General features: G+C 47.1%; 3 protein-coding genes across 4 annotated transcripts; 2 read left to right on the forward strand and 1 right to left on the reverse strand.

The window, feature by feature from the left end:
- The first annotated feature begins 2,042 nt into the window (after positions 1-2,042).
- UBASH3A (ubiquitin associated and SH3 domain containing A) lies at positions 2,043-29,376 on the forward strand. The gene is given in 18 exon segments (XM_033147078.1): positions 2,043-2,122; positions 2,444-2,569; positions 5,773-5,826; positions 6,759-6,820; positions 6,823-6,944; positions 7,990-8,188; positions 8,649-8,845; positions 11,308-11,352; positions 11,354-11,465; positions 11,468-11,511; positions 12,839-12,929; positions 17,962-18,096; positions 21,447-21,569; positions 22,668-22,760; positions 23,356-23,500; positions 26,616-26,722; positions 27,343-27,449; positions 28,761-29,376. Coding segments are annotated over 18 exon segments (1,911 nt in total). The 5' UTR covers positions 2,043-2,111; the 3' UTR covers positions 28,899-29,376.
- A 2,731-nt stretch (positions 29,377-32,107) lies between these two features.
- Positions 32,108-78,804, reverse strand: RSPH1 (radial spoke head component 1). Its single transcript, XM_033147079.1, has 9 exons — positions 78,680-78,804; positions 77,058-77,171; positions 76,251-76,356; positions 75,176-75,266; positions 73,423-73,558; positions 38,056-38,121; positions 34,545-34,704; positions 33,351-33,479; positions 32,108-32,475 (listed from the first exon to the last, which is right to left on the reverse strand). The coding sequence occupies exons 1-9, from the start codon at positions 78,731-78,733 to the stop codon at positions 32,426-32,428; spliced, it is 906 nt and encodes a 301-aa protein (XP_033002970.1). The 5' UTR covers positions 78,734-78,804; the 3' UTR covers positions 32,108-32,425.
- A 3,981-nt stretch (positions 78,805-82,785) lies between these two features.
- On the forward strand, positions 82,786-108,451 carry SLC37A1 (solute carrier family 37 member 1). 2 transcript variants are annotated; one of them, XM_033147081.1, is made up of 20 exons: positions 82,787-83,090; positions 85,974-86,181; positions 87,527-87,608; positions 89,586-89,712; positions 90,241-90,319; positions 90,903-91,038; positions 92,429-92,505; positions 93,817-93,983; positions 94,415-94,452; positions 94,996-95,079; positions 96,631-96,762; positions 97,256-97,346; positions 98,351-98,413; positions 100,763-100,848; positions 101,212-101,260; positions 102,865-102,938; positions 103,652-103,730; positions 104,400-104,497; positions 106,868-106,920; positions 108,395-108,451. In XM_033147081.1, the coding sequence occupies exons 2-20, from the start codon at positions 86,126-86,128 to the stop codon at positions 108,408-108,410; spliced, it is 1,587 nt and encodes a 528-aa protein (XP_033002972.1). In that variant the 5' UTR covers positions 82,787-83,090; positions 85,974-86,125; the 3' UTR covers positions 108,411-108,451. The 2 variants fall into 2 exon arrangements, with proteins under 2 accessions (XP_033002973.1, XP_033002972.1); XM_033147082.1 differs by lacking the exon at positions 94,996-95,079 and having other exon boundaries at positions 82,786-83,090.
- Positions 108,452-113,399: the final 4,948 nt, after the last annotated feature.

Genomic DNA, 113,399 nt, shown 5'->3' on the forward strand with positions numbered 1-113,399 from the left:
TCTGCAGATATTTTCATCCAGAATCGCTAGCTGATTCATTGTAGCAGATGACATTATTACTGGCGTCAGTGTAATTCAACCTGTCCAAAGGTATCAGGTAGCCTAGAATGACTAGGAAGGTAAAAAGGCAGCAATCGTTTTAATTAACTGTAATCAGCATTGTGGAAGTATTTGCAAACATAAGCCAATAATCTCTGACCATGTATGCTTGCCTTTTCTTTTCAGCCCAAACAGAAGAAACTGGTTATTTGGCTGGGACAAGTTGTCTTCATTAATTCAAAGGATCCTGCTTGGGGTGGAGCAAAGCGCATCTTATAAGATGATCCCTAGATAAAAAACATTTTGGTAACAGAGAAGAGATGGCTTCCAAGAATACTGGAAGATAGCAGTGGGTTATTTCATCTGTCATACGCATTGAACCAGCAGATATTTCTGAGATATAGCGTGACAAGTGAAAACAGTTTTCCGCTGCTTGAAGACTTGATGCTCCTTGATACTTCAATATTTTGATGATACTTCTAGATAATCGGATGATGGAAATTTTTTTGATTTTTCACCATCTTGGGCTGGTACTCCAACTGTATATTTTCCTAGAGACATTAGAGATGGTTGTGGTCATCGCTGCCTTAATAACCTCAATAGCTGAGTTACTGTAACACACAGCTGCTCTTGAAAAGGCTTTGGAAACTTTAACTGGTGCAAAATGCTGCTGTCATGTTGTTAGCTGGCTCTAGGTGTGCAATACAGAGCATATAACTCTGATTTTGTAAGGTCTACGCTGACTGCCCGTCTGTTTCCTGGTTCAGTTCAATAAATTGGCCTGATGTGTACCTTTCAACCCCTAAATCTTGTGGCTCTAAGTGCCTTAAGAACCATTTCCCCCATATGTAACCTCTTGCACGGTCCACTCTGTATCTGAGACTCTGCTCCATTTGACCCTCCTAAATGAAATAATTTGGGTGGGCATCTTTTGGTTCTCTTTAGTGGCACACGCTCTATAGAATGTGCCTCGCCACCCATCCCCAAAGGAACCACCTATATGCATCAGGCTTAGCATAGAAGGTTTTGGGCCTAATAAACCTCTTATTATTTGTTTTTCTTTATTTGTTTTTGCTCTATGGCTTGGAGAATCACTTTTTTAAAAAGTGTGTTTGCTTATCTTTGGTTAATTGCTTTGTGTTTTATTGCTTAATTTGTTTGTTGCTAAGGCTGCTTTGTTTCCACCTTTGAGAAAAGTGGGATACAAATTTGGGTAGATATTCAACTAAATTTAACTCAAGTAGACCCATATAACTTGTTAATTTCAATAGGTCTATTCTAAATAAAAAGTATTGGAATACCACCCATATAAAATAAAACAAGCAATTACTGGTAATATCTCACTAGGCCTCCAAACTGTGCTGGTCCCGTGGGCATAGCTGTCAACTTTTCCCTTTTTTATGGGAAATTCCCTTATTCCAAATAGGATTCCTCACAAGAAAAGGAAAAGTTGACAGCTATCCCCATGGGTAATGCAAGAGGTGAGGTCCAAGTCTGGTCCGAAGTCCAAGGAGCCAACGAGGGGTCAGGCCGATGAAGTCAAGGCAGGGTCAGGAACAGGAACACAAGCAGGATCTGGCAAGCAGCAATGTTGCTCCCACAACCTGGGACAGGGACTGACCGCCCTTTTATCTCTGGCGAGGTAATGGCCGGTCCCGATCCCCGATGACTCACCACCCTGTCTCACCTGAAGGCGAACACTCCTCCTGCAAGTACTCAGGTCTCTCTCCTCTCAGCCCTGAGTCTCTGCAGATCAGGAGACGCCGGAGGGTTACCAGACCCAGGGGCCGCCTCAGCCTCTCCTGACCCAGCCGGTAGTGGGCCAGCTGTCAGCAATGAGGTATCCTCAGCACCTGGAGCCAGGACAGGCTCAGGCCCCTGGCTCAGCCCAGCTGGTGCTTGTTGCAGGGGAACCTGAGCAGACTGAGGCTCTTCAGGAACAGGCCCCAGACTAGGCTCAGCTGATGCCTGCAGCAGAGGATCCAGTGCAGACTGAGACTCCTCTGGTTCTGAGTCCGAGCCCGAGTCCCAGGCCATCACACCAACAAACATCCAGCACAAGAATACCATTAATGTTGACTCAGTATTCCTTTGGAGTAAAAATGAATTATGACCCAGGAAATGTTGATAGGCTATAGTTGGTTGATATATGTCACAGAATTACATATAGCACTGCAGTATATAGACATTTGCAGCTCACATGGGACCTGTCCTGTGTGTGGTATTCAGTTTTTCCCTTCTAGCCTACTTACAGTAGTAATTGTAAGAGCTACAACATGCTGCAAAAACAGGATATCAGCTTGTGTCAAAAAGATCGGAGGAGGTTTTGAGGTTTTGATTTTATCTTCACAGACTCTGCCTCCCCACTTTTTCTCTGTGTTTGTCTTACATGCATTCCCAAAAGAGAAAGAGAAGAGATGGCAGAGGCCGAGACACCGCTCTACGCCAAGATCTTGAACAAGTACAAAAACAGAACGACCCAGTCCTTACTGGAGCCTCTTTTGGCCGCTGAGTTCCCTGTACACACAGCGTGAGTACCTCTGGAGTTACATTGCCATATAGCCCTCTCTGATCTGTTTGAAAAGTTTAATCTGTAAGCTAAAAGACTGTGTGGAGCCATCGACATCACAGAACATCCCCTTCTGTATTGCAGCAAGCTCGGCTCTTGGGTTGGGTATCACAAGAGACTTATGGGTATGCTTAGATTTCCTCTAACAAACCTGTTGAGGGAGATTATTGGCATAGTTTTACCATAAAGTCCTGTATTGTATTGACCAGTACGTTGCCTCTGTATATTGTGTCAGATTTGCCATGGCAAGAGCTGTAAGGGAGCCTGAAACCCCAGAATAGTTGGGGGTTTATTTTAGCTTGTGTTTTTATATTGTGATGTTATGTTGTGAACCGCCCTGAGACCTGCGGTTATAGGGCTGTATACGACAACTACGGTACCTTTACTACTACTACTAATAATAATAATAAATGCACTATGAAATAAATTACTTCTGTGGGGAATCTCAGCTCTCAGGGTGCTTAATAATAATGCTAATAGTATTAACTCTAATATATAATTTATGTGGCACTTGCAGCTAAGCTCTCTACACAATGTTTTAAAAAGATAGGCATTCCCTAGTGCCTTTCAATGAGCTCCCTAATCTAACTAATGGTGCTTAGTCATGTCTCCTGGTGGCATTTGAGGGAGGCCTAGCTGGTGGTAGCTTCTACACAAGCTGGAGCAGTAACCATTTTTGCGGTGGTTTAAAATCCTGTGACACTGGGGCACTGAGATGGATGGAGCAGCAGAAAGCACAGAGCACCTTGCTAAGGACTATGGGATGTGTGTGTGTGTGTGTGTGTGGTGTGTGTGTTTTGCACACAAGTCCATGCTGCTCACTTGAGAGAGGATAGAAATGTTTAGGAGAGAATACCATGCAATTCACTTTTTTAAATTATGATAGTGGCAGCCATGCAATAGGTTTCCAAATTATGGTTCCCAAATAAGATCTGTGTGTCAGAGTAGCTCAAATTGAATGCCACATTTGCTTGCTTTTATTCTTTCTTACTGTACTGCCTATATTTATATGTTGTCCTTCTGCCCAAGAACTCAAGATGGTTTACAGTTTAAAATAATGGCTTGTGATTTGAAACACACGAGAAAAGGGAACAGGAAAAGAATTACACACGTTCTGAAGTTACACACTCAGGATTTTCTTCTGATCTCTTTTAAAACTTTGTGTCTCTAGTACTTGGGTAAAAAGGTAAAGGTAAAGGGACTCCTGACCATTAGGTCCAGTCACAGACGACTCTGGGGTTGTGGCGCTCATCTCACATTACTGGCTGAGGGAGCCAGCGTACAGCTTCCGGGTCATGTGGCCAGCAGCGCAGCGCAAAAGAAACACCGTTTACCTTCCCGCCGGAGCAGTACCTATTTATCTACTTGCACTTTGATGTGCTTTCGAACTGCTAGGTTGGCAGGAGCTGGGACCGAGCAACGGGAGCTCACCCCATTGCGGGGATTCAAACCATTGACCTTCTGATCGGCAAGCCCTGGACTCTTTGCTTATTTCTCATATGAATGGAACTGTATGATCACACATGAGCAGTGTTTTTACAAGCAGTGTTTTGCATACACAACATTCAACATGGAAACATTTTGCAGGCTTGCCACTTTTCAGTGATCCTGGTATGGTGTCTGTAATGGTAATCTGGCATGCAGAAATTAATCAGATTAAATATTTCAGGGAGGTAAAATGATGGAGAAAGCTTCACCAGTTTAATGTCTTCATGTCAGGCTGCTTTTACAGTCACAGGAACAAAACCATGAAGAGAGGGAAGAGGATGACGCACAGAAGAGTGGGTGTAACATTTAAGCATATAAGGCTGCAACATTTAGTTGATTAAAAAATCTTCACATAGATTTAAAAGTTTCCCCAGTTAAACAGGAAATAGATTTTTAAACTTGAACTATTTTTAACATCATTGCTTACCAAAAGAAACCACAGCATCACAGGAGATGGAGATTGTACCTGAGAAGAGGCACTCCCCTTTTCCTGTCATGTATGCCTCTTTTAACCAAAACAATGGGTGCTTCTTTCTTCATAATGATAGTTGAGTCATTGACAAATTTGTGAGAATGAAAGTATTATCGACTAAGGGTGAATGATCGTGTCAATTTCGATTTTCTAAGTTTCTCATTTTTCCAATCTTATATTCAGTTCTTCACATTTCTGCTGCAATCTGCAATTATATTATTATTTGCAAAAAAATCCTAATGAATATTCTTTAGCATTTTATGGTGATTTTCTTATAAACACATGTTTGTATATAGTTTTGATTAATACTGTATATACATTTTTGCAAGCCATTTCCCAAATAGAATGCATTTTTGTTATTTTTCACTAATGTATGTGGGTTTGTTTGTTTATTTTTGCACACTCCTCCCTAATGTATGCATTTTAGTAAATATTATTTAGCTGGAGAACTTAATTGTAAAATTCTGGGAACTATGAATTTTGAGAGATACCTGTGTTTCAGATTCTGTATTGGTTCAAAAAGTGCAAATTAGATAATTTCTTATTAAAACATGAAATGAATTGGATTTCTCATCCATCTCTATTAACAATTCATGAAGCCATTCACAACCTCCTGTCAGTCCAGCTGCCAAGGCCACATACACACAACTTCTCTGTCTCAGCAAAAGCCATATTTATCCATTGTAATCTTCTCTGTGGACTAGGGATGGGGAATATGTGGCGCCCTAGATGTTGTTGGACTACAACTCAGTTTTGCTTGACCATTGCCCATACTGGCTGGGGCAGATGGGAGTCAGAGTCCTACAAAATCTGGAGTTCTACAAAAGCAAACCTTTCTACTGCTGTTATTCCATTTTGCTCATCTTGTCTGTTTGGGGGTTTGCTGAATCTCATGGTTCTTTGTGTCTGGCAGGGCTGGAATAGCAAAACTGATCAGTTAATGAATCAAAACCCATTATGCCGAATCAACTACAATTTCTTTATTCAGGTGGAAGTCCTGGTATTTGGAAAGTGGAAAATCTCACAACTTGTTAAAACGCAAGATAGGCAGCCATATTCTTGGTTTCAGAATCTAAATTTAGCCGATGCAGAAAGTCATTATGTTCAAAAACTTCCCCACAGCCAAATACCAGAAGTGCAGGATACTGTTCAAGTGTGATTGTGGTTTTGTTCTCACATAGTGGGTTCATTGTACTTTCCTCAGGCTAAAAGCTTTGGCAGCCACTGGGCAAAAGACAGCAGAAGATGCCGCAAAGTGGTGAGTGTGCAAAAGCTGTACTTCTCATGACATGAATTGAGGGTATTGTTCCATCTTTTGCCGGGGGGGGGGTTCCCCCTACACTGTATCTGACTTTGTAGGAAATGATGCTACAAAATCGCAGCAAACTCAAATATATATTTCAGCAATGGAATGAGAAAATTCAGTATGGCAGCATGTTAGATTTACTATCAATCCCTGGCCCTGAGCCTTCTTCCCTTGGGGATTCCCCAGCTGGTGCCTCCCCCACTCCTCTGCAACCAGGCAGTGAATGACAATGGTGGCTGGCCTGTTAGGGCAAATGGTGCTCTGACACATCAGTTCCAGCCAGCAGTACAGCCTCTTTAGGATGGCGGACACCACTCTATCCTGCAATGAAATGTTTACCACACCTGAGCCCAACTAGTCTTCACCACCTCTGCTGAAAAAAGAAACTGGTGGGGAGTTTCCCCACCGCTTTAAGATCACATCCTTTCTTTCTTCTTTGGCGATTGCTCGCAGCCGAGTAAGATTGTCTTCTATAAACATGGTTTTAAAAGTGAGTCCGTAAGTGACTGTGGAGGCCAATTCTGGATCCATATATCATTCCACAGTGGGGACATAGGTTTCCAGGCAGGAGTTGATCATGGTGAGGGTTTGCCAAGCGTGTCTTCATCTTAGTGTGTATCTTCCTTTCGTCCTGAGTTCAAGCATCTTCAAAACCCATGACACCTTTGGTAAAGGTTGTTCTCTAATTGGAGCACTCGCAGGCCAGTGTTTCCCATGAAGTTGATGTTGAAGAATCATTGCTTTGAAATGGTGATCTTTGCTTCTTCCAGTACACTGGCATTAGTTCGCCTGTCTTCCCAGGTGATGCAGCCTAGGTACATAAAGTGTGAACCAGCTCTTGCAGAAGACTGTCATAAGTTTATAACTTCATCTCTACATTGTAGGTTGCATTCTCACTGCAATGATCCCTCACTGGAAGACCCAATTCCTCAGGAATATGCCCTCTATTGTGCCCGACGGGTGCTTTGAATGACACACTGATGGAATTTTGGAAAGAAAGCAAAAACCAATGTGGGAAAAACAAAGCCCATGAAGTTTTCCCACACATCACACTTTCTGAATTCTTTACGGTGAGTGAACCAAGTATTTATTGTGATGACAATGACTGAAGTCTCTCAATTTAAGCCAAGGGTCAGCCCCAGAACCTATTTGCAGTTGTCAGGGAACTGCCATCGGGCAGTGGGAGAGGGGCTGAGGCTCTGCCAGAATACAGAGAGCCCCGACACCACCTGGACAGCAGTACCTCTTCCAGAAGCAGCAATGCCTCTAGTGGGGAGGAGAGGGAAATGGGCAGCCTGGTGGGGAAAGGGCTTGGAGATGCAGTGGAGAGAGAGCCCCAGCGCCTCATCCCGTCTGGCTGACCAGGCGTGAGGTACGACATTTTCAGCACCCCAATTGCGCAGAGGAATGAAACGCAAGGAGGGGAGGAGGAGACTCGGGGTCCTGAAATTCTTAGGTTAGGGACGTAGCCGGAAGGGGACACTCCCGGATTCTGCAAGTGACTGAGATGGCTGTGAACTTGTTTGCTCTGCACTGTAAATAGTTTGCACAATAAATCTGATAAAAGACATGCCAGAGTGTCTGCCTCGTTACTCGTGAGTAACCACCATAAGGACCTTACAGCAGTGCTTGCCATTTTTTAATCCATCCATTTTCACTTGGTTGTGTGCCTTGTTCTCATTATCTTAAGTGTGCCATTTCATCTATTTCCACTGTTCAGGAATGAGTGTTGTTGCTTACTTAGCCAAAAAATACCACTGATTTTCAAGAGGCAGGTATCAGACAACCTGGGGAAGCTCCAAGCTTTATAGAATTGCCAAAAGAAAAGAGAAAAAAACCTTTAGGGGAAAAACCTCTAAAGGGGGGGGCTAAAACTGGCTAATATGAGTTAACATACTCAGTGACCCTGAAAGGTCAACTGAACATTTTGAGAGTATGTGGGAAAGCAGGTGGGTGGGTGACCGTAATGGAGTCTTTTGGAAGAGGAAATGGCTGCTGAAACACTTAACACTGCAGAGTTTTGTTGCAGATCCCATTTGCAAATGGTGCAGTTTATGAATCTGCCTGTGGCAAGGGGGTCCATTGAAAGCCTGTAACTGGTGGGTTTTATTTCAGTGTGAAGACCAAAAAGTTGATGGCTTGTACGAAGCCTTGAAAAGAGCAGGCGACAGGTTTTCTGGTTACTTCCCGGCAATCATTTCCTTATCACTACACTCCTCCAGCACCTACATTGGCTTCTTCATTAGCGACAGCCCTGCAAATGTCCTCAAGTCGTTTGCTGCAGCTTTTGCTTCAGAGGCTATCGTCTTAGCAGGTAACTACTTTGACAAACTCGTTGTCACTGTTGAGATTTTCCCTGTTTCATGTTGGCACACGTAAGCAGAGAAGCTGCCCTCTCCATTTCAGTGTCACGAAAAGTTCTGCATGAGTTTACATATTGTACAGGTCGTCTTTTTTCTGACATCAAGCAGCATCAGGCAGCCCCTTCTTGTGTGTAGCTTTGTGAGTGCACTGGAGCCTGCACGTGTGTAACTGCTTGTGTGTACTAGGGCTGCAATCCTACCCACTTACCTGGAAGTAAATCCCATTGAATTCAGTGGGTAGACACCCATAGGATTGCACCATAAATTGGAGCTATAATGCATTTTTTTAATGACTTTTTCAGCATAGTAAAAAAAAATTATAGAATACAGCTGGGAATAATAGAGTAAAAACTAATTTCATCCTTCAATACTATTTGACGTTGTTGTGTTGTTATGTTGTTGTTGTTGTAGATTGCTGTGTAAAACCTTCAACAAAGCAGCTCCATCTTACATTGGCCAACAAATTTTACCCTCACCATCAAAAGACTTTGGAACAACTGGCAAAGTCAGTCAATTCTAAGCAAAGCTGCCAGTGGACAGCAGTTCTGTATTCCAGAGATATGCGCTTTTACATTACCAGGTGTGTACACTACAAGATACTGAGGGATGTGCACTGACCACAAGGTTTTCCTTATATCTATATCTGTAGTTTTGGAAAGTAGCTTGATCTGTTTTGGATCCTTTCTGTGTCTTTCCAGTTCAATTCATTATTTGGAATCAAATTAGATCTGTTAAAAGCAAAGTCCTACTACAACCCCAATTCAGTATTATGGGGTATCTAAAAATGGCTCTACTCCCCATCCCCCAATCACAGAAGTGAGTGAAATTTGCAGGCACAGCAACCCTTTTGACTGGATTAATGTAGGCAGATACGTTCAGGTGTTTGATTCAAAGCACCTCTAAAGTTAATTTTTTTTAACTATAGAAAAGCGTATAACTTTTTTATTTTATGTTAGTAGTGGGTGGAATTTGCCAGCAATGTTGCCCCATCTGAGGAGATGGACATCTACTGAATTTCAGATTGATAGCTGCAGTTGTCCTCCTGTAAGTGCAGCTTTCTTCTTTCAGGGTGGGTACTAAAGGAATAATAGGATGTAGAGATGAGAAAGGGGCGTGGATCCCCAGGAAAGACTAGGTTGGGGAAAGTGCAATCCCTCAGGAAGGACTCTGTTATTCCAAGAGGAAGAAAATGTTTTGTTTTTATTATACGTTAGGTATTTTGTGTTTTTATACTGTAAACTGCCCTGTGGTCCTTGGGCGAAGGGTGGTATATAAATTAAGTAAGTAAGTAAGTAAGTAAGTAAGTAAGTCTTGTTGGTGGGGGATGGGCTTCTGACACAAACCTTAGGATTTGGAGGGAGATATCTCTATTAACTTGCATAAATCCACATGAAACACAAACGGTGTTTAATTTCCTCTTCCACATTGCTGTGATTTGAATATCTGGGGAAAATAATTCACTGTGTTTAAAAGCAAGACCTGTACATCAAAATGAACTATCTGTCACTTCTCCAACCCATCTCCTCCCCTCTCAAGCTCTGGACATTTCCCTAGTTTTGGTTTTCATGTGTGCTTTTGGACAGCTGAAGCCACTTGGACAGCTGAAGCCAGCCTTAAAGAGTCCCCAAGTTAAAAGTGTGGTTCAACTCAGAAATTTGAGGAGGCTCTCTGAATAAATTAACACCCATACTTGATACCTTACTCTTTGAAATGGGGGGGGGGGCTTTCTGTGGGTGTTTAGTTGGTTAGATATAGAGTGCTCACCTTCGTGATAAGCTTTTGGCAATGCATCACTTTATTTTCATTACGAAACAGAAAGATATCCTTTCTTTTAGTCTGGCTATGTGGCATTCTACTCTGAAAAGTCATTTTGCATGCCAGGAATTTTCTTGGAGAGCCCCAGATCCCTTGCACAAAAGAGAGGCCTCGGATTCCAAAATTTTCCTGGTTTTGCTAACAATGTTTATGCCAGGGTTTCTCAGACCACTGATAGATGTAGCACTAGGGGTAGGTGAAAATATCAATTCGGTTCACATTTAAAGGGAATTTGCACTTTCAAAACAATGTGTGAACCACAACACAAATTTGCACTTCTCTGAATTTTGCAGTGCAGTTCTCCAGCCAAGTAAAGTTTACAAATGATATGTGTGTGTATAAATGCATATATTAGTGAATGGTAACATGCAAAAAAAAAACATTGTATATGGGGAAATTGCTTTCAAAACTGATTTATAAGCAAATGTGTGCAAATCTGTGTATTTAGGAGAATATCGCACTAAATGCTGGTGAATTTTCATGAGTACTTTAAAAATATTGCTTATTGATATTGAAATGTGGGGAATTGAACTTAATATTGGAAAGTGAGAACCTGAGATAAATAAATAAAAATGACATATTCACCCATTCATGGGTTGTTGTTTTTTACTCCCATTCCATTTTTCTGAATTAAAGCTGCAGTTTAGTCTTATACCAAAAAAGATCCTATTTTTAGTGTGCATTGAGTGAATATACCAGAGAAGAATATATGAAAGGCAGAAGCAGCTTGCTGTGTGGGGTAGAAACTCTATGTTAGCTTCCTGGCAAATGGATCATTGTAGCTTACCAGGAGGAAAGGGGTCAGGTGTCAGAGAGGTCAGTACAGTGCAAATGCCCTGAACAGAGGAGCTGTATTGGTTCGTCAGTGTATTTGCCCTGCACCAACTACCTCAGCCCTCTCCGTGTCTGGGAAACAACAGTGACCCACCAGCTAGTGCAGCGGTTTCACCCTTCTGGTGAGTTGCTCAGCTGAAAAAGGCTTTTAACCTATTTTGTGATAAGCAGCTGTTTTCCATGACACATCATATTAACATAATCAGATAACCGCAGTTATACCATGAACAGGTAAGCATGTGAGCTTCTCTTTCATTGAGCCCTAAGGTTTATCCTGTTACAAATATAAACAGATTCAATGTCTCAAATAAAGTTGAACCAGGTGTCAGCAATGTTTCTGCTTTTCCTGGATCTGACCAAAACATATCTCACATTATTGTTCTTTTTTTTTCTTTTTTCTCTTTAAATCAAATTCTCTTAGCTTTTGAGGGCCCTGTTCCAGTATAAGCCTCAGAACATTGATGAAACTGATGCTGAGTGTTGGGGATCTGGTTTATTGTGACCGGGCAAAGCAAACAGAAGTTTGTGAAGGTTGGGTGATTGGCATCCCCCACAGAACTGGGTGCCGGGGATTTGTTCCTGAAATTACACAGAAAAAGCCAATGAGTCAGATACCTGGGTCCAAACACAGGTTAGTATTACTGAGCTTCAGATTTTCTAAGGGCTATGTGCAAACTATTCCATATCATTCTCCACTTATAATGATGTTGAGTTGCATTTACCCTCACTTTTAGTTATTAAATCAACCCTGTGCGGCTATATCACTGTATAATACACAATAATGTAGTATTCCACCATGCTGCATAAGTGCCAGAAAAGCTGCATAAGTCAGGAATTATAGCAAAGCAGCCAATGAATAGAACTGGGTCCAGACTTTGCATCCCTTATCTTTAGCATGTCAGTGCAGATCATATAATAGAAATAGGGCTAGTTCTTGAATTGTGTTTCTTACCTGTTTGTTATTTTGGAGATTTCCTGCAGCACTGATATCCAAGACAATTCAACTTTGGGGCATTCCCACCACATGTGGAGGTATGTGCCTATGGAGGTGTAGCCTCTCCAACATTTAGATGAGGTTTCTGGGTGTCAACAGTGCCAGCTTCCATAGTGTTAGGTACCATATATAGATAAGTTTCAGAGTGATTAGTTCTCTTCATTTGGCTGAGATGGATTTAAATGGTGATTTAGACCACATTTTAGATCATTGGGTAGGGTTATTTTGTATCCTATGTCATACATTGCCTTTCTAAGTGCTCTAGAAATTATCAAGTATCATCTTTCAATGTGCCTTAGAAGCTAGCATTCTTTCAAGATGTTTGAAGGACTAGCTTTGTCTTACCAAGCACTCTAGAGCAGTGTTCCTCAACCTTGGGTCCCCAGATATTTTTGCCTACAACTCCCATCATCCATGACCACTGGTCCTGCTAGCTATGGGTGATGGGAGTTGTAGGCCAAAAACATTTGGGGACCCAAGGTTGAGGAACACTGCTCTAGAGGCTAGCATTATCTTTCTCAGACCTTGACACTAACACAGTATTTCTAACAAGGTCCTTCTAACTGCTTGTTTTTCTTCCACACTCAGCTTGAATATTTGTAAATAAACAGATGTCACACAACCACCATACATCTCCATAAATCACAAGGAAAGTGGCACTTTAAGAGGCTGCCCTCTTTACCATGTAAGAAAATTGGGAGCACAATATAGCAAATATCCCTGGAAATATACATTGGCTATATTAATAGATTATCTATTTCTACAGTCTGCCGTATTGTCATTTAGGGAACCATTGTGGGCTCAACCTTCTTTGCAGAGGTCAGTGGGTTTGGTCAGCCTGGGGGTGGTCTTAATGTCACATAGTGTGGACTTTGTGTTTGGTTTCAAAAAGAAGGGTGAGCCTGGATTTCTCCAATATGTTATTATTCCTCTCAGTCATTGGCATCCAATTTTCTTTTACAGAGAATATATGTTCACTCTGCATTCTAAGAATAAAAATGAGTCTTGCAATAAACTGAAAAACCCAAATCCTTTGCTAAGAAATGCAGGCAAACGCTTCCTCTTCAGGTAACTGGCTTGTGAATGTCTTCATCCTATGGAGTGTGTATGAGTGCTAGTGTAAGAAAAGCTGCTGTACAAAATAGGTTTGCGCAAGTAAAATTTTATACAGTTTTGGGGTTTCAACATCACATGAAGTGTAACATAAAGAAAACCTGCCTAGGCAAAAGGATTTCTGTTTTCAGAAGTGAACCAGTTTTCAAAACCTTGGGGAAGAGATAGGAACCTGTGGCCCTCTGGGTGCTGTTGGACCTCAATTCCCATCACCCCCAGACAGCATGGCTGATGGTCAGGGGTGATGGGAGCTGTAGTTCAACATCTGGAGCATCGCAGGCTTCCTGTCCCTGCCTCAGGGCTTTCTTATGCATTATATTCAGATCTCCACAAGGCAAGCAGTTATTGTAGTCAGCGTGCAAAGGCATGTTGCTTTAATAGACTGTTTTGTACTTCTAGACTACATTATCTTTTGGTGGATTTATCATAAAAGCAACCCCAAATTCAGAATGGAGATAATAATAATAATAATAATTTTATTATTTTGTACCCCGCCCATCTGGCTGGATTTCCCCAGCCACTCTGGGCGGCTTCCAACAGAAACCAAATACAACAATATCAAACATTAAAACTTCCCTAAAAAGGGCTGCCTTCAGGTTTTTTCTGAATGTCAGGTAGTTGTTTATTTCCCTGACCTGTGATGGGAGGGCGTTCCACAGGGCGGGCGCCACTACCGAGAAGGCCCTCTGCCTGGTTCCCTGTAGTTTTGCTTCTCGCAGTGAGGGAACAGACCAGAAGGCCCTCGGCGCTGGATCTCAGTGTCCGGGCTGAATGATGGGGGTGGAGACGCTCCTTCAGGTATACAGGACCGAGGGCCGTTTAGGGCTTTAAAGGTCAGCACCAACACTTTGAATTGTGCTCGGAAACGTACTGGGAGCCAATGCAGATCTCTCAGGACCGGTGTTATGTGGTCTCGGCGGCCACTCCCAGTCACCAGTCTAGCTGCCGCATTTTGGATTAATTGTAGTTTCCGGGTCACCTTCAAAGGCAGCCCCACATAGAGCGCATTGCAGTAGTCCAAGCGGGAGATAACCAGAGCATGCACCACTTTGGTGAGACAGTCCGCGGGCAGGTAGGGTCTCAGCCTGCGTACCAGGTGGAGCTGGTAGACAGCTGCCCTGGATACAGAATTAACCTGCGCTTCCATGGACAGCTGTGAGTCCAAATGACTCCCAGGCTGCGCACCTGGTCCTTCAGGGGCACAGTTACCCCATTCAGGACCAGGGAATCCTCCACACCTGCCCTCCTCCTGTCCCCCAAGAACAGTACTTCTGTCTTGTCAGGATTCAACCTCAATCTGTTAGCCGCCATCCATCCTCCAACCGCCTCCAGGCACTCACACAGGACCTTCACGGCCTTCACTGGTTCTGATTTGAAAGAGAGGTAGAGCTGGGTATCATCCGCATACTGATGAACACCCAGCCCAAACCCCCTGATGATCTCTCCCAGCGGCTTCATATAGATATTAAAAAGCATGGGGGAGAGGACAGAACCCTGAGGCACCCCACAAGTGAGAGCCCAGGGGTCTGAACACTCATCCCCCACCACCACTTTCTGAACACGGCCCAGGAGGAAGGAGCGGAACCACTGTATAACAGTGCCTCCAGCTCCCAACCCCTCTAGCCGGTCTAGAAGGATGTTATGGTCGATGGTGTCAAAGGCCGCTGAGAGATCCAGCAGAACTAGGAAACAGCTCTCACCTTTGTCCCTAGCCCGCCGGAGATCATCGACCAGCGCGACCAAGGCGGTTTCAGTCCCATGGTGAGGCCTGAATCCCGATTGGAAGGGATCCAAATGGTCCGCTTCTTCCAGGCGTGCCTGGAGTTGTTCAGCAACCACCCTCTCAATCACCTTGCCCAAGAATGGTAGATTGAGACTGGGCGATAGTTGGCCATATTGGCCGGGTCTAAAGATGTTTTTTTAAGAAGCGGTTTAATGACCGCCTCTTTCAGCGGGGCTGGGAAGGCTCCCTCACAGAGGGAAGCATTCACCACCCCGCGCAGCCCATCGCCCAGCCCCTCCCGGCTAGCTTTTATAAGCCAGGATGGGCAAGGATCAAGGAGACAGGTGGTTGGTTTCACTCGTCCAAGCAGCCTGTCCACATCCTCGGAGGTAACAGACTGAAATTGATCCCACGCAACTGGACTAGACAGGACTCTGGCACTCTCCCGCCCTGGCCCTGCTCCCACGGTGGAGTCTATCTCTTTCCGAATCTGAGCGATTTTATCTGCAAAAAACTTTGCAAACGCATTGCAGGAGATCTTGGGGTCCCTACCAGGCCCCGATGACGAAGGTGGCTCCGATAGATTCCGAACCACCTGAAAGAGTCTCCTGCTGCTATTTTCCGCAGATGCAATAGAGGCGGCGAAGAAAGTCTTCTTCGCCGTCGCTATCGCCACTTGGTAGGCTCGATGTTGAGCTCTAACCTGTGTTCGGTCGGATTCAGAATGGGTTTTCTGCCACCGGCGCTCTAGCCGTCTCAACGATTGTTTCATCGCCCTCAGCTCCGGGGAAAACCACGGGGCTGTCCGGGCTCCATGCAACCGGAGAGGGCGCTTCGGAGCCAAACAGTCAATAGCCCTGGTTAGCTCCACATTCCAGCGGGCCACCAGGGAATCGGCTGAAAGGCCATCAACATGGGATAAAGTATCCCCTACCACTCTCTGGAAACCATTTGGATCCATTAAGTGGCGGGGGCGGACCATCCGAATTGGTCCCACCTCCCTGCAGAGGGGAAGGGTTGCGGAGAAGTCCAGTTGCACCAGGAAGTGATCTGACCATGGCACTTCTTTAGTTTCACTTTTTTTTAATGTCAGATCACCAACATCCATAGAGGTGAATACCAGGTCTAAGGCATGTCCTCGGCTATGAGTTGGACCAGACTTATTCAGGGACAGCCCCATGGAGGCCATGCTTTCCACGAAGTCCCGAGCGGCCCCTTGTAAGGTCGTGTCGGCATGGATGTTAAAATCCCCTAGGACGACCAAACTAGGTGACTCCAGGAGAACATCCGCCACGACCTGAAGCAGCTCGGGCAGGGAATCCTTGGTGCAGCGGGGAGGTCGGTACACCAAAAGGAATCCTGTACTGCCCCTATTGCCCAACTTCCAGAACATGCACTCAGAGAACTGGGTCTTCCCAATAGGACGCCTGGTGCAAACTAATGACTTCCTAAAAATCACTGCAACCCCCCCTCCCCGCCCAGATGGCCTGGGTTGCTGTGCGTAAGAGAAACCTGGTGGACAAGCAGCGGCAAGGACAGGCCCATCCGCTTCATCCAACCAAGTCTCTGTTACACATGCCAGGTCAAGTCCACCATCCACAATCAAGTCGTGGATGGCAGTGGTTTTATTCAACATTGACCTGGCATTGCACAGCAGCATCTTCAGGTCATGTGGGTATCCCTTGCTGAATCCAGTATCCGTCCGGTCAGGACCAGACCCGGAGGCAGGAATAGTCCTCAGACAACGACTAAACCTGCCTCCTCGGCAATGACATGGTCTGGTCTTAGCGTAACTCCTCCTCCTGCCCGTGATCACTGAGATCGGTTGTCCCAGTGCATCCCACCCTGTGGAACCTGCCCCAGCCATTTTGTTGGCCGGGACCCCCTCCCAGGCAGCCCTGACCCCACCCCTTAAGAACAAAATTAAACCTATATAAAAACAGAAAACAAAACACAATAATACAAACCAAAAACTATAAAAATTACAAGTAACCAAAATTATACAAAACTCAAAACCCCACTAAACATCTATCCCACCCCCACAACAAGAAAACTTAAAAAGATGAAAGGAAATAATAATAATAATAGAAACATTTTAAAACATTTAAGAAAAAAAAAGAAAAAAAAAACATTTAAAAAAGAGCTGGACAGCAGCAGCACTCAGGCACTCAGGCAGGGGGGTCCTCCTGGGCAGCAGCAACCAGCAGCAAAGCAGAGGCAGCAGCAGTCCTTTTATGGCCTTACCAGGCCCCGCCCTGGGCCAGGTGGTGAGTGGCAGGAACGGGGCCCTCAGGCACTCAGGCAGGGGAGTCCTCCTGGGCAGCAGCAACCAGCAGCAGAGCAGAGGCAGCAGCAGTCCTTTTATGGCCTTACCAGGCCCCGCCCTGGGCCAGGTGGTGAGTGGCAGGAACGGGGCCCTCAGGCACTCAGGCAGGGGAGTCCTCCTGGGCAGCAGCAACCAGCAGCAGAGCAGAGGATCGGCATTGTGAGAATCTCAACCATCCAGCATATCTAGCTATGTTACAACCACTAGCCATGATAGCTAAATGTGAACATCCATGTTCAGAGGCAGCATACATCACACCCTACTCGTGAGCCTCTTAGAAGCAGCTGGTTAAATTCTGCTGGGGACAAAATGTGGTTCCCACCAGATGTTGTTGGACTCCAGCTACCATCAACCCAAACCAGCATGGCCAATGGCCAGGAATGATGAGAGTTGTATTCCCCAGCAACTAGAGGTCCACAGATTCCCCAGTCCTGCTACACTACATAAGCCAGACTTTGTTTTGATTTAACATGGAAATTCTTGCATTCTTACCACGATCTGAACTTGCACTATTTGTCCTAGTGACAAGAGCAGGGGTCAGCAAACTTTTTCAGCAGGGGGCTGGTCCACTGTCCCTCAGACCTTGTGGGGGGCCGGACTATATTTTGAAAAAAATATGAACAATTCCTATGCCCCACAAATAACCCAGAGATGCATTTTAAATAAAAGGACACATTCTACTCATGTAAAAACATGCTGATTCCCGGACCGTCTGTGGGCTGGATTTAGAAAGCCATTGGGCCACATCCGGCCCCTGGGTCTAAGTTTGGGACCCCTGGACAAGAGTGTCAGTGGTTGATGCATTTAAAACTTATAGAGGTGCCATTTTGTAGAGGCCATGCCAGTGCAGCATGGTGTGAATAATACTTCTGCTCATTTAAACTTCTTGTTATCTAAAAGTTTCTGTTATTTTAATGAGCAGAGTTGAAATGCAATTTCTTCCAGCTCCCTGGGAAAAGCACAGTCCCAAAACGCCTCTTGATTATTCGCCACGGAGAAAGGGTAGATCAAGTGTTTGGGAAGTCTTGGCTCCAGCAGTGTTTTGATGCAGATGGTAAGTAGAAGGTTGGGGATCTGATACAGCAGATTTGACCTAAAGCAATGTACCAGTATCATATTAACAGTAATGAACAAGCAAAAATGATTAGCCCATCTGCTCCCTGGAAACCCTGTTGAGAATGGAAATGATCTCTCTGTGAGTTCCCAAGTTGCCTTGAGTTTGAAATGGGTTCATCATGAATTAATAAAGCAGCATTTTCAGGGGCTGTGCAACTTATGCATCAGACTCTAAAATCAAAACAAAATCGAAAATTCTTTCTAGTAGCACCTTAGAGACCAACTGAGTTTGTTCCTGGTATGAGCTTTCGTGTGCATGCACACTTCTTCAGATACACTGAAACAGAAGTCACCAGATCCTTAAATATAGTGGGGGAGTGGGGAGGGGTATTACTCAGAAGGGTGGTGGGAATGGGTGATAGGCTGATAAGTGTGGAAAACCTGTTGACGACTCTAAACGGCTGCAATTAGTCTTGCAGGGAAAGGCAAGGGGTGAGATGGCTGAAGATGGCTTTGTTATGTATAATGAGATAAGAATCCAATGTCTTTGTTCAAACCAGGTTTCTCCATGGTTTTAAGTTTGGTGATTAGTTGCAATTCAGCCACTTCTCTTTCCAGTCTATTTCTGAAATTTCTTTGTATTAAGACAGCTACTTTGAGATCTTTTATAGAATGTCCTGGGAGATTGAAGTGTTCTCCTACTGGTTTCTCTGTCTTGTGATTCCTGATATCAGATTTATGTCCATTTATCCTTTGGCGTAGGGTTTGGCCTGTTTGTCCAATATAGAGAGCTGAAGGGCACTGTTGGCATTTGATTGCATACACAATGTTGGAAGATGAGCAATTAAATAGTCCTGAGATGGTGTGTTTGATGTTGTTGGGACCAGTAATGGTGTTATCCGGGTTTATGTGGCAGCAAAGTTGGCATCTGGGTTTATTGCAGGCTTTATGGCATATTGGGTTTATTAACAGAACACCACTAGTTTATGGCATATTGGGTTTATTAACAGAACACCACTAGTCATCACATACAGCTCCCAAGTTAAAACAGTACAACGCATCATCAGAGATCTACAACCTCTCCTAGACAATGACAGTTCTCTTTCTCAAGCTCTGGGAGGAAGACCCTTCATCGCATACAAACAGCCACCCAATCTCAAACAGCTCCTCACCCACAATAATACAAAAACAGGACTCAACATGGACACTGGTACCAGAGCCTGCAATAAACCCAGATGCCAACTTTGCTGCCACATAAACCCGGATAACACCATTACTGGTCCCAACAACATCAAACACACCATCTCAGGACTATTTAATTGCTCATCTTCCAACATTGTGTATGCAATCAAATGCCAACAGTGCCCTTCAGCTCTCTATATTGGACAAACAGGCCAAACCCTACGCCAAAGGATAAATGGACATAAATCTGATATCAGGAATCACAAGACAGAGAAACCAGTAGGAGAACACTTCAATCTCCCAGGACATTCTATAAAAGATCTCAAAGTAGCTGTCTTAATACAAAGAAATTTCAGAAATAGACTGGAAAGAGAAGTGGCTGAATTGCAACTAATCACCAAACTTAAAACCATGGAGAAACCTGGTTTGAACAAAGACATTGGATTCTTATCTCATTATACATAACAAAGCCATCTTCAGCCATCTCACCCCTTGCCTTTCCCTGCAAGACTAATTGCAGCCGTTTAGAGTCGTCAACAGGTTTTCCACACTTATCAGCCTATCACCCATTCCCACCACCCTTCTGAGTAATACCCCTCCCCACTCCCCCACTATATTTAAGGATCTGGTGACTTCTGTTTCAGTGTATCTGAAGAAGTGTGCATGCACACGAAAGCTCATACCAGGAACAAACTCAGTTGGTCTCTAAGGTGCTACTAGAAAGAATTTTCGATTTTGTTTTGACTATGGCAGACCAACACGGCTACCCACCTGTAACTGGAACTCTAAAATCAGTAAACTTAGGCTAAGATAGGATCTGGAAATCAAGCCTTATGAGGAACAGTTGAAGGAGCTGGGTATTTTAGCCTGAGACTATATCAGATAGCCATCTTCAAATATCTAAAGTGCTGTCACATGGAAGATGGAGCAAGCTTGTTTTCTCCTGCTCTGGAGGGTTGGACCTGAACCAATGGATTCAAGTTACAAGAATGACTGTTCCCCACATCAAATAGGATGCACATTTTGTGTGGTCGCGCACAGCCCCCTTTGATCCCAGAGCAGCACCTGGCAGTTCGGACTGGCGCCACCTTCCCTGGCTGGATACCTGAGGTCTCCGCCTACCCAGTCAGCCTCCCAATCCCGCCTGGGAAGGTGTTGTCAGGGGATCGGCCAGGTAAGGGGAGGGACTACCCATCCCACACAATAGAGGGTGTAGCTTACCTGGGAAACAGCAGTCGGCTCCTGAGCTTCTCCCACCCTCCTCTCCCTCAGTTATCGCTTACTTTGCAGGTTAACCTCTTTTCCACAGGCACGCAGGCGCTGCTATGTCAAGGCCGCTGTTGAAGGGCTTTGGTGGGTGCAGGCCTTGGGTGGAATCCTTTAGTCATCTTCCTAAATGGGGGGGGGCGTGGGGCGGTGACCCCACGCCCCCATTGCGGCGTCAATACCAGGGTTCCCATTAAAGGGGTCTTGGGGGAGGCATTAGCCATACACCGAGGTTGTCATTGCCCTCCCCCTCCAGTGGCGGCGAACAGGGGGGCGGGCTATCTGCTTGAACATATGTTCTCCAGAGCTAGCCCAATCCCCTCACATGCTGGATAACCCTGAGGTTACCCAGATCCCCGGCTGGGGGCTGGGAAGGATAAACGCCCAATACCCGAGCCAAGGTCTCCCTACATCTGAATCTAAGTTGTGGCCAATTTTAATCCCATAGCACGTTGTCTTGTGCCATTATTCCACTCAGGGGCTGCCTGGGGTTTGGGGAACTCCACCTGACCACACAAAGGAGATTCTGACTAAACATCAGGAACATTTTCTGACTGTGAGGGCTTTTCAACAATGGAATAGACTCCCTCAGAATGTTGTGGACTCTCCTCCATTGGAGGTTTTTAAGCATAGGCAGGGTGGCCACCTGTCATGGATGCTTTAGTTGAGATTTGTGCATTGCAGGGGGTTAGCCTAGATGGCCCTTGGGGTCTCATCCAACTCTACAATTCTATGATTCTATGACTCTATTGGATGGGTGGGGAACTGAGATTGTAGTAGTGGTGGCATTCTAAGGACACCTAGGCCATAATGGATTAAAAGCAAGCCTAAGAGAAATAAAATTAGATTTGCTGTGGAAGTTCTGGCATTAGTTGTAAAAGCATTCTGAATTTGTTCCAGGAAAATATCATCGAGCTGACCTCAATTACCCCACCAGTCTACCAAATCGAAAAGATAGCATCAAGAACTTTGAATATGATCCTCCTTTATCATGTTGTGGTATTTTCCAGTCTAGACTAATAGGTAAGCTAAAGAGAAGTTGGGACAACAGAAAGAAGGGCTTGGTGGTTCAGTTTTTCCATGCTGGCAGTAGCTTTCCAGAACTGTAAGGTGGACGTGCTATCTCACCATGAAGGTATCCAGCCACAATGAGCTTGTCCACCATAACAGCATTTAAGTCCAGTTCATACTGGATAACACAGGTGCCCTCAATCCATGATCTTATCCTCATTAATGACAGCAAAGTTTCTCACCAGAAAGTAGCATCTTGTTTAACCATAAGCCTGCATGAACCAAACTTTGGTCAAAACTTAAACAAGCAACTTCTTCTCGGCAACACTGCCGGATGTATCTGGGTGCCTTTGCTGACAAGGTGGAAGATCTTGGTCATGGAGAAGGGTGTAGCTCAGGGCTGGCAAAAGATATATTGAGGCAAAGAACAAGATGCCCACCCCAATTCCAAACCTAAGTTCAGCACTGGTGATAGGAAAGTGTTCTCCACTGTAACTGAAGGCTTCAAGCTAGCTTAGGCAAGCATAGGACCTGGCATGGTGCACACAGCTTTCTCCTCCAACTGAGGGAAATGGCTGGGGGGCTCAGGAGGAATGGCCTGGGGCTGCTGACCAGCTTTTAAGGCAGAGAATGACCACCTCATTCTATATAATAATGGTAAGGGCAGAAATGAATTACCGGATAATATAGCACTCTATGAAGTGCTTGTGTGGGCCATGGAACTTCCATTTAATTTCACTTTCAGCTTAATTTTGGAAGAGCAACAACATAGCAGCTCACAAGGGCTGTAATTTGGGGCAACACTAGTAGAAAGACAAACAGTAGCTCAGTGTTGAACAGAAATAGGTGTGAATACAATGGCACCCTTTACAGAATTGTTTAAGGAGAATCATAAATTTCGACCCAATTTCCACAAAGACTCTAGTAGTTCTTCTTCATTGCTTCTTAATTCAGAAAGCATCCCTTGTGAGTCCATCCATTTCAATTGTATATTAGAACATGAAACAATACATATGGGAATGAAAACCCCCCACCCACAATCCATATGAACATGCATTGCACCCATATTTTCTTTTTGTGAAGGATTTTATTGTGCTTCCTCATTCCCAGGAGAAGCCCTGCTCGAGAAGGAAGTGGTAGTTAGCTGTGTCTACTCTTCCCCAGCACTACGCTGTATCCAAACTTCTCAATATGTATTAGAAGGTAAGTGACCCTTTCTGACAGAAGGGATGTATGGAACCAATCAAGGCTGAAGTGGTGTGCTGGCCTCTCAATTATTTTTAAGGAGAAGCATTTTCTCAGGACCAGTTCTACCACTAGGCAAAGTGAGAAAGCCAGTTCAGGCAGTTGATTTGGTTGTTGTGATAGGCTGTATGCACACCATACATATAAAGCACATTATGAGGGTTTTTTTCTACAATCAAGTGGTATATAAATTTCATGAAATAAATAAAATAAATATTTTTCCCCAACAAATCCTGGGAACTGTTGTTTGTTAAGGGTGCTGGGAATTATATACTGGGGAAAACTACATTTTTCAGGATTCTTTGGGTGTGCATGCAGCCTTAATTTTTTACTGTGGCATTTTTACTGCTGCAGAGGGAGAACAGAGCTGTTTTTCTCAAGGAGAGAAACAGTCAGACAAAATAATTAACTTACTTATTCCATTACTTATTCCAGATCACACCACATAAGACTTTTCATAAGACTTTTTGAAATATTTATTGAATGCAAGATTTGGTCTTAAACAGGTTCTATATGATTTTCTTTGTTTTAATATCGGCTTTGATCATTGCAGGGCTTCAACTGGAACAAAAAGCCAAGATTTGTATAGAACCTGGACTCTTTGAATGGACTAAATGGGAGATAAGCACAGCTGTTCCCTCTTTTATGACACAGAGAGAATTGACAGAGGCCAATTACAGTATAGATACCACATACAAGTAAGTGCTGCAGTTATAGAAACCCAGTTATTATATAATACTAAGCCAAACCATGGCTTAGAGTGAATGGGCAAATGTACAGGTTTCACTGTACTGCTTCCCCCAGTAATGCTGCTGCCAAGCTGCTCATGGTTAGGCCATGGTTTGGCTTAGCGTTCTGTCTGAACCTCCACCAGCCAAATCACAAGTGGGAAACCAAGAACAAACCTTGGTTACAGCTCACGGTTCGTCTGGAGTGAGGCAAACCATGAGCATGTTTCCAGAAGAGTGCCTAAATGTTATGATGTGAGTGACTAAGAAAGAGTGACTACCCAGTGCTGAACCAAACACTTCTCTTTATGGTCATCAGAATTAACAGAATGTAGCAAGTGTGTTCTTATTGCCTCAGGTAGAATAGTCTCTATTCATTATCAGATGTAGTATTTATCATTTAATACTACAGTCGGGAATTAGATGGGAGTACTGCAAGCCAACTTCTAAGAAATTCAGCCCAGTTCTATTTGCTCCTGTTGTCATTGTGGTTTAGTGGCTACTACAATATCCTGTGAGAGGCAGATCTGGAAATGGATGCTTCACTTATCTCTGCAAGTGTGGAGTAATTCCTTTGCTTGTGTTCCTTGCTAGATCAAGGCTATGCTAGCGCTAGAAGCCGAGGGCCCACATTTGTGCTGTTGGCCTTAGGACCAGGAGCAAGAGAGGAAAACCCATTCCTTGCTTCTGCCCAACTGAAAACCAATTGTTGGCTGATAAACATTGAGGAAGGGTTGTTGCCTTTATGCCTTGCTTATGTACTTTTCGAAGGCATCTAGATGGCGACTGCTGGAAACAGAATTTAGATGAATTAGATAATTGGTCTGGTCCAGCAGGGCTGTTCTTGTGTTCTTAAGTCCTATGTGTCTAAGTGATGCCCTTATTTATTTAACTTACTTATTATTTAGCAAAATGTCTATATCCCTTAACTGTAAGAAAATCTATAACCTGCTGCTGAAGAGAGGCAGCACCAGTGGCTGGAAAAAGCAAGTGGTATGGTGTAAGAGGAGGTCATTGAACCAAGGAGACAGGGTCTTCTTGGGCTTGGGCACCTAAGGCCAACTCTATGCTCCGTTACAGTATGCAGACAAGAGCATAGAAACAAGCTCTTCCAGTGCAATAAACCAATGCCTCTTTTAATGAGCTGGACAGCAGAAGGGAAGTGTAGTCTTGTCTCCATTGCAACTAGGGTTTGGGGGGAGAGGGGTAGGAGAAAACCGAGATCTCTTAAATCAATGAGGTTGATAGTACTTCCATTATAGTGTATAATGTTGTTATATTATCTATGACTAAGCTTTATTTGCCCAAGGGGAATGTTATCTCTTACGCATCCAATACTCTCTCATGTATGTACTCTGAGGCAGACACGTAGACACAGGCACACTGTGTCCCCCACCCCCCAGCTGCTCCATGCCCCCTTCCATTCACTGAGCCCCACTTATCCTAGCACTGTGTGTACTTTCTTTTATTTTCATTTTGCCACTGCTGCTAAAATTAGTGAGGTCTTCAGAGAGGCAAGAAAAAATGGCTCGGGGATCCAGATCAGACCCCCCAAACTACCCTTGATCTAGGCTAGTTGCAGAATATATCAAAGTAAACGTAACACGTTTTAAAAAGAAACACATAACAAGCAACTGTTTGGGAAGAATCAAGAGCAGTCGCTGCTAGTGCGATGATGGGTGTTGGTGGAGTCACTTCAGAAGCAAAGCAGCTTGGATTCTACGTTTAATCACATTTCTGAACAATAATACCACCATATATTATAGGTACAAAAAGCTTGCATACTTTGTAAAAAGTAGTTATTCTTGCACTTTCATCAACCGTGCTTAGTATTCTCTTTCTTAACCCTCTGTGGCAATGGAGTTCTGTGGTTCAGTGCAGTCTGCAAAACCTCAAACAGAACAGGAAACAATAAGGAGCACAGCATCGGTTGCAGCCTCGTAGCTTCCTCTTGGAGTCCATTTGGCCAAAGTTGGCGGTGAATGATTCATTTGTGGAAATTGTTCAGCTGATAAAAAGAAATGACTTTGGCTGACCGTATGTGTGCTTTGGAAGGGAGGTGGGAAAACAACTCTTATCTGTTTGTTGTATGACTCAGCACAGAACAACATCCTCAGCTTTAAAGGGAGTTGTTAGCAAAATTATTCCCGCCCCCCACCCTTTTATCAAAAGCAGTTTTACAACAACGCTGTTTTCCAACCCTGGGCACCTTGGAAGGATAGAAAATTAATTAATAAAACAAAATAATAAAATAAATTTTATACAGGGTTTATTGGGGGGGGGGGGGCTACAAATCCCAACAACTTCTATACTTCAGTGACCTCAGGGCAGCCAGGGCATGTTTTGCTCATCAAATCGCATAAGGTTGCGAGGAAGGCTTGCTGGAAAAATACTTTTCTTTGTTGTTTGTTCCCCTTATCAAATCAATCCATTTATTACCGCCAATAGACCAAAACACAAGAATCTCAGAGAAAAACAGATTCAAAAGGGTAACATAAAAACTATTATATAAAGCTACCTTTACCTTTACAATCATTTCAAGCTAGTCCATGAAGATGCTGTTTCAGATGCTGAGTTTTTCTCTTGCTCTCACCACTACTGATAGAAATTTAGGCACTAACAGCAATACCTTTGGGGTTTTGTCTTCCATCAAATCAATTACAAAACAGAAGGACGTGTTCTATAGATTCTACCCCCTGGTTATAAAGGGGTTTCCCTTTATAACCACTGATCAGCTACATAAAGTCTCTTTCAAAGGTGCTGAAAGTGCCTCTTAAAGGGGGTTGCTGTTACTGCCAGTCAGCTTAGTAGCTACAGCAACCTCATTTGACTTTTGGCAGGTATCATTCACCTGACATCATGATGACATCAGGTGAGTGGTTCTGCCTACCTGGAAGTTGTCCCATACAGCGTTGGGGGAGATAAGGATCTGGCCCACTGGCTAAATACGGTTCCCCACTCATGCTCTAAATGAACAATTTCCTAAAGCAGGTTACGTGATGGAGCCTGGAATGGCATTCAAATGTTCCAAGCCTAACATTTCCTTCGAGCTAACAAATGTTAACCAAGTGGATTTTGTTAACAGGTGTCATTTTCCTCTTTCTTCTCTGATGGCATCCGAAGGCTATGAAGACTATGTGAACAGATGCTCTGCAAGTATAAAACAGATTGTTGGCTCCTGTGCAACCGAAGGTAACTCTATGGTAACTCTTGATTTCATTGCTTTGAATCTTCAAGGACAGAATCACAAGCACAAGTTTGCTATTTAAAAAATGCCTTTATGGCAGCCAAAATATAGGCAAGCTAGAACATGTGCAGGCCTGAAGGTTCTCAAGCACCACTGCTACTCCTTCAGGGGTGGGGAAACCCAGCCAGATGAGCGGGGTATAAATAATAGATGATGATGATCATCATCATCATCTCAGACTGAAGGTCGCATTCCTTTCTCAGCAACCTTCCAGGAGCCACATAACAATGTTGGGAGGGGCCAGAGGCAAAAATGAGCAGAGCAATGAATGTAAATTTTACCTTTCCACTGTAGGCTAGTTTCTACACACACTCCTCATACACCCCTCTTTAGCCTTCATCCAGGCAAGCAAGGACCACTGCTTGAACACAAGGGCACATTCCAGCCTGGCAAAAGAACTCAATGAGGTGCAAAGTAGCACAAGTGAGATGGGTGGCTTGGGGAGAGTCCAAAGGGCTAGATAGGGAAATGTGGAAGGCTGCATTTGTCCTCCTTCAGCACTGAAGTTCCCCACCCCTGCAGTACTTTAATAAACTACTCTAAGGAGATCCATTTCTAACAATAGGCACCATCCTGGTTGTTGGCCATGGCTCATCTCTAGATTCCCTCACTCGACCATTACTGGGTCTTCCTGCCAGAGAGAGTGGTGACTTTCCCCAGTTCATTCGAAAGGTAAGGCTCTCCCTATCTATTGCATTTGTGGTTTTCCCTCCCCTTGTTTAATCCATACAACAACCCTGTGAAGCAGGTTAGGATGAGAGGCAGGGACTTGTCCAAGCTCCCCCCCCCCCGAGCTTCAAGGCCAAGTGAGGATCTGAAACCCTGGTCTCCCAGGTTGTTTCCCAACATTCCAACCACACTGGCTTGAAATAACTTGGTTGTTCAAGCTTGTTTGCCCCTATTATGTGCATAATCATCAGAAATTAAGACTTTTCTTGCCATAAGGACCATAGCTCAGTGGCAGAGAACATCCTTTGCAATGCAGGTCGTCTGGTATTCAATCCCTGGCATCTCAAGGAAGGGCTGGAAAACCCACCCCACCCCCCAAGATCCTGGAGAGTCATTGCCAGTGAAAGTCAATAGTACTGGGTTAGAAGAACCAGTGGTCTGATTCTGTATAAAGCAGTTTTCTGTGTTTCTGCTCTGCATTCATAGTGTGTACATGTTCGCTCTTAGAAAGAGAAGAAGCTGCCTTGTGCCAAATCAGACTGGTTGCTCACCTAGCAATATTTTATTTTATTTATTTCATAACATTTAGACACCACTTGATTGTGAAAATAAAACAAAATCTCAAAGGCATTTACAAAAAGATAAAACAATAAAACTGGGGGGGGGGATTCATAACCATACCTTAAAGCATACAAGTATTAAAACCGATTAAAATTACCTCAGCTTTCTTAGCAGGCGCCGAAAATAGTACAGTGAAGGTGGCTGTTTGGTGTCAATGGGCAGGAAGTTCCAAAGGGCAGGGGCTGCAACACTAAACATTAAAGTTCTTACAAATGTGAAATGGGTATTATGTGGCACCTGTAATGGTGCCAGTTCCGTCGATCGAAGCAGTTGAGTGTACACATGTGGGTAATAGAACAACAGGATTTCAGGCAGAGGTCAGTCATTACCCTCGCTTGATACCTAATCCTTTTAATTTGGAGTCAAGTGAATTATGCTTTCCCCCTTACCCTTGAAAATTACTAAAATTTGGCTGACAATATCCTTAGTGCTGTTAGTGAAGAAAGAGGGACCCACAGCATAATTAATAGATCATCTGAGCCACTTTATGCTGCTTAAATAACCTTCACTCCTTCAAGCCCTTGTGAGCTATTATTTGTTGCTTTTAAACGTCTGAAGTGACTTGCCCCTAACACTCTTGGATAATGAAAACTATTCAGTTACCTCATGGCGGTGCTGACTTATATGGGGTAACTTCCTTTCTTGCCTTAATAAAAAAACAAAACCATCTTGAAATCTTTTCTGCTTTACTAGATTCCTTCGCTGGGCATGTGTTTCTGTGAAGAGCTTAAAGAAGAGAAGAAATGGCAAATGATTAAGCCACCAGTCAAGATGTTAACCCATGGAGCAAATGCTGCATTCAGTTGGAAGCACATCCTTCCTGATCATTAAGCAATGTTCACTCACTCTAATTGTGGATTTGTATTTTTTCTGATTCAACAGAATCTCGCTGTTATTTCAAAACCTTGCTCTGCAGGCTGTTTCTTGGTCATAGCCAAATAATGGAATGGAACTTGGGAATGGGCTTTTACATTTTACATAAAATACGTTTATGGTTTTTTTTGTTTTGTTTCCGTCTTTCTTGAACCGAGAAATAAAATCTACACATTTCACTTTTAACTGCATTTCTACTGTAATATAGAGGAGTGGAATTTCCTCTGATTCCCACACTTGCTTCCATCAAATAACTGCAGCAGTAATTAGATACGGGAACTGTTAAATGCCTTACAGTTCTTTTTATGAAGCAAGAATAAAAGTATTGCTTTTGCTGTTGCAAAAACTGTACATTGTTGATAATATCAAGTTCACATTTCAGTTCCATATCTGCAAGTGATTTCCTGAGCTGGCATTTGTGTGATAAAATCATGATGATAACTACTTTAGATTCTGTCCTCGCTTAAATTCTAAGATGAAGCACTCTACACACAAACACACACTTCCATCTATAGACAGGGTGTCTATAGACAAAATTCCATCTTCCCCTAGTCTTCCTCTCCCTTTCTTGCTCTATCACAACAGCAGATGGGAGGCATTCGAGACAGCTCCTGGCTAACAGTCACTTTGGAGTATAGTGTGGATTGGGTCTGGCATATGATCGTTTGCTTTTAAAAGACTTAAGTGCCCTTGATCCACACACCTATTTCTTTTACCCACTGTTGCGCGTCCAGACACAATGGAGTCATGGGCAGTGGGGTCAAGGGATAGTAAAGTTGCAATAACCACAAAACAACCAACAAGGATTTAAATATGCCACAACTTTATTGATTACAGATGTCTGCATGTTTTGGCATAAGCACTGGGTATGTATCCTGAATCAACTAGCCCAGTTCATTATTTGGCTGGGTAAACCAAGGGAGGCAGTGGAAGACAGGAGTGCCTGGCGTGCTCTGGTCCATGGGGTCACGAAGAGTCGGACACGACTAAACAACAACAACAACCAAGCTTAAGGATTGCCCTATGATGTGTATTAAATCAAGGCAACCCCCCAAGGTCACCATTTTGGGGGGTGCTTTGGCCCATCAGCCCCCTGTCTTGGGTATCTAGACAGAAGCACCTCTCCCTGGATCCCTTTCAGGGGATAACCTGATCCTTTGGAGGGTGGCTATTCCCCGTCCACTTGGACTAAGGATCCTGCCGAGTGCTGATCTGCAACCTCCATTCTCCCCCAACTGGTAGTATGCAGTACTTGCCAATGGTAAAATAAGCTTGTGCAGGTTTTCAAAACACTAAAAACCCCTCCAAAACCAATTTACTGAAGGCAATAGTGGAATGGGTGTACACATTATGGGCAACTACGCCTCTCAAGTTCTCAGACTAGGGTGGGAAACCTGTAAGCCTTCAAATGTTGCTACACTACAATGCCCATCATCCCAAACCATTGGCCAAGCTGGCTGGGGCTGATGGGAGGTTCCCCGTTTTAGTCTTCATCGCCACCTTTCTCATGTCACCCACTGGGGAAAAGCTGTCTATCTCCATTTCTTTCTTTCTTTTTTTAAACCTGCCTAGGGCTGTTCCCAGATGACCTGTTTACTGGGCATTCATTCCGATTTGTTTGTAGGAAGGTTATACAATGCTGCATCAAACAATCCCACACTTTTCAGTCCATTTCCCTATTAATTTCCTTTCTGCAAAAAGTCCAATTTATAAAGCAGGTTTGCTGCTCAAGAATTCCACGTTTATTTTTGTTGCATAACCTGATTTTGCTGATATGCTCTTGAATCCCACTCACAAAATAGTGACTGTGGAAGTGCCTTAGAATATCAGTAAAGAGGTTTCTGCTCTGCTGCTGGTTAGTATTTCAACCCTGGTCAGGTCAGAGAGAACTGCCAAAATAGCTACACAGTACCTCCTCTGTAAGGGCCCTGCACTTTCTCTCAACAAAGCATTCATCTTTTTGGGGTTTTATAACCATGTTCTTCTGGAAGACCCTACAAGCAAGTATCTCACATGTTCTTTATACATCATTTCTGAGAAGCAGACTATGGCCTCAGGGCTGGCCCAAGGCATTTGGCTGCCAGAGATAGAACAGAAAATGGCACACACCCAAGGCAGAAAATCCCACAAGTGTCTCTCCCTGGGAGTATAAAGATACAATAATGAATTAAATAACTAACAATTGCCTGCCCTTTCATTACATCCAAACTCAGCTGCCAGAAGTGGCTGCCACACTTGGCCTGAATGAAATCAGGATTTGGAGCCATGAGCCATTGCATGAAAGTAGATTAAAATGCTGAGGACAAGCAGTCTGATCTATAGTCCTGAGGCACCACAAAAGCTTGTAGGTAACTTTGTTGACTTTGGAATGATGACACCAGGTGCTGACAGAGGTTTGAATATTTGTTCTTAAATCTGTAATTTGAGAGCACTTGTATAGCAAATCTAGGATGACATCTAGTGGACCAAAACAAAAATGAAGGCACTTGACATAACTGTTTGAAAACCTCATTTGGAATATACCTAGCTCATTGCAGCCAATCAGCAGAAATCTATTGGCAGCTCCGTGTTGCATATTTTGTATCAAACATGTTTTAAAAACATATATTTGTGTTTACCAAGTGTATTTTTTGTTAATATTTTTTCCTGATAAAAATGTAGTACATGAGTCAGTCTTCATTTATTTCTGAGTACCCTATTACAGCTAACAGGGCAAGAAAACTGTATGTGTTTTCAGTGGAGGAAATGGGGGGAATCCAAGCTGTATTGATTTAGTGGTTGGCATTCAAGTGAGGAGGAACCAGATGAGGTGTCTTCTTCTCCCTTGGTCCCTCCAATCTAGCCACCTGCACTTCTTCCTCACTGCAGCCTTAAAGCTTCTTATTTCCTCCACAGGGGGAAGAAATGCACCAGGGAGAAGGAGGTATCTGAGTGTTGCTAACAAAGGATCAAATGTGGAAGAGAACAGTTTTAAGTCAAAAGTACAATCTAGTCAATGCAGGTTTTCTTTTCCATTACAGAAAAGCAAAAGCAAAATGCCCACAGACTAACTTGGTTCAGTTATATTCTGCATTTAATTAAAAAAAACAACAACCCACATCCCAGAAACCATAGATTCAAGAACAACCAAACTTATATTTCAATTTGAAAAGAACATTTCTGCACCACCTATTTGATGGCAGGGAGACAGGATAGAAGATGAGGAGCAGAAGTGAGTGGTGAAGAAAGGGCAGACTTTTGCTTCTCGTCACAGACAGCAGTGAGACTATTGCTGCCCCCTGAAATATGAAAGAAGCAGTTCAGATAATAAGTGCACAGCCAAAGGAGTATGGGCACAATCCCATCAAAATCAACTACTTTTAAGTCCCACTGGTTTCAATGGGAGAGTTGAACATGTGAGTATACCTCAATTAAAACTAACAGAACTTAACCTTGACTGGATTGAGCTTCACTTCTTTGTATGCAACGTTTGCCGCTTCTTTCCTTTAGTCCTGGACCTCAAGTTCCTCCTCTTTTTCTTCTGCTATGACTGCAGCTGTGGCAAAAAGAAAAAAGAAATGGAGGGAAAGAAGTACAACAGGGGTGATTATTTATTTCTGAAATATCAGGCTTGTAATTCACACTATAGAAACACAGAATTAAAAAACCACCAGACCAGAATCATAAAGCTGGCCAAGGCGTCTTATGCCCCATCCTAAGTGCAGCTTTGTGGTTGAACAGGAGCTGATGTAGTGATTTTTCCTCCCGTTGATGCCAATGGGACAGAAAAGGGTGGGAGCCTCCCTCTACCACCTCCCTGCAGCCTTGGACAGAGGGAGCCAGCTGGGCTTTATAGCATTTTTATTTTATTTTATTTTATTGCAACACTGTATTTCAGTAGGGCACTGTGGACTAGGTTGTATGGACTTTGCAAGCAGGTAAACCTGCCTTGCTGGATTAGATGTAACTATGTCTTATGTTGTGATCCATGTGTCTGTCTCCACAAAGAACATTATTTTCTCAACTTTATCACCCATGATAACAAAATGGAATCTCTATGTACAAAGACAGTACACCTCTAGGTACCAGAAAAAATAGGATGCCAATATCCTGTCTAAGCAAGGGAGCAGCTTAATCACTCACTGCACCTTCTGTCTATCCCATGGGTAGGTAAACTAAGGCCCGGGAGCCGAAGCCGGCCCAATCGCCTTCTAAATGCGACCTGCAGACGGTCTGGGAATCAGCGTGTTTTTACATGAGTAGAATGTGTCCTTTTATTTAAAATGCATCTCTGGGTTATTTGTGGGGCATAGAAATTCGTTCTCCCCCCCTCCAAAATATAGTCCAGCCACCCCCCCCCAAGGTCTGTGGGACAGTGGACCAACCGGCCCCCTGCTGAAAAAGTTTGCTGACCCCTTCACTAGCCCTCACCTTGCTCTTCTTTAGCTGCCTCATCTTCTTCCTCAGCCTCTTTAGGAGGAGATGTCTCTTCAGTAAGCTCTGTTGCCTCTGCAGGTTGCTCAGTACTTTCAGAAGCAGCTTCAGTTGCACTGTCATCAACTGACGTGGAAAATAGAAAGAAAAAATAAAATGTTAGAACAAAAGCATTGCTGCCTTGCTTATTAGCTTCATTTAGGTGACAAGTTATTGAGGCAACATTCTGGTCCTAAGATGGTCATCATCAGCTTCCTTTCCATATAAAGCTTTCCTAAATTAATTTTGGTTGTCTTCCACATCAGCCTCATTTAGGGACAAGATAAAAACTCTTTCTGTTCACCCAGGCCTTTGGAATGTAACCAACCTTCTTTGTTACCCATGGGATAGTTCCCCCCCCCAAGTGCCATAGTCGCATGGTGGGGGAGAGGGAGGGAGATTTTAAGGGGGTGGGGGAGTCACAGCAAGGAACCCTCTCCTCATGTGGCAACCGTCCCCCTTCCTCAAATACCTGCTTCCGGCATGCCAATAAAGCTTGAGAAAGCCAGTTATTGTCACAATGGGAGGCTTTTTTAAAAAAATTATTTACCAGCAAGTGAATGTGAATATGCATGAATATGTGTGTGACATATATGAATTTTGTATATATGCATGAATGTATGTTAACAGATGTGTGTGGGCATGTGTGTGCACGAAAGAGAGCATGTGGGGAACCCCACTTTGCTTTGGGTCCACCTATATAGCCATAGGAGAATATGGCCCTTGATTGAAAACATTTTTCTGCCTTGGCTATAGAGTTAACAGGGCTTTATTATGGATCCCCCCCCCCCGTATTTGAATATACCCTCAATCTGTCTGCATGTGTTGTAAACCTCTGTTGCCAAGCCACACAAGAGATTGCAATGACTTCCCCTATATCTAAGAAAGTTCCAATAATCACCTATGTGGGTCAACAATCTCTGAATTTCTCCATGCACAGATATTATCACACAACACATTCCAAACTGAGTGGTGGGATATATCCTCCATGCTCCTGGACCTAATTTTATTTAGAAACTTCTGCATAGTGTAGTATCATAAAACATTACATCTCACTGTGCTAATGTTGCAAAATGTGAGACCCATTGAAATGAATGTAGAAGATGGACCACTTCAATGAATAAAGCGTTGATCCTGCAGCAAAATACAAACCTGGAGGTGTTGTTTCTTCAACTATTGCAACCTCTACTGCTGGAGGAGGGGGAGGTGGTTCTTCAGGTGCCCAAAGTGTTAGGGCAGTAATTTTTGATGCTTTCCATTTTGGAATAGATGGAGCCATAACTTCTTCTTCCTCCTCTTCCTCTGCTTTTTCCTGAAGATCAGGTGAATATCCAGGATACAGTATTGAATGAAAAAGGAAATGACCAGTCCTGTAACTCATAATTTCTGTTTCATTATAAACACACACACACACACACACACACACACACTTCCTTCAATCTGCAACAATACACAGGCCCACATCAACACCACAGTCTTTGTTAACAGCTTCAGTTGCTCCAATGCCCCATCAAAGTGATCCAGAAGGAATCCTGATCCAGCCTCTGTTATAGACATTCTCTACAACACATGCCAGCTTTTAAACAGCTGTTCTGAGAGGCCCTTCTCTAATTTCTGCCATCTTGCTGCAATGACTAGAAATCAGAGCTTTGTGGCACAGGCACCCTGGTTGCAGGATACACTCCCCAGAGACACTTGGCTGATGCCCACAATACTACTAGTACTAATAATAATTTTATTACAGTCATACCTTGGTTCTTGAATGGAATCTGTTCCGGAAGTCCATTCAACTTCCAAAAACATTCAACAACCAAGGTGCGGCTTCCGATTGGCTGCAGGAGCTTCCTGCACTCAAGCAGAAGCCACCCTGGATGTTCGGCTTCCAAAGAACATTCGCAAACCAGAACACTCACTTCTGGGTTTGCGGCGTTCAGGAGCCAAAACGTTCGAGTCGCAAGGCTTTCGGGATCCAAAGTACAACTGTATTTATACCCCGCCCATCTGGCTGGGTTGACCAGCATCGGTTTACTTGTTACATGTTAGCTATTTTCCTATGTATGATGGTGCAAACTTGTCTTATCGAGGTAAAGACTGAGTGCTATTGTTCCCAAATACACCTGAAACTATGGTTTAGATCCTTTTCTAACAAAACCAAGTTTGGATGTCAGCAGAAGCTGGTGCAGTGGAGAAGAGTTGTCCTTACAACATCGGTGTAACATTGCAGCTTACCTGGACAGTGCTGGGGTGTGGCAGGGCTGCATGGACACACTGGTGGAGCCAATCCAGCACTTCCATTGGTGTGTCCACATAGCCCCAACCTTGCCACCACCCCCTCCACCAGCCAGGTAATTTGCTGCAACTCTGGTGCTTGCAGGGCAGCTCTGCCACACCATCCTCTGCTGTCGGATGTAATGGCAAATTGTGATTAGTTTTGAAGTGACAGCTTTTGAGCACATCCTTGGGGCAGGGAGCAGAAGTTTGAGGCTTATGCAGGTGCATATAGAAGGAAGCTAAGACTAGCCATTATATCCAAAGCAGCCCTTAAGATTTATCAACATCTTTATTTGTACGATTTGTAAGACTATCTTAGCTGTCTCTTAATCATTGAGCCTAAGAGCAGCAGCAGCAATGTTCTATGCTTATGATAATGTTTTATTCTCTTATTATACTGTTTTAGATGTGCATTTTATATTTGATTTCATTTAGTAATGCTTTCTTTTGGAAATTTTTTGTTTGCTGACTTTACTGTGTTAAATGTGCATTCAGTATTTACCTCCTTTGCAATGTTTGAAATCTTTAAGATAGTATTTTAGTCATGTTAATTATGTTGCTGTGAATGTATATTTTATATTTGACTTTCTTCATTAATGTTTTATTTGATGTTTTGATGTAGGTTGTAAACAGCTTTGGTATTTTTTCTTAAAACTATAAGGAGGTATAGAAATAAAATGAATATTAATAATAAGACATAGTAGTACATTTGTAAGTGCTATATATGAGAAGTGCAGATAGAATCCCTTTAACGTCTCTTTATTGCACAGCCTCTCAAACATTCTTCCCAAAGGACCAGTAATATTTAGGTATGCATGCTATTGCCCATCCCAGCAGTGAGCCCACCCAATCAGTCTTCCTTGCCACCATCCTATTCACTATAACCTAACAATATATCCAGGTTGCTATCTGGAAACTCTAGGGCACAAATAATTATTTTCCCCAATATTGCATAGTATGCAAACATAATAGTGCCATTAATAATAAAAGTCTGCAAGAGATTGCAAGAATAAGTAGTATTTAAAAAAATGCAAATTAGAGGTATATAATATCAACTAATGCTCTAAAGGATTAATTTCTGCCCCCCAGTACCCTCAAATGCTTCTCTAACATATGTCACATGCAAGCAAACCATGCAGTAACACTCCATTTCAAAGCCAGAGGGCACCTCTGTTGTACTAGGCTGCTTGAAGATAAAGGCTTCAATGATTGGTTGCGTCTCATAGTTCTGCACAGAAGGCAGCTCTTTGCTGCCTCTTCTCTTGCTTTTGGTTTGCATGAGCTAAGCAAGTTGTGGAAAAGGAATCAAAGTGAACTATGAATTCCACTATACAAAGTCAAAAGCTTCCATTTGCAGAAGAAGAAGAAACAAAACACAAATTTGTTGAAAAGAATGAAATGCGCATTCATTGAATAAGTGAGGCTTGCAGCACAAGATTTACAAAAGGGTAGAAAACATTTTTAAAATGAATGTTTCAGTTTCGGAAAACTGGAGCCATAGTTTGTAATATGCTTTGCCAAAGGCCGATTCCTCCCCATAGCCCTGTACAGAAGGCCATTGCCTATTTTGCAGGATAGAAATAAGGGACAAGAACATTAATATCAGATCTTGAATTCAACAACTTTTGCAGGTTTGAATACTACTAATTCACAGTTCACTACTTAATAAAATATATTAATGTTCAGATTTGAGTTACAGATTTTAAAGGCAGTATTTAATCACTTTTTTTTTTCAAAAGAGTAATACTCTATTCCTTGAAAGCTAAACAGCAAGCTTATGAGAGTCACTCGTATGTCAGGTGTCCATAACAGGAATACGCTTATATCAAGAAGCTGGTCCTCATCCTGGAGGCTGAACATTCACAACACTCACTGAACAAAAGTCCAGTCATGCAGGAAAGTGCAGGTGCCAAAGTCTTACTAACTGTATCATTAGATATTTCTTATGCTAATGCCAGTGTTTATGTGAACATAGCAAAAGGAGTTGGGAGGCTAGCAAGCAGGTACTGTGTGGAATCCATGGGCATTTATTCTGATTTGTTTGTGCATCCTGATTTGTGCAGCTGATATATGCTATCACCATCTAGTGGCTGTTTATCTTACTGCAGAAAGTATGGTAAGAAAATAGATGTGAACAAATCTGGATGAATTCTCAACAAACAGCCATTTGGAAGCACCCCCGGGATTGCTAACAGCAACTGGCTGAAAGAATAGAGAATCTATCCTTCTCATCTGTTGAATGCAAGTCTATATGAATTAAGCAAGTAGTTACTCTTGCACTTAGATATACAGCAAAGGTCCTATTTCTCAACCAGACTATTGTTCAGACGCTCATTACTTCTAAGACATATAATGAATGGGTTCTCCAGTTGTTACCATTTGTAGTGTTTACCTCGTGGATGTATTCACCATGTTGTTCACATCCAATATCAAATATATACTTTCCAGCACCTAATGGCTGTATGGAAAAAAATCCAAAAATTAGTATTATTCAGACAATATCAAATCCTAAACTGTATTCTGTAGCATGCATAACATCTATCAGTGATGTCTTTCTGCAATTTAACATAAGAAAAACAGATCACTCTCTATGTAAAAAGGGACAGAAATTTAACATCAGAAACCAAACACCCAATATTCAGAAACCAGTGACAGAACATCACAGACTCCCCTCCCAAGACACTTTGCTATTGATCTAAAAGTGGCTGTTCTTATTTAACATAATTATCACAAACAACATTATTTGCATTTCATTTCCTCCTGAACTTGTTTTTTTTTTTTTACCAGACTCATGTATACACAGTAACTCCATTACTTAATGCTTATGCCATTATCAGTGTGATAGACCATAAGGTTCCACAAGCACTTGGTTGTTTTTGCTGTAGCTGTTCGAAAATATATACACCATTTACCAAAATAAAAGCACACATTCTCAGAGCAATCCAAGCATCTTCAGGAGCTATCTGTGGATAGATGGAATCACCTCCAGACAAAAGCAAATGAAACAAACTTGCTTACCTGAGGCTTTGCTTCTGGGTGGACACTGGAGATCCTGGATATCAAGACTATTATGTATGGGTTTGGGGAATTTAAAAAAATGCCTTCAAGCCAATTTATTGGGTGATGGTGCAATGTCTGGTGGGAATATGGCAGGGAGTTATCATAGTACTGCTTCAATTTCAGGGATTGTGCAGATGTATAGTTTTAGTTGAACATCCGGCTACCATCTAGATATTTGGCCTCTGTGTGCTGGCCCCAGGGGAGTGTCCGTGTAGCAAAGTCCAAGTCCAGTCCGGGGTCAAGGGATCCAAAGGAGGTCAGTCCGGCGGGGAGCAAAGCAGGGAGCAGGTCAAAGTCCAAGGCACGAGGTTGCAGGTTGAGCACACGCTTGCAACAAAGTTGCTCACGCAACTTGGGCTGGGTCTGGCTGGCTTTTATCTGGCCCTATGCTTAGGGCGGTCCCGATCCTCCGGAGACTCGCCTCTCCTCCGGGCCTGGAGGCGAGCACTCCTCCTGCAGACACTTAACTCCCTTCGCCTCTCTGCCCTGAGCCTCTGTAGCTCAGGAGAGGCTGGTGGGTTACTGGACCCAGGGGATGCCTCTGCTTCCTCTGAAGAGGCTGGGAGTGGAGCACCTGCAGGCAATGGGTCCTCCCTCCCATCAGGAGCCAGAGCAGACTCTGCTGATGCCTGCACCTGGGGATCCAGCACAGGTGGGGATCCTTCAAGCCCTGGCCCCGGCTCAGCTGGTTCTGGAGGCGGGGAATCCTGTGCAGGCTGGGATCCCTCAGGTTCAGCATCAGAGTCTGACTCCCAGGCCATCACACCATCCCCCCTCCCAGGCCTCCCCCTCAACCGAGGGGCCGGACCAGGCTTGCTGGGGTAAGCTGCATGGAAATCACGGAGGCAGGCTGGTGCGTGGACGTTTTCCGCTGGTTCCCATGAACGATCCTCAGGCCCATACCCCTTCCAGTCGATGAGGTATTGGAGCTTCCCCCTGCGGTATCGTGAGTCGAGAATGCGCTCCACCTCGTACTCAGGCTCCCCCTCCACCAAAACTGGCTGCGGTCGTGGATCATCTGGGTGGAACTCGTCGGGTGGGGCGACTGGGCTAAGTAGGGACCGGTGGAACACTGGGTGAACCTTGAGCGATGGAGGTAACTGGAGGCGAAACGCCACCGGCGACACCTGCGCAGTGATCGTGAATGGGCCGGCAAATCGTGCATCCAGCTTTCGTGAGGGCCGAGAAGGATGCAGGTGACGGGTAGAGAGCCACACCCGATCACCAACATGGAGTTCTGGCCCCTCCTGACGATGTCGGTCAGCCTGGGCCTTGTATGCGTCCTTGGCCTGGCGCAGTTGCTCCATCAATAATTGTTGCTGGGACTGAAGCTCCTGAAGCCAGTCCGTCACTGCGGGGACCGCGGAAGCTGGCAGCACGTCCGGGAACAAACGTGGATGGTAGCCGTAGGAGGCCTGGAACGGGGTCTGCTGGGTGGAGGCGTTCACTGCATTGTTGTAGGCGAACTCCGCCAATGGCAAGTGATCGACCCAGTCATCCTGCTGGAAGCTGCAGTAACACCGGAGGTACTGCTCCAGCACCGCGTTTGCCCGTTCCGTCTGGCCATCGGTCTGCGGGTGGTGGGCCGAAGATAGGCAGACCTCCGTCCCAAGGGTCTGGTGCAGGGCTCGCCAGAAGCGGGATGTGAACTGGACGCCGCGGTCAGAAACCACACGCTCGGGCAGGCCATGCAGGCGGAAGATGTGCTGAAGGTACAGTTGAGCCGTCTCCTTAGCTGTGGGTATGGACGGGCAGGGGGCACAGTGCACCATCTTAGTGAAATGGTCCGTGAAAACTAGGAGGCAGGTACAGTGACGAGATGGGGGCAAGTCCACCACAAAGTCCAGCGAGACCGTGTGCCAGGGACGCGGTGGGACTGGCAATGGCTGGAGCAGGCCGGGGGGTCGGCCGGTAGGGCCCTTGGCCCGCCGACAGACATCGCAACCAGCAACGTAGCGTGCCACATCAGCCTTCAGGCGGGGCCACCAGAACTCCCGGCTTACCAGATGGGTGGTCCGGTACCGCCCAAAGTGCCCTGCTGCTGGGGCATCGTGAGACATTCGGAGAACCTCAGCCCGCAATGGTCCTGGCGGGATGTATAGACGTCCCTGGTGCAGCAGTAGGCCCTGGCGCAGGGCCAGCCCCGGATATCGAGGGCATGACCCGTCAGACAGTTCCTGGAGCCGTTCCTGAGCCCAAGCGTCCACCCGTTGCTGTTCCTGCACCCGAACCTGCAGCGGCTTGGCCTCCTGAGTGGCCAGGAATGCAGCTGGTGGTAAGATCGTCGTCGGTACTGCCTGCTGTACCGTGTCTGCGATGTCCTCGGGTTTCCGGGACAGGGCATCCGCCTTCCGGTTTTGGGAGCTAGGGATGTAGCGGATCCGGAACTGGAACCGGGAGAAAAACAGCGCCCACCGGATCTGCCTTTGGTTCAACTTGCGGGTGGTCTGGAGGTACTCCAGATTCCGGTGGTCTGTCCTCACTTCCACAGGGTGTCGTGCTCCCTCCAGATGATGGCGCCAGACCTCAAAGGCCACCTTAATGGCCAGTAGTTCCCGCTCCCACACGGTATAGTTACGCTCCGCCGGAAGGAGCTGCCGGGAGTAGTAAGCGCAGGGTAACAGCGGCGCATCGGGTCCGTGTTGCTGAGACAGGATGGCACCGAGAGCCGTGCTGGAGGCATCAGTCTCCACCACAAAGGGACGAGAGGGATCAGGATGCTGTAAAATCGGCGCCCTCTGGAAACAGGCTTTCAACCCCTGAAATGCCACTTCAGCTTCCTCATCCCAGGAGAAGGGCGTCTTGGGGCGCAGCAGTCGGGTTAACGGGGTGGTGCGATGAGCATAATCTGCAATGAAGGTTCGGTAATAGTTGGCGAACCCTAGGAACCGCTGTAAGTCCTTGCGGTTCCGGGGCGCTGCCCACTCTCGAACCGCAGCCACCTTTCCAGGGTCCATCTGCACCCCGTCAGGGGAGAGTCGGTGTCCAAGGAAGTCTACTGACCGCTGGTGGAACTCGCACTTGCTGAGCTTGGCGTACAGGCGGTGCTCCCGCAAGCGCTGCAACACGGACCGGACATGACTCTCGTGACGAGTTGGGTCACGGGAATAAATCAGAATATCATCTAGGTACACCACCACGTATTTGTCTAGCAAGTCCTGGAACACGTGGTTGATGTACCGTTGAAACACGGCGGGCGCGTTGCATAATCCGAACGGCATAACCAGGTATTCAAACTGCCCATACCGGGTCCCGAATGCCGTCTTCCACTCGTCCCCGGCACGGATCCGAATCAAATTGTAGGCCCCTCGGAGGTCCAGTTTGGTGAACATCTGTGCCCCCTGCACCCGCTCCAGCAACTCTGCAATAAGGGGCAAGGGGTACCGGTCTGGGATGGTGATCTTATTCAGGGCCCGATAGTCATGGCAAAGGCGAAGCTCCCCACACTTCTTCTTAACGAAGAGTACAGGAGCGGCAGTGGGTGAGGTAGAGGGCCTAATGAACCCGCGTTCCAGGTTCTTGCGAAGGAAGTCCTGCAAGGCTTCACGCTCTGGTTCCGAAAGGGAGTATAGGCGGCTCACCGGCAGGGGCGCCCCAGGCTGTAGGTCTATGCCGCAGTCGAAGGACCGATGAGGCGGCAGCTGGTCTGCTCCCTGTTCCTCGAACACGTCTAGATAGTCCTGGTACACGGTGGGGAGCGTTGACACAGCCTGCCCCATGGGGGCAGCTGCTGCGAACTCGGACTGAGCATGGGAACCCGGGTCTGGGAAGCGTACAGTCCGATTGACCCAGACGATCTGAACATTGTGCGACTCCAGCCAGTCCATCCCAAGCACCAGGGGAAACCGGGGCATGGTAGCAATGTCCAGGGTTCGCACCTCCCGGTGCTGCTGGCAGCACAGGACCAAGGGCTGGGTCTCCCGAGTAACAGCGCCCGAGCGCAGGAGCCGTCCATCAATTGCCTCCACCTGTACCGGTTCCGGCTTGTTCTGAAGCGGGACCTGATGCTGAGTGGCAAAGGCAGAGTCCATATAGGAGCGGGTTGCCCACGAATCCACCAGAGCGTGGGTGAGAATCCAGGGCCCACCGGGGGGGTATAGACGCACTGGTATCATGAGGTGTTGCAATTCCACTGGTGAGGGCCCATCATGCGATGCTTGGGACCCCGGGTAGCCTGGGCCATCAGCTACCGGGGTTGGCGGTTTCCCTGCGGCTGGCGTTTCTCAGGGCAGGTTCGGGCGTAGTGTCCACTCCCACCGCAGTAGAGACACAGGTTCCCCTCCCGACGCCGAGTCTTTTCCGAGGGAGAGAGGCGTGGCCGCACTGCCCCGAGCTGCATCGGCTCCTCCGATGACTCAACTCTGGCCACGGAACTGCTGGGAAGCACCGGCGCCGGGGGCCCGGAGTGCCGGCGGCCCCGGGCCTGGCGACGATCCTCCAACCGATCGTCTATCTGCAGACTCCGTTGGATGAGGGCATCCAGTGTGGCAGGGCGATCCAACGTGGCCAGCTGATCCAGTATCTCGTCTGATAGTCCCTCGAGATACTGGTCCCGAAGTGCGGAGTCATTCCAGGTCAAGTCCTGCGCCAGCAGCCGAAATTCTGTGGCGTAGGTGGCCACTGTGGACTTGCCCTGTTTCAACCGCCGAATTGCCCGATTGGCTTGACTCCCCTTCTGAGGGTTGGCAAACGTGGTCTCCAGATGATTGCAAAACCCCGTATAGTCTGTCAGCAAAGGGGAGTCTTGCCGGAGCAGCGGCAGCGCCCACTTGGCCGCCTGGTCCTTCAGCAAGCTGATCAGGAAGTGCACCTTGGTGCGGTCGTCAGGGAAATCCCGAGCTCGCCCCTGAATATACAGCTTGGCCTGGGCGAGAAACATGGGAAAGCTGGCTGGGGACCCATCAAATTTCTCTGGCAAGGCCACTGGGTACTTGCCAGGAGCTGGGGCGGCGGCCCCAGGAGCTGGTAAGGCATCCAAACGCTGCTGCAGCGCCGTAACCGCATTGCTTAGCTGCTGCACAGTGTGGGACAAGGTCTGATTCTCCTGGGCCAATGCCGCCAGCGCAGCCGCCTGGTCAGCCATGGCTACTGGTTCCTCCCGAACGCACCCCAGCGAAGGGGGAGTGCGGGTGTGGCGTGAGCAAACTGTGCTGGCCCCAGGGGAGTGTCCGTGTAGCAAAGTCCAAGTCCAGTCTGGGGTCAAGGGATCCAAAGGAGGTCAGTCCGGCGGGGAGCAAAGCAGGGAGCAGGTCAAAGTCCAAGGCACGAGGTTGCAGGTTGAGCACACGCTTGCAACAAAGTTGCTCACGCAACTTGGGCTGGGTCTGGCTGGCTTTTATCTGGCCCTATGCTTAGGGCGGTCCCGATCCTCCGGAGACTCGCCTCTCCTCCGGGCCTGGAGGCGAGCACTCCTCCTGCAGACACTTAACTCCCTTCGCCTCTCTGCCCTGAGCCTCTGTAGCTCAGGAGAGGCTGGTGGGTTACTGGACCCAGGGGATGCCTCTGCTTCCTCTGAAGAGGCTGGGAGTGGAGCACCTGCAGGCAATGGGTCCTCCCTCCCATCAGGAGCCAGAGCAGACTCTGCTGATGCCTGCACCTGGGGATCCAGCACAGGTGGGGATCCTTCAAGCCCTGGCCCCGGCTCAGCTGGTTCTGGAGGCGGGGAATCCTGTGCAGGCTGGGATCCCTCAGGTTCAGCATCAGAGTCTGACTCCCAGGCCATCACACTCTGCTTTTCAGCACCTCCAGAAGTTCTTGGTGTCTTATCTGCCTCGGAGAGTTCAGGCTGGGTCAACCATGTGGCCCCATCAAACCCCATTTCCATAGTGACGGTTCCAGCCTCGCAGGGGTCGGGCTGGGTGACCCCGGGGCCTCATCAGAAATGGGTTGTGCGATGGGCGGCCACAGGGGTCACCCAGACTGACCTGTGAAGCTGTAACCTGTCAGGTTGGCCGGGGGTAAGGACGACCCCCTCAGGCATACGACAGGAATGTTTCCAGCCCGTCTCCCCCATCAGTAATGAGTGTGCAGCTCTAGGGAGTTCTGACAGCCTTCCCTGATGATTTATTATGATCCGCGTTCTGGAGACACTGTGCACATATTCAGAGTCCAGCAGAGTTAAACGCAGACTGAGCTAGGCAGAGGTTGTGCACTAAAAGGCTACTTTATTAAGCGTAAGGAAGAACAAAAGAAAACATGTCTCCTCTCGCCAGAGAGAAGTCCGAAGAAGAGCTGAACAACAAATGGAAACAGAGTACAGTAAACATCCGCTCCCGTGATTCCAACAATCAGTGCTTGGAATACATAACACAGACATATGATCCGCACAGTGAGAGGAATAGAAAACTCAACATACCCATCACTCAGAAAACCGGTTCTGTGATGGCGTCCTAGGGGTCACCCAGCATGACCCCCAAGTCCAGGACCGTTGCTCTGGAAATGCATAATGCAAGGCCAAACCAATTGCTGTGGAAACGGGTAGTCCGAAGGGGCTTAAGGGGTCATGCAGCCTGTAAGGCCAGAACCGTTGCTCAGGAAATGGGTTGTGTGACGGGATCCCGGGGCACCCTGACCCCTTTGATGCAGGAGGGGTCACTATGGAAATGGGACTGTCAGTATAGAAATGGGTTGTACATTGGGGACCCAAGGGTCACCCAGCCCGAACCCCGCAAACTCAGGACCATTGCTCAGGAAATGGATAGTGCAACAGAGCCATAGGGGTCACCCAGCCTGACCCTTGCGATGCCGGAGCCATTGCTATGGAAACGGGACCATCACTATGCAAAGGGATTGCATGTTGGGGCCCCACAGGTCACCCAGCCTGACCCGTAGGAGCTCAGGACCATCACTTGGGAAACGGGTTGTGTGATGGGGTCCCAAGGATCACCCTGCCTAACCCCTACAAGACAATAACTATCACTATGGAAACAGTACCGTTGCTATGGAAATGGTTTGATGTTGGGGCCCCACAGGTCACCCAGCCTGACCCCTGCAAGGCAGGGTCTGTTATTATGGAAACGAGACAGTCGCTATGGAAACAGGTTGCGCCTGCATGCTCTTGACCATACCTCAGGAAACACCCTATGAGAAAGAAACTGTCGCTATGGAAACAGCTGTTGCCGTGGAAACGGGTTCTAGGTTGGGGACCCAAGGGAAACGTGCGTGTTCAGGACCACCGTTCGGGAAACAGTTTGTGAGACGGTGCCACAAGGGTCACCCAGCCTGACCCCTAAGTGGCAGGAAGTGTCACTATGAAAACAGGCCATTGTTATGGAAATGGGTTGTAGGTTGGGGGCCCAAGGTTCACCCAGCCTAACCCATGCAAGCTCAGGACCATCACTTGGGAAATGGGTTGTGCTACGGGGTCACAAGGGTAACCAAGAATGACCCCCATAAGGCAGGAATTGTCGCTATGGAAACAGGAATGTCGCTAGGGAAGCGGATTTTACATTAGGGCCCGACAGGTCACCCAGCCTGATCCTTTTGAGCTCAGGACCACAACTGGGGAAACGGGTTGCGTGACGGGGTGCCAAGCCTGACCACTACAAAACAGGAACCATCACTATGGAAATGGGCCTCTAACTATGGAAATGGGTTCCACAGGTCACTGAGTCTGACTGTTGCGAGCTCAGGATATTCGCGCAGGAAACAGGTTATGCAACTGGGTCACAGGGGTCAACCAGCCTGACCACAGCAAGGCAGGAACTGTCGCTAGGGAAACGGGACAGTTGCAATGGGAATGGGTTGTAGGTTGCGGAAACCAAGGGTTACCCAACCTGACCCTTTCAAGCTCAGGACCACCGCTGGGGAAACGGGTTGTGTGATGGGGTTCCAAGGGTCTCCCAGTCTACCAACCAGGAACCGTTGCTATGGAAACGGGACTGTCACTATGGAAACGGGTAGTAGGTTGGGGACCCAAGGGTCACCCAGCCTGACTCTTGCGAACTCAGGACCACCGCTCCAAGAAATGGGTTGTGCAACCGGGTCCCAGGGGCCTCCCAGCCTGACCCCTACAAACCAGGAACAGTCGCTATGGAAACGGGAACGTTGCTCAAGGGTCTGAGTCTGACCATTGCGAGCTCAGGGTATTCGCTCAAGAAATGGGTTGTGCAAGCGAGTCCCAGGGGCCTCCCAGCCTGACCCCTACGAACCAGGAACCGTCGCTATGGAAACGGGACTGTCACTAGGGAAACGGGTTATTGGTTGGGGACCCAAGGTCCCATTGTGAGCTCAGGGTATTCGTTCGGGAAACAGGATGTGCAACCGGGTCCCAGGGGTCAACAAGTCAAGCCCCTACGAGGCACTATGGAAACTGGCCGTTGCTATGGAAACGGGTTGTAGGTTAGGGACCCAAGGGTCACCAGGCCTAACCCTTGCAAGCTCAGGACCAGCGCTGAAAAAAATGTGTTGTTTGAAGGGTTTACAAGCGTAACCAAGAATGACCCCTAAGAGGCAGGAAATGTCGATATGGAAACTGAGCCGGTGCTATGGAAACGGGTTGTACGTTAGGGCCCAGCAGGTCACCCAGCCTGAGCTTGAAAGGAAACAGGTTGCGCGACAGGATCCTATGGGTCACCCAGCCTGACCCCTACGAACCAGGACCATCGCTATGGAAACGGGACTGTCGCTATGGAAATGGGTTGCAGGAGCACTGCTGGGTAAACGGATTGCAAGACGGGTTCCCAATGTCAATATGGAAATAGGGCTGTCATTATGTAAACAGGTTTTAAGTTTGGGACCCAAGGATCTCCAAGCCTGACCCCTGCGAGTTCCGGTCAACTGCTCAAGGAACGGGTTGTGTGACAGTTTCAGAAGGGTAACCAGGTCCGACACAAAGAGGCAGGAACTGTCGCTATGGAAACGGAACTGTTGCTAGGGAAACGAGTTGTCACCCAGCCTGATCTTTTCTAGCTCAGGACCATGGCTGGGGAAATGGGTTGCATGACGGGGTCCCACGTGTCACCCAGTTTGACCCCTACAAACCAGGAACTGTCGCTATGGAAATGGGAACGTTGCTCAAGGGTCAGAGTCTGACCGTTGCGAGCTGAGGGTATTCGCTCAAGAAACGGGTTGTGCAACCGGGTCCCAAGGGCCTCCCAGCCTGACCCCTACGAACCAGGAACCGTCGCTATGGAAACGGGATTGTCACTATGGAAACGGGACTGTCACTATGGAAACAGGACTGTCACTATGGAAACGGGTTATTGGTTGGGGACCCAAGGGTCACTGAGTCTCACCGTTGTGAGCTCAGGGTATTCGTTCGGGAAACGGGTTGAGCAACCGGGACTCAAGGGCCTCCCAGCCTGACCCCTACGAACCAGGAACCGTCGCTATGGAAACGGGACTGTCACTATGGAAACGGGACTATCACTATGGAAACGGACTATTGGTTGGGGACCCAAGGGTCACTGAGTCTCACCGTTGTGAGCTCAGGGTATTCGTTCAGGAAACGGGATGAGCAACTGGGTCCCAAGGGCCTCCCAGCCTGACCCTTACGAACCAGGAACCGTCGCTATGGGAACGGGACTGTTACTATGGAAACGGGTAGAAGGTTGGGGACCCAAGGGTAACCCAGCCTGACTCTTGCGAGCTCAGGACCACTGCTCCAAGAAATGGGGTGTGCGACGGGGTCCCAAGGGTCACCCAGCCTTAGCTACAAACCAGGAACCGTCGTTATGGAAACGGGACTATCACTATGGAAACGGGACTGTCACTATGGAAACGGGTTATTGGTTGGGGACGCAAGGGTCACTGAGTCTCACCGTTGTGAGCTCAGGGTATTCGTTCGGGAAACGGGTTGAGCAACCGGGTCCCAAGCGCCTCCCAGCCTGACCCCTACGAACCAGGAACCGTCGCTATGGGAACGGGACTGTTACTATGGAAACGGATAGTAGGTTGGGGACCCAAGGGTCACCCAGCCTGACTCTTGCGAGCTCAGGACCACCGCTCCAAGAAATAGGTTGTGCAACCGCCTCCCAGGGGCCTCCCAGTCAGACCCCTACGAACCAGGAACCGTCGCTATGGAAACGGGACTTTCACTATGGAAACGGGACTGTCACTATTGAAACGGGTTATTGGTTGGGGACCAAAGGGTCACTAAGTCTCACCGTTGTGAGCTCAGGGTATTCGTTCGGGAAACGGGTTGAGCAACTGGGTCCCAAGGGCCTCCCAGCCTGACCCCTACGAACCAGGAACCGTCGCTATGGGAACGGGACTGTTACTATGGAAACGGGTAGTAGGTTGGGGACCCAAGGGTCTCCCAGCCTGACTCTTGCGAGCTCAGGACCACCGCTCCAAGAAATGGGTTGTGCAACCGGCTCCCAGGCGCCTCCCATTCTGACCCCTACGAACCAGGAACCGTCGCTATGGAAACAGGACTGTCACTATGGAAACGAGTTATTGGTTGGGGACCCAAGGGTCACTGAGTCTCACCATTGTGAGCTCAGGGTATTCGTTTGGGAAACGGGTTGAGCAACCGGGTCCCAAGGGCCTCCCAGCCTGACCCCTACGAAGCAGGAACCGTCGCTATGGAAATGGTACTGTTACTATGGAAACGGGTAGTGGGTTGGGGACCAAACGGTCACCCAGCCTGACTCTTGCGAGCTCAGGACCACCGCTCTAAGAAATGGGTTGTGCAACCGCCTCCCAGAGGCCTCCCAGCCTGACCCCTACAAACCAGCAACCGTCGCTATGGAAACGGGACTGTCACTATGGAAACGGGTAGTAGGTTGGGGACCAAAGGGTCACCCAGCCTGACTCTTGCGAGCTCAGGACCACCGCTCCAAGAAATGGGGTATGCGACGGGTCCCAAGGGTCACCCAGCCTGACCCCTACGAACCAGGATCCGTCGCTATGGAAACGGGACTGTCACTATGGAAACGGGACTGTCACTATGGAAACGGGTTATTGGTTGGGGACCCAAGGGTCACTGAGTCTCACCGTTCTGAGCTCAGGGTATTCGTTCGGGAAACGGGTTGAGCAACCGGGTCCCAAGGGCCTCCCAGCCTGACCCCTACGAACCAGGAACCGTCGCTATGGAAACGGGACTGTTACTATGGAAACGGGTAGTAGGTTGGGGACCCAAGGGTCACCCAGCCTGACTCTTGCGAGCTCAGGACCACCGCTCCAAGAAATGGGTTGTGCAACCGGGTGCCAGGGGCCTCCCAGCCTGACCCCTACAAACCAGGAACCGTCGCTATGGAAACGGGAATGTTACTATGGAAACGGGTAGTAGGTTGGGGACCCAAGGGTCACCCAGCCTGACTCTTGCGAGCTCAGGACCACCGCTCCAAGAAATGGGTTGTGCAATCGGGTCCCAGGGGCCTCCCAGCCTGACCCCTACCAACCAGGAACCGTCGCTATGGAAACAGGACTGTCACTATGGTAACGGGACTGTCACTATGGAAACGGGTTATTGGTTGGGGACCCAAGAGTCACTGAGTCTCACCGTTGTGAGCTCAGGGTATTCGTTCGGGAAACGGGTTGAGCAACAGGGTCCCAAGGGTCTCCCAGCCTGACCCCTACGAACCAGGAACCGTCGCTATGGAAACAGGAATGTTACTATGGAAACGGGTAGTGGGTTGGGGACCAAACGGTCACCCAGCCTGACTCTTGCGAGCTCAGGACCACCGCTCTAAGAAATGGGTTGTGCAACCGCCTCCCAGAGGCCTCCCAGCCTGACCCCTACAAACCAGCAACCGTCGCTATGGAAACGGGACTGTCACTATGGAAACGGGTAGTAGGTTGGGGACCAAAGGGTCACCCAGCCTGACTCTTGCGAGCTCAGGACCACCGCTCCAAGAAATGGGGTATGCGACGGGTCCCAAGGGTCACCCAGCCTGACCCCTACGAACCAGGATCCGTCGCTATGGAAACGGGACTGTCACTATGGAAACGGGACTGTCACTATGGAAACGGGTTATTGGTTGGGGACCCAAGGGTCACTGAGTCTCACCGTTCTGAGCTCAGGGTATTCGTTCGGGAAACGGGTTGAGCAACCGGGTCTCAAGGGCCTCCCAGCCTGACCCCTACGAACCAGGAACCGTCGCTATGGAAACGGGACTGTTACTATGGAAACGGGTAGTAGGTTGGGGACCCAAGGGTCACCCAGCCTGACTCTTGCGAGCTCAGGACCACCGCTCCAAGAAATGGGTTGTGCAACCGGGTGCCAGGGGCCTCCCAGCCTGACCCCTACAAACCAGGAACCGTCGCTATGGAAACGGGAATGTTACTATGGAAACGGGTAGTAGGTTGGGGACCCAAGGGTCACCCAGCCTGACTCTTGCGAGCTCAGGACCACCGCTCCAAGAAATGGGTTGTGCAATCGGGTCCCAGGGGCCTCCCAGCCTGACCCCTAGCAACCAGGAACCGTCGCTATGGAAACAGGACTGTCACTATGGTAACGGGACTGTCACTATGGAAACGGGTTATTGGTTGGGGACCCAAGAGTCACTGAGTCTCACCGTTGTGAGCTCAGGGTATTCGTTCGGGAAACGGGTTGAGCAACAGGGTCCCAAGGGTCTCCCAGCCTGACCCCTACGAACCAGGAACCGTCGCTATGGAAACAGGAATGTTACTATGGAAACAGGTAGTAGGTTGGGGACCCAAGGGTCACCCAGCCTGACTCTTGCGAGCTCAGGACCACCGCTCCAAGAAATGGGTTGTGCAACCGCCTCCAAGGGGCCTCCCAGCCTGACTCCTACGAACCAGGAACCGTCGCTATGGAAACGGGACTGTCACTATGGAAACGGGACTGTCACTATGGAAACGGGACTGTCACTATGGAAACGGGTTATTGGTTGGGGACCCAAGGGTCACTGAGTCTCACCGTTGTGAGCTCAGGGTATTCGTTCGGGAAACGGGTTGAGCAACCGGGTCCCAAGGGTCTCCCAGCCTGACCCCTACGAACCAGGAACCGTCGCTATGGAAACAGGACTGTTACTATGGAAACGGGTAGCAGGTTGGGGACCCAAGGGTCACCCAGCCTGACTCTTGCGAGCTCAGGACCAACGCTCCAAGAAATGGGTTGTGCAACCGGGTGCCAGGGGCCTCCCAGCCTGACCCCTACAAACCAGGAACAGTCGCTATGGAAACGGGAATGTTACTATGGAAACGGGTAGTAGGTTGGGGACCCAAGGGTCACCCAGCCTGACTCCTGCGAGCTCAGGACCACCGCTCCAAGAAATGGGTTGTGCAACCGCCTCCCAGGGGCCTCCCAGCCTGACCCCTACGAACCAGGAACCGTCGCTATGGAAACGGGAATGTTACTATGGAAACGGATAGTAGGTTGGGGACCCAAGGGTCACCCAGCCTGACTCTTGCGAGCTCAGGACCACCGCTCCAAGAAATGTGTTGTGCAACCGCCTTCAAGGGGCCTCCCAGCCTGACCCCTACGAACCAGGAACCGTTGCTATGGAAACGGGACTGTCACTATGGAAACGGGACTGTCACTATGGAAACGGGTTATTGGTTGGGGACCCAAGGGTCACTGATTCTCACCGTTGTGAGCTCAGGGTATTCGTTCGGGAAACGGGTTGAGCAACCGGGCCCCAAGAGTCTCCCAGCCTGACCCCTAAGAACCAGGAACCGTCGCTATGGAAACGGGACTGTTACTATGGAAACGGGTAGTGGGTTGGGGACCCAAGGGTCACCCAGCCTGACTCTTGCGAACTCAGGACCACCGCTCCAAGAAATGGGTTGTGCAACCGCCTCCCAGGGGCCAACCAGCCTGACCCCTACGAACCAGGAACAGTCGCTATGGAAACGGGACTGTCACTAAGGAAACGGGACTGTCACTATGGAAACGGGTTATTGGTTGGGGACCCAAGGGTCACTGAGTCTCACCGTTGTGAGCTCAGGGTATTCGTTCGGGAAACGGGTTGAGCAACCGGGTCCCAAGGGTCTCCCAGCCTGACCCCTACGAACCAGGAACCGTCGCTATGGAAACGGGACTGTTACTATGGAAACGGGTAGCAGGTTGGGGACCCAAGGGTCACCCAGCCTGACTCTTGCGAGCTCAGGACCACCGCTCCAAGAAATTGGTTGTGCAACCGCCTCCCAGGGGCCTCCCAGCCTGACCCCTACGAACCAGGAACCGTCGCTATGGAAACGGGACTGTCACTATGGAAACGGGACTGTCACTATGGAAACGGGTTATTAGTTGGGGACCCAAGGGTCACTGAGTCTCACCGTTGTGAGCTCAGGGTATTCGTTCGGGAAACGGGTTGAGCAACCGGGTCCCAAGGGCCTCCCAGTCTGACCCCTATGAACCAGGAACTGTCGCTATGGAAACGGGACTGTCACTATGGAAACGGGTAGTAGGTTGGGGACCCAAGGGTCACCCAGCCTGACTCTTGCGAGCTCAGGACCACCGCTCCAAGAAATGGGTTGTGCAACGGGGTCTCAAGGGCCTCCCAGCCTGACCCCTACGAACCAGGAACCGTCACTATGGAAACGGGACTGTTACTATGGAAACGGGTAGTAGTTTGGGGACCCAAGGGTCACCCAGCCTGACTCTTGCGAGCTCAGGACCAACGCTCCAAGAAATGGGTTGAGCAACCGGGTCCCAAGGGACTCCCAGCCTGACCCCTACGAACCAGGAACCGTCGCTATGGAAACGGGACTGTTACTATGGAAACGGGTAGCAGGTTGGGGACCCAAGGGTCACCCAGCCTGACTCTTGCGAGCTCAGGACCACCGCTCCAAGAAATGGGTTGTGCAACCGGGTCCCAGGGGCCTCCCAGCCTGACCCCTACGAAGCAGGAACCGTCGCTATGGAAACGGGACTGTCACTATGGAAACGGGACTGTCACTATGGAAACGGGTTATTGGTTGGGGACCCAAGGGTCACTGAGTCTCACCGTTGTGAGCTCAGGGTATTCGTTCGGGAAACGGGTTGAGCAACCGGGTCCCAAGGGCCTCCCAGTCTGACCCCTATGAACCAGGAACTGTCGCTATGGAAACGGGACTGTCACTATGGAAACGGGTAGTAGGTTGGGGACCCAAGGGTCACCCAGCCTGACTCTTGCGAGCTCAGGACCACCGCTCCAAGAAATGGGTTGTGCAACGGGGTCTCAAGGGCCTTCCAGCCTGACCCCTACGAACCAGGAACCGTCACTATGGAAACGGGACTGTTACTATGGAAACGGGTAGTAGTTTGGGGACCCAAGGGTCACCCAGCCTGACTCTTGCGAGCTCAGGACCAACGCTCCAAGAAATGGGTTGTGCAACCGGGTGCCAGGGGCCTCCCAGCCTGACCCCTACAAACCAGGAACAGTCGCTATGGAAACGGGAATGTTACTATGGAAACGGGTAGTAGGTTGGGGACCCAAGGGTCACCCAGCCTGACTCCTGCGAGCTCAGGACCACCGCTCCAAGAAATGGGTTGTACAACCGCCTCCCAGGGGCCTCCCAGCCTGACCCCTACGAACCAGGAACCGTCGCTATGGAAACGGGAATGTTACTATGGAAACGGATAGTAGGTTGGGGACCCAAGGGTCACCCAGCCTGACTCTTGCGAGCTCAGGACCACCGCTCCAAGAAATGTGTTGTGCAACCGCCTCCCTGACCCCTACGAACCAGGAACCGTTGCTATGGAAACGGGACTGTCACTATGGAAACGGGACTGTCACTATGGAAACGGGTTATTGGTTGGGGACCCAAGGGTCACTGATTCTCACCGTTGTGAGCTCAGGGTATTCGTTCGGGAAACGGGTTGAGCAACCGGGCCCCAAGAGTCTCCCAGCCTGACCCCTAAGAACCAGGAACCGTCGCTATGGAAACGGGACTGTTACTATGGAAACGGGTAGTGGGTTGGGGACCCAAGGGTCACCCAGCCTGACTCTTGCGAACTCAGGACCACCGCTCCAAGAAATGGGTTGTGCAACCGCCTCCCAGGGGCCAACCAGCCTGACCCCTACGAACCAGGAACAGTCGCTATGGAAACGGGACTGTCACTAAGGAAACGGGACTGTCACTATGGAAACGGGTTATTGGTTGGGGACCCAAGGGTCACTGAGTCTCACCGTTGTGAGCTCAGGGTATTCGTTCGGGAAACGGGTTGAGCAACCGGGTCCCAAGGGCCTCCCAGCCTGACCCCTACGAACCAGGAACAGTCGCTATGGAAACGGGACTGTCACTATGGAAACGGGTAGTAGGTTGGGGACCCAAGGGTCACCCAGCCTGACTCTTGCAAACTCAGGACCACCTCTCCAAGAAATGGGTTGTGCAACCGCCTCCCAGGGGCCTCCCAGCCTGACCCCTACCAACCAGGAACCGTCGCTATGGAAACGGGACTGTCACTATGGTAACGGGACTGTGACTATGGAAACGGGTTATAGGTTGGGGACCCAAGGGTCACTGAGTCTCACCGTTGTGAGCTCAGGGTATTCGTTCGGGAAACGGGTTGAGCAACCGGGTCCCAAGGGTCTCCCAGCCTGACCCCTACGAACCAGGAACCGTCGCTATGGAAACGGGACTGTTACTATGGAAACGGGTAGCAGGTTGGGGACCCAAGGGTCACCCAGCCTGACTCTTGCGAGCTCAGGACCACCGCTCCAAGAAATTGGTTGTGCAACCGCCTCCCAGGGGCCTCCCAGCCTGACCCCTACGAACCAGGAACCGTCGCTATGGAAACGGGACTGTCACTATGGAAACGGGACTGTCACTATGGAAACGGGTTATTGGTTGGGGACCCAAGGGTCACTGAGTCTCACCGTTGTGAGCTCAGGGTATTCGTTCGGGAAACGGGTTGAGCAACCGGGTCCCAAGGGCCTCCCAGTCTGACCCCTATGAACCAGGAACTGTCGCTATGGAAACGGGACTGTCACTATGGAAACGGGTAGTAGGTTGGGGACCCAAGGGTCACCCAGCCTGACTCTTGCGAGCTCAGGACCACCGCTCCAAGAAATGGGTTGTGCAACGGGGTCTCAAGGGCCTCCCAGCCTGACCCCTACGAACCAGGAACCGTCACTATGGAAACGGGACTGTTACTATGGAAACGGGTAGTAGTTTGGGGACCCAAGGGTCACCCAGCCTGACTCTTGCGAGCTCAGGACCAACGCTCCAAGAAATGGGTTGAGCAACCGGGTCCCAAGGGACTCCCAGCCTGACCCCTACGAACCAGGAACCGTCGCTATGGAAACGGGACTGTTACTATGGAAACGGGTAGTAGTTTGGGGACCCAAGGGTCACCCAGCCTGACTCTTGCGAGCTCAGGACCAACGCTCCAAGAAATGGGTTGTGCAACCGGGTGCCAGGGGCCTCCAAGCCTGACCCCTACAAACCAGGAACTGTCGCTATGGAAACGGGAATGTTACTATGGAAACGGATAGTAGGTTGGGGACCCAAGGGTCACCCAGCCTGACTCTTGCGAGCTCAGGACCACCGCTCCAAGAAATTGGTTGTGCAACCGCCTCCCAGGGGCCTCCCAGCCTGACCCCTACGAACCAGGAACCGTCGCTATGGAAACGGGACTGTCACTATGGAAACGGGACTGTCACTATGGAAACGGGTTATTGGTTGCGGACCCAAGGGTCACTGAGTCGCACCGTTGTGAGCTCAGGGTATTTGTTCGGGAAACGGGTTGAGCAACCGGGTCCCAAGGGCCTCCCAGCCTGACCCCTACGAACCAGGAACAGTCGCTATGGAAACGGGACTGTCACTATGGAAACGGGTAGTAGGTTGGGGACCCAAGGGTCACCCAGCCTGACTCTTGCGAGCTCAGGACCATCGCTCCAAGAAATGGGTTGTGCAACCGGGTCCCAGGGGCCTCCCAGCCTGACCCCTACCAACCAGGAACCGTCGCTATGGAAACGGGACTGTCACTATGGTAACGGGACTGTCACTATAGAAACGGGTTATTGGTTGGGGACCCAAGGATCACTGAGTCTCACCGTTGTGAGCTCAGGGTATTCGTTCGGGAAACGGATTGAGCAACAGGGTCCCATGGGTCTCCCAGCCTGACCCTATGGAAACGGGTTATTGGTTGGGGACCCAAGGGTCACTGAGTCTCACCGTTGTGAGCTCAGGGTATTCGTTCGGGAAACGGGTTGAGCAACCGGGGTCTCCCAGCCGGACCCCTACGAACCAGGAACCGTTGCTATGGAAACGGGACTGTTACTATGGAAATGGGTAGCAGGTTGGGGACCCAAGGGTCACCCAGCCTGACTCTTGCGAGCTCAGGACCACCGCTCCAAGAAATGAGTTGTGCAACCGGGTCCCAGGGGCCTCCCAGCCTGACCCCTACGAAGCAGGAACCGTCGCTATGGAAACGGGACTGTCACTATGGAAACGGGACTGTCACTATGGAAACGGGTTATTGGTTGCGGACACAAGGGTCACTGAGTCTCGCCGTTGTGAGCTCAGGGTATTCGTTCGGGAAACGGTTTGAGCAACCCGGTCCCAAGGGCCTCCCAGCCTGACCCCTACGAACCAGGAACTGTCGCTATGGAAACGGGACAGTCACTATGGAAACGGGTAGTAGGTTGGGGACCCGAGGGTCACCCAGCCTGACTCTTGCGAGCTCAGGACCACCGCTCCAAGAAATGGGTTGTGCAACCGGGTCCCAGGGGCCTCCCAGCCTGACCCCTACCAACCAGGAACCGTCGCTATGGAAACGGGACTGTCACTATGGTAACGGGACTGTCACTATGGAAACGGGTTATTGGTTGGGGACCCAAGGGTCACTGAGTCTCACCGTTGTGAGCTCAGGGCATTCGTTCGGGAAACGGGTTGAGCAACCGGGTCCCATGGGTCTCCCAGCCTGACCCCTACGAACCAGGAACCGTCGCTATGGAAACGGGACTGTTACTATGGAAACGAGTAGCAGGTTGGGGACCCAAGGGTCACCCAGCCTGACTCTTGCGAGCTCAGGACCACCGCTCCAAGAAATGGGTTGTGCAACCGGGTCCCAGGGGCCTCCCAGCCTGACCCCTACGAACCAGGAACCGTCGCTATGGAAACGGGACTGTCACTATGGAAACGGGACTGTCACTATGGAAACGGGTTATTGGTTGGGGACCCAAGGGTCACTGAGTCTCACCGTTGTGAGCTCAGGGTATTCGTTCGGGAAACGGGTTGAGCAACCGGGTCCCAAGGGCCTCCCAGCCTGACCCCTATGAACCAGGAACTGTCGCTATGGAAACGGGACTGTCACTATGGAAACGGGTAGTAGGTTGGGGACCCAAGGGTCACCCAGCCTGACTCTTGCGAGCTCAGGACCACCGCTCCAAGAAATGGGTTGTGCAACCGGGTCTCAAGGGCCTCCCAGCCTGACCCCTACGAACCAGGAACCGTCGCTATGGAAACGGGACTGTTACTATGGAAACGGGTAGTAGTTTGGGGACCCAAGGGTCACCCAGCCTGACTCTTGCGAGCTCAGGACCAACGCTCCAAGAAATGGGTTGTGCAACCGGGTGCCAGGGGCCTCCCAGCCTGACCCCTACAAACCAGGAACTGTCGCTATGGAAACGGGAATGTTACTATGGAAACGGGTAGTAGGTTGGGGACCCAAGGGTCACCCAGCCTGACTCTTGCGAGCTCAGGACCACCGCTCCAAGAAATGGGTTGTGCAACCGCCTCCCAGGGGCCTCCCAGCCTGACCCCTACGAACCAGGAACCGTCGCTATGGAAACGGGACTGTCACTATGGAAACGGGACTGTCACTATGGAAACGGGTTATTGGTTGGGGACCCAAGGGTCACTGAGTCTCACCGTTGTGAGCTCAGGGTATTCGTTCGGGAAACGGGTTGAGCAACCGGGTCCCAAAGGTCTCCCAGCCTGACCCCTACGAACCAGGAACCGTTGCTATGGAAACGGGACTGTTACTATGGAAACGGGTAGCAGGTTGGGGACCCAAGGGTCACCCAGCCTGACTCTTGCGAGCTCAGGACCACCGCTCCAAGAAATGAGTTGTGCAACCGGGTCCCAGGGGCCTCCCAGCCTGACCCCTACGAACCAGGAACCGTCGCTATGGAAACGGGACTGTCACTATGGAAACGGGACTGTCACTATGGAAACGGGTTATTGGTTGGGGACCCAAGGGTCACTGAGTCTCACCGTTGTGAGCTCAGGGTATTCGTTCGGGAAACGGTTTGAGCAACCCGGTCCCAAGGGCCTCCCAGCCTGACCCTTACGAACCAGGAACTGTCGCTATGGAAACGGGACAGTCACTATGGAAACGGGTATTAGGTTGGGGACCCAAGGGTCACGCAGCCTGACTCTTGCGAGCTCAGGACCACCGCTCCAAGAAATGGGTTGTGCAACCGGGTCCCAGGGGCCTGACCCCTACCAACCAGGAACCGTCGCTATGGAAACGGGACTGTCACTATGGTAACGGGACTGTCACTATGGAAACGGGTTATTGGTTGGGGACCCAAGGGTCACTGAGTCTCACCGTTGTGAGCTCAGGGTATTCGTTCGGGAAACGGGTTGAGCAACCGGGTCCCATGGGTCTCCCAGCCTGACCCTATGGAAACGGGTTATTGGTTGGGGACCCAAGGGTCACTGAGTCTCACCGTTGTGAGCTCAGGGTATTCGTTCGGGAAACGGGTTGAGCAACCGGGGTCTCCCAGCCGGACCCCTACGAACCAGGAACTGTCGCTATGGAAACGGGACAGTCACTATGGAAACGGGTATTAGGTTGGGGACCCAAGGGTCACGCAGCCTGACTCTTGCGAGCTCAGGACCACCGCTCCAAGAAATGGGTTGTGCAACCGGGTCCCAGGGGCCTCCCAGCCTGACCCCTACGAACCAGGAACCGTCGCTATGGAAACGGGACTGTCACTATGGAAACGGGACTGTCACTATGGAAACGGGTTATTGGTTGGGGACCCAAGGGTCACTGAGTCTCGCCGTTGTGAGCTCAGGGTATTCGTTCGGGAAACGGGTTGAGCAACCGGGTCCCAAGGGCCTCCCAGCCTGACCCCTATGAACCAGGAACTGTCGCTATGGAAACGGGACTGTCACTATGGAAACGGGTAGTAGGTTGGGGACCCAAGGGTCACCCAGCCTGACTCTTGCGAGCTCAGGACCACCGCTCCAAGAAATGGGTTGTGCAACCGGGTCTCAAGGGCCTCCCAGCCTGACCCATACGAACCAGGAACCGTCGCTATGGAAACGGGACTGTTACTATGGAAACGGGTAGTAGTTTGGGGACCCAAGGGTCACCCAGCCTGACTCTTGCGAGCTCAGGACCAACGCTCCAAGAAATGGGTTGTGCAACCGGGTGCCAGGGGCCTCCCAGCCTGACACCTACAAACCAGGAACTGTCGCTATGGAAACGGGAATGTTACTATGGAAACGGGTAGTAGGTTGGGGACCCAAGGGTCACACAGCCTGACTCTTGCGAGCTCAGGACCACCGCTCCAAGAAATTGGTTGTGCAACCGCCTCCCAGGGGCCTCCCAGCCTGACCCCTACGAACCAGGAACCGTCGCTATGGAAACGGGACTGTCACTATGGAAACGGGACTGTCACTATGGAAACGGGACTGTCACTATGGAAACGGGTTATTGGTTGCAGACCCAAGGGTCACTGAGTCTCACCGTTGTGAGCTCAGGGTATTTGTTCGGGAAACGGGTTGAGCAACCGGGTCCCAAGGGCCTCCCAGCCTGACCCCTACGAACCAGGAACAGTCGCTATGGAAACAGGACTGTCACTATGGAAACGGGTAGTAGGTTGGGGACCCAAGGGTCACCCAGCCTGACTCTTGCGAGCTCAGGACCACCGCTCCAAGAAATGGGTTGTGCAACCGGGTCCCAGGGGCCTCCCAGCCTGACCCCTACCAACCAGGAACCGTCGCTATGGAAACGGGACTGTCACTATGGTAATGGGACTGTCACTATAGAAACGGGTTATTGGTTGGGGACCCAAGGGTCACTGAGTCTCACCGTTGTGAGCTCAGGGTATTCGTTCGGGAAACGGGTTGAGCAACAGGGTCCTAAGGGTCTCCCAGCCTGACCCCTACAAACCAGGAACCGTCGCTATGGAAACGGGACTGTTACTATGGAAACGGGTAGCAGGTTGGGGACCCAAGGGTCACCCAGCCTGACTCTTGCGAGCTCAGGACCACCGCTCCAAGAAATGGGTTGTGCAACCGGGTCCCAGGGGCCTCCCAGCCTGACCCCTACCAACCAGGAATCGTCGCTATGGAAACGGGACTGTCACTATGGTAACGGGACTGTCACTATGGAAACGGGTTATTGGTTGGGGACCCAAGGGTCACTGAGTCTCACCGTTGTGAGCTCAGGGTATTCGTTCGGGAAACGGGTTGAGCAACCGGGTCCCAAGGGCATCCCAGCCTGACCCCTATGAACCAGGAACCGTCGCTATGGAAACGGTACTGTTACTATGGAAACGGGTAGCAGGTTGGGGACCCAAGGGTCACCCAGCCTGACTCTTGCGAGCTCAGGACCACCGCTCCAAGTAATGGGTTGTGCAACCGGGTCCCAGTGGCCTCCCAGCCTGACCCCTACGAACCAGGAACCGTCGCTATGGAAACAGGACTGTCACTATGGAAACGGGACTGTCACTATGGAAACGGGTTATTGGTTGGGGACCCAAGGATCACTGAGTCTCACCGTTGTGAGCTCAGGGTATTCGTTCAGGAAACAGGTTGAGCAACCGGGTCCCAAGGGCCTCCCAGCCTGACCCCTACGAACCAGGAACCGTCGCTATGGAAACGGGAATGTTACTATGGAAATGGGTAGTAGGTTGGGGACCCAAGGGTCACCCAGCCTGACTCTTGCGAGCTCAGGACCACCGCTCCAAGAAATGGGTTGTGCAACCGGGTCTCAAGGTCCTCCCAGCCTGACCCCTACGAACCAGGAACCGTCGCTATGGAAACGGGACTGTTACTATGGAAACGGGTAGTAGTTTGGGGACCCAAGGGTCACCCAGCCTGACTCTTGCGAGCTCAGGACCAACGCTCCAAGAAATGGGTTGTGCAACCGGGTGCCAGGGGCCTCCCAGCCTGACCCCTACAAACCAGGAACTGTCGCTATGGAAATGGGAATGTTACTATGGAAACGGGTAGTAGGTTGGGGACCCAAGGCTCACCCAGCCTGACTCTTGGGAGCTCAGGACCACCGCTCCAAGAAATTGGTTGTGCAACCGCCTCCCAGGGGCCTCCCAGCCTGACCCCTACGAACCAGGAACCGTCGCTATGGAAACGGGACTGTCACTATGGAAACGGGACTGTCACTATGGAAACGGGACTGTCACTATGGAAACGGGTTATTGGTTGCAGACCCAAGGGTCACTGAGTCTCACCGTTGTGAGCTCAGGGTATTTGTTCGGGAAACGGGTTGAGCAACCGGGTCCCAAGGGCCTCCCAGCCTGACCCCTACGAACCAGGAACAGTCGCTATGGAAACGGGACTGTCACTATGGAAACGGGTAGTAGGTTGGGGACCCAAGGGTCACCCAGCCTGACTCTTGCGAGCTCAGGACCACCGCTCCAAGAAATGGGTTGTGCAACCGGGTCCCAGGGGCCTCCCAGCCTGACCCCTACCAACCAGGAACCGTCGCTATGGAAACGGGACTGTCACTATGGTAACGGGACTGTCACTATGGAAACGGGTTATTGGTTGCGGACCCAAGGGTCACTGAGTCTCACCGTTGTGAGCTCAGGGTATTCGTTCGGGAAACGGGTTGAGCAACCGGGTCCCAAGGGCCTCCCAGCCTGACCCCTACGAACCAGGAACCGTCGCTATGGAAACGGTACTGTTACTATGGAAACGGGTAGCAGGTTGGGGACCCAAGGGTCACCCAGCCTGACTCTTGCGAGCTCAGGACCACCGCTCCAAGTAATGGGTTGTGCAACCGGGTCCCAGTGGCCTCCCAGCCTGACCCCTACGAACCAGGAACCGTCGCTATGGAAACGGGACTGTCACTATGGAAACGGGACTGTCACTATGGAAACGGGTTATTGGTTGGGGACCCAAGGGTCACTGAGTCTCACCGTTGTGAGCTCAGGGTATTCGTTCAGGAAACAGGTTGAGCAACCGGGTCCCAAGGGCCTCCCAGCCTGACCCCTACGAACCAGGAACCGTCGCTATGGAAACGGGAATGTTACTATGGAAACGGGTAGTAGGTTGGGGACCCAAGGGTCACCCAGCCTGACTCTTGCGAGCTCAGGACCACCGCTCCAAGAAATGGGTTGTGCAACCGCCTCCCAGGGGCCTCCCAGCCTGACCCCTACGAACCAGGAACCGTCGCTATGGAAACGGGACTGTCACTATGGAAACGGGACTGTCACTATGGAAACGGGTTATTGGTTGGGGACCCAAGGGTCACTGAGTCTCACCGTTGTGGGCTCAGGGTATTCGTTCGGGAAACGGGTTGAGCAACCGGGTCCCAAGAGTCTCCCAGCCCGACCAATACGAACCAGGAACCGTCGCTATGGAAACGGGACTGTTACTATGGAAACGGGTAGTAGGTTGGGGACCCAAGGGTCACCCAGCCTGACTCCTGCGAGCTCAGGACCACCGCTCCAAGAAATGGGTTGTGCAAGCAGGTCCCAGGGGCCTCCCAGCCTGACCCCTAGCAATCAGGAACCATCGCTATGGAAACGGGACTGTCACTATGGTAACGGGACTGTCACTATGGAAACGGTTGGGGACCCAAGGGTCACTGAGTCTCACCGTTGTGAGCTCAGGGTATTCGTTCGGGAAACGGGTTGAGCAACCGGGTCCCAAGGGTCTCCCAGCCTGACCCCTACGAACCAGGAACCGTCGCTATGGAAACGGTACTGTTACTATGGAAACGGGTAGCAGGTTGGGGACCCAAGGGTCACCCAGCCTGACTCTTGCGAGCTCAGGACCACCGCTCCAAGTAATGGGTTGTGCAACCGGGTCCCAATGGCCTCCCAGCCTGACCCCTACGAACCAGGAACCGTCGCTATGGAAACGGGACTGTCACTATGGAAACGGGACTATCACTATGGAAACGGGTTATTGGTTGGGGACCCAAGGGTCACTGAGTCTCACCGTTGTGAGCTCAGGGTATTCGTTCAGGAAACAGCTTGAGCAACCGGGTCCCAAGGGCCTCCCAGCCTCACCCCTACGAACCAGGAACCGTCGCTATGGAAACGGGAATGTTACTATGGAAACGGGTAGTAGGTTGGGGACCCAAGGGTCACCCAGCCTGACTCTTGCGAGCTCAGGACCACCGCTCCAAGAAATGGGTTGTGCAACCGGCTCCCAGGGGCCTCCCAGCCTGACCCCTACGAACCAGGAACCGTCGCTATGGAAACGGGACTGTCACTATGGAAACGGGACTGTCACTATGGAAACGGGTTATTGGTTGGGGACCCAAGGGTCCTGAGTCTCACCGTTGTGAGCTCAGGGTATTCGTTCGGGAAACGGGTTGAGCAACCGGGTCCCAAGGGCCTCCCAGCCTGACCCCTACGAACCAGGAACCGTCGCTATGGAAACGGGACTGTTACTATGGAAACGGGTAGTAGGTTGGGGACCCAAGGGTCACCCAGCCTGACTCTTGCGAGCTCAGGACCACCGCTCCAAGAAATGGGTTGTGCAACCGGGTCTCAAGGGCCTCCCAGCCTGACCCATACGAACCAGGAACCGTCGCTATGGAAACGGGACTGTTACTATGGAAACGGGTAGTAGTTTGGGGACCCAAGGGTCACCCAGCCTGACTCTTGCGAGCTCAGGACCAACGCTCCAAGAAATGGGTTGTGCAACCGGGTGCCAGGGGCCTCCCAGCCTGACACCTACAAACCAGGAACTGTCGCTATGGAAACGGGAATGTTACTATGGAAACGGGTAGTAGGTTGGGGACCCAAGGGTCACACAGCCTGACTCTTGCGAGCTCAGGACCACCGCTCCAAGAAATTGGTTGTGCAACCGCCTCCCAGGGGCCTCCCAGCCTGACCCCTACGAACCAGGAACCGTCGCTATGGAAACGGGACTGTCACTATGGAAACGGGACTGTCACTATGGAAACGGGACTGTCACTATGGAAACGGGTTATTGGTTGCAGACCCAAGGGTCACTGAGTCTCACCGTTGTGAGCTCAGGGTATTTGTTCGGGAAACGGGTTGAGCAACCGGGTCCCAAGGGCCTCCCAGCCTGACCCCTACGAACCAGGAACAGTCGCTATGGAAACAGGACTGTCACTATGGAAACGGGTAGTAGGTTGGGGACCCAAGGGTCACCCAGCCTGACTCTTGCGAGCTCAGGACCACCGCTCCAAGAAATGGGTTGTGCAACCGGGTCCCAGGGGCCTCCCAGCCTGACCCCTACCAACCAGGAACCGTCGCTATGGAAACGGGACTGTCACTATGGTAATGGGACTGTCACTATAGAAACGGGTTATTGGTTGGGGACCCAAGGGTCACTGAGTCTCACCGTTGTGAGCTCAGGGTATTCGTTCGGGAAACGGGTTGAGCAACAGGGTCCTAAGGGTCTCCCAGCCTGACCCCTACAAACCAGGAACCGTCGCTATGGAAACGGGACTGTTACTATGGAAACGGGTAGCAGGTTGGGGACCCAAGGGTCACCCAGCCTGACTCTTGCGAGCTCAGGACCACCGCTCCAAGAAATGGGTTGTGCAACCGGGTCCCAGGGGCCTCCCAGCCTGACCCCTACCAACCAGGAATCGTCGCTATGGAAACGGGACTGTCACTATGGTAACGGGACTGTCACTATGGAAACGGGTTATTGGTTGGGGACCCAAGGGTCACTGAGTCTCACCGTTGTGAGCTCAGGGTATTCGTTCGGGAAACGGGTTGAGCAACCGGGTCCCAAGGGCATCCCAGCCTGACCCCTATGAACCAGGAACCGTCGCTATGGAAACGGTACTGTTACTATGGAAACGGGTAGCAGGTTGGGGACCCAAGGGTCACCCAGCCTGACTCTTGCGAGCTCAGGACCACCGCTCCAAGTAATGGGTTGTGCAACCGGGTCCCAGTGGCCTCCCAGCCTGACCCCTACGAACCAGGAACCGTCGCTATGGAAACAGGACTGTCACTATGGAAACGGGACTGTCACTATGGAAACGGGTTATTGGTTGGGGACCCAAGGATCACTGAGTCTCACCGTTGTGAGCTCAGGGTATTCGTTCAGGAAACAGGTTGAGCAACCGGGTCCCAAGGGCCTCCCAGCCTGACCCCTACGAACCAGGAACCGTCGCTATGGAAACGGGAATGTTACTATGGAAATGGGTAGTAGGTTGGGGACCCAAGGGTCACCCAGCCTGACTCTTGCGAGCTCAGGACCACCGCTCCAAGAAATGGGTTGTGCAACCGGGTCTCAAGGTCCTCCCAGCCTGACCCCTACGAACCAGGAACCGTCGCTATGGAAACGGGACTGTTACTATGGAAACGGGTAGTAGTTTGGGGACCCAAGGGTCACCCAGCCTGACTCTTGCGAGCTCAGGACCAACGCTCCAAGAAATGGGTTGTGCAACCGGGTGCCAGGGGCCTCCCAGCCTGACCCCTACAAACCAGGAACTGTCGCTATGGAAATGGGAATGTTACTATGGAAACGGGTAGTAGGTTGGGGACCCAAGGCTCACCCAGCCTGACTCTTGGGAGCTCAGGACCACCGCTCCAAGAAATTGGTTGTGCAACCGCCTCCCAGGGGCCTCCCAGCCTGACCCCTACGAACCAGGAACCGTCGCTATGGAAACGGGACTGTCACTATGGAAACGGGACTGTCACTATGGAAACGGGACTGTCACTATGGAAACGGGTTATTGGTTGCAGACCCAAGGGTCACTGAGTCTCACCGTTGTGAGCTCAGGGTATTTGTTCGGGAAACGGGTTGAGCAACCGGGTCCCAAGGGCCTCCCAGCCTGACCCCTACGAACCAGGAACAGTCGCTATGGAAACGGGACTGTCACTATGGAAACGGGTAGTAGGTTGGGGACCCAAGGGTCACCCAGCCTGACTCTTGCGAGCTCAGGACCACCGCTCCAAGAAATGGGTTGTGCAACCGGGTCCCAGGGGCCTCCCAGCCTGACCCCTACCAACCAGGAACCGTCGCTATGGAAACGGGACTGTCACTATGGTAACGGGACTGTCACTATAGAAACGGGTTATTGGTTGGGGACCCAAGGGTCACTGAGTCTCACCGTTGTGAGCTCAGGGTATTCGTTCGGGAAACGGGTTGAGCAACAGGGTCCCAAGGGTCTCCCAGCCTGACCCCTACAAACCAGGAACCGTCGCTATGGAAACGGGACTGTTACTATGGAAACGGGTAGCAGGTTGGGGACCCAAGGGTCACCCAGCCTGACTCTTGCGAGCTCAGGACCACCGCTCCAAGAAATGGGTTGTGCAACCGCCTCCCAGGGGCCTCCCAGCCTGACCCCTACCAACCAGGAACCGTCGCTATGGAAACGGGACTGTCACTATGGTAACGGGACTGTCACTATGGAAACGGGTTATTGGTTGCGGACCCAAGGGTCACTGAGTCTCACCGTTGTGAGCTCAGGGTATTCGTTCGGGAAACGGGTTGAGCAACCGGGTCCCAAGGGCATCCCAGCCTGACCCCTACGAACAAGGAACCGTCGCTATGGAAACGGTACTGTTACTATGGAAACGGGTAGCAGGTTGGGGACCCAAGGGTCACCCAGCCTGACTCTTGCGAGCTCAGGACCACCGCTCCAAGTAATGGGTTGTGCAACCGGGTCCCAGTGGCCTCCCAGCCTGACCCCTACGAACCAGGAACCGTCGCTATGGAAACGGGACTGTCACTATGGAAACGGGACTGTCACTATGGAAACGGGTTATTGGTTGGGGACCCAAGGGTCACTGAGTCTCACCGTTGTGAGCTCAGGGTATTCGTTCAGGAAACAGGTTGAGCAACCGGGTCCCAAGGGCCTCCCAGCCTGACCCCTACGAACCAGGAACCGTCGCTATGGAAACGGGAATGTTACTATGGAAACGGGTAGTAGGTTGGGGACCCAAGGGTCACCCAGCCTGACTCTTGCGAGCTCAGGAACACCGCTCCAAGAAATGGGTTGTGCAACCGCCTCCCAGGGGCCTCCCAGCCTGACCCCTACGAACCAGGAACCGTCGCTATGGAAACGGGACTGTCACTATGGAAGCGGGACTGTCACTATGGAAACGGGTTATTGGTTGGGGACCCAAGGGTCACTGAGTCTCACCGTTGTGGGCTCAGGGTATTCGTTCGGGAAACGGGTTGAGCAACCGGGTCCCAAGAGTCTCCCAGCCCGACCAATACGAACCAGGAACCGTCGCTATGGAAACGGGACTGTTACTATGGAAACGGGTAGTAGGTTGGGGACCCAAGGGTCACCCAGCCTGACTCCTGCGAGCTCAGGACCACCGCTCCAAGAAATGGGTTGTGCAAGCAGGTCCCAGGGGCCTCCCAGCCTGACCCCTAGCAATCAGGAACCATCGCTATGGAAACGGGACTGTCACTATGGTAACGGGACTGTCACTATGGAAACGGTTGGGGACCCAAGGGTCACTGAGTCTCACCGTTGTGAGCTCAGGGTATTCGTTCGGGAAACGGGTTGAGCAACCGGGTCCCAAGGGTCTCCCAGCCTGACCCCTACGAACCAGGAACCGTCGCTATGGAAACGGTACTGTTACTATGGAAACGGGTAGCAGGTTGGGGACCCAAGGGTCACCCAGCCTGACTCTTGCGAGCTCAGGACCACCGCTCCAAGTAATGGGTTGTGCAACCGGGTCCCAATGGCCTCCCAGCCTGACCCCTACGAACCAGGAACCGTCGCTATGGAAACGGGACTGTCACTATGGAAACGGGACTATCACTATGGAAACGGGTTATTGGTTGGGGACCCAAGGGTCACTGAGTCTCACCGTTGTGAGCTCAGGGTATTCGTTCAGGAAACAGCTTGAGCAACCGGGTCCCAAGGGCCTCCCAGCCTCACCCCTACGAACCAGGAACCGTCGCTATGGAAACGGGAATGTTACTATGGAAACGGGTAGTAGGTTGGGGACCCAAGGGTCACCCAGCCTGACTCTTGCGAGCTCAGGACCACCGCTCCAAGAAATGGGTTGTGCAACCGCCTCCCAGGGGCCTCCCAGCCTAACCCCTACGAACCAGGAACCGTCGCTATGGAAACGGGACTGTCACTATGGAAACGGGACTGTCACTATGGAAACGGGTTATTGGTTGGGGACCCAAAGGTTACTGAGTCTCACCGTTGTGAGCTCAGGGTATTCGTTCGGGAAACGGGTTGAGCAACCGGGTCCCAAGAGTCTCCCAGCCTGACCCCTACGAACCAGGAACCGTCGCTATGGAAACGGGACTGTTACTATGGAAACGGGTAGTAGGTTGGGGACCCAAGGGTCACCAAGCCTGACTCTTGCGAGCTCAGGACCACCTTTCCAAGAAATGGGTTGTGCAACCAGGTCCCAGGGGCCTCCCAGCCTGACCCCTACCAACCAGGAACCGTCGCTATGGAAATGGGACTGTCACTATGGTAACGGGACTGTCACTATGGAAACGGGTTATTGGTTGGGGACCCAAGGGTCACTGAGTCTCACCGTTGTGAGCTCAGGGTATTCGTTCGGGAAACGGGTTGAGCAACCGGGTCCCAAGAGTCTCCCAGCCTGACCCCTACGAACCAGGAACCGTTGCTATGGAAACGGGACTGTTACTATGGAAACGGGTAGTAGGTTGGGGACCCAAGGGTCACCAAGCCTGACTCTTGCGAGCTCAGGACCACCGCTCCAAGAAATGGGTTGTGCAACCAGGTCCCAGGGGCCTCCCAGCCTGACCCCTACCAACCAGGAACCGTCGCTATGGAAATGGGACTGTCACTATGGAAACGGGAATGTTACTATGGAAACGGGTTATTGGTTGGGGACCCAAGGGTCACTGAGTCTCACCGTTGTGAGCTCAGGGTATTCGTTCGGGAAACGGGTTGAGCAACCGGGTCCCAAGGGTCTCCCAGCCTGACCCCTACAAACCAGGAACCGTCGCTATGGAAACGGGACTGTTACTATGGAAACGGGTAGCAGGTTGGGGACCCAAGGGTCACCCAGCCTGACTCTTGCGAGCTCAGGACCACCGCTCCAAGAAATGGGATGTGCAACCGCCTCCCAGGGGCCTCCCAGCCTAACCCCTATGAACCAGGAACCGTCGCTATGGAAACGGGACTGTCACTATGGAAACGGGACTGTCACTATGGAAACGGGTTATTGGTTGGGGACCCAAGTGTTACTGAGTCTCACCGTTGTGAGCTCAGGGTATTCGTTCGGGAAACGGGTTGAGCAACCGGGTCCCAAGAGTCTCCCAGCCTGACCCCTACGAAACAGGAACCGTCGCTATGGAAACGGGACTGTTACTATGGAAACGGGTAGGAGGTTGGGGACCCAAGGGTCACCCAGCCTGACTCTTGCGAGCTCAGGACCACCGCTCCAAGAAATGGGTTGTGCAACCAGGTCCCAGGGGCCTCCCAGCCTGACCCCTACCAACCAGGAACCGTCGCTATGGAAACGGGACTGTCACTATGGAAACGGGAATGTTACTATGGAAACGGGTAGTAGGTTGGGGACCCAAGGGTCACTGAGTCTCACCGTTGTGAGCTCAGGGTATTTGTTCGGGAAACGGTTTGAGCAACCGGGTCCCAAGGGCCTCCCAGCCTGACCCCTACGAACCAGGAACTGTCGCTATGGAAACGGTACAGTCACTATGGAAACGGGTAGTAGGTTGGGGACCCAAGGGTCACCCAGCCTGACTCTTGCGAGCTCAGGACCACCGCTCCAAGAAATGGGTTATGCAACCGGGTCCCAGGGGCCTCCCAGCCTGACCCCTACCAAACAGGAACCGTCGCTATGGAAACGGGACTGTCACTATGGTAACGGGACTGTCACTATGAAAACGGGTTATTGGTTGCGGACCCAAGGGTCACTGAGTCTCACCGTTGTGAGCTCAGGGTATTCGTTCGGGAAACGGGTTGAGCAACTGGGTCCCAAGGGTATCCCAGCCTGACCCCTACGAACCAGGAACCGTCGCTATGGAAACGGGACTGTTACTATGGAAACGGGTAGCAGGTTGGGGACCCAAGGGTCACCCAGCCTGACTCTTGCGAGCTCAGGACCACCGCTCCAAGAAATGGGTTGTGCAACCGGGTCCCAGGGGCCTCCCAGCCTGACCCCTACGAACCAGGAACCGTCGCTATGAAAACGGGACTGTCACTATGGAAACGGGTAGTAGGTTGGGGACCCAAGGGTCACCCAGCCTGACTCTTGCGAGCTCAGGACCACCGCTCCAAGAAATGGGTTGTGCAACCGGGTCTCAAGGGCCTCCCAGCCTGACCCCTACGAACCAGGAATCGTCGCTATGGAAACGGGACTGTTACTATGGAAACGGGTAGTAGTTTGGGGACCCAAGGGTCACCCAGCCTGACTCTTGCGAGCTCAGGACCACCGCTCCAAGAAATGGGTTGTGCAACCGCCTCCCAGGGGGCTCCCAGCCTGACCCCTACAAACCAGGAACCGTCGCTATGGAAACGGGACTGTCACTATGGAAACGGGACTGTCACTATGGAAACGGGTTATTGGTTGCGGACCCAAGGGTCACTGAGTCTCACCGTTGTGAGCTCAGGGTATTCGTTCGGGAAACGGGTTGAGCAACCGGGTCCCAAGGGCCTCCCAGCCTGACCCCTACGAACCGGGATCTGTCGCTATGGAAACGGGACTGTCACTATGGAAACGGGTAGTAGGTTGGGGACCCAAGGGTCACCCAGCCTGACTCTTGCGAGCTCAGGACCACCGCTCCAAGAAATGGGTTGTGCAACCGGGTCCCAGGGGCCTCCCAGCCTGACCCCTACGGACCAGGAACCGTCGCTATGGAAACAGGACTGTCACTATGAAAACGGGTAGTAGGTTGGGGACCCAAGGGTCACCCAGCCTGACTCTTGTGAGCTCAGGACCACCGCTCCAAGAAATGGGGTGTGCGACGGGGTACCAAGGGTCACCCAGCCTTAACTACGAACCAGGAACCGTCGCTAAGGAAATGGGACTGTCACTATGGAAACGGGACTGTCACTATGGAAACCAAGGATCGCTGAGTCTCACCGATGTGAGCTCAGGGTATTCGCTCGGGAAACAGGATGTGCAACCGGGTCCCAGGGGTCAACAAGCCAGACCCCTGCAAGGCACTATGGAAACTGGTCATTGCTATGGAAACGGGTTGTAGGTTAGGGACTCAAAGGTCATCCGGCCTAACCCTTGCAAGCTCAGGAACACCGCTGCAAGAAATGTGTTGTGTGAAGGGTTTTCAAAGGTAACCAAGAATGACCTCTATGAGGCAGGAAATGTCGATATGGAAACTGAGCCGGTGCTATGGAAACGGGTTGTACGTTAGGGCCCGGCAGGTCACCCAGCCTGCTCCTTTCAAGCTCAGGACCACCGCTTGGGAAACAGGGGTCACCCAGCCTGACCCCTACGAACGAGGACCATCGCTATGGAAACGGGACTGTCCCTATGGAAACGGGTTGCAGGAGCACTGCTGGGTAAACGGATTGCAAGACGGGGTCCCAAGGTTCACCCAGCCTATGAGAAAGAAAATGTCAATATGGAAACAGGTCTGTCGTTATGGAAACAGGTTGTAGGTTTGGGACCCAAGGGTCACCCGGCCTAACCCTTGCAAGCTCAGGACCACTGCTGCAAGAAATGTGTTGTGTTAAGGGTTTACAAGGGACCACCGCTGGGGAAATGGGTTGCATGACGGGGTCCCAGGTGTCACCCAGCCTGACCCCTACAAACCAGGAACTGTCGCTATGGAAACAGGAACATTGCTCAAGGGTCACTGAGTCTCACCGTTGTGAGCTCAGGGTATTCGTTCGGGAAACAGGATGTGCAACCGGGTCCCAGGGGTCAACAAGCCAGACCCCTGCGAGGCACTATGGAAACTGGCCGTTGCTATGGAAACGGGTTGTAAGTTAGGGACCCAAGGGTCACCCGGACTAACCCTTGCAAGCTCAGGACCACCGCTGCAAGAAATGTGTTGTGTGAAGGGTTTACAAGGGTAACCAAGAATGACCCCTATGAGGCAGGAAATGTCGATATGGAAACGGAGCCGTTGCTATGGAAACAGGTAGTAGGTTGGGGACCCAAGGGTCACCCAGCCTGACTCTTGCAAGCTCAGGACCACCGCTCCAAGAAATGGGGTGTGCGACGGGGTCCCAAGGGTCACCCAGCCGTAGCTACAAACCAGGAACCGTCACTAAGGAAATGGGACTGTCACTATGGAAACGGGACTGTCACTATGGAAACGGGTTATTGGTTGGGGCCCAAGGGTCACTGAGTCTCACCATTGTCTGGTGAAACCAGGAACTGTCACTATGGAAACGGGAACGTTGCTCAAGGGTCACTGAGTCTGACCGTTGCGAGCTCAGGGTATTCGCTCAAGAAACGGCTTGTAGAACCGGGTCCCAGGGGTCAACCAGCCTGACCCCTACGAGGCAGGAACAGTCAGTATTGATACGGAAACATTGCTATGGAAATGGGTTGTATGTTAGGGCCCGACATGTCACGCAGCCTGATCCTTTCAAGCTCAGGGCCACCATTGGGGAAACAGGTCGCTCAACAGTTAAATAAAATAAAACAATAAACAAATAAATAAATATGTTCAATATGTTCAATGTTCAAAAAAATAAATATGTTCAATGAACAGCACACATAATTTATGATAACATCCAAAATATCAACAGATCAATATAATACAATAGCATACATACATTTTTATTCACAAACTTCCCCTGGTATCTATGGTTTAGGTGAATAAGTTCAGCAGCTCCTTCTTGTTGTCCATTTGCCCAGGTGCCAACATATTTAGAGCCAGTTAATGCATACAGATATGTACCTTGCCCATGCCTATGGAGAGACAAAGGACAGTTTCACATTAAACAGGTGGAAACCTCACATCTTGATTATGGACACCAAAGTTATCTTCCTCCGATTGTCATAGGCTGTACTGATTCCAAGGGTGCCCAAACTTTTTTCAAAGAGGGATGGATTTGATGAAGTGAACATGCATGAGGGCCGACCAAAGTTGTTGACCTTTTTTAAGGATTGAAGTTGTTGAGCTGTTTTTACAATTTTACCACAAATTTGTTGCACTTTTTTAGGATTCAAGTTGTCCCAATGGTTTTGCGTTTGCTCTGCAGCTTTCCCCAAAAAAACCCACTCTTTACTGCTGCATTGGAACAACAGCAATCTGCAGATAACTCAGTTGCTGTTTCGTATGATTCAGCAGGACACTGCAAATTTTCTCAGCGAAAAGTAGCAAAGCAAACCGCGTGATTTAGATAACCAATTTAAATTGATTATTCAATTGATTTCTAGGGGAAACAACAAGCTAAAAATTAAAATTGCAGTCCTATATCCAGTTACCTGGGAATCAGCCCCATTGGATTTGGAATACTGAAATGTGCAAATTGAAAGAAAGGGGGCAGAGGAACCAAAAGGACCCAACAAGAAACTTGGAGCTTTCATGTTTGAGAGAATAAAAAGAAAGAGAAGAAAACACTAGATCAACTAATGTCACTGTCTGCAGAGGGAACTTGTGTATTCACCTGTAAGACAGGAACTTGGAGCGGGAAGCTGCCAAATCACAGCTCCACTAAAATCCCAAATTCTTCCAGTATTTTGTATGGAACAAATTCTTGGATTCAGCACCAAATTTAAACCCCACTGCCAAGGATGATTGCCAAGAGACTAAAAAACTCTCCTCACTGTACTGTTTGGGGACATTGTGGGAGGAAGAAAAGAGAATGGGGCACGTTTTCACTTTTACATTCCCCAGAAAGCATACCTCACATACAGCAATAAAATGCTTAGGTTCAGGACTGTCAGCCAGCCTCAAACCTCAGTGCTCTAGCATTACATAGCACACCAGGAGAAGATCTTGGGATGTGAAGTGGAGGCAGGGATAGAAGTACCGTTTTGTCTCCCTGAAAAGCCAGACAACACTACAAGGCTCCTGTTTGAAGCTGGCTAGAATCCCTGAACAAGAGGACTCCTAAGAGGTGAGGATACACTACACCAGACATCTCCAAACTAAGGCCCGCGGGCCAGATGCGGCCCGTGCGAGCCAATTGTGCAGCCCCCGACGACCCCCGCTGCCCGCTCTTACCGGGTCTGCGTGGTGCGGTTGCCCATCTCTGGGTTGGCACAGCGATGGAAATAGCTTTTGCGCATGCGCAAAACCTCATTTCCGGCGAACTTTCAGGTCTGCGGAGGCCCGTGCGCATGCGCACAAGTTATTTTCGATGCCGCGCTGACCTGGAAGTGCACCGGAAAAAGCGAGTGCACGCGCATATGGGCGCACGCTCCCCCGCCCTCCAGCCCGCTGCACAATCGGCGCCAGAGGAACCAGCCCAAGGCTGGGTAAGTTTGGGGACCCCTGCACTACACATTTGTTTCAGATCGCACCAGAATTTATCATTCATTCAAAAATGTAAAAGAAATCTAAAGTTTCAGTCGAACAACCTGTAGTGATTGAACCACTCTCCATCGTATGTGTCTCCATTCACATAGTAGTAAATGCCATTTCCATGTCTTTGGTCCTCCACCCACTCTCCTGCAATGAATACAATAGAAACATATCCACTATTTTGTATCCATTTCTTTATAAACCAGGGTACTTAATATTTGGCTTGATTACAAATAATACATTTGTTATCATGGTGGAAAGTGTTCAGTATTTATATAATGATTTTCTTAAAAACACAAATATTACTGATTACAATTGAGAAATCTAAAGCAAACTGAACTAAAATAATCATGTACTGTGATAAGGAGTAACTGGAGTAACAGATCACATAAATACAAATATCCTGGATAACAGTGTGACCAATATACATTCTACTAGACACAATGGTCTGGTATTATAAAGAAGCTACATATATGTTCATTAGGAGAGATTATTTGAAATATTATGTGTGCAAAGTTGCATCAAAACAGTAAGTTCTCACTCTTCTCACCACAATTTCCATGCTCACAATGTAGATCTCCTATCTTTTCTATAAAGGGGAGCCTGACCACCACACATTGTGTTTATTCTCCCCCTTATTGTTTACTTGCTCCATAATGATAGAGGGCTTTTAGCATTCTGCAAAGCTGATTCAACATCCCCAGTCACTTACTCTACTCATTCTTTGTTTCACATAGCAGCTTTGCCGATTACACTTGAGCCAGCATCTAATCATAGTAGTTATTGTTGGCACAGCGAGGCAATATCCTGGTTCTGCTAATCTGCAATTGGCACTCACGCAAGACCATACGTAGTGTCGCTGTGCTTTCACACCCACCATTGTGCCCCAGCCAACTCACTTATTGAGTGGACCCACCGTGGCAGTTCTCTATTCACTCACTATATCTTTCATGTTAAGTACATAGGAAGAGCCCTGCTGGATCAGGCCAAAGGCTTATCTAATCCAGCATTCTGTTCTCACAACTAGATGCATATGGGAAGCTCACAAGCAGGACCTGATCACAAATGGATACACTTCACTAGTCATCAAAATCCTCACATTTAAATCCAAACAGAGAAAATACAATTTACCATCATATCGGGATCCATCTGGATAATAAAAGATGCCTTTGCCATGTTTTTTATTATCAACATATTCTCCTATGTAGCGTGCACCATTCTTGAATCTGTACAAGCCCTGAAACATATACATTATAGAGACTTCTTGTTCATGTTCTGGTTGTTTTACTAAAGCATATAATGAAAATGGCCAATATACACTAAACAAGCAGAAACTACAACCGCCCTTGTTCCCCCATCAGTCAGCATTACATGTCTACTGAGCATGCTCAGTCCCCACTGGATGGTTTGGGGTCCCTGCTCTACTTAGAACTTTTTTCCTACTTTTAAAGAAATATTTCTGCAAATATGGTAACATTTCCTTCCTGTGTGTGGATGATGCCTCTACATAAGAAGTATAAAATGAGTTTCAAGACAATCCAACCCCCAGCTGGGCAATGACAGAATCACTGGTGCATCTGCAGCCCTGTCACTCACAAAAAGGCAGGGGGAGCAAAAAAACTGCTGGCAAACAAACTGGAGCTGGCATAGCAATTAGGCCTGAATTGGCCTTGATGCTATCAAATGTCGGTAGTAAGGCCACCTTGAGAAACTAGAGGTGCCTGGACTGGCTGAGTCCAATTACTGTCCCTGGAATATTCTGTTTTGAGGTGTCTGTCCACCCATTTGGTGACTCGGGTGATATCAGAGTGATACTGGTGTGACTTCATAGGCGGGAGTCTGCCCAGTCTAGCCCCAACCCACAGCAAAGGGTGTTTGGATTATAGGCTAAGATATTAGTATAGAGAATGAGCAAATGCTTTTCAAAATAAGTCATACCGGTCCACTTCTTCTACCATTTGCATATTGTCCTTCATAGGTATCACCATTGGGTAATCTGGCCTTTCCATGTCCATGCCGTTCACCAGCTTCATTGCGTTCTCCTTCATATTCCTACTTAAATGAGATCAGATAGTTGTCATTCAGCTAAAACAGAGAAGTCAGCACTTATATCTTTTGTGTATAAAGAGAGGAATTGGGTAGCTGAAAGCAAGAGGAGAGCGGCTCCTTCACTCTTAGTAGTTGCGTAGTAAAAGAGAGGATTTCAGCAGGTATATGCAGGTTTTGCAGTAATTTTAACTGTAGCTTGCCATGTAAACTATGCCTGCGGCATTCCCTTTTACACAATTATTAAAGCTGTCCTCTTTTGCATCCAACAAAGCAAGCTGCCTTTTACAAAGTCAGACCATTAATCCAGTATTACCTCAACAATGACTAATATTGTGCTATAATAAATTTGTTTAAAACAAACAAATTTATTATAGCACAATATTAGTCATTGTTGAGGTAATACTGAATTAATGGTCTGACTTTGTAAAAGGCAGCTTGCGTTGTTGGATGCAAAAGAGGACCCATCTGGAAACTGAATAGCAGTGGCTCTCTAGTTTCAAACTGGATATGCTGGGGGCCTAAATCCAGTGCCTGCTGCATGCAGATGCTCTATCACTTAGCTATGGCTTCTCCTCATAAAAACAACAACAAGGTGAATACAAAATACAAATTATTATATATTGCAAATATCTCTTTCATTTTCATTCTTTGCAATCCTATCTATGCATGTGTACTCAGAAGTAAATCCTATGAAGTTCAACTGCAGGTGAAATGCCCTGTGTGTCCTTAATAGATACTCTGAAAATCGTTTTCTGTTTCGTTTTAATATGAATTATTTTAAGACGTTGTTGTATAGACTCTTCTGTCAGTGCAGCATTCTATGCATAGTATTTCTTCTAGCCATACAATTATTGTTTTTAAATTATTTCTATATTGATTACTGCCAAGTAAGCATCTTAGGCAAGAGCTTAAAAGTCAACAGCTTTCTCTCTGGAATGCTTTGTAAAATCTCAAATTCCGTAAGTCACTATGCCATTTTCTCTATTTTAAATAAATCATGTAAATCAAATGTTTGCATAAGGCTCCTTTGCATCCACACAATTTGGACGCTGAGGCTTTCGCAATGGCTGGACAAAGTCAAGGACTAAAAGACAATAATTTATGAAAACATAGGGTGAGACAACAGTGTGTCTCCATATTGTGGATCAGATTCTGAATCAAACTCCCAGTAATAATAATGATAAAAAGTTCCATTTTTAGCTTCATGGAAACTGGTGTTTTACCTTTCCCAAACTGTTTCTACCATAATGCAAACGTGCATGAAACTCTCTTTAAAAAAACCAAACCCCTATTTCTTTACTCCACAAGTTCTCCACTCAAGAGTGTGGGGAGTTCATTCAGAAAATGGTCTTACCTGGGCATGTTTACTCAGAAGCAAGTCCCACTGTGCTCAATGGGGTTTACTTCCTAGTAAGTGCGTTTGGGCTTTTTTCTGACCCAAACGATTAACCTGCACACGCACCCCTTCCTACATCTTCCTCCTCCCTCCCCCTCCCTCCCCGCACACTGACCCCCAAATCATTCTCAGCCTCCTCTTCGATCTCTTCCGAGCCGAGATCCGACATGATTCAGTCCGGGCTTGTCACCATAGAAACGGCTTCGCCCGTTAGACCCCGCCCCCTCTCACCCGGTCTCCCAGAAGGCGGAGCTCCAAGAGCGCGGTCGCTAATAGCAACCGTACCTCGCACTCTCTCCCGATTGGCCAGGGAAGCACCGGCGCTGCGCAGGAGGGACGACGTCTGCCTGTGTGAGCCGGGCTCGAAAGAGTTGTAGTCCAAGGAGTCTGGAGGGCCATCCACGCTTCCAGAAGATGTGGGGTGTGTGTTGATGCTACTGCCTTTGGGAAGGATTTATCGGGGGTGCTGCTTCTTTCACAAGAGGTAGCAATACAATTTAGCATAGTTTTGCTGTTCGGGGTGTAGTCCATGGCATGCCAGTCAATTCATCATGCATCTGTTGTTTAGTCTTTTAGTCGTGTCCGACTCTTCGTGACCCCATGGGCCAGAGCACGCCAGGAACTCCTGTCTTCCACTGCCTCCCGCAGTTTGAACAAAATAGAAAATTCTTTCCAGTAGCACCCTAGAGACCAACTGAATTTATTCTTGGTATGAGCTTTCGTGTGCAGGCACACTTCTTCAGATACATGCACACGAAAGCTCATACATGCACACGAAAGCTCATACCAAGAATAAACTCAGTTGGTCTCTAAGGTGCTACTGGAAAGAATTTTCTATTTTGTTTCGACTATGGCAGACCAACACGGCTACCCACCTGTATCCCGCAGTTTGGTCAGACTCATGTTGGTAGCTTGGAGAACACTGTCCAACCATCTCGTATTCTGTCGTCCCCTTCTTGTGCCCTCAATCTTTCCCAACATCAGGGTCTTTTCCAGGGAGTCTTCTCTTCTCTTCTCATGAGGTGGCCAAAGTACTGGAGCCTCAACTTCAGGATCTGCCCTTCCAGTGAGCACTCAGGGCTGATTTCTTTAAGGATGGATAAGTTTGATCTTCTTGCAGTCCATGGGACTCTCGAGAGTCTCCTCCAGCACCATAATTCAAAAGCATCAATTCTTTGGCGATCAGCTGTTTTGTTGAAATCCAAAAGTGGTACTTCATATGTTGATGTTAATTAATTTGATTTCATGTAGAGCCAGTTCTAAATTATCAGAAAATACTCCAGTTTTACCTTTCATGCATTTTTATTTATGTATTCAAAACAACCTTAAAAAGTTAAGTCAAAAGTAAAACTCAGCTGACTCTGATGTGCAGCTAACCATTGAAAAGCAACATTGGAAAATATGTTAGGACAGGTTTCTTATGCTTTTAGAAGCAGCAACTTGGGAAAATATAAATTTAGCAGAGTCATGAGAGCAGTTACAGGAAATTGCAGAACACTTTAGTACTGCCAGAACATGCAACTACAGGCAAGGCTTAATTATTTCAGAAGGGGAATACAGTTTTTTTTCCCTGCTGCAATCCTGTATATCAACCTTCCTCACTCTGTTTTGTTCCACTACCAGCCCCGACCCACACTCAGCTGAGAGTAAGCCCTATTCTAAAACAACAGAATTTGCTTCTGAGTAGACATGTAGAGTCGGACACGACTGAACAACAACAAGACACGTATAGGATTGTGCTGTTGGATGTGTAAGGGCTCCTTAATGTATCTTGGAGAAAATGTATATTAGACAAAACGAAACAAACAGTGTATAATCCTGAGACACCTTTGTGTAATCACTAGCCAACAGAATCTAATCAGAACCACAGGAACATAGTTTAACATATGTATAGTTTAATGTATGAGTATGCCTCTGGCCCCTGCTTCATCAAACACAGTATAATGTTCAAGGTGAGCTGATTTCTGGAATGATTACACCACCAAATCAGCACTTCATGGTGAATGTAGAATGCATTAATGGCTTGTCCATACTTCAGTTTGTCCAATGCCTAGAAAGCATAGGCCAGAGTGGTTTTCTGCTTGTACTGTGCTTTCTGGACATGGGTCCAAGTGGTTTGGCCATTGCCCTGCTGCTTTCCCCCAGAAAAGCCGCTCTTTAGTGCTGAATCAGAACAAATGGCAATCTGTGGAATGGACTGGGCTTGGCTCAGCCCCCCTGCCCCTGATAGGCCTGGTGGTAGATGTCTGCCCAACACCTGTAAGGTCCAGGGCAGCCAGAGGTGGGTGGCACCAGGTTGCCATCCCCTCCCTTGGCTGTGCCGGAAGATGGTGGCCTCCCTGGACCAGCTGCATCTGCACAATATGGCAAACAATGCCCCCCCCCCGAGTCTCAGGTGAGTGGATATTGCTGTTTGTTCTGATTCAGCACTAAACCAAGTGTTTTCCCAGGGGAAGCTGGTGGGGCAAACGGAAGTGTGAATGAGCCCTAAGTGTCAGATATTGCTCCCCACTCCTGCCCAGAGGTGTCATCCCTGAAGGGGGATGACATCGCTGCAGGTGGCGCCCCCCTGGGATGCACGCCGGCAGTGGCACATCCCCCCAGGATGCGCACCGCCGCTAGCTCCACCTCTGCCTGTCCCTATGGGCGCCACGCGGTGTGCCCCATCCCTAGCCCCTATGGGCGGTTCGCACCACCCCAGGTGCCCAAGAGGCTTCCTCTGCCACTGTTCTTGCCCTGCCTTGAAAAGCAGACCTATTTGAAAACGCTTAAGCTTTACTTTATTCCAGCCTCCCCAAATATCCTGCTAAAAGAAAACAGGTGGCCACTGGCTGTTCAAGATCTCCTATTAAGACCTCCTTAGTTGTGTCACACACAGCTTGCTCACTCTTTGGTTTCATTGGTCTGTCAATAAGTGTGCATAGGATTTTAGCCTTCAGTTTCATTGAATCCAAATTGTAGAGTCGAAGGGTCCCTGGTGGTCATCCAACCCAACCCCCTCCAATGCAGTAATCTCAACTAAATCATCTATGACAGATGGCCATCCAGCCTCTGCTTAAAAACCTCCAAGGAACAACAGTCCAGAACCTTCCGAGGGAATCCATTTCACTGTTGAACAGCTCTGACTGAAGTTCTTCCTGATGTATAGTTGGAATCTCCTTTCTTGTAACTTGAAGCCAGTTTGCTCTTGCTTGTTTATTCATGGACCATAAATACTATTTGTGTTCTAGGATTCAATCTGATACAGTGGTACCTCAGGTTAAGAACTTAATTCGTTCTGGAGGTCCGTTCTTAACCTGAAACTGTTCTTAACCTGAAGCACCACTTTGGCTAATGGGGCCTCCCGCTGCCGCTGCGCCGCCAGAGCACGTTTTCTGTTCTTATCCTGAAGCAAAGTTCTTAACCTGAAGCGTTATTTCTGGGTTAGCGGAGTAAGTAACCTGAAGCGTATGTAACCTGAGGTACCACTGTACATATCTACACAGAAGCCTCTCTATACTTATTAGTACAACTCCAAGGTAATTTGTGCATGATTACAGCTTTAGGCTGCATTCTTATGCATACTAGGAAGTAATGCCCATTTAACTAAACAGGACTTATTTCTGAGTAAACATGCGTACAGTTGGGTTCTTGTTCTCTGTCCTGTTTATACTTACACTGTAAAAACAGTATGTATTCTGGGAGCACTGTATCAATAGCAACAGCAGCAGTAAGCTAGTATTTTTAGCTTATGAGCTAAAAAGAAACTTACAGGAACACTGAGCTTCAGTAGTTGCGCATCTCACATACTCGGCTTAGAAGATTTAAAAGTCACTGATGCAATCTTATATGTATTTGGGTTGACTTTGGTTAGAGGCGAGATAAAAAGATTGTAGGGCCCACGTCTTCAGAAGAACTGGTCGTTTCAGTTGTCACTGCCCTAGGCACCTCAGAGATGTCCTGCATTTGCAAGCTGATAGGGAAGTTTTGAAGTGTGTGGGCATAATATGGATAACTAAGGTTGCCGTCTGTTTTGCAGACATAAGCTTCGTGACAGACATTTAACTGGCATGGGTTGGAAAGCTGCCCCTGTTGGGTTTCTGCCTGCCAAGTCGACGCAGCCAGCAATCTCTTTAAAAGAAAATGGCAAGCCTATGAGCTTCCCTCGCTAGACCAGTTCACAGGAAACCCTGGCGGTGTGGCTAAGACGAGGAGGCATATACCGTTTCATGACCAGGAAGCCGGATTCTCTCTCTGACGGCAGTTTTGAGCCCTGCCGCCTCGAGCCCTGCCTGGGAGAGCCTTTCTTTCTCAGTTGCTGCCGTCAGAGCGAGAGGGAGGCGGCCCTGGCGGCGAGCAGAGCAGGTTCTCCTGTCACTATTTGCAGCAGCGGCGCACCAGAACTGGTTCGGCTTGAATGAAGCGAGACCGCGCCCGGGAGCGGCGCCTCGACCAGGAAGTGGCTGCCAGGAAACGATGCGTCCGCCTCGGAGCGCCAGAGAGTTGTAGAGGTGAAGAGACGGTCGTCGTTGTCGTCGTCCCTTCAGGTGGGACCCTCCGAGAGGGAACAATGCGGGAGCTTTGGGGTGGGGGCGCGTTCGGCTAGGAGGCAGCTCCTTTCTGCCTGAGCCCCGAGGGGGAAGCGGCGTGTGGTGTGATGTGTCGGTGATGCACCTGCCGCTGATGGAGACGCCCGGAAACGGAGTTCCCCTTTGATGGACATCAAAGCGGGGGCGACGAGGAGGAGGAGGCTGGGGCGCGCGAGCGTGTTGGGGCTCGCCTGCTTTGTGTCGTCACTCTGGCACGCGCGCGCATTTTTAGGGCACAGACTCCAGATAACTTAATGCCGTTAGCCTCTCTGGCTGCAAGCCTGTGCCCGCTTATAACCTAGGAACAGAACCGCAGAATTGTAGGGTTGGAAGGAACCCCGATAGTCATCTAGTCCAACGGTTAAACTGCAGCTTTCTGCAATGTTGGAATAAATCCCATGTAGTTTAGGGGAGTTTTTAATGTTTGGTGTTTTATCATGTTTTTAATATTCTGTTATTAAATAGACTATACCCAGCCAAATGGGCGGAAATAATTACTATTATTATTATTATTACTATTATTATTTCGTGGAACTTGCTTTTGAGTAGACACAGGCATAGAATCCCACGGTGATGCTTTTTAGCTCATTTTGCCCATTAAGTTCGTTTAAAGGGAAGGCCTTTAAACACACACATACACCCTTTCAGTGTAAGTTTCTGTAGAATCCCCTCCCTAGGAACTGCACTTGCCTTCTTGGCAAACAACAACAAAACCCCAAGCCCCCTCCCCCCCTCAATCCTTTGAAATCTGATTTTATGACTGCTTTATTTGTCGTTTTTTATATTTTATTGTTAGGTTAAGTGTCCCAATATGGTCAAAGTGTTCTATGTATAGTTGTTTTTTTTTAATAAGCGAGCCACTGTAGTGAAGTGGTACTGAATACAGGAAATTGTCTTGTACTGAGTCAGGCAGATCATTAGTCCATCTAGGTCAGTATGTGTCAACATGGACTAGCAGTGGCTTTTCAGGATTTCAGGCAGGGGACTTTCCCAGACCTACTTGGAGATGTGGGATTGAACCAGGGACAGTTGCTGTATTGCTGAACCCTTTGGGGTTCCATTAAAGAGCACCAAACTGTCATTTAATGTTAGTCTTTTGTCATGGGAGGTGCCATTTCAGGTGCAAAAGTATTTCAAGCAGGGCCAAAAGATTTCACTTCCACCTATCCGCATACTGCAGGTGGAAGTTGTATTCATGTGGAAATCACCCAGAGGACACTCCCTTGCCAGGAGACAAAGCCCAGAAGATGCTTAAGGGCAATGGATTTGTTCCTGAACAAATTTGCATAGTTGTGTCTTATGACAGATGACCATACATGTAGAATATTCAATATATCTTTCTTAAGAACCTTGGTTACACAACCGAGCTTAACAGATCTAATCATCGATGGCACTATTTCCCCATGTCTTGCACATTTATTTGCACACATCTGCAGTACTATTCTTCAGATATGATACAATCACTTCACCAGCTTGATCCTCCTGAAGAGCTGAGATGAAAACAAAAGGTACTTTTTCAGATGTGTTTAGTTGATCTTGGTGTTTGCAACTCCAAACTCCTGGATTCTGTTTGGTAAGAGGTGCTAACCTGAAGGCAGAAGCAGTGAGGCTGCAGTGTAGACTACTAGCTTGCTTAGAATTTACTTATATGCTATTGTGAGAGAAGAACTGTTCTTCACTTGACTTTTGATTTGTTTGCACTTCTGTTTCTTGTAAAGAATTCCATACAGCAGAATTTGTGGCATTTTGCCTCTAAGGCAACTAGATCAGTAAAGTGCAGCCTAGCATGGTCTTAATCTTCAAGCGCTACTGCATGTAAATGTGTATTTGAATGAATACCAGGTGCTACTGAACAACTTAGTTTTACCTTGGTATTTCTTCCTCCCAGGAGATAGTTTTGGAGACCTCAGCGACAACAGAATAATAATAAAAAATTGTCTCTAAACTTCATTGCTTGGTTTGCAACCAATCTCAGTGCTTACTGCTTTATATGGTGGTGCAAAGTTTGATTTAAAGGTCCAGCTTCAGGAACATACACCCTGTTGTGACAAGTTTGCAAAGTATTTTGAGGGCAGTGTCTTATATACATCCCAACCTTGACAACACTTTTAAGGCAAGTCTGCTAGAGACACCCAGAACACCTCCTCTCTTGCCACTTAACCTCCATAGCTAATAAATGCCAACCTGACTAAATGACTGCATTTCTCCCTCCTCCTGTCCCTGTGTTGTACCATGGGTTCTATTCTTAATTTACTGTACATACAGTACAGTACCCTTTGGAAGGTTTGTAAGTATTACACACACCATGGGGTACGTGCAAACGTTTACTTCATATGTTGAGATGCATATAGTTGAAATTTGCTAGTGTAGTCTGGCAGCAAGTTTGCAGTTCATAGAGAACAGTTCAAAGGGTTTCAGGTGAACATTCTAACAATGAAGCTGGATTGAGGATTGTAGTATGTGCACATGTTGCCTTGAGAAACTGGCTCCAGAATTGTGATGCTCAGGTTGACACAGCTTGGGCATAGTTATCCTGGTTGCATTAAGCAGCGGGCAAGATTACTGATTGGTTGAATATTGTCAAGTTGCTCGTATAGATTTTAATACTGAAGTGATCTTTGTTTCTGATGGTCATCTTTTTCAAATCAAGTTTTTATTTCCCTCTGTTTTCTTTATTTCTTATATTAGCATGAAAATAGTAAAAAAGAAAGAAATGCTTTGCGTTAAAATTATCACTTTCAAATTTACTTTTTTTGTTTGTTCTCTTCTCATAACTACCATAGCTGAGAAATATTATTGTAGCATGATCAGTAACACTTTTCTTATAAAAATATGTACCAGGAAGAAGAATCAGCCACTCATAGTGATGGTCAGTGGCACCAAAGGAGAAATGTAAAGGACATTAATCAATGTGACAGTTGGTTCTGTTGAAAACCTGGAACCAATACCTGAAGCACCTGAATAATTAATATCTGAAACTGATACTCAAGTAAATGGCTGAACTTCCACCGGGGATTCGCTTGATAACTTTATTTACAAGAGACCAGTGGTAAGTCTATTGCTTTGGCTTGGTCAGGTTGTGACTTCCTCTTAAACAAATCTTAATTCAAATATTAAGTTCTAGTAAGAATGAACAGTGATGCATTTGGCTTAAAGGTGTATTTCTGTATAGACTTTACATTATAATCATCACTACAGTCGTACCTTGGTTGACAAACACCTTGTGACTCGAACGTGTTGGCTCCTGTATGCCGCAAACCTGGAAGTGAATGTTCCAGTTTGCGAATGTTCTTTGGAACCCAAATGTCCAACACGGCTTCCGGTTGACTGCAAGAGCTTCCTGCAGCCAGTCGGAAGCCGTGCCTTGGTTTCCAAATGTTTTGGAAGTCAAACAGACTTCCGGAATGGATTCCGTTCGTCTTCCGAGGTACCTCTGTACTATTATGCTTGAAAAATTGAAAAAGGATACCTGTGCTTTGCACTGTGTTTGGGAAGAGGAAGACAGTCCTTTAAACTGAGTTGTGAAGTTGAAATTTGGTGTGTGGGTGTGGGTGCAAGTGTGCATATATATCCTGACATACTTATTTCTAACTAATATTGCAATATAACTATGGGACATGTTTCCACTTTGACAAGCCCCCCTCTTGCTCCTTGAACCCAGGTATACTTAGGGTTAGGGTTGTCATCTGACCAGAAAGAAATTGGCCTTCTCTTAAACCTTTAGCAATACAACGATGTGCAAAACAAAAGCCAGGTGAAGCTTTCCACAGCATGGAGTTTGGCAGGTGACAACATTTACGTTCTGGTCATCAAGCTTCTGTGAAAGGTGCAGCTACAGAAGCAGATCAAAGAGCTGGCAGCCGTGCTTATCATCTGGCTATCCCGCCTCCCAGAACTGCTACGCAGCAATTGCCACTGGTTCCTGGGAGCTGCTCTGACTCAACCAGCCACAGCAGCGTTGGTGGCTGCCTCTTGGCACAACCTCTGGGCTTGATCCCAGTTGTGTCTGACATTTGCCAGGAATTGACTGCTTGGGGTGGGAGATGTGTCTGTGTAGCAGTTTTCAAGTTCACCCTACCACCCCAGTCATCCCACCCCATCACCCCAGCCTCATTAATAATAATTACCGTTTTCTGGAAAAGATAAAAAAAAGCACCACAACTGTTCATCTAAGTACTTTTTTTTTTTTTGCATGGTCAGAGCATTGTGCAATATAAACGGAAATTGCTTAACCTATTGTAGTTAACCTTTCACTCTTGTTTGATTTAGCTTCTACATCAGTGTAAATATTGGAAATAAATAAGAGAAACTGGATATAACAATGGAACAGCCTAAAATGATTGCAAGTATATAGCTGCAAATCATGGAATTATAAATGTTTGTTCTGTTCACAGGTACAGGGCTCTCACATTTGTCCTGACTTTTATGCTGTATGCTAGTTTCCACTTATCAAGGAAACCAATCAGTATAGTTAAGGTAAGTAACAAGGAAATATCTTTCTAACATATCTGACATCACACAAGGAAGTACATTTTTAAGGTGCATAAAAGTGTTGTTACTGTATGCATTACAATACAGCAATAAAACTGTGACATGCTGTACAGTAATAAAAAGACATTAAAATGTTCATAATGATTGAGAGCCCACATGGAACATCCAGTTCAACAAGGGCTTCTGCACTGTGTGTACTATAAGTAGATGTCTCGTTGTCAAGATGCCTGTGATCTGTGAAAATATACAAAGGCTTTGTGTACAAAGGCAAATCAAAAGTGTCATTTATAGTGCTGTGAAATTGAAAATAAGTATGTACTCAATCTTCAAATTTTGCCAGACTGTCTCCTCATGTTCAAAGCAGGCAATCAAATTCCTACCCAGACCATAATCATGTTGCTAAGGCTCAACATTTCAATCCATGGCAACCAATTCTATTGGGATCCAATTTGTGTCTCATCTTTACTCATCTTTCGCTTTCTCTGTCCTAGCTAATTCACAATCCCTCTGTTTTATTATTTTGCTGTTTACACTCTCACTTCTGCCAAGGAGCTCAGGATGGTATACGTAGTTTTTTCAAGCCCCTTCATCATTTTATCCTCACCACCCCCTGCCCCTGGTAGCTTGCACTGAGAGAGTACTATTGACTCAAAAGTCAGCCAGTGAGCTTCCTGTTAGAGTGGGGATCTGAACCTGATTTTCCCTGATTCTGGTCTAATATTCTAACCACTACCGCACAAGCATGTTTCTGTAGTCCTTCCTCATCCAGCCACTAGAACTGTACATGTTAACTAGGAACAAAATCAATGGATCAAGAATAAGTATACTGTGCCCTCCAGATGCTGTTTGACTCCTAATTCCCATCAGCCCCAGCCAGTGTGACCAATGAAAAAATACTGTGAGAGTTGTAGTTCAGCTACATCTGGAGTGCACTGTGTTGACAACCCCTGCTCTAATATATCATTTCTGCAGATTTGTTCAGCAATCAGATAACGCTCTACAGGAACACTCACATAACCAAACCTCCAACATAACAATTATAGTGTTCCTGGACAACAATATGAAATTATATATAGTCTCTAGACTATTAAAATAAGATATAATTTCAACCTTTGAAATATTCCTGTATCACATTCCTTCAAGGCAGTGGAGCAGGGCTGCCATGGATCTGCTGGATCTGAAGCAAAACCATTCCAACTAGACTGGATCTGGTGCAGGAAAAAGAATGAAATAGCTTCCCTCTCCACCTTTGGATACGGAGGCAAATCCACACTGCCTCACTGCTCCTGACTGGAGCTTAGCATGGTTCTATTGTTCTATTTAAAATCTGTTTATGTGGACAACTTTCTGCCCTTATTTGATTCTTTTTGCTAGTCCCACTCTTTACTGTATGGAAAACTGACTCGAGGCATGCAAGTGATTGAGTCATACTCTTATCAAATTTTGTCTCTTATTGCTTATCCATAAGAAGGATGAGGCCTCATGGAAATTGGCAGTCTCTTAACATAACTAACTTTTCTTTTTTAAAAAAAAAAAAGCATGCAAAGCCGGATTTCATTGAGGCTATTATTTAAATCTTTTTAAGGTGGAAAGAAAGCCTTTTGACTGGTAAATGTCTCTAAACAGCAAGACCTATTTTGAACAGGGCAAGCCCAGGATGTTTTGCTGCTTGAGGCAAAACACTCTACTACAGCCCCTCACAGTTATGGGCCTGTGCTGCTGTTCTGCCTGCACCTTCACCTGCACCTCTGCACCCCATGGGCACAGCAGGGAGAACACATGGGAGCACAGAGGAGGAGGAGGAGGCAGTGGCAGGGCCCAGATCTGCCCTCTGAGGCAACAGCCTCAACTTGCCTCATAGGTGGGCTGGCCCTGATTTGAAATATTGGTAAAGTAAAAATAGTTTATTTGGTTCTATGCAATGAGGTGTTCTGTTGGATTAATTTTATTACCTTAATTTAGGGAGAACTACATAAGCACTGCAACGCTCCACAAGTTATTGAGCATAACACCTACAAAGAATATGCCATCCAGATTCAACCTGTTAAAAAAATTGCTAATGAGTCACGCTGTGGTTGGGAGCCATTTGGTAAGTAGTCTACCCCTAACCCCCACCCCCCCAAATAAACTGGAATATAATCTAAAGGGAAAATTTTGTATTGTTTTGTTCTGCAATTCTTTGCAGTTCTGTGCACTCCTGCACATAGGAACTGGTTTGTGGGGCAGGGAGGCTGGCAATAGGGGGAAGAGAATGCCCAAACTTAGGCATACAGTGCTAGTGGGAGACTCAGGCATGTTTGAAACTTCACCTGTGAAAATAAATCTTAAGACTCCGTACTGTGAAAGATGTTCCACTTTTTAAAGGCCTGGTATAATTCTGGAGACTATCATGAATGCCCATTATATCAAGTTGATCAATTTATTCATGAATGGTACAAACTATGCAGGTATAATTTGATTAAGCGCAATTTGCTTAAGGAGCAAACTATCGTTTTAACCTGCTAGATGCCCTCTTTGAAGTTGCAAAGAGGCTGAAAATGTATTGTTCCGACTTTTTAATGGCTATTTGTGCCTTAAAAATTCAATCTCATGAACTGTAACAAACATTTGTTCCTAGATAAGAGCAACTACAAGCAGTTGTTGGGAGCCCTGGATTATTCATTCCTATGTGCTTATGCAGTTGGGATGTATCTGAGGTAAAATTCTTTTACTCTTTTAAAAATCCTTTTTCATGCTTTCAAGTTGTAAATATATGATTGCTTAATCTCTGATCTTCTACTGTGCTCAGTTGCTTACAAGATTTTGAGGAGCGGAGGAAGGAATTATTGAAGAGGAGAATAAAATTTAGGAGACTGTGTGCCCTAGGATTTAGGAATGTAGATTCTAGAGTACAGAATATTCCCTATTACAGTAGCTCACCAAAGTTGCTTATAAAGGAACAAATTCAAATCCTGTCTCTACTGTGGCTGAGAAGAATCAATCATGATTTCAGATGAGCAATATCAGCTCATGAATTCAATTCTTGTTACTGAATACAAACCAAAAGGTTTGGCTTGAAATATGAAAACTGAATACGAACAACTCACGATAACTCAACTTTGTAAAGTTTCTCAAATTGTTCTTTTTTATTATAGTGCTACTACAATGTTATTGGTAAACTTTGCATTTTCTGTATTTTAACTAAAGCTTATGCCCATGTAATATCTTCAGATTTTAAGGGTTATATATGCTCAGCATGCTTCAAAAATCAATCCCTTTTTATTTTGCCTGAATTCAAAGTGGCATAATAGGTGAACGTTTGCCTATCCGGTATTATCTCACTGGAGGGATGTTTGCCAGCGGTCTCTTCACTGCCATGTTTGGACTTGGTTACTTCTATAATATACACAGCCTGTGGTTCTACATCGTGGCTCAGGTAGGCACACCTGTGTTTCTTTTCTCACTTGGAATTTTCAGACATGACAAAAAAAGGAAATAACTGCCTTTCTGGAACTGCCTAAAAATCCACTTAGGTTCCCATGACAACCTGTCCATAGCACCTCCTGTTCCAAAGGATACTGCAGGGGTGAGGAACCTCTGGCCTGCAGGCCAATCTTGACCTACTAGGGGTTCAGATTTGGCCCGTGAAGCTGTCTTCCCTAATCCATGACCACCTACCTCACATGTGATGTTATTTGTGACATCAGGTGTGGGCCAAGTAGAAATGGAGCTGCCAATGCACAATCAGGAACTTTAAAATGTGTTTTGGCAAGGGAAAGCACTACTAAGTGTTGAACTGTTAGGAAGTCTATGACTTCTCTTTCATGCTGGCACACAAGCTGTGGAAACTCCTCTAGAGGAGACTTTCCCAATCTGGCACCCTCTAGGTGTGTTGAACTGCAGCTCCTAGCAACTGACCATTGTCCATGCTGGCTAGGGCTGATGGAAGTTGCCATCCAAACATCTGGAGAACAACAGGTTGGGGAACGGGGCTCTAGAGCAGGCTTCCTCAAACTCAGCCCTCCAGATGTTTTGAGACTACAATTCCCATCATCCCTGACCACTGGCCCTGCTAGCTAGGGATCATGGGAGTTGTAGGCCAAAAACATCTGGAGGGCTGAGTTTGAGGAAGCCTGCTCTAGAGCATTTGGGAAGAAATGATGGTCATTACTCACTTGTGATCATTGGGACTGGCGAGTGGGGGCGGGGAGAGTTGACATTGCTGTCTAGGAAACAAAGAATATATAACAATGAGTATTGACTAGGCCAGTGGTGGCGAACCTATGGCATGCGTGCCCAAGTGGGCACGCGCGCCATCGCCCCACTGGTCTAGGCCCTGCGGCGCGAGGGCGAGGGGGCGGGGTCTCAAAGCGCTCCGCCCGCCCCTACCGCTTGCCGGGCGGTGGAACCTTGTGGCGCGCGCGGCGGCGGCGTGTTTTGGGTGCCGCACTCCGCGAGGGAGCCCCGCGGCAGGGTCGAGAAACGCCGGGATGTGGAGGAGCAGCGCCCGCGCCGCCTGGTGAGACGGGGGAGGGGGCAGAAGGGGGGGCCTCCCTCGCAGGGCTGGTGTCGCCCTCCCCCCCTTGGGGGCCCCGAGCCTCGCCGGCCCTCCACCAGGCCTCTCCCTGCCCTGAGGCGGATTGGCACTTTGTGATAAATCATTGCGTTTGGGGTTGCAGTTTGGGCACTCTGTCTCTAAAAGGTTCGCCACCACTGGACTAGGCTGTGCAAGCTTCGTGGTCTTTGGCTGATAAGTTTAACACAACTTTGAATATCTGGTGAAACAGTTGTTTCAAGATAACTATTGCAAAGTTTTAAAATTTCAGATGGCTAATGGATTGGTGCAAACTACTGGCTGGCCCAGTGTGGTTACCTGCATTGGCAACTGGTTTGGGAAAGGAAGGTAAATCTTTTATAATCTGTTTGTCTTGGGTGGGGTTGGACACATTGAAAACTAAGTGAAATAGTCTGCCTCATAACTCAGTAACTCACAGATTTTAAAAGCTATGTTTTACAGTGAAGTTGTGCCATTTAACATTCCTTGTTAGTGTAATCAAAGACAGTAACATATTAAGCGATTTGAAGTTCCTGAGGGAAAAGTGATACTGTAGCATGAAAAGTGTAAATGGGGTCTTCGTTTACAAATAAGCATAAAGGCATGTTAGAGGCACAACCTACTTGATACTGAAGCACTTAGCTGAGAATATAGCAAATGTCTTGGAGAATAAGGATGCCATTCCTTGAGACTACCCAGCCATACATACTGGTCATGTGCCTGTTCCTGTCTGCTGCTTTGGAATTGAGTAGGAGCACGTCAAGTTGAAGAAACCTGCATTTCAGGACTGCAGGGATGAGTAGCCCAGAGCAAGCCCTGAGACTAGACAAAGTGAAGCAACTGCTCCCAGATGTTTCTCTGGCTGCTTGCTTGTTGCTTACTGACCTGGGCTTGTCTCATCTACTTACCTTCTTCCAATATGTCACAGGGAGTGCTGCTTAGAAATGCTCTTGTCTAAGCAAGCAGGCAGAGAGGCAGACAGCATAGGCTACAAAGGCTAGCAGGCGCTGCTCTGCTCACATGATTCATGCAGGTGCCACTTCTGCTGCACTGCAGCTTTCGTTTGAGCAGGTAGCAAGCAGGTGCCAGGCAGAGCGGTGAATGAATGATAGCAAGATGTTTGAGATCACAGCTGTGTTGTGCCACCTAGCCTGCCCTGCACCCTCTATCCTAGCCTGCTACTCTCTTGTGTGGTAGAGAACGCTATCCCAACAACAGCGCTAAAGTAAAATTTGGTTGCCATGCTGGTCAACATCTGAATAGGGAATCAGGTGCTACCATCTTGTCCTTCACTTTGGGCAGGCCAAATTCTTTCACCAGTTCTGTATACATAGGAAAGCACATCAGAACCCAACACAAAATCTACCTAGATATCCCCCAACTCAAATTACTGTATTTTTCCATCTATAAGATGCCCCCATGTATAAGACGATCCCTATTTTTGGGGACTCCGATTTAAGAAAATGGGGGGAGATGGCCCCTGTGTATAAGATGCCCCCAAATATTGGACATTATTTTTTAGGGGGGAAACCTAGTCTTATACACAGAAAAATACGGTATTTCAAGTACTGAAAACTTAAATGCACTAATGTCTCCCCTGGGTAAAATGAATGTTGATTAAAAGTTTTAAAATAGACCATTTTTCTTTGTTTATTATAGGAGAGGACTGATCATGGGATTATGGAACTCACACACTTCAGTGGGGAATATTTTAGGGTCCCTAATAGCTGGCTATTGGGTGTCTACCTCCTGGGGTTTGTCCTTTGTGGTGCCTGGCGTTATAATAGCTTTAATGGGGATTGTGTGCTTCCTGTTTCTTATTGAACGTAAGTACATGTTCTGAAATGAATTTATGCAAAACTGAGCAGGTTCTGGGTTGTGATAAATGTAATTGATCAATATTGTTCATAGACCATACACACACCAAAAAATTCTCTAGCTTGTGCTGTATTAAAAAAAAAAAAAGAGAGGTCGAGTGTGCATGCCAGGTAAATGGATGAATGGAGCAGAATAATATATATGTGATTCTGCAGCCTTATCCTCACCTCCAGGTTTAGTTGCAAACCAAGATTATGGGTAACTTGGAGTTGACACTATCCAGTTACTAATATTTGCATCCAGTCAGAAGCCTGCTTTCATGATAATCATGCATTTTTAGATATTGTGTGTTAGCAGCATTTTGTAAAACAAACCATAAACATTTCCCTGAGCGCTTGGAAGATATCCATGAATTTCTGTTTCTGTTGTGTTATTTCAGATCCTAGGGATGCAAACTGCACAAGTTCATCATCCAGTGTAAGTAATGACTTTTAGGGACCTCGTTAATTGCATTTTCTCCATATCCAATTTCACAATACTAGTTTTCAACCAGCATGTTTGGGGTATGGTGGGTGTACATAAAGGAGAAAAGCAGATGGTTCAGAGCGAAAGCTGGGGGCGGATCTCATTTCCCCTCTTTTTCTCGAACCTTCTGCTTGAAAGACTTCTGTACACCTCAAAGGCTTGAAAGCATTAGTTCCCCGTAATAAACCTCTCTGACCCCCCCCCCCAAAAAAAATCTGGGGTGGAAAATAGGGAAGTGTTCATGAAACACACACACAAAAACACACGTGCCAGGATGAATGGGCTAAATATGTTTGCCTCATGTGCAGTATATGGGAAAGTATCTGAGTTTATGTATTACCAAGCTTTCCAGTTGTCATTTCAGTTAAAAGAGAAAAAAGATTGACGCCTCATCCTAATGTTTATTTAGATGCCTCATTGACTTTAATAAGGCTTTCTTTCAAGTAGGATTGTAGTAGTATTGTTCTTAATATCTCTTATAAAAATATCTTTCAGAATTCAAAAAGTTACATGAATGGGCCAGATAGATACACCATTCAGAAACCAGAATTAAGCGCTAAGAAAACAAGCTTATCTTGGGTAAATCAAAAATACTTTCATAATTAGATTTTTCAAAGCTTGCATGAATTCATATATAAAGCAAATTACCTTAATGCTTTGGGGGGGGGATGATTGCATGAAACAACATTTGCTTAATCACATATTTTCCAACTGTCCCTGTTTATGAGAGACAGATGTGACCTTCTGTTATCTGCCCTTGGTAAATCAGTGTTTCTATTTTATCCCTTTGGGAAGTTTAGGAAGATGTATTTTTAAAAGAATGTTAGTATATATGCACATGTGCATAAACTTCTTTTCCAGCCCTGTGCAACTGCATATCCTGACAGTTAATTTCTGTGAATGTGTTTCAGTTTCAGCTACTTTATTTAATTAGAACCAAATTCATTGTGAGCTTAAGCAATGCATTCTCAAGTTTTAACAGAGGACACTTATGAATACATGTGGTTTAGGAAGCATTGCAGATAAATATGGGTTTTGCTGAGTCGCATGTAGACAACAGCTTTCAGCAAGGAGTAATAATAGACCATTAGTCTGAGAACAGGGGTGTTTTGTGTATGCAAGAGTGGCCCTGTCTTATCCTGCGAGATGTTGGAGGTTATGCAAATATGTATGTATTTGCTTGAAATTAGCAGCGCGAGTGGTATGTTTAGCGGTATGTTTAGCAGTATCTTTCTTTTTGCAAAATTTATTGCACAGTGGCTTATGCAACATCTTATTGATTGTAAAACTAACAGCACCACCCAAATGTGGATAATGATTTAGCTCTCTGCACACAGAGAACAGTGTACACAGATTCTGCACACAAGAAAGCCTGGACAAGAAAGTTCATAATAACGTGAGCAGTGGCAACTATCCTTGGCCAAGGTCTTCCATGCCTTCCTACAGACTCAGGGCTCCTCCAAACGACCTGTTTGTTCCTCATTCATCCTGATTTGCAGGCACAAAGCTTATGGGGTGCTCAGATTGTATCCAGTCTTTATTGGGATTTCTTTCTTTCTGATTTGTTTGTGGGTGGTTATATATAAATGAGCATCCATTCTTTGTTCATTCTGATTTGCTCGTGGTGTGTTTACATGTCTTACTATTAATTACCCTACACTTTCAAATACATGAGATGTTGCCTAGATACTGCTTCACCAAAAACCCATAATCTAATGACCTACCTCCATATGGAGCTGATATGACCTACTGTCCAGTGTGTTTCCTCCTTTAAGAAAACCCCTCTTTGCATGGGGCTAATTCTGTTACTATCCCGAGGAAAAACCTAGCTAATAAGGCCATGTGGCATATGCTTGAAGAAATCCATACATAATGGCATTTTTGTCGAGTTGAATATGTCATATGAGAATCGGTCTTGCGGCAGGTAACGTGAATTGGTCTTGCGGCAGGTAAGTTTAAATTGCTTCAGCCATTGGTGTTTCAAAAGCAGTTTATAGTTCCAATTAACCTATTAAAATGCAAACTTATTTCATGTTAACAGTACATTAATATATGAGTGGCTTGATTTATAAAGAATATATGAGTGGCTTGGTTTATTGCCTTCATTGAACTTGATGGGGTCTTTTGTAGGATCCAGAGAAGCACTGCCTGCTCCCTGACAATGAGAAGTGCAACAAGTCACTGAATCATAACAATGCAGGCTGTGAGGAAACTGAAAACAGGAAGTCTGCTATAAGTTTTTCTGGAGCTTTGCGAATACCTGTGAGTATACGTCGCCATCTTCAAATCTGCATTGAGGCTTGGCCCTTATCTTTTCCAGAAGATGAAAGTAATAGTAACAAGGCGGCTACACAAGAATCGGCTTTTCCAGCTGTGACTCCTCATCTGTGGAATGCTTTCCCCACAGAAACACAGGCTAAGACATTTTTATTTACTCAGTATTTTGCTGATTGAGTTAACCTGTGGTGCTCACCTTCTAATGGGATTTCTCCTGCTTTTTGTATTGCTGGATTAGCATTTTAGTAATTTTGTATGCCTTTCTAAATTTTCCTTTTAATTGGTTTTTTCTGTTTGTATATTATTTTAAGTCATTTTGAGAAATTTCTTTTTTCTAGAAAATGACTAAGAAACTCAATGATGAATATTGGCCCAAATATAAGCCGCACCTGAATATAAGTCGTACCTTTAAAATTGGGGGGGGGGGAGGTATGCTTTAAAAAAATTAAAAAATTATTTTATCTTCTGTTCTCTGTAGGGAGTTGTAGAATTCTCTCTCTGCCTGTTATTTGCCAAACTGGTCAGCTACACTTTTCTTTTCTGGCTTCCATTGTACATCACAAATGTAGGTAAGTATCTGTGTTTAAAGAATCATGTATATGTGATCCACATAAAGATAAACGTATTCCGAAATAAGGTAAATGTAAAAAGGTAAATGACCCCTGGATGGTTAAGTCGAGTCAAAGGTGACTGTGGGGGTTGCGGCGCTCATCTCGCTTTTCAGGCCGAGTGAGCTAGTGTTAGTCCTAAGACAGCTTTCCAGGTCATGTGGCCAGCATGACTAAACCATTTCTAGCGCAATGGGACACCGTGACGGAAGCCAGAGCACACGGAAACGGCGTTTACCTTCCTGCTACAGTGGGAAGTAATGGCTGACAAAAGGGAGGAGAGTATTATCAAGGTGGATATTTTTCTTATTATAATTTATATCCGTCCCTTCCTCCCAATGGAGTCCCCCCCCTTCAGAGTGATAATCGGAGATTAAAGCAAGTAACTGGGTCTCTCGCTTACCCAAAGAGACCTCTTGTGTACACAAAACCAGTGCTAATGATGATTGCGTCCTCCTATCAGCTGATGTAATGGGAGGGCAGTCCTGCTTTATTTCGCAAGGCATCATTACTATAGTTTGCAAAATGCTGCTTCTGCAGAGTATAGTAATGATGGCTTGCAAAATCAAGCAAGATCCCCCCTTCCAACCATGTAATTGCTAATAGCAGCTTTGGAAGTTGGTGAATTACACTGGGAAAGAGTAAAGCGCCCATTTCCAGATCACCATTTTTGCAGCCTTGAAACTAGGGCTGCTAGTTATCAAAACAAAACACTAGCCATGGATCTCCCACACCACATCTGGGTTTGCCCTAAATAACTTGGAACAGGTACATATTTTGTACGCATTATAATATATAACCTTAATTCTCACTGCCGCTTGCCAGCTTGTTAAACTTATATCTTGCCTTTCTTCCATCATGAACACAAGACCCCCACATATAGGGGGCAGTCAGCCAGTTTTGTGGCTCCTGAAAAAAAAACTAAACAATTCCTGCTGTATTTTTTTTATTTCCTTCACTGACAGAACATATTGATGCTAAACGAGCAGGCGATCTATCCACACTATTTGATGTTGGAGGAATCTTTGGTAAGTTTGCAGCTTAGTGTTTGATACTTTAAAACTGCACACACAGAATCGATATGTTTCTAAATGGACTTGATATTCTTAAGCACAGAGGCAAGAGCTATGGAGAAAAGCAGGTGGTGGGAACTGGTCAGACAAACTGAGCTGCTGAGCTGAGAGTGAGAATATTAAGCAGATGATGGTTTTTGTAGCAGGTGGAGCACAACAAAATGTAATGCAATATTTAAACCCATTCACATCTAAATACCCACATAACTAATATAGCAGTAGCATAAAAATTGACTTCACCCATCACAGATCTCTACCTCTAAAGCCTTATGAAAGAAGTGTGCAAAACAACGAAATGCAGGTATTTACAAGGGACGCAAGAGGAGGAGACAGGAGGAAGTCCCAATATGATGTGAGGAAGGAATATTAGTTATAATAATTGTACAAGTTGTTATTTTTGTTATGTTATGTTTGTTATTAATGTAGTTGTGTTTTTTTCTTTTTTTGTATGTTTTTAGTAAAAAAAACCTTTAATAAAATATTATTTTAAAAAAAAGAAATGCAGGAGTAAGTGGATGAAGATTGAAAATCTTTAGACAGAGTTGATGGAAGTCCTAGGCTTAAAGCAAAAATATTGTATAAGATAAGAATTTGGAATATATATATATATATATATATATATATATATATATGCAAAACAAGTACACTGTCGAGGTAAAGTACATTTCAGTGGGGAGAGCCATCAAAAAGCCTATTCACAGGCCCTTGTACTCATTCCGAGCAGAGACCACCAAGAGAGCCTTGCCTTCTGATTGAAATTAGCAGTCAGGAATAAACAACAGTATAATCTTTGCTATGCTCCATTTCAGACATTGGCAAGAAATGTTTTAATTTAACAAATTTATATGCTGCCCTTCAAGAATAACATTCTTCCCAAGGCAATTTACACACTATATCTAAAGGGACCCCTGACCATTAGGTCCAGTCGTGTCCGACTCTGGGGTTGCGGCGCTCATCTCGCGTTACTGGCCGAGGGAGCCAGCATACAGCTTCCAGGTCATGTGGCCAGCATGACAAAGCCGCTTCTGGTGAACCAGAGCAGCGCACGGAAACGCCGTTTACCTTCCCGCTGGAGCGGTACCTATTTATCTACTTGTACTTTGACATGCTTTCGAACTGCTAGGTGGGCAGGAGCTGGGACCGAGCAACGGGAGCTCACCCCGTCGTGGGGATTTGAACCACCGACCTTCTGATCAGAAGCCCTAGGCTCTGTGGTTTAACCCACAGCGCCACCCACACCTCCACACTATATCTACATATGGACAAAAAAATACAATTAACACTGCTGAGAATATATTGATCACCTGAACCCATTGTTTATCAAAACCAACAATACTCCAGCAAAATATAACATAGTACCAAATAATGCAACCCCCAGAATTAGACAAGATTAATCTCCAGCCAAACCACAATTTATTGCAAGAAGCCATTAAAAAAGGTGAGTTTTTAATGCCACTTGAAAGTGTCCAAGGATGAACCCTTCCAGATAGGGACTTTAAAGGTCAACACCAGTACTTTCAGTTCAGACTCCAACCAATTTCTGAAGCATCTTTAAAAGGCAGCCTCATGTAGAGCGCATTATGGTAGTTTAGTCTGGATGTCACTATTGCATGGATGGATGTCTGTGCTGAGGTCCAGTGGGAAATGATGGCGTGCATGTAGAGATTGAAACTGAAGCTGGAACCTTCAGAGCAAAAAGATTACTTAATTAAAGAGTACAGAGTAGGGGGGGAAATAGGAATACATGAGCCGTGCTGGATCAATCAAAGATTTGTCTACTCTAGCATCCTGTTTCCTTCAGTGACCAAACTGATACCTCTTGATAAAGCAAGGCCTGTCGAGGTTTCCGCAGTGGCTGAGAGGGGCCTTACGAGGTTGAATCTCCCCCCGCAAATTCAAACTTATTTCTTCATCCCCTGAGAAGGAGACCTGAAACTTCCTAAGGTCCCTGGGACACTTTCTGAGGGACCACAGGAGTGTGTAATTAAAAAAAGGAGAAGATATACATTTTGTGCATTTGTTCTTGCGGGTTTCCCGTGGGTATCTGGTTAGCCACTGTGCGAACAGGATGCCGGGCTGGATGAGGCCAAGTTCACCTGATCCAGCAAGCTCTTCTTATCTATTCCACTTTGATCCATCACATTGTAGAAATTATTAGGGATAGTACTACTGGCTTTGTTGATGCATAACATATGCAGGGCACTTCTTTAAGAAAACAAAAGCATGCCCTTTGTGGGTAGTATCTAATGTAGTTGCAAACATGTCCTCACTTAGAGGTTCAGTTCCCCTAATCTTTTTCCACAGGTGGAATTTTGGCAGGCATAATATCAGACCGACTGAAGAAAAGAGCTACAACTTGTGGCATGATGCTTTTGATTGCAGCACCCACGGTACGACCTGCTGTCTCAACTACAGTGATAAAATTTGATGTGTCTGCTAGCTGGTGCTGGTTTAGCGATGGAGGGGTGGATTTTTAATGTTCTGCTGTTGTAACTGTTTAAGTGACTTTGTTCCCCACTAAAACATAAGATTCTGTTCCCCCTTGAAGGATTAGCCTTAACTAATGTGAAAATTATTATAAAATCCTAGAACTCGCCTTGCTTTGTCAGGCCTGTTGTCTATGCCAGTAGGTCCCAAAATGCAAAATAATGCAGATTTATTAACTGATACCCAGCAAAGACAGCTGATCTTGTTATTGAAAAGTTAAAGTTTCGTTATGAGTTGAGCTAACTGTTGCTTTATGTCTTCTTTAGCTATACATATTTTCAGCAATCAGTAAAATGGGCTTTGAGGCCACCATAGGTGAGTTCTCTGTTTTCTAGCGTTATTTTTTTTAACCTATTTGGGATGATTAAAAATATATCTGGGAATGTATTTCATAATATATTGTAAAATATAAGTACTGAACATAGGTCTAAGATGGTCGCTCCTAATGGTATTTATAGACCAGTTCTGTTTTGTTGTTGTTGGTTATTTCCCCAATCGAGAATCATCTGCTTGTGAGAGCAGTGTAGCTCATGAAGCACAATCTCACATATCAATCACAGCAACATCAGTGATCTGGAGCCTATATTGCTTCTCTGCTAATAGCTTACCATTTGCAAAAGCTAATGGGAGATAGTAGAATTAGCTCCAGTCCCTTAATTCAGCGCATGTTGACTTGGGTGTATGAACTCCTTACTGTAGTCTCAAAACACATACGCACGGGGGCTCTAGCCAACCGATAGTAATCATGTGAATGTCCGGGGGGGGGATACTTCCATTTCTTTCTTCCCCACTGCATTAAAATATATTTCCTACTTCCTTACTTGGGACTGACAACCTGGAACTGGAAATAAGTAGTACAGATAATTTTTAGCCATAGTTTTACTTAGTATACCTAAATACAGTAGTAATTACTGCTTTGGAGGGGTCTGATATAGTAAGTAGATCATTGCAGTGTTGCTGTTTGTGAGTTGTGTAGTCACTAGTAGCAAATAGGAATTAGCCACTGAGGCTCAGGACCATAGCTGTCAACTGTCCCCTTTTTTTGCGGGAAATTCCCTTATTCCAGCGCCGTTTCCTATTGCAAAAAAGGGGAAAGTTGACAGCTATGGCCGTTTCCCAATGCAAAAAAAAAAAGGAAGGTTGACAGCTTTGCTCAGGACTGACGGACTCAGAAGTACATTTCAGCAGCAAGTGGCTTGCAGATAGCATCCTTTGCTTGCAATCCTCTGCCAACTTACATGTGAGCTGGTCCCACTGAACCTAATGGGGGCTTAACCTCAGGTAGACTTGCATAGGATTTCACTGTGTGCCTCTCTTTTCCCTTTGGAGGCCTACTGGTTCTACTAAGGTCCAAAGTAAGCAGCATCAGCAGCAAGTTATCTGTGCCTGTTCTCGCTGTGGGAGAGACAGGTACAAGGACTGATTGCCATCATTTGCCTCGCAATCGGCAAATAAATGTGGCAGGAGGCAAGGCAGGGTAGATATGGCAGCAGTGTATCTTATGCAGACTATGACACAACACTCTGCTCTTATTTGCCCCCAGTTCTTTCTGTTATCCATGCCTTCTCATCCTTTATTTCCAAGGCTATGTTAGGTTGAATGTCTGCTCATCAGCTCAGTTTTACCAATAAGTCAAATGAGGATAAGAATGCCAGTCCCCTCCGTTACATAACTTCTCCCATGCTTTTGTTTCAAATATACACCAAGAACAATCTACTGGCTATTTATTACTGGGTGACCTTTTTTTTTTTTTTACCTTATAAGGTGTTTTGGAAAACAGAGCTTCCACTGTTTATAATTTCATAACTCGTCTGTTTGAAATAAATGTGCATTGATTAATAGATCTTTCACCCTCCATGTACTGTTAGAGCGAGCACAAATTCTGAAAATCTGGTTGTTGTGTTTAATCTCATTTCAAGTTATGCTGCTCATCAGTGGAGCTCTTGTAAATGGCCCTTATGCATTGATCACAACAGCTGTCTCGGCTGACTTGGTGAGTATGTATCTGTCTTAAATGTCCGGATTAATTCTCATAATATATTAGTCATTTTCATTTCAATAAGAACAGGGAAATATGAAAGGAAGAGGCACAATGTTCTTGAGAAGGACAGAATCCATAGGCCAGCGTGGCTTCCTCTCTCCATTAGCCTTGAAGTGTGTGGGTTGAATGGCCCCTCGAAGAAGATCCTCGCTAATCTACAATATGCTGGTGTATCCAGTATCTGTATAATCAAATAGGAAACAATTTGAGAAGAAGGAAGCTAGGAAAGGCTCCTGTCTTGACCTAATGCAAGTTCCAGTATATGGTTTTAAGGAGGAGTTCAGAAAATATATTTTATTTATCCTTTAATGTAAATATTGGAAAAGTACCCCAGTCTACAGTTACTCAACACAGCTGTGTGTAAGAATTTTGGCTTGCTGATCTGTGGTGGTAGTGGGACTACAAGATAGAGGAACATCAGAAATGGACCAAATGCAAAAGCATTTAAGAGAAACTGTTGTAATGTCTAGTTTTGATTGATATAGGTTGAGCACCCCCAGATCCACCCATTCATCTTTGTGAAACAAAGACTATTTATTTCATTTATATTCCACCTCCTCATCCTAGGAGCTCAAAAAAGAGGAGCTGTAAAAATTAGAAATGTTTGTGAATATTTTTACTATCTGTGCTAACATTATTAAGGTTTGAATATTTTGTTGTTAAAGGGTACCCATAAAAGTCTCAAGGGAAATGCAAAAGCACTCTCTACTGTTACAGCTATCATTGATGGAACAGGTTCAGTAGGTAAGCTTTCACTCCCAAAATATCTGCCTTAAGAACAAAACTTCAGTTCTGGTTGTAGAATGACTCTAAGTGTGGGTGCATACCTGGAAATCTATGGCCATCACCCCTCAGTTATTTTTCAATGGAAATCCAAGCACTTTCCTGGAACATGTCAGAGCGCTTCTCCCCCCCCCTGCCCCCGCTTTGTTACTTTCCCCAGAAAAACCCGTATTTACCATTTAATCAGAGCAAATGGCAAATCCGGTTTTCCACGGATGACCATTTGCTTCGATTAAACGGTAAATAACTGGTTTTCGCAGGAAAAGCAGAAGGCCAAAAAAGAAAAGCGGTCAGACCTAGAAAGTCCAGACCCCTGTCTGGAAATGCAGAGCAAAAAGTAAGTGTGGATGAGCCCTCTGTCCATAGCTGTCAACCCTCCCTGCTGTTTCCCAATGCTGTAATAAGGGAATTTCCCACAAAAAGGGGGAAAGGTTGACAGCTATGCCTCTGTCCTATCCCATTTCAAGAGGAATATTTGTGGTTTCATGAAGCAGTGGTGACATACCTAGAAGCCACTTCCAAATATGTTATCGATATTGAAATCTCAGGAAGGTATAAAAATTTATGCAGCCTGTCAGATGTACTGCTTCTTGCACTGTGTTGCTTTAACCCGTGTGTACTGTGTTTTAGGTGCTGCTCTGGGCCCTTTGTTAGCTGGTCTCCTCTCTCCTTCTGGTTGGAACAATGTATTTTATATGCTGATGATTGCAGATGCTTGTGCCTTGCTTGTAAGTATGGAATAGTACCATATTTCTGTGTCCTGTAGGCTCATTTGTTAAAATGTAGAGTTCAGTTTAATGCATTGGCTCCATTGATTTCATAGAATTGTCGAATTGTAGAGTTGGAATGCAGGAATTTTTATTTATTTTTAAACCGCTTTCTCATTTTGACTTTGCTCTGCATAATAATACTTCTGTTTTTCTCGAGAACAGTATTTATAATTTGAGAATTATTGCAGAAGATGCAGACGATTTGTGTACTTATGCACGTCAAATGAATTTAGTGCTGAGAATGGATCTACCAAGGACCATTGCATTGCTAGGTTTCAAGGAGCCATGGGCAATTTGCCCTGAAGAGGCCTGAAGCGTGCTGTCTGCTTTCACCTCATTCCCCTGATTGCCCCACTCTTTTCTCAACACCCCACAACTTATCAGATGGTGTTGGAAAGGGAATGGGAGGGGTCCTTTACTACTGTTTTAAACGTTGTGTGGCAGCAGACACACTGTTTAGTCAAGCAGTGGCTAAGCCAAATTCAACAGTGCAGGACCTGGGTGTGCCTGCCATCATTAAACTTAGTTTAAAAGTTTGTCGAAAGAGAAATAAATCCTTGCCCTTCTCAATTCCTCCTGGAAGGAGAGGGGAATGGCACTGCAAATTCCAGGGCCGCCTTTGTAGGCTCTGCTAAGCAGGTGGCATCAGGAAGGGATTCATCTTTCTTTCTGTTCCTCTTTTTAAAATGGTTTTTCATGGGTGTCTAGCATGCTGCTGAACGAAGTGCTTGACCTTACCAGCTTCGGCCCTGTGTACAATTTCCCAGAGTGCTAATCTCTGAGCAAAATCCTCTCTGGTGTAACAAAGATGGCAACAGGGACAGCTGCAGTCAGCTCAGCAGGTGTGCTGCAGAAGTGTTCTTAAATTACATGCACACAAAGTTCTTGTGTATAATAACAACAACAACAAACAACAACAACAACAACAACAACAACAACAACAACAATTTATTATTTATTCCCCAGCCACTCTGGGTTGCTTCTAGCAAAATATTAAAATACATTTAAAAGCTTCCCTGAAGAGGGCTGCCTTCAGATGTCTTCTGAAAGTCAGATAGTTGTTTATTTCTTTGACATCTGGTATCTCTAGTAGTCACTTACCCACTCTACTCCGGGGTCTCTCCAGTGTTGTTGTTTTTTTCTAAAAAAATGTTTAGGGGTATTCTCATTTTCTTACTCATATTGAAATACTGCCCCTCAATGAGGCCAAACTTTGATTCACAAAATGTTTAGGGGTATGCATACCACTGCGCAACCCCCCCCCCCAAAAAAAGCACCGGGTCTCTCCCTCACAGCTCCGTTATATCAGAGATATAAACCTAGTTACTTAAGGAAATGATGGCGATACCCTTTCAGAATAGTGTAAGGATAACCCAGTTAGCACATCAATCCGTTTCCCAATAGGCTTGCACTCCCTCTACTGGGCTCTTCAGCAATTTGCGGCTACAGGTTTTGCTTCTCTGAACTTACATTTACACTTCATCTCAGACATAATACAGTGGTACCTCTGGTTGCGAACTTAATTCATTCCGGAGGTCTGTTCTTAAGCTGAAACCGTTCTTAACCTGAGGTACCACTTTAGCTAATGGAGCCTCCCACTGCCGCCGTACCACCGGTGTGCAATTTCTGTTCTCATTCTGGGGCAAAGTTCTTAACTCAAGGTACTACTTCCAGGTTAGCAGAGTCTGTAACCAGAAGTGTTTGTAACCCGAGGTGTTTGTAACCTGAGGTACCGCTGTGCTGTGCATGGTTCATTATGCTGCATATTTGACTAGCAGATTAATATGTCATGCATTATACAGGGGCTATAGTGGGCTTTTGGTGACCAGTGGATTAATTTGTATGTCCAGTGCTTAAAAGGGGGCAGTTATTTAAATTAGGGACTTCCAAAGACCTTTTGTTTGCCAAGTTCCCCATATGAAAAAATTAGGTCCATTGTGCATCCTGGCCCCTTTATACTAGAAGATGGGAATCTGCCACTAATCCATAAACAGCACTTTTATCCAGGTAACCCAAGTATCTCCTTTGATTTCTTTGCTTCTGCTACCTGGCCTACAGAGATGTAACCACGTTAGTTTGTTGTAGCAAGAACAACAAAAGAGTATTGTGACAACTTAAAGACTTTAAAAATTATTATGACATAAGCTGCCATGGTCTTTTGTCAGCGTCCTAGGAAAATTCATTCCCTCCTGTCTGCCCTCACTTTTGCCTGAATGCTGTCAGGTCCCTCACTTTAAGACACCATCTTTATTTACCGGTACATGAAGAATTCAAGTCAGGTGCCATTTTTGCTCTTGACACTGTTTTTATTTTATTTTACCTATACAGTTCTTGCTCCGCCTTATACGAAATGAACTTCGATGTAGTCTGGATCGCACCCTGTAAGTTTTGGCTTAACTTCCTGTGTGCCAATACATTATGTTTACATTATATTTAGCTGGCATATCTTTCCATTCAACAACAATGTGCCAGTTTTCTTTCCTTTTCTATGTTTGGATTTCTGTACTATTTATCAGCTTCTCAAGTAATTGTTTGGAAATGTTTTATTTATTTATTTTAAGAATTTTTTAGTTGTTGCACTTGCAAGAGCAGATAAGATGAGTCCTAATATCTCTGATACTTGTTTTCATGATATTTGTCGCCCTTTTTTTAAATTACAAGTTCTTTGCTTCCTAGGCTGTGGTCTAAGAAAAGGTACAGATACTCACGGTCTTCTTCCAGTTTTTAAAATGCCCTTTTCCAGCAGGAGTTGCTGCAGCAAACATCTCCTTCAGCACACATCACTCTCTTTTTATGCATACACCTAATACTTTCCTACCACCAATTTAGGAAAATTACAAATGTGTGAAATTAAAGTGGAACTGGACTGTGTCCATGTCTGATTCTGCAGCTGGTCTGAGGCACACTATACTGATTCTTGATAGGCCTGGACAGTAAGGAGTTTATAAAACCAATACTCTATTGCACAAAGTTTCTGTTTCATTCCAAGCCCATTTCAGGGTGCCAAATATGGCCAATTATGCTATTGAGGAGCTTGGGCTCTAGATGACTTGTGGTATATGTAGTAGTAGTAGTAATAATAATAATAATAATAATAATTTATTTGTACCCTGCCCATCTGGCTGGGTCTCCCCAGCCACTCTGGGCGGCTTCCAACAAATATTAAAATACATTAAAATATCACAGATTAAAAACGTTCTTAAACAGGGCTGCCTTCAGGTATTTTCTGAATGTCAGGTACTTGTTTATCTCCTTGACCTCTGATAGGAGGGTGTTCCACAGGGCGGGCGCCACTACCGAGAAGGCCCTCTGCCTGGTTCCCTGTAGCTTCGCTTCTCGCAGTGAGGGAACCGCCAGAAGGCCCTCGGCGCTGGATCTCAGTGTCCGGGCTGAACGTTGGGGGTGGAGACGCTCCTTCAGGTATACAGGACCGAGGCCACTCAGTGTTGAAGAACAATGGGAAGGACTTTCCCTTACACTAGCCCTAATCCAGTATAATAAAAGTACCTTTTCCAAAAGCTATTGTACACCACTTTTGGGTCAGTTAAGCTTTTAGCGGCCAGGAATGGGCATAGAAATGTCTTAGCCGTTTTATTTATTGAGTATTGATTTTATTTTATTTTATTGATTTCATTTATGAATCTGTATATTAAATATGAATGAAGACCATGATAGATAATTATATATAATTAAAACAACTGTTCCTTGCCGTGAGCTATTGTGAGATGTCACCCGGAAAGCTAAAAGGCAATTAAGGTGGTGGTGGGGCTTCCTACTTTGAAGGTAGTAATTACTATATATCAAGATGTATCAACTCTTGTTTCTTGACTGCTGATATATTTCATTCTTTTGTAGGTTTAAAGAACACTGAATTTTAGGAAACAAGTAAATTAAAATGATTGTTTTTTTAAAAAAAGACTATGTTCCAGAGAGCCTATTTATGACCCACTACCAAGAAGGAGGCTGCTGTGCTTGAAAATGAAGTAGGAGTGGGGAATCCTAGTTGCACATATTTCTCTGGATCCTGGTCTTTGTGGATTTTTTGTTTCTGGTTTCTTTTTTTTTTCTTTTTCTTTTTGCATTTGAGCTGCATTTTCTGAACAGATTTGCCCGATTACGGGAAGAAGGTTTCAAAATTCATCTACAGCTCCTCCCTCTTTATTTTGCACATGTACCAATATCTCAGGAAGGAGAGTGTCCTCAAAGGAAAGGAGCTGTTAACTATTTTATGGACTAACTGAGCCAAAGAAAATGCGCCTTGATACTAATTTTGTCTTAAGTTTAAGTTTTACGTTACATGATTGGTTTCGTTTAAAAAAAATAGAATGCAAACAGAACTAAAGGAAATGGAGCTAACTTTAGGTGCTTGTTTGCAGTGGGCTAAGAAGAGTTAGCAAAACATTGAACAAAGTGCCCTTCATGTTGTGTCTGATCTTGCTAAGAATGGCTGTTGCTGGATATCTGATATTTATTCTGTTATAAGAAAGCAGGTTATCCTATTATCCAGCACAATCAACTAATTTTTCACACTGTACAGTTTCAAAACAATGTTATTCTGTATCTAATAGGTTGGAACCTGAAGTGCCGGGTATATATGGTGGTTTCTCTGCAAGTGTCCAGTCCCCTGCTTCTGAACCTAATCTCATGTAGTCAGTAACTGGAGAACAGTACCCTTTCCTATTATTATTATTATTATTATTATTATTATTATTATTATTATTATTAATTTAATAAGCAGTACCATCTAGACTTCTGGGTAATGCTGATTAAAAAGAAGGGTCACTAGCTATTCCAGTTATGGGAGGCCTTGTCTTATAAGGCTTAAAAAAAATTTTGTTGAGGGTATTATAATAAGAAGCACAAGCAGTGTAGCATATTTGGTCTCCGCTAAAATTGCCAGTCAAATTTGGTGGCCAGTGATTGGTTTGGAGAGTTAAGATTGCTTTCCAGAGTGCTAACTCTTAATTGCACAAGCCAGGGTTTTCCCCCTTCATTTTGTATATGCAGAAAATAATGTTGCTTGAGGCCTTAGTCACTCAATAATTGGGACCAAAACATTCTACTGAGTATTTTCATTATGACAATTGGAATAGTCGCAATATTTTCTACAGCGTAAAAGTCTCAGTTTGTATACGAATTGCATATTTAAAAATAATATAGATAAATTAACAAAGGAAGGAAGAAAAAAAACACGTATATTTTATCCCATAAAAGCACAAGTGTTAACTGTTTGTTGTAGTACTTCTTTCCTGTTCGTCCTTTTGAATTCCAGAGAATTCAAAGTCTGTCTCTGGTCTGCAAAGATGTATAATAGAACTATTTTATTTAAAAGGGGCTCATATTACATGCTGTTCAATGGTTTTAGTATTTTTTCAATATGTATACTGTAACTGATTATTTATTAAAGTTCAAAATCCAGTTTTTTCCCCTTTTGGACCATCAGGACTATGTTTAGTTTTTATTAAAGTTCATAAACTTAACTATTTTCCAAGAATTGTTTTCTTACTTGATACAGTGTACACCATACTTGAGCCACAAGGCAGAAGCTTACATTAAGATATAAATCCCATTATCAGTTAAGTCAGACAGAATTAGTGGATGTTTCTAAAGTCCTGCATTCTGTATCCTCATTTCCCTGCTCAGTGTGGCAAATTTCTACTTTAAAATAGCCATGGTTTTCGTAGTTATGCGTACAACTTGAGTAAGCATAGCCATGGGAAATCTCAGACCTGTAAGCCAAATTTGGCCTGGTGGAGGCCCTCCCTCACACCTGACATCATAAGTTGTCATAAGATGTCTGTGGTTGGGCAGTAGATACATAGCTGCAAAGGAACAGCCATAAAGCAGCTTTTAAATGCAGCCCCTGCTGGTATTGGTTCTGCTCAGGAGCTGTGCTTCCATGACAATCCCTTCCAAATGCAGGGCTTGCAGTAAGAACATTTATTGGAGTTAAAAGGTCACCTATAAATATTTGTTTTCATGCTGTGTGCATCTTCGTTACCTTGCCATACCTGACAAACTACATAGTCTACTCACTTCTGATAAGTCCCACTGAATTAATTAAATAAGTAAGCATGTATAGAAATTTTTGTCTAAATTTGTGACCAAATCAGATGTTATATGGAAGTTACAAGAGCAGTCTCCCAATTATTATTTTTTTCTTTTGCTGAGTAGCAGCCATGAAAGGCTGCCAGTTTGAGTGGAGAAATGGTATGCGATGGGGCTGCTCAATTCTTTCCTGTCCCGCTGTTTATTCTAAATTTCCCTACCTGAACGGCTTTTTCTCCCTGCAAAGGAAAATATAAATGCACCCTATATATCAGGGGTTGGCAAACTTACCCGGCCTCAGGCTGGTTCCTTCAGCACCGATCGCGTGGAGGGCGGGGGAGTGCGCGCACTCGCTTTTTCCGGTGCACTTCTGGCATGCCGCGCACCGGAAATAGCTTGTGCGCATGCACAAGTGTCATTTCTGGCGCACTTCTGGTGCACCATGGCACCGGAAATAGCTTGTGCGTGTGCTCACAGGCTCCGCAGACCTGGAAGTGTGCTGGAAATGACACTTGCACATGCGCACAAGCTATTTCCGGCACTGCACCGGAAATGACTCTTGCGCATGCGCACAAGCTATTTCTGGCGTGCACTGACCCGGAGATGGGCAGCCGTGCTAGTAAGAGCAGGCGGCGGCCAGATAATTGGCTCATGCGGGCTGTATGTGGCCCACGGGCCTTAGTTTGGCAACCCCTGCTATATATTCTACCCAGTGTCACAGCAGGGGTGGGGTGTGAGAATGATTTTGAGTAGGAAAATGGCAGCAAAGTGAAGGAATTAAAAAAGAAACCCTTCTTCCTCTCCTCCCTGCCCCCCAATCAGCACACTGTTCTTGTGCTACGGGGGGGGGGGCACGGCTAGCTGCAAAGCTATGTAAATGTGGGCATAATCTTATGTCTCTGAACACAACGCAGTGAAAATCGCATTGAGGTACAACCACAGGCTTTGGAACTAGCAAAAATTTTACACACCAGGAACAGTAATGCTTCAAGGATTTAAAGGAGTAAGTTTGCACATTTTGATTTAAAAGAGGAAATTGAAGGCTCAATATCTGAGGCCTCAGACACTGATATGCCTAAAGACAACAGTCTCTCGCAAAAAGGCAAGAAAGCGGCAGCAGCTATGGAGGCCGACTCAGATGCCTACATAGAAGGAATTCGCCTAGCCCTGAAGTGTGACTGAACCACCGCTTTGGCATCACTTGCACAGAAATTGGATGGCCTTTCTAATCAACTAAAAGGCATTCTCAAACTGCAAATGAAGCACCAAATCTTGCCAGCACTAATCAATCTGAAATACAATTATTGCACAAGGCCGTGGAAGATCTTGCCCTGAAGTTTGAGGAACAAGCAGACAGAAACAGGCGTAAACATTTTCGAATCGGAGGCCTACCAGAAAAAAATGAAGTGGGGGGAGATATGGCCCAAATCATGGTGGATCAGATACTTACCTTGAATATAAATACCCCCCCCCCCCGTTAATAGCAGATGGAGGCCAAAGCAGAATTGGCGAAGCCCCGAGTGAAATAATCATCTGCTTCGAGCTTTATAAAGATGCCATATTTAAAGCACTCCATAACATCAGGGACTTAAAATATAAAGGATCCAGCAGCAATATATCTCAAGCCATCAGCCCAGCCACTCTTGCCCAAAGATGTAATTTTTGCCCTTATACAGCTGCCTTGAAGGAGGCTGGCATTGCCTACCTCTCGAGCTTTACTTTCAAACTTATTGTCCAGCACAAAGGGAAGCAGTGGGTGGTAAGTGACAACAGACAAGCTGAAAATATGTTCTTGTGCTACCAATCACTGCTTTTTTTTTTAATCTATCTAATTTGCCCCTGATATTCTTCTTTAATATCTCTAGGGAACAATCAGATTCCTGCTCTTTGAATTTCTCCATACAAGCTAACTCTCATTTGAATATTCATCACTCTTTGTGATGGTTCGATTTTGAATGGTGCTGCCTCTCTCACTCATAAATAGTCATACTGGGATAATTGTTAATACTTAAAAATAAGCCTGTTTTTCTATCAGTCCTAATGTGTGAAGACCCTTTAACTGGCCTCAACTGCAGAGTCAACGAAGTCCCACTTATTTCAATCACTTGTAACATAAAAAGCATAAAATGTCAAGCCAGCCATTCAACCTGCCAAATTTCTGCACAGCTTAATAGCATACACATTCAATAGCTTTCTCATGATAAATGCCTCTATAGAATAAAGTTGTTTGAAATAATGCTTGTCATGTTTACAGCTAACATCCTCTGTAACCTTTTCAATGAATTCATGAGTGAATGTAAATTTTGCACAGCAGTGAAAATTATCTATACGACGCAGCCATGTCTAAAGCTTGTTCTTCAGACACCAGTGAACAACTGTTCTTCTGCAACAGTTATATCCCTTGTCATTAAACATCCTCATTGACGAGAGCCCAAAGGTATGATTAAATTAGGGGTGAAAAGCTGGTTGTCCTTCCCGTCCCATACTTTTCACATACAGATGTCAAGGCAAACTGAAGATGGCTGGCAGTTCCATGTGGTCTAACATGAGATCATCCCAATAACAGAGAGAAGTGTGGCATCTGCGTGTATATTCTTTTTAACACTTAACAACATTTGGGAGATGGAGTAAATGCGGCTCATATTTGTGATTTCCTCTTAAAATGGATGAATGATGCTTCAGATCTCAGAAAGGAATTCAGAAATTCCTCTCCAAACTGATATTTCTCCCCTCACTCACCAGATCCATTTGCTGATATATTTCACAGGCAGTTTGCTGCACCTTGAACAATTTCTCCTGTTCTTAGGCTTGG

Source organism: Lacerta agilis, chromosome 4 (genome assembly GCF_009819535.1).
Source record: "Lacerta agilis isolate rLacAgi1 chromosome 4, rLacAgi1.pri, whole genome shotgun sequence".
Classification (NCBI taxonomy): domain Eukaryota; kingdom Metazoa; phylum Chordata; class Lepidosauria; order Squamata; family Lacertidae; genus Lacerta; species Lacerta agilis.

Bases quoted from the DNA above. Each gene is read 5' to 3' on its own strand.
- RSPH1 (XM_033147079.1), bottom strand. From the start codon at position 78,733: ATGTCGGATCTCGGCTCGGAAGAGATCGAAGAGGAGGCTGAGAATGAT. The intron at 77,172-78,679 runs GTCAGTGTGCGG...TCATTTAAGTAG, and splicing joins AGGCTGAGAATGATTTGGGG to GAATATGAAGGAGAACGCAA. The intron at 34,705-38,055 runs GTAAACACTACA...CCTGATCTTCAG, and splicing joins ATGGTGAATACATCCACGAG to GAAAAAGCAGAGGAAGAGGA.
- SLC37A1 (XM_033147081.1), top strand. From the start codon at position 86,126: ATGGCTGAACTTCCACCGGGGATTCGCTTGATAACTTTATTTACAAGA. The intron at 97,347-98,350 runs GTAAGTATCTGT...CTTCACTGACAG, and splicing joins ATTGTACATCACAAATGTAG to AACATATTGATGCTAAACGA. The intron at 104,498-106,867 runs GTAAGTATGGAA...TTACCTATACAG, and splicing joins CAGATGCTTGTGCCTTGCTT to TTCTTGCTCCGCCTTATACG.